Source organism: Grampus griseus (assembly GCF_964374135.1).
Source record: "Grampus griseus genome assembly, chromosome: 10".
NCBI classification, from domain to species: Eukaryota; Metazoa; Chordata; class Mammalia; order Artiodactyla; family Delphinidae; genus Grampus; species Grampus griseus.
This window is the reverse complement of record NC_139004.1, coordinates 28,454,118-28,586,533: the sequence shown is the minus strand read 5'-3', so window position 1 is coordinate 28,586,533 and position 132,416 is coordinate 28,454,118. Positions and strand designations below refer to the sequence as shown.

At 44.0% G+C, this 132,416-nt stretch overlaps 1 protein-coding gene across 5 annotated transcripts; it reads right to left on the bottom strand.

Moving 5' to 3' along the window:
• Nucleotides 1-14,581: 14,581 nt before the first annotated feature.
• On the bottom strand, nt 14,582-123,537 carry ADGRF5 (adhesion G protein-coupled receptor F5). Of its 5 annotated transcripts, none has more exons than XM_082663755.1 (22): nt 123,345-123,537; nt 73,371-73,496; nt 61,580-61,634; nt 51,753-51,923; nt 49,245-49,421; nt 49,008-49,117; nt 47,058-47,116; nt 46,057-46,199; nt 42,069-42,290; nt 40,887-41,090; nt 35,882-36,052; nt 33,929-34,048; nt 33,567-33,776; nt 29,645-29,857; nt 27,512-27,664; nt 25,533-25,741; nt 22,798-22,977; nt 19,837-21,228; nt 18,540-18,581; nt 18,394-18,453; nt 17,698-17,782; nt 14,582-15,822 (listed from the first exon to the last, which is right to left on the bottom strand). In XM_082663755.1, exons 2-22 carry the CDS (start codon nt 73,470-73,472, stop codon nt 15,743-15,745), a joined length of 4,158 nt encoding a protein of 1,385 aa, XP_082519881.1. In that variant the 5' UTR covers nt 73,473-73,496; nt 123,345-123,537; the 3' UTR covers nt 14,582-15,742. The 5 variants fall into 5 exon arrangements, with proteins under 5 accessions (XP_082519881.1, XP_082519880.1, XP_082519882.1 ...); XM_082663754.1 differs by lacking the exon at nt 123,345-123,537 and adding an exon at nt 88,624-88,853; XM_082663756.1 differs by lacking the exon at nt 123,345-123,537 and adding an exon at nt 88,624-88,853 and having other exon boundaries at nt 49,008-49,114.
• Nucleotides 123,538-132,416: the final 8,879 nt, after the last annotated feature.

The window sequence follows — 132,416 nt, the reverse complement described above, 5'->3', positions numbered from 1 at the left end:
CTGTTTTCCATCAGACACAATAGGTTTATTATTCTTTTAGGGTCTTGTGTGTTAAAGAATTTCGAATAAAGATTCCTCCTAGCAGCAGTATTTGCTTTCCTCCTCTGATTCTAAGGGAAAGTCTTTAATAAATTCAATAACTATTTCGTCAGTACCTTCAAGGGGTCCAGAATTGCATGTGAATTTGTGTGTGTGTGTGTGTGTGTGTTTGTGTGTGTGTGTGTGTGTGTGTGTGTGTGTGTGTGTATGGAAAGCTCTTTGTCAGATCTTTTTAAATTTTAAAGTACATTTTAAGGGACTTCCCTGATGGTCTAGTGGTAAAGAATCCGCCTTCCAATGCAGGGGATGCAGGTGCGATCCCTGTTCGGGGAACTAAGATCCCACATGCCGCGGGGCAACTAAGCCTGGCTGCAAATGCTGAGCCCACGCACCACAGCTACAGAGCCCACGCACTCTGGAGCCCGTGCGCCACAACTAGAGAGAAGCCCGCGTACTGCAACGAAGAGTTCGCGTGCCTCAACTAAGACCCAACGGAGCCAAAAATATAAATAAATAAATATTTAAAAAATAAAGTATATTTATATACTGTTCTTGTATAAAATTATTAACAAATTGAAAGTATCAGGTAGAAGAGAATTTAAAGGGAGTATTTGTAGACACACTTTCTTTCCGTGGTTCCTAGGAGACAAAACTACCCGAGGCAAGAAAGTTCCAAGAGAGATCAAGTAAGAAGGAAAGCTGAGGTTTCCATCCCTAACCAGCACAAGCCTCACAGAGAGCTGGCTCTAGAAATTTACTAAAAGAAAATATTTCAAGGAGCCTGAATGGTCCAGGCTTTCAGTTACCAGCTTTCTAAGTACATATTTCATGACCACTCTGGAAATAAACGCGAGGGGTTAAGAAGGGTCCCTTTAATGCAAAGGTGTGAGAAGAGTTTGGAGTACGTGCAACCTCCAGTCCCAGCACTGAGTCTCCAGCCTGAGGTGCATCAGTATCCCCTGGAGGGCTGGTTAAAGCACAGATCATAGGCACCACCCTGAGAATTTCTGATTCAGTAGATCGGGGGTAGGGTCTAAGAATTTGCACTTCTAGCAGGTTCCCAGGTGATGCTGATGCTGAGAACTGCTGCTTTAGTGGATAGAAAGGAGGTCTGGACATCAGGCTCCCTGGCTGCAGGCTTGGATGGGCCATCTAACCAGCTCTGCAACTATCATAAAATCACACATGCTCTTGGTCTTTGTTTCCTAATCTGTCAAACGAAAGTAATAGTTGACTAGTTCCTCCCAGCCCACTTTAACATCTACAGGGTTACAGAGTAATAAAATGGGATTATGGATAAGAAGGTAGAGTGAAAAGTATATGCAAAGTGTGCTCTTTAGTTTTCAGAGTAGATGAGAAGCTACCCGGCCACCCAGCCAGTCTTCATCTCCAAAAACCAAATTGGAAATAACCTGCAGCTTTGCTTCTCTACATGCTTCACAGCCCTGCAAAGCCACAACTGACTTTAAGGCTGGGCTTGGAGAAGGTGTTCCCTCCACACCCCTGCATCTCCTCAGAAGGGAGCTCCAGGCACAGTGGTTGCTGCTATGGTCTTTCTTTTGTTTTATTCGAAGGAAATGTGCTCTGGGCCATGCCTGGCTTAGATCTGGTCCAGCTCAGAGGAGAGACCCCGTCCTAAACAGAGGACAACATTTCCTGTACACCTGAGTTCTCTCTGAAGGAAGCAGGAGCCCAGATGTCAAGGGTAACTTAGAATTTTGATCTAGTGTTAGAAATGAAAACTGCTAAAACAATGACAAGGAGGTAACCAGGCTGAGGGGAAAACATTTTGATATTTCTCAGCACCAGCACCATACCCACCATCTCGATTCATCTCCATTGATGATGTGCGGTCAGCCCTGTTGACTGCATGATTGATTAGGAATCTGGCTCGTCACAGAGCAGACAGTGTATTTAGCTTTTCTCTGGGCCTGCAGTTCTCCATCATACCAGGAGGATTAGCAGATACTTTATTCTTTTGAGGAGTTGAGTTGTTGATGGATGCGTAGGCATCTGTCGTGGGGAGGTGGATAGAGAAGTAAGCATTTCAACGTCCTTAGGCAGTGTGGGATTTGGGATTTAGCTAAGTCATGTGAAAAACTGGGAAGCCCTCTCTGTATGCGTGTACTTGGATTCCTTGGCCTTATGTAGTGGGGCTGAATCAGAGGAGTTTGAAAGTCTGAAAATGTCTCATGCTTCCCCCACCCTATTCTTTATCCTGCCATGTGGGGCTATGTTGTACCCTGGGAAGGGCAGAACAAAAAGACAGGAAGTACTGAAACCCTGAGAGCCACGTGGATCTGAGCCTGCCATGGCAGTCTTGGACTGCTTACCTCCACGTTTTTTTGGCTAGAGAAATAAACTTGAATTTTAAGTGGCCATGATTTTGCATCTGTGTTGCTCACAGAAGATGTAGTCCTCACTGTTAAGATGGTTTCTGTGGGGTCGGCACATGACTCAGGTTAAGTCAATCACAATTCCTTGCTCTGCTGTAGACACATGTACCGATGGGGAAGAAAAGAGTTTCTCTTCCTTTTAGATCTGAGACTCTGGTTCATAGGCCCCATAGATTTTTTTCCTTGAAGATCTGTCTTGGAATGAAATAAACACACAGAGGGAGACAAAGCCACAGAGGGAGGAAAAGAACTCAGAGCATTGTTTGAGCCCCTGAACCCAGCTGAGCCTGCAGGTGTACCAATCCAGTATCTTCCCCAGTTACAGGAGCTAATAAATGTCCACGCCCGCTTCAACTAGTCTGAGCTGTGGTTTCATTATCTGTAACAGAGAGATCTTTTTTGTGTGTGTGGTACGCGGGCCTCTCACTGTTGTGGCCTCTCCCGTTGCGGAGCACAGGCTCCAGACGCGCAGGCCCAGCGGCCATGGCTCACGGGCCCAGCCGCTCCGCGGCATGTGGGATCTTCCCGGACTGGGGCACAAACCCGTGTCTCCTGCATCGGCAGGCGGACTCTTAACCACTGCGCCACCAGGGAAGCCGCAGAGAGATCTTTAAGTGACTCAACTGCTGCAGCACATAATTGGCTCATCTGTAAAGAGAGGAAATAACTGGGATGAGTCTAAGTTAAATAAAATCTTATATTACATAAGATTATAAACTTGAATTGAGATGCATATGCTGATGAGTTCATCAGCCTCCCTTATTTTGCTCCGTGACTTATTCTTCCTTTCTGGCTTCATAATGGGCATGATTTTAAAGTCAAACCTTGGCAAAATGATGATTTTGGATGTCATGTATCTTCAGGGTTACTTTCAAAAACTCCTAATGATGAATTAAATGCAAAAATGGGGAGGGTATATGTATTTTGATCCTGAGTAGAGATTGTATCTGAATCTGGGTTCTCTCTCCTGTGTGTGTGTGTAATTTCTAAACACATACACACAGTTTGATACAAAATAATCGTGGCTAAATTCATTCAATAGTCACTGTGTGCCAGATACTCTTCTGGGGGCTTTATAAGAAGCAACTCTTCACAACCATCTGTCAGACCTGTCCAGTTATTATCCCCTTTTGTGTTGTGGAAATAGAGTCACAAGAGACTTTACCCAAGGTCGCAAAGCTAAGACACGCTGGGCTGACCATTGGAAAGCACAAGGTCTGGCTCCAGAGCACAAGCTCTTCCCCACCACTTACGCAACCAGATCGGCCGTTAGTCAACACTAAGGCACAACACGATGCGTTCACGCTGCAAACCAAGCCGAGAATTCAAAGAATCCAAGTAGCAAATCAGCTGCTGCTTCACTCTGCCCATCATACGGGAAATCATGATGTAGCCAAATTGATTAGGACCAATGTCAGTTGGTCCACGTGTGTTCAGACACAGCCTCGGGAATACACTTCATCCCTAGGAAATCGTATTCTCCTCCTGTGTGTCTAAAAGGCATCCAGCATTCTGAGAATGCTTGCTCTGTCTGTGGCAAGAATAAAAATAGGAGCACTGGTCAGTGGAACCCCATGGAAACTCTTTTGCATGAAGAGGAAAGATTAACATGGCAGGTACGCTCAAGCTGCTCCCTTTGGGGAGTCGACCAGTTGGCTAGTGGGGGATCTACTTTCTTTTTTTTTTAATTGGTTCTAGTTATCTGTGTCTTTAGATAAATCTTTGATCATTTCCAAGTATTGGCTTCTTATTGGAGAGTTATTATGAAATCTGAAAGAGATAAATATAAGAAACAAAGTAGAAGTGCAAAGTATTAGCCATGTCCTATGACATGTAACTTGAAGAGAGCCAGAAGGCGTAACTGCCCCCAGATTGCTCACATGCCTTTGTGTCGGTGTGTCTGAGAGGCCTTTATGAAATTTAAGTTATTTGTGGATGAATTAAAATTAATTATTGCCCTAAAATATCGGCCGGCTGATGTGGTCCTGAGAACACTGGGACACAGGCTAAAAACGTCTGGATGGTGTTGGAGGTGCTTTGACAGACTCCCCAGACAGGTAAGGGCAGACTGTGGGCCACGAACACTTAGGAGTTGGGTTACTGACAGGGCAAGATGTGGCGAAGTCAAAAGCTCCATTTCATGGCTTCATCCAGGGTCCATGTAGCTATTTCCCATAGCGGAGCAACTCTACTTTCAATAAAGCAACATAGCTAGCGTCCTTTCATGCTCCATCAGAGACCAGAAAAGGAACTAGTTCCATGTTTGCCCAGAACGCCAGCCATTATGCTCTGGGCTGCCCTGAGATGAGATTATAAAGCAGGATTAAGGTTGGAGATGCCTTAAGTTCTCCATCCTTTCTGTCACCACGTTGTCCCTCTCTCATTTTCTGTGCTCAGAGCTCTCCCTGCCGTGGGAGTCTGCGTGCATCGCAGGGAAGCAGCAGTGTGGTGGTGACGTGCACACGTTCTAGGTCAGACATTCTGCATTCAACACCTGACTCTACCATTCTTGAACTGTGTGACCCTGGGCAAGTGATTAACCTCTCTGTGCTTAGTTTATTCATCTGTAAAATAAAGAGAAAAAGAATATTTAGTCAACCCTAGAAGGGTTTGTTGTCAGGCTTAAATGAGATGCTAGGACAGCACCAAACACATGGTAAGAACTCAATAAATGTTAGTTAATATAGATAGTTAACAGCCATTTTCAGTGGAGGGTAAATTTCATGTCATTTGCTGTGTCCCTCTCCTGGAGCCTGGTACATGTTAAGCCTCATCTCTCCTTGTGATTTTGTTTTCTGTTAGAGGGGTGTCCCATGTTAGGCAGAAGGGCTGAGAGCTATCCTGAGGGTATGAGTAATATCCCAGGCATATGACACTCTCCCGCAGTCAGAAGTCATATGCCTCTTATGCAAGCCCAGGTCAGCTTGTCCCTCTGCCCTAAGGGCCAGCCCTTTGGCAGTGGTACTGTTTACTTCTCCTGAATCTTCTTGGATCACACTTCAGCTGGCAGAGCGAGCAGCCTCCTCTTCATCGTGTGTCTGGAGACTAGACTAGAAACTTACCAGCTGCTGGCTGGAGTGTCACTTAGCCCTAGGACAGCTGCGGATTCACCACAGATTGAAAATGAAAGCTCAGCCCGGCAGTAGGTTTCTGTGGGTGAATGAGAAAAGGGAATAAGACCGTCCTGGCTCATCCTCTTGCAGGTGCATTGATGGGCAAGTGTGAGGGTCCTGTGAAACATGGAAGGCACCCATCTTTATTTCTCAAACTACCTTCCACACTCCTGTCTGGAATGGGGGGACTGGGTGATTTCTGGGGCTGCTTTTAGCTTTGCCTTTAGGTCTATAAATAAGATTCTGTCCGTGAGGAAGGAGAAAAAACAGAAGGAGGGAGCTATCCTGGCTAGTATCTCGCAGAAATGTACACCTGCCAGTAAAACCCATCACACCTACTGGAACTATGTGCCTGGAATGCTGGCTCTCCCCATACCTTGACATCTCTTTCTACATCATTTCTTTTCCTCCTGCAAGGATCATAAACTTTTTTTTTTTTTTTTTTGATATGCGTGCCTCTCACTGTTGTGGTCTCTCCCATTTCGGAGCACAGGCTCCGGGCACGCAGGCTCAGCAGCTCACGGGCCCAGCCGATCCGCGGCATGTGGGATCTTCCCGGACCGGGGGCACGAACCCGTGTCCCCTGCATCGGCAGGCGGACTCTCAACCACTGTGCCACCAGGGAAGCCCTACTCTTCTTTTGATTGCATTTCAACCATTTAAAAATGTGGAAACGATTCTTAGCTCGTGGGCAGTACATTCACAGACAGGGGTTGGATCTGGCTTGTGGCACTTAATTTACCTTGCTGTGAAGTTGAATTTAATCCTGGATTTATGGTCCTTTTTTTTTTTTTTTTTTTTTTTGGTACGCGGTCCTCTCAGTGCGCGACCAGGGAAGCCCCATAATATTGATATAGACGTGTTAGGAGGTGGGGACAGAGAGTGATTCTTTCGTGCCTGGTTTCTGTCATTCTGTTCATAGTCCCAAGTTACTTGTCCTCTGCACGCTGCCCTCCAGGCTCTTCATCCACGGGCCTACAGTAGCTGCACACCTTTGAGGTTCTGTCAAGGGGCTCAGGGAGGCGCTTCCTCTAATGACCACCAGGTGGTGATCAAGCCTCAGGAGAAGCTGGCGGACTGCTGGGGAGGAGCCGGAGCTTGGAGGCCAGCTGTCACTCATCAGCCCAGTTGGCCATCCCGTCAGGGCTGCCCTGACCAGGACAGCTGTGAACAGAGCGCCTCTGGGCATGGGAAGCGCTCACAGTTCCAGAAAAGCAGTAAAGGGATGTACGAATTTCCTCGGTTAATCAAAATCAAACGCCTCTTGCCACCGCTGCCGGAGGTTGGGGCGATTTGGCAGGATGGAGGACCGAGGATGGTACCCATTAAAATTAGTTTCCAAAAAGGCGGGGCCCAGAGTCATCCCTGGATCCTGGGAAGTGGGCTGTGACAGCAGTCTGCCTAGGACTTGCCCAATCCGTTCCTGTTTCTTTTCATGCTGAGAAAAAGCCTTTTTTTTTTTTTTTTCTGGACTCCTGGGTTTGTTCTATTTAGTTTCTAATAGTCACCAGCATACTTCCTTTGGGACTTGGCTCTGCATTAAAAAATAAAAACCCTGGGGTGGAAACGGAGTTGAGTAACCCCCATCCTTGGCCCATTCTTGCAGGGGGAACACTCATGACCTTTCAACTCTTCATCGCAAAGTTTGCAGGTGAAACGGAAAGAATAGATGTCTAGATCATTATTCTAAACATAGACAAGGTGCCTGTAAGTAGACCACACACAGCCCACATGGGAAAATAGTATTCGGAGACAAATAACAGGGGTCTGGCCCAGGGCGGGCTTTAGTAATCGTGCCCATCTTTTCGTCTTTCTTTTTCTATCTGCTCCGTATTCAGTAAGAATAGAGTCATGAAAATTGTTTCCTCTCTAGAATGTGCCAGAGGATAGACTTAGACATCTGTCCACCAGGACAGAAGGAAAGATGGGGTGGTGAGGTTGGTAAATGGGAAGTAATCAGGGGCTTCATCGTCGCTTCCTTCAGTACCACGGGTACTGGAGGTGGCGGTGGCTATGTTACAGGCCTGGCCCAGGGGGCAATTCCATTCTCTCCTCTTGGCCACTGCTTGACACCGGCAGAGATAAGGGATGGTTTGCGATGAACCTCCGGAGGGGTAGGTGGCCTGTGAGGGACGCTGCTGCTCCTGGAAGGAGGGGCACCTGAAGTCTGCTACGTGGGCCCATTTGATGCTTGGGAGACAGTGCTCAGAGCAGGCCTCCCCTGGGGACCCACTCATCACAGGCTCTCCCACTTCCCCAGACTTCCATCTTCTGGGACCTGAGCTCAAAGGACCCTGAAGCAGTCACAGCTGGAAGTTGAGCTGCAGGGTGTCCCCACCTGCAGGAGGGTTCTGAAGACACCTGGGGTCGTAGAGCAGGCCTGGGCCTCTCAGGGTCCTCCCTACACTGCTGGGCAACAGAGGCCCAATATATGCCCACTGGGCTGTGTGTGCCGGGGGCTGAGTCATGCCCGGGACTCCAGAAGAGGCCCTGGACCCTTTTGGGAAGCACAGAAGGTCCATGTAAAGGCATGTCCTGGAGCAACATTGTCCAAAGACTGCCAACCTGCATGTGTGCTTTGGGCCTCTTAAGAAAAATCATCTTGTCACATATAGGATCATCTTGAAGGAAATCTTCAAAGCCAACCATTTGTTGAGTGCCATCTCACTCCCTCATGGGTACGGGATGAAGCGTGCCCTACCCATCCTAATTCAGGGCTCTCCTGATGACCCTCGACACCCAGGCCTAGAATGCCCCTGGACACTCACTAGGGTCATCAGAGCTTACTGTCCCCTCCCCAAGGCTCCCCTGTGGTCAGCCTCTCTCTGCCTTTCAAAGAGATAATGGAGGTAATCTATTATTTGCATAGTACTTCGTTTCCAAAACATGTTCCTATAAACTATGGTTTGGGGGCCTGACAACAGCCTTGAGAGGTAATTAGAATGATCCCTATTTTCTAGATGAGCAAACCAAGGACCAGAGAACTTCAGTGAAGGGCCCAGGGGAGTGAGGAAAGGTGTCTTTCTGTTCTGGGAGCCGTGTTCTTTCTGCTACGCCACACCAATGAGACAGGAAGCTCGCCCTCCAAGAAAGAAGACTGATGCGGATCTCCCGGCCCTTCCTCCTTTCTGGGAAAGATGCGAGGCTGCAGTTTTCTGGGGCTGATTCCGTGCTTGTCAATAATCTCCAAGGACAGTTTATAACAGTGTGGCTTTCAGGCCAGCTTGGAGGGGCAGGAGTTATATGGAAGAGAAGTATTTGGGGCCTTACGGATTTATGTCCCCTCCACCTCCCATATGTGTAAGCATCTCTGCAAAGTCCAGCCCGGATGCTGTGGTACAGGCCTGTTTTAAATTCATTTTCCTACCCTGCTGTTCATATAGAGAAAGGAAGCAGAATAGCAGAACGCATTTATCTCTGATTTGTGCTTTAAATATGTGTTTCCCAGTGTAGTAGCTTCTAGATACATGTGGCTCCTTAGCCCTGGAAATGTGCTGGGCACTTGTGGAGTAAAACACACACTAGATTGTGAACACTTAGTACTAAAAAAAAAAAGGAATGTAAAATATCTCATTAAGAAGTTTACAGGGCTTCCCTGGTGGCGCAGTGGTTGAGAGTCCGCCTGCCGATGCAGGGGACACGGGTTCGTGCCCCGGTCTGGGAAGATCCCACATGCCGTGGAGCGGCTGGGCCCGTGAGCCATGGCCGCTGAGCCTGCGCGTCCGGAGCCTGTGCTCTGCAGTGGGAGAGGCCGCGGCAGTGAGAGGCCCGCGTACCGCAAAAAAAAAAGAGAAGTTTACATAAATTACATCTTGAAATGCTAAGATTTTAGATCTGTTGGGTTAAGTCAAATGTATTACTGCAATTCATTTTATCAACTTACTTTTTGTAAAGTGACTCCTTAAAAATGAAAAGTACACGTGACTTAGCGTTCTACCAGACCGTGCAGCGTTCCCAGCGTTCCTGAATAGTTCAAAGACGGCTGCATTCCTTTTCACATAACGTATTCGTAGGAAGCATGCTTTTCTTCCTGTTTATATGAATAAACTTCATAAAGCCAGGGGGAAAGGTCTTCAAAATACAAAACTAAACAATTTCCTTTCCAAATGATGTATACATTATCTTTCAAAGAAAAACATCAGGGTAGGGAATTCCCTGGCGGTCCAGTGGTTATGGCTGGACCATAACATGTTTCCAGTGCACGGGGCACGGGTTCCATTCCTTGTCGGGGAACTAAGATCCTGCTTGCCGTGCAGTACAGCCAAAAGATAAATGTAAAAATGTGCACACACACACAAAAAGAAAAGACAAACATCAGGGCAAAAGAGCAGACAATTCCAGACAAAGTCCTGTGACCCATGCAAGCATGTGATGGCAGGTTAACGCCATGAGAGAGGGATGCGTCTCCTGAGGTATGAAAACTTTTCCAGTTCCAGGCACGGGCTGCAGGTGGCAGCACGTCATTGGTGGGGGTGGGGTGGGAAACTTTTAGGATGAGAAGTGCCCAGCATAGGAGGAGCACTTTGACTTGGTTTTTAAGGAGTGGGAGGTCAGATGAACAAAAGCTTAGAGAACGGGCCATCACCTGTGTACTCAGATCTCTGCCCTGTTGGCCTAAATGTCAAACGTACTTTAGACTGAGTACATTAGAGCTCCTGGGCTCACTCTACCTGCCACACCAGACGCACACCGTGTGGGGAAGGCTGTCTGCTACAGAGCTGTGTGCCTCTTTTCATCTGGACAAATCAAGCTTTCCCACACGGCACTTTCCCTGAATTTCCACACAGCTGGAAGCCATCCCCTTGGGAGGGGTGCCTTCTGTCACATTTGCATATTCAGCAGACAGAATAACGTTGATATATTTGCAGCACACAAGCCTTATTACTGATACTGCCAGAGAGACCCTTCGCAGTGTGATTACTCTTATGGACAAAGGAAAGTTTGCAGGTCACATATCTGCAGCTTAGGCCTCATACAGATTCTACAGAGCAGTGCTGGGTCCTTAACTTTTTTTTAAATTATTAATTTATTTTTGGCTGTGTTGGGTCTTCGTTGCTGTGCTTGGGCTTTCCCTAGTTGTGGCGAGTGGGGGTTACTCTTTGTTGCGGTGCACAGGCTTCTTACTGTGGTGGCTTCTCTTGTTGTGGAGCATGGGCTCTAGGCACGCGGGCTTCAGTAGTTGTGGCACATGGGCTCAGTAGTTGTGGCTCACGGGCTGTAGAGCACAGGCTCAGTAGTTGTGGCGCACAGCTTTAGTTGCTCCGTGGCATGTGGGATCTTCCCGGACCGGGGCTCGAACCCATGTCGCCTGCATTGGCAGGCGGATTCTTAACCGCTGTGCCACCAGAGAAATCCCTAACTTTGTTTTTTTAAAGAATCTGAAGAAATAGCTTGTATCATCTTCTCCCCTGCACTGGGAGCCGGACCTGTGACTCTGATGAGATGTCACTCCCATGAGTAGATTACATCACAGGGCAAAGGTGAAGGAATTCTGCGGATGTAATTAAGGTCCCTAATCACCTGGCTTTGAGTTAATCTCAAGGGAGATTATCGTGGGTGGGCCAGACCTAATCAGGTGAGTCCTTTAAAAGAGGGTCTGGAGATCAGAGACTGAAGAAGTCACAGAGATTCAAAGCAGCATAGAAGCTCTTCTGTTGACTTTGAAGAAGCAAACTGCCTTATTGGGAGAAGACCACATGGCAGGGGATGGTTGGATGCCTCCAGGAGCTAAGGACCTATTAACTCCTATTAACTACAAAGAATGAAATTCTGCCAAGCAATCACTGAGCTCAGAGGAGGACCCCAGCTTTCAGATGAGACCGCAGCCCTGGCCAACAACTTGAGTTCAGCCTGATGAGACCCTGAGCAGAGGACCAGGTTAAGCCATGCCCAGAAACTGCGTGATAACAAACAGGTGTGGTTTTCAGCTTCTAAGTTTGCAGTAGTATGTTACAAAGCAGTAGAAAACGAATACAGGAAATACAGGACCGTGTTGCAGAAATATCTGTTGCTAACAGAACCCATGGGGCTCTGTTTTTGGCTGTCCATGAAAATTCCAACCAAGCCACATCCAAATGTCAGAACAGGCATTTGTTTATTTGTTTCCCAGACAGTCAGGTCCTGAAAGCATTACTTCCAGGTCCCCTGTTTAAAGCCTCTTAAGCTTCTGGACTCCACATGCTGAGTGGGAGTGTGGATGGTGTGAGGAAAGACATCAGCTCTGTCAGCCAGCTGAGCTCAGCTGTGAATTTCTGACACCCCTCACCCTTGCCCCCATACCTGGAGAATAGATGTGACCATTCACTGAAGAAGATGGAATTAAATTCTGGTGGACGAGGGGAAGCCTGAAACAACAGCAGTAGCCTATTCCAAGAGCACAGACAATTTATATAAAGAAAACTTCACTCGATCTTGTTAGATTTTTGTTATAAGCACAGAAAAGACACAGACCTGTGTGCTGGCATGCTATTAAGACACGGCTGAAAATCCCAAGTCATAAATTAGAAACCTGTAGCATCTCATCCCAAAGCTAACATCTTTGAAATGATGAGACACTATTTTCACTGGCTTTCAGAAAATACGTGAGAGAGACAGACCCACTGAAAGCCCCTCCTTTATTTTGGACACTCAGGGAATCAGAGTTCTGTTGGCCTGAGTTATTGACTTTCTCTTAGGGGTGCAGAGCCCCATTTAACATCACCTTCACCTGCCACAAATAAAATGCATTCCACCTACATGGCATTTCTATGACCACACTTGTTTCCTTTTGTCTTCTCAAATGGTCGTGACTTTCTGTTCCACTTGCCTCAGAATAACTCCTTCCCCCACCTGTTCTTGCTGGTTGCTATAATCTTTCTCGTCTCCATGAAACTTCTTTTTTCAGTCTTCCAACCTCTCTGAAGGTCCCTAGATAAACCACAAAGGGCTATGACTTCCCACAGTGCTTCTTAATTTCTGGCCTTAGCAACCTACATCCTGAAATCCCCATGGACCTGTATTTACCTCTTTCTCCAAGTAAACAGTAAGGCATGGGAAGGAGGATGGCAGATACATGACTCATTCAAGAGATGATGTGTTGCACTGGCCTTAGAATATTATACTGGGCTTAGAATATTTCTGTAGTTTATATTCATTGCTCATTGGTGAATGCTCCAACCTCACAACCTCTGAAGCATTAGCACAGATCCCTTTGCAAGAAACTGACTTCGTAGAACATCCCTTAATGCAAGAAGGTTTTGGCCCATGGAACGGACTTTATACACTGAGAGATTTCAGGGACGTGGGGAAAGTATTGCCCACTTTCCAAGTGAAGTTGACGCCATATCTCACTTTGTATCAAAACCAGAGCCCATGTTCTCCCTTCCCTCGGAAATCTGCTGTGAAAAGCCTCGGAATCCTTGCGGATTGAGAACTGGTGACCTTGGGGCCAAGCACAGCTCTGGCTTTCATGTAATTTACAGATTCACGGACCACTGTTTTTTACAATTTTGAATTCTGTTGCTTATTTTAGGATCTTGGCAAAGAGCAGTGGCTGAACTATGTGTCTTGCAGTTGAGCAGAAAACCAGCAGTTATTGTATTTCTCCAATCTTTTGTTTGTATAGCTTTCCTGGGACTTGGATCCGGCGCTGTGACTTGAAAGGTGGGAGGTACGTGCACACCTGTGTGTGTGTGTGTGTGTGCTGGGGGTAGTGAACGTGCCCCCCACCCATGGTAATCAACGTGGAGAGAGAGCCAGATCCACGTCCTGGGGAGCCCTGCTGAAGGCTCCTGTCATTAGAGGTCCCCTTCACAAAGTCAAACACAATGATTCCCAAAGGATCCCTACAGAAGCGGGTGGAAGGTCAGTGTTTCTTGTCACTTTGTGGTTTTGAACACGAGACCCACAGCCTCCAGGGTGCTGTGCTTTCCCTGGCCGATCACATCAAGGTGGCCGTGCTAACATACTGTCTAACCCTGCCTCAGTCCGCACTGATAGAACCCCAGAGGCCACAGCAGCAACGCCGTGCTTTCCCTAATAGCTAAATCTAATTCAGTTCATCCTCCTAACCTCTGGGTCTGTCTTCTAAGTACCAAACTCTGCCCAAAGTTGATCATTCCCTGAAAAATGTTAAGCCTGACAATCATTTCCTTTAGGGACTTTAAATAATGAACTATTCAGCTGGGATAATGATGTGACAATTTGCAGGCAAATGTGGGCGTAGATGTCTGCGTCGTTTGTGAATAGGTATGAAAAGAGAGTTCATTTCCTTGAAACATTAGGACTTCTGTCTCACCTCCCCCTCTCCATAAAGAAAAGAGAGATGAAAATGGAATTTAAAATTTAAAATAAACGGAAGAGATTTTAAAGAGTTAAAACATTTACAGAATACTCTTTCCAACCTCAATAAATAAATGGTTGCTGAATCTCGGACTCTTTTGGCCTTTCTTCCTGGTGGTTGGACCCGTTTAAATTTGTCCTTATGAAGACCACACAACCCACATTTTCAGAGAAGCCCCACATTTTTATTCTGTTTCACTGTCTCCCTGGGATCCGACTTTGATTTGGAATGTACGGTTGCTGTGGCTACGGTACATGGTTAACATTTTTTTTAAGATTAATTTATTTATTTTGGCTGCGTTGGGTCTTTGTTGCTGTGTACGGGCTTTCTCTAGTTGTGGCGAGCGGGGGCTACTCTTCATTGCGGTGCGTGGGCTTCTCATTGTCGTGGCTTCTCTTGTTGCGGAGCACGGGCTGTAGGCACACGGGCTTCAGTAGTTGTGACGTGCGGGCTTAGTTGCTCCACGGCATTACGTGGTTAACTTTGATAAGGATGCTATTTTAATCTTTGTATTTTTATGAACTGCACACACACAAGCAAAATACACACATGCACATAATTCACAAACAATCTTCACCATCTGTTCATCAAGGTAAAGTGTCATCAGAAGCACAGACTAGCTGGTTGTAAAATTTCTTTCTAGAAGATTTCCACGTGGTTGAAATAAACACGAATTAGACAGTAGAAAACTCTTAATGTATATTGGTCTAGGAACTTAGGAACTGAAAGAATTAATACATAGAGAGCTATACAACACACCCAGGGACCCTAAATCCACAGTAACTACAACAATAATAATATACAATGCTGTAAGGTCATGAAAATCTATTCTATCATGCACAGAAAAGTACCTGGTTAAAGCTGTTAATATATGACAGTAGAGGGGGGTTCTGTATTTCAGTGCAATATATCACATTTGGAAATGAATGGATATAAAAATATATTTTTTTTGCTTTCAAAAAGTGGAAGCAAAACATAAGCCTTTTCTGCTAAACTATAAAAGTGTAATCAGCAGTTGGTCTGCTGTGATCTAATAAGGCATGGCCATCACACTTTCTCTGTCTATTCATTCCACTTAGCTCCAACCTTAACATACAGTAGCATATGTGTATATGTTTAGCATCAGGAGAATCATGTCTTCTTCCATGAATTTCTTGTAAATATTATCATCCACTTGAAAGCATCTCTGATATAATTTCCTCCCTAATTTTTTCATTGCTTTTGTTTTTTTTTTTGGTCCCTCTTAACTAAGGAAATACCAGGAAGATATTGAAGTTTCTCCACGGCTAATTTTCCATTTCCATTTTGGAGTCATTTTTGAATTTTCAGTGTTGCAGCACCTGAGAAGCAATTGTATTAGGTCATTAACATGGAAATCTTAAAATATGGTCCTTATGTTATTCTCTATTTTTTTCTTTTCCTTCTAGTTTCCTCCATCGCTCCCTTCTTTCTTCCTTTCTTCTTGCCTTCCTTCCTTCCTTCCTTCCTAGAATTCACTGAAGTATTTCCTAGGTCCTAGCCTTTCACTTATTATTTTAATCAAAGCTTATCTTTGGGCCCAGGGTGTGAAAAGTAAAAATGTCTCTGAAATTCTATTTTACAATATAGACAGAGAAGTTGGCTTGAGTTTCACTTAAATACTATACACATTCGGTATCACACAAGGGGTGGGGGTAGGGCTGCAACATAAATGTAACAATTCCTTTTAGTCTGTATTTACAAAAGAAAGCCCCTTCCCTAATGAAAAAGTCTCTTCGGCATCTGTTCCCTGAAGCCTGCGGAGAAAACATTTTATCCATGGCTTGGAAAAGATCTCTTTTTCAGAGAACGTCCACTGTTCCCCAAGAGGTTCCATGGGCTGGATTCTCCTGTTCTTAGTTGAGCAATGAATAAGCACTGGATGTGTTTTCCAGGGATGAGCTGGTTATTTCCGGGGTGGAAACATTGTATGTTCCTGAAAAACAGAACAGCAGCTCAGCTGAAGGCCAAGTCTTCATGATTACCAGGGTGTGAACCTCTGCTCATAGACCAGGGGGCGCTCTACTCCAGGAGCCAGGTAAGCTCAGGCCATGCCTGGATAGGAACACATGCCTGCCCTCCTCCCCAGACCCAGAAGTCCTGGAGAACAAACAAAGCTGTTCTCAAGCATGCGTGGTGGCCGACAAGACAAGCACTATTTCACATCATACCAGCAGCCAGATTTCTACAAAAGACAGGGAGATCGCGACAGGGGCAGCCCTCTGCATGCCACCACATGCACTGGCTTGGGGGCATCCGTGGGAGGGAATATCCTTGGTCCCTTTGGGTTGGTGTGACTTTGGGAAGCTCTTGGGAGGGGCCTGGGGACTGAGCTGGGCAAAGGGAGAAAAGGAAAGAAAAGAGAAAATTACAGGAGAAGAAAAGGCAGGACCGAAAAAGCAGCAGGAGTCAGAGAATGCCAACAAGAGCGCTGAGGATGAGTGTAGCAGGGCGGGTGGCCCGCGAGCTACTGCACAGGCTCGTGTCAGCAGGGGGGTGGGGACTGAACACGGGGACGGTACGGGCTGTGTGTTGGGCAGGGGAAGCGACACAGTGCCCCACCCTACCATCAGATGGGCGGACTGCCACGGCTAACAAGGTTTCCATCATTGCCTGGGGGGCCCTTTGTCGCTGCTGACAACACAAACCAAAGTTACAGTGATTATGGACCCCTCAGATAGGCCAACCTGGATCTGCATTAATGACCCTGAAAGGCTAAGTGGCAATGGCCGGGGCCCTCAGGCCCCGAGACCTCGGGAACAGGACCCCAACTCTTGACCTGACTGGCTCAGAAACAATGAACACGTTTTACTGACCTCACATATGGCATAATTCTGATTCTGTGGAATCGTTGCACAGAGTTTTCACTGTCTTGCTTTAATGCAAACGATAAACATGATCCGGGGACAGTGCTGGCCAAAGGGAATAGTTCTAACATACCCTGGAGATCTGATCATTTCACAACAGGTCCAATCAAAAGTGGAGGTCCTCCAGTTTCACGAGCCACGCATCAAAATGAAGCTCAAAACACCAGGTTCTCTGGAGTTTCAATAATTAATAGGCATTCTCAAAAGTTGCTTTATATGAAAAGCTTTAGTCAGGAAGGCTTTTGATACATTTGATACATGTCTTCATTTGTGAGATTTGTTCAGTTTTGAGGAGCTGAAAGGAAGTCTGGTGCCTATTTTCCTAAGGGGAGGAGGTGGCGGTGACATGGGACAGGAGTTTCAGCTTGCCAGAATAGCTGAAACCCACTCCCCAAAGTCATTAACATTCTTTATCCTATGTCTACAAGGAGGAAACGTTCACTGCGCCACGCCCCTAACAGAACATATGAGGGTGATCCCTCATATGTATGCAATTTTACAAATGTCGATGTGTAAAAGAAGGACACTCCAAAAAAAGAAAAGGGAAAAAAAAAGGGAAATGAAACTCACAGCATGGGATCCTATGGGAGGATTCTCTAAATATATTCTTCGCTGCCCTGTAACCCGTAAACATGACCGACCTATTCTTATATAACAGGAATAGAAGAGAACTCCGTGTTTGACCAGGCCAGCAATTTACAGTTCCCAGTTTTACGGTGTTTACAGTTTTTATGGAGAGCTCTCCACAGGTTGAAGGCAACTGCCCTCTGTACCAACCCCTTGGGTGTTTGGGAAAATATAAGCAAGTACTTAACCTCTGCCCCAAATAAGGCCATTATGGGTCAATGCCATGAAGTGGGCAGTGGGACAGTAGGGGCGTGAGATTCCCCCCAGGGCAAATATGTTTAGGTCAAGCCAGGAAACATCTAGAGGTCAGCACGTACCTGTCTTACCAAACAAATTGTTAAATCTTCTTGATATTGGAGAACTCATAGAAAATACTGGAGTGGATGAACCTAGGGATGTTGACTAGAAAAGAAAAGAAGAATTACACAGCAAACGTGTTAGACCAAGGCCCAGTTTTGATCTGTAGGATGATTCGTTTGCTGCCTGCCGGTGGTCACTGACTGCGTCTTTCATTTCACTTTAAGGAGAGAGCCTGGAGGAGCATGAATTTCTATTTCAGACAAACTAAGCAGGGGAGCCACCTTTTGAAACACTGTAACATCACCACCGGTAGGAGGGAAATAGCTTCCAAATACATTTTTTACTGTTCGATAGGGTTTACTAGCTTCTGACATAGGAAAACAAATATATTTAAGTGCAATAGTTATCTTCCAAGATGAACTACAGAAAATTCTATTCATCATTATTCTTCAAATTTTGTTCTTTATGGCCTTGAGTTTCCCCAGAAGAGTACTTCTCATTGAAATTTGGTTTTAACCTCCAGTTGATATTATCTGTGCTATTTGTAACCTCTATTTAAAGATGTGGGGACAGCATCTTAATGCTAGTTCTGTTCCATGACTATGTTTAATAGGCAGAATCAGGTAAGAAGAAAACACAGTGGAATAATCTATGTTATAATTGGTAGTGGAGAGAGAGGGGTTTGTGTAAATTTCTACAAAGGAAGTATTTACCTTTGAGTGCTGTGAAGACCATCTCGACAGTGAAAACTTATTCAGCAAGGCTTCCTGTACCTGCATCATTTAAAAGAAGCCATTGTCAACTCAACATGTCACTGCAATTTAGACTTTTCTAGAATCATGACTGTCACTGTTCTTACCTTCTGATCCCAAAGGCATCCAAAGAGTAAAATGAATAATCCCTGAAAAAAGAATTGGGAAGAAGTGCATTTTAATCATATTAATTATATTAATCATAGTCTAGTCTAGCAAACTAGGAAGTATGGTTCACCTGCCATAGAATTTGTACTACCTCTTTCCACATCTGCATTTATGGTCCAGTAGATGACAGTGATGTAGTAGGTCCACACCAAGGGCCTCTGATGTTATAATGTCATAAGGATATTTTCAATTTCCCTATTTCCACCCAATTGTGCGCTGGAGATCCTGCTGGTTATGTTATTAAACATACCTCTTATGTCTACAGTAGCCCTCATGTAGTTGTGATGAGAACATAGGGCATGAGGTGGAATAATCAGTCCCTTCTAGTCAAGGCATATTATAAACATCATTAGACATGAGCCTTAGAGTTTGGAGCCATGGGCCCAGTAGCAGAAGTTAGAATTTGCATGGTCTTGGCATTAGCATCTAGGGCAACGTCTCGGCATCACCTCCAGATGCCCTGGATCCTCACCAGCTCATGGGGACTTAGGCCTACCACTGGTTGAATCAGAATTAAGCATCCCCTTCCTTGTGCTCCAAAGGCTTGTTGTCTGTACCTCTGCTAAAGCCCACCTAACAATGTGGCTTGTATTATAGTTACGTGCTGCTGGAGAGCAAAGAGAATGTCTTTTTCATTTTCACATAATGGAGCAAAATGTCTACCTTACATAGAGCATTCATTCTTTCATCCTTCAGAAAAATGTTGCCTGAGAACCCACTACGTGGTACAGAGCCTTCATTGCATTTGCCAAGGTGCTCATGACTGAGCATCTAGTCTGTGCCAAGGTCTTTGCAGGCACTAGGAATGTACTGATAAATAAGACAGATGTTGCCCCTGACCTCACCAAGGCAGGGCTCGTTTAATGCTAGTGGAAATTAACTGGAGAGATTGTTTGGTTTAACGGTGGTATTTTCATTTAGGAGATAATAAACGGCATCAAGATAATGTTAGATAAATAGCAAAATCCAGTGTAGGGAAGGGACTTTCCTCCTATTTGTATTATCAGGGCACTTAGAAGAGAGGTGCGTAGGCAACTAAATTATAATGCAGGTGATAAGAGGCATGCGGTTCCATGGGAGCAGAGGAATGCGCCCTTTCTATCTCACTGACTTCTTGTCATTACCGTTCTTTAGGGCTAGGGCCTCCTATGAACAAAAGTCCTTCCCCGTTCCTACCCCTGTTTGTGTTTCTATCATTATAGATCCTTCCCGAGAGCGCTGCCCTGCAGAACGTACCTGGAAGGCATTGAGGAGGGTAAATACAATATGGAAGACAGCATTGCTCCCCTGGAACACGGTGGCGAGACCGAAACCCCAGGTGAGCCCCAAGAGCGGTGTGAGGACCCCAAGGCTCTTGGTGATCTGGAACAGGCTGCTTTTCTCCTGCCTGCTCGGCTTGTCCCCAATGGAAGGTCTCAGGATCTTGGTGATGACCACGACCGTGATGGTCACGTTGACCACCACAATGATCAGTGCTGGGATAACGAAGGCCAGCAGGGCCTTGGTGTCCTCCCAGTTGAGCCAACAGGCATTTTTCCTCGTGTAGACCTCCCGGGGCTGGGTGGCCCCCACCGTGATGACGGAGATGACCAGAGGGCAACCGTAGCCGAGAGAAAACGCAATGGCCTTCTGAATGGACTTGCTCGTGTCATGCAGGATGAAAACCAACCGGTAGAAGAGCATGAGGCCCAGAGTCAGCATCCAGAAGAAGACGCTGAGGTAGGAGAAGTGGACGAAGAAGGTGGCAGCCACACAGGCCGTCTGGTTGAGCGGGTAGCGGTAGTTGTGGACGGCGGCGGCCACGATGAACCAGACGTCGGCGACCAGAAGGGAGGCCGCGATGTTCACGATGCAGATGTGGCGCATGGAGGAAGTCCGGTTCTTGGTGACCGATTTCCACACCACGGCTTCCACAGCGAGGCAGGCCGCCAAGCTCAAGATGGAAAAGCACAGCCCGATGTAGGAAATGATATCCAGCAGGATTTTCAGGAGAGAATCAGGGTCCGGGGAATCAGGGGACATGAGGATGGAGAAGGATGTGAGGTGGTCACAGCTGCAGGACACACTGTCCTCGGTGACTTCTTTAACATAACACCCACTGCTGTCCCACCCCCCCGTGTGGTTGGCGAGGTTGAAGTTCCAGAAGACACACCTCGGTACCCCGCCCGAAGGGTTGTTGTTTTTGAAAGTCATCAAAATCCTGAATGGCGATGGCGCGGTTAGATTGTGGCTGACAGTGGTTGTCATCACTAGGCTGTTTGCAAAAGTCTTTCCTGGGACATCCTGGGTGAGGATGGTCTTGAGAGTTGGGAAAGCCACGGTGACGATAAATGAATCTGGTTGCAGGTGTTCCAGCTGGCATTCATTAATGGTCACATTGCCCCAGAGCTCAGAGTCTAAGAAGACAAAGCTCTGTGTGTAGGATTTGGGGTGGCCAGATTTTATGACCATGCTCTTCATCTGAACATTAGGTTGGGAGATGGTGCTATCTTCTGACCGCAAGGCTCGGGAAAATCTTTCCAATGAATCCAGTAACTGTGAGCTCTGATTGGTCTTTTGCTGTTGTGACATCATCCAGGTATTCAAAATGGGTTTGCCGAGGATGACGTTGACCGTGGAGAGGACGTGCTGTAATTGACAAGGCATGGGATCAAACCAACCGAATGTTTTCAATCGTAAGAGAGAAGAAGAGAACATCTCCCTGGAAACTCATTAAGTGGGTACAGGGAAGAAGAAAATAGAAGAGAAAAATGCAGCATCCCAGGCTGTGGAGGACTCTGATCCACCTTCTTATGGAGGGAATTAGCAGGGGATGGGTCCTCACAACTGCGAGACTTACTAAACATTTAGCAGTCGTGACGGTGAGAACTGCCCCCACCTCTCACTAAGGTCGACTCAGCGGGCTGACAGATATTTATTAATTGTTTTATTTTATTTTAAATCTCAAGCCTGTAAAGGCTTTTGGGTGGGTGGTATCTCACCAGCAAGGGTGAGGTAGTCTCAGAAGCCCCTCTCAAATGCTAAGCATCAAACACGCCATGGGAGTGTTGTTAAAGGCATCTTTCTTTTTAGCTCAACATTTTGATTTTCTCGCCCATAAACTTGGAATTGTCATTTGTGGCTTCTCTCCATGGAGCAAAGTGGCTTTTTCTCTCCGCCCTTCTTTGCCTTGTTCTGTTCTCTGAAATGATGAGCCCTGCAGTTAGTTGAATGGTGGCCCTTATTTGGAGAAAACCTTATTTGGAGAAAGCATCTTTGTAGATGTAATTAAGGATCTTGAGAGAAAAATCAACCTGGATTACCTAAATGGGCCCTAAATCCAAGTATCCTTATAAGAGACAGAAGAGGAGAAGGTACATGGAGAAGAAGAGAAGGTCATGTGAAGACAAAGCCAGAGGTTAGAATGAAGCAATTTGTTACAGCAGCCCTAGGAAATCTGTATAAGCTCCTTAGACTCCTGGTACCCAAGCTGCTTGCCAGTTACCTCCGGTTGGGTTTGGCCAATGAGAAGCAGCGGCGGGAGATGAGAGGGTGAGAGAAGAAAGAAGCTGAGATATATTTTTCCTGCTACCCGCTGCACCTTCATTTCACTCTCAGCACACCTTTGGTGATAGTTACATACTTCCAATACTGTAGTTCCTGCTCAGTGATCCCTCCTCCAACGCTATGGGTGCACTATTTCCTCTCCTTCCCACCTTAATCCTCAGGGTAGTAAGGGCTTCTAAATGTCGCTGGTCTCTGGGTGCCTTACACCTTTTTTTTTTTTTTTTAAATTCCTGGTTTTACCTCTGTAAGTATCCCTTCATTAAAGTCTCTTCATGTGAATTCTGGTGGGTGAATTCTCTTGCCTCTCAGAATGCAGATTGCTTCAAAGATCATGTTTTGTGAGAGACCATTGAGAATCCCACCTTGTACATATTCTGAAAACCTTTCACTCCTAGTTTTCTTAGAAAGCAGGTAAGAATTCATTCTCTTTTAATGAAGAAACTAAAACAGACCTTCTCTAGAGAAATCTTAAGATCCCAAAATGTACACTGAAAATATTCACTGATATGCTAAAAGCCAGAGCTGGCAAAGCGTTGTTCAGAAAAAGACAGAGAAGAAGTTGCAATGGAGAGAAGTTATGTTTCTTGACCCCAAGTCCTGAGGAATGAAAAGACAAGACCCCAAACTCCTGCAAGGCTTAAGCAAACTCACCATCATCATTTCTGAATTCACTTGGGTTGGAACTGTTGAGAGCAAATCAAGGATGTTAATAATGGCTCCCAGGCTCCCAGGAAATGACTTGACTTCAAGTTTCACCTGGTTTGTGCTAATGGAAAGATTCTTTAGGTATGAAGGGAGCTTCTCATCCTGAGAGGGGCTCTTCATCAAAGCCTAGTAAAACAAAAGCCGACACAGAAAAAAAACAAAAAACTTGCCCATCAGTCATCAAATACTGCTGATACATCCATGACAAAAATCTCTCACATCTGAGTTTCCTTTTTGATTCCTCCATTCTCATAAGTATATCCCATAAGGTAATGTACTTATCTCTTAAACTGTGCTTGCTCTTCAGAATAGAATATTACACGAGACCTCACACATAGAAGGGGAACAGTAGAGCATATGTCAACCTGATGACTAGTTGAAAAGAAAAAGGAAGGGAAGTAGATATGACTGCTAGAGAACTAGATTAAAGTTGCATGAAATTGTCACTTGATTGTCTCTATGAAAGCACATTTGCCACTCTGAGGTTTCTATCCCAAATTTCCTGGGACAGTTCTGGTTTACATCTGATGTCCCAGTGTAATTATAAATAGTGTCCTCTTTTATTTTCAAAAATGATACAAATGAACTTATATACAAAACAGAAATAGACCCATATACATAGAAATCAAACTTAAGGTTACCAAAGGGGAAAGGCGGGGAGGGAAAATTAGGACCAACAAGGACCTACTGTATAGCACAGGGAACTATACTCAATATTTTGTAATAACCTGTAAGGGAAAAGAATCTGAAATATTCTTTTTTAGATTCTTTTCCCTAACGCAACATTGTAAATTAACTCTACTTCAATAAAACACACACACACACAAACAAAAAAACCAAAAAGTAAAAAGTATCCTGGTTTGGATGATAAATTATATGGTCACCTTATCTGTAATGATCACATTTGTGTTTTCTAACTATCTGACTCCTCACTATAATTAAAGAATGAATTAAAAGTTGGTCTTCTCCATAAAGAACTTTGATGAGTGTTCTAACCCAGGGGAGTTTCTTCCTCTGAATGCAGAAGTATTTGTTTTACTTAACGGAATTTACATTTGTGACATCTCTACCAATGTCATCCTGTGTTTTAATTTCAATCTCTCTCCCATTAAATGATAAGCTCCTTAACAATGGGAACCATGTGTTGCATTTCTTTGTATCTTCTCATATCCCATAATCCCTAACATAGTCACTTAACTTCGTATGTAGTAGGTATTCAATACCATATGTTGGATGGATAAATTAGACGGAGCATGATAGGTCAGCATGCCCCCTTTCCACTGAAGGGGTATGTAGTATCTAGAATTGGGACCAGGGCCCAATGTTGAGTTCAAATTATAATTTCTATCTTCCTCAATTGGGATAGTTTATATTCCCGATGCTTTACCCATCAAGGTCTAACTCAGATGCCACGTTTTTCAAGCAGAACTTCCTGATTATCCTAGCCCCAATTAATACATATATAACATCTATATTCCATATCCAATCAGAGGTCAAGTTTTAATTTGGCCTCTTTACCCTGATAGCACCTATAATAACGCTTTATACATAGTCGGTATTTTAAGGAATTTGATGTGAGACAAGAGATAATTAGATAAAATGCAAACCAATATCACCCTTTTTTCTCAGTCCTTCTTCCCGGGATGCAAGGATTTGGAGCTAACCAGATGTTAGCTCCAAACATAGCTCACGGTCTGAAGATGTTACCATGAGCTATAACCCCACTAATTGCCTCATTTATTGTAACTCATGGAATTTTAGGCGTCTCGAACTTTCAGCAACCTAAGTATGAGAGGTAATTTATATTTATTTTGATGAAGTGAAACATGTTTTTCCTACCACATGGCAGTAACCTCTATTCTAGGTAAGAGAGGTCAGCTAGGCCCTTCTATAACTATAGGCTACCTCTAAGGATTAAGGAAATCTCAGACTTGTAAAAGCGTAAAGCCCAACTATTTTTTTGACTGATGAACCTTACTTTTTGTGTTGCTCCCCTTTCTGAAAAGATTAGCGCTATTAGCTTGATATAAAAATTCTTCAAAGGAGAGCAGTTAGAGGGGATAACACGACTTCCATCTCGGAGGTAATGGAAACAAGGTATTAAGAAGTCAAGGTGACGCTGTACAGCTGGTCCTAGGGCAGAACACATATTTCGCTGCCTCCATATTTGGATTCAAGCAAAATATTCAGCATTTCTAGGGTTGCATCTTCTTTGGAATTAAATAGGTATAGCTTTGAGAGCAACACCAAGCAGCTCAAAGCCCGTTTTCCTAAGTGCTGAGAAATTGGATCAGCTAGACACACCTCCCCACCAAGAGTTCAGAGTCAAGTGTTTAAGAATCACCTCAGGGGGCTTCCCTGGTGGCGCAGTGGTTGAGAGTCTGCCTGCTAATGCAGGGGACACGGGTTCGAGCCCTGGTCTGGGAGGATCCCACATGCCGCGGAGCGGCTGGGCCCGTGAGCCACGGCTGCTGAGCCTGCGCATCTGGAGCCTGTGCTCCGCAACGAGAGAGGCCGTAACAGTGAGAGGCCCGCGCACTGCGATGAAGAGTGGCCCCCGCTTGCCGCAACTAGAGAAAGCCCTCGCACAGAAACGAAGACCCAACACAGCAAAAATAAATAAAATAAATTAATAAACTCCTACCCCAACATCTTCTAAAAAAAAAAAAAAAAAGAATCACCTCAGCCAGCTGGAGCAGAGTATTTATGGGGGCAGAGATGCAGTTGTTTTTCTTAACCTTCCACTGAGAGCCCACACATCTGTAAGTTATGATCCCGCCAATGGGACTCCCAGGGATTCTGGGAACATTAGAGAACTGGCAAAGCTTCTGGATGACTTTTCCGGGTTCCCCAACACCTATGATAGGATCTTGGCATGTGACGTTCTCCCCTGCATTGGAAAAATGGACATAAAAAGGACAATTGAAGAGAGGAGAAAAGATAGTGGAAATAGGGTCAGGCTTAGGTAGAGCTTTGATCTTTGAACTCATCTTCTTTTTTCCTTTCAGTGACCTTTTCGGAGTTGCCCACTTTCTTTATTTTGCCCCTGATTTTCTAAAGCCCCTTAGGGCTTTCCATGCAAATCCGATTCTAATCTGCGCTGGCTTTTTCTAACAGAATTTATTTCCTCAGTGCCTCATTCCCACCTCTGACCTCCAGGAATCTTCCCTCTGATGCCTGTAAAACCTAAGCCATGGAAAATAATGAGAGCTTGACGTGTACTCATCCAGATGAAAGACAGGCAGGTTAACAAGGGTCTTAGGGACATAATGACTTAATCCAAGGGGTTCTCAGCTCTGGTGTATTAGAATCTTCAGAGGAGCTTGGAAAATACCAATGTCCAGGCTCACTCCAGCCCAAGAAGATCAAAACCCCTTGGGCTGGAATTCAGGCATCAGCAGTTTTTTAAGCTTCCCCGGTGATTCTAGGGTGCAGGCAAGTTTGAGAAGCACCACCTTAATCCAAGGATATAATTAGTAGCAGAAATCCCAGGCACCCATGACCTGAATATTCTGGGCAACATTCCTAAGCATTTATTCCTTCTGGTTTCCCGTAAGGATGACTTTTCTTTACCTCGACTCAAGACAGACTTGAATGGGAAAATGTCATTTATTGCAGAATCTCTAGTCTCCAAGGGACCCTGACTCTCTGATGAGCAGACCCCCGCTCTCATCATCTTTTAAACTTAGCATGAATTGAGTTCTTAGCCATTGTGTAAAATCTTAGAATACCTAAGTAATGTCTATTAGGAAAAAGAAGAGGAATCAGACTTGGTATGAAGAAAGAAGAGCAGAACAAAGGTAAGTGAATAAAACATGATGATGTCTAGGCTAAGATGGAGGGACAGTGGAGAAATGACCTTGGCTGCCCCCTGGAAGAGGTGTGCTTGGTGGGGTCCAGAGGACGGTGACTCAGAGAGACAGGGAGCTCTAAGTGGCTTCCTACTTTGTTGTCTAGGGCTCAGATACCAACAGATGTTGAGAAGGACCTCAAATCCCTCAGTAAACTCAAACAAGCTTGGTAATGGAGCCATGGATCCTACAGACGTCGCGGGTTCTATTAGAGAGAAGATTTCTGCGGGGAGGGGATTGCTTATGATGCAAGGCCAGGAGTATCCTTTATCCACTTGCCCCTCAGTTGCTACTGAGGAGAGCTCTTCGGTATTGGTTATTACAGAGATGGCTCCACAAATCACGACCTTTTACCTTGACAATAGTATTTAGGGGGATATTGGCTCAGTGATGACAAAGGATGGGAAAGACAGTTTCTGATTCTTTTTACGTAGCCCTTTTTACACAGTCTCTGATTCTTTTTACGTACGGAAATATGGCTTCATCTGCCAAGGCTTTCTTGATCAATTTCTCCCCCCCAATCACTAGCAGAGTTAAACCAGGCAGCCCCTTCTAACCACCCACAACTGCCTCTAGTTTAGAATCTACCACATTATATGTGATAACATTTTTAAATCGCATTTATCTCTCCCCTAGGCTTGAGGCCAAGAAACACAGCTTATTTCTTTTCAAAGCCCCATGCTTAGCTCAAGGCTTGCTCCATGAACGTGATTAACATGTATTTATTGATGGATGAATGAGGGAGTGAATGAATACATGAATCCCTGCTCATGACTATAACATTTTAAAATAATTTAAGGTGTTCTCACCAGGAACCAGATTAAGCTTCATAGATGGGCTCCGCACTGAATTATTAGCGGTATTGGTAATGTGACAAAACACATCCATATTTTCTGGACAGGAAATTGAGTTTGCCACGAAATGGTGTTTGTAGCACACTTGCTTTCCGTTAACTTCTTTTGCTAAGGTACAATGAAGAATGAAGTCACAGCATTAGTATTCAAAGCACAAATTTTGTTAAAATCATCCAATGTGGATAAACTTGTCCAAACTTTTCCCAAGAATGTGCCACATTCACTTTAATGTGGTTTTCAAAATGCCTCTAGCCTAGAAGTAGCAGTGAATGCACGCGTGTTGAACACAGAATGTGAAAACGCTTAAATAGGTCGGTACCCAGATTGATTTCATATCCCCCCTACCATGAAGCCTTCTCTAAATTGTCCGGTCTTTATGGGATCCCCATTTTTCTGAACTTCCATTGTTCTTTCTATCTGTAGTGCTCATTTTGTATAGTTAATGCTCTACGTATTTTCTTTTACGACATATGCCCTTCTAGATATCGACATATATGCCCCACTTCTTTTGTCTCCTTTTCATTGCCTACTGTTATGTTTTGTATTAAGCATAGGTCCCAAAGAACAGTTCTTGAAAGTATGAATGAGCTTATAAATCCCTCGTGAAGGTGTCCATGCATTACGATTTGTGGTTGTGAGTTCATATTTGGTTGACCTTAATCTACAGGAATCCTGAGGGATCTGGATGGAGGGTACATTCTACCAGAGAGGATTTAAATTTTTTGGCCAGGTACCACTGAGTGCTACCAACGGACTACTTTAAGTTAATTACTCCTCAGCTTGGAGTTATTGGACCACATAGGTTGTATAAATGCAAGCCCCAAATCTGAATGAAGGCAGGACAGTTATACTTCTCAGGGGAAATTCTTGCCCACCCAGCGCTGAGGCTCTTAACTCTGGAAGATGAAGTTTGTTTTTCTAGCTTCTTCTTTTACTGAGCATATCATTGTCTGAGGGTCCTGACATTGTGTTGATGGGGTAGGTTGCCTTAGTTACTGCATTGGGAGCAAGGTCTTTTCTTTCATACACTTCAGAGCCTTCAAATTCAAATTCAAGATTCTGGGGTTTCTGGGCTTCCCTGGTGGTGCAGTGGTTGAGAATCTGCCTGCCAATGCAGGGGACACGGGTTCGAACCCTGGTCTGGGAAGATCCCACATGCTGCGGAGTAGCTAGGCCCGTGAGCCACAGCTACTGAGCCTGCGCGTCTGGAGCCTGTGCTCCACAATGAGAAAGGCCGCGATAGTGAGAGGCCCGCGCACCGCGATGAAGAGTGGCCCCCGCTTGCCGCAACTAGAGAAAGCCCTCGCACAGAAACAAAGACCCAACACAGTCAAAAATAATAAATAAATAAATTAAAAAAAAAAAAAGATTCTTAGGTTTCTGATATTGGCAGATGCCCTCAGGGAAACTCCAGCATTAGCTAAAGCATTACCTCTATTTTTGTTTTCTTCTATGTTTTTGACCCTTGGTTATTTCTCTTACTCTCTTGCCTGCTCAACTGTGCATTTAAAAGGGTTTTGGCCATACTTTTTTTTTTTTTTTTGGTGTACGCGGGCCTCTCACTGTTGTGGCCTCTCCCGTTGCGGAGCACAGGCTCCGGACGCACAGGCTCAGCGGCCATGGCTCACGGGCCCAGCCGCTCTGCAGCATGTGGGATCTTCCCGGACCGGGGCACGAACCCGTGTCCCCTGCATCGGCAGGCGGACTCTCAACCACTGCGCCACCAGGGAGGCCCCTGCCATACTTTTATTGCATGCTGATTCATAGCATAGAGGGAGGGGTGATCAGAATATCGAGTCTACTGAGCACGTAGAAGGCTTGTGACGGTAACTCAATACTATCTTCAACAGCTGTCACTAAAAACAGTGGGCTCCACCCTCACAGACTCTCAAGATTTTGTCACAAACCAATGAGCCACTGGTCACATAGCAAAATAGAAGGCAATAAAGCCTCATGGGCTTCCCTCTGTTACATTATGTCCCTGAAGCAATCCCTCTCTGTCTCTTTACCCCTATTTTAAGAGTAAAGTTTTAGACTCGACATATATGGAATCATGTGTCCTTACAGTTCCAACAGTGGGCATCTTACCAGCCGGAAAGGACGAGGAACCAGCTTGGAAAATGACCTTGTAGTCTCTGTCCTCCTCAATGCAGCACTTGATGTGACGGGAGCTTGTGCATGGAATGGCAGCTTCCAAAGGATCAACCATGATATTGGGCTGTAGGGGCAGCGGGTGGACGGTGACATCTTTGGCCATGACGCTGTATGAATTCTTGTATCGAAATATGCAGTGATAGGTTCCTGAGTGGAAGGAAGCCAAGATGAGGTGGAACGAAGTCATCGCTCCAAATAGACATTTGCTGAGAAAGTTGAGAAGAGGCTTGGTTTTCCTTGTCAAGCTGGGGCACAGGCACAGCACCCGCTCCTGGGCCCTGGACTAGAAAATGCTCCACAGGTTCCCCTCCTGGGTTCGCTATGCATTTGAAGGACTAGCTCATCGCCACCTAAATATTCACTTACTTCCGAATAAAATCAGGTGGCGTATCCAGAGTCATATAGCCTGTTGGGGGTAGAACTGAGTTTCAAATCTAGTTCACAAAACCTACTCCAAGCCTCTTTCTTTAGTCGGGGTTGCAGCGGGGGCGGAATGCGAATTTTGGGGTGTGCTGGGCTGGGGAGTTCTTTGAAGAAAGTTGCCAGTGAGAGGGAAATAGAGCACTGCGGTCCTGCGAGGCTCCCTTTCCCCATCTTTAAGGGAGTAGGTGCCTCTGGTCTGGGACCTCAGGGCACCACTAAGGAATGTGGGGAGGGAGTGGGGAGGGAGGGAGAGAGGTTGAATGTGAGTTCTTGGGAGAGCTTGGTCTGTGGACTCTGAGATTAGATGTCTGACTCTTATCTAGAAAAGTCTAAAGAGGAGAGCGGGCCGACTTTGCAGGAGTGAAAAGAGAAGGCTGCAGCAGGAGTTGCCTGCACGCCCAGTGCTTGATGAAGCAGAGAGGACTGTGGACAGGGCTTGGGTTGAGCTTCATGAAAGGAACTTTTCCTACGGGACTTCACACCAGAGCCCATCAGAGGATGAGCCACCATTGGATCAGCTGTTGCCGGGACAGTGGAAGATGATAACAGCATCTACAGTTAAGCAGGACCTTTCAATGTTCCTGACATTCCTTCTCTTTGCCCCGACTCTGGAGGAGCCAGAGTAGCTGCTAGCCAGAGGGGAAACACGTAGAACGAGAACAGAGAGGAAACCCTTTTTGATTCCCATTGGGAGGGAGGGGACATTTACATTGAATATAAAATAAAAGTGTAGTCGATTTAGATGAGAATAGATGATTTTTAGCACCTGAGTCTGGGACTGTTTAATAGTTCAGTGTGACCAGAACAGCCACAGCTCTTCCTAAGTTATTGCCTGATAGTAGGAAAGGGCAGTTGGGCAGAGCAACTCTCCTGTGTGAGTTCAGCACAGGAGAAAAAGACTCCCATTTCCCGATTGTATCTACCAAGTCCAGCCAGATAATAAGTAGTTATTTCTACAATATTGCCTAGGCCTTATATGAAAAAGTAAAGAACTCACAGGGTCTGGACTGATTAAGCTTATAATGAATGAAAAGCTTTAGAATAGAGGAGTTAAGAGTTGGCCTCTGTAGCAACACAGTCTCTGTTTCCCTTTGACTTTGCTGTCTGCTAGATGTATAACCTCAGGTAGTTTCCTTAACCTCACTGGGCCTCAGTTTCCTCACCTGTGAAATGGAGATAATGATAGCACTCTCGATTCCTGGAGTGCAGCAAACAAAGAAGCAGTGAAGCAAAGCCCTTGTCCTATTCCTGTGTTTTCCTGGGACAGCGAAAAGAATGACAAGGACTCCTGGAGTCAGCTTTGCACCAAGGATTCTCAGGGCCAGTGGGTCATTGCCCACAACTCTAGAGTTCCTTTCCGAGATGTAACCAATGCCCGGAATCAGGGCTTAGGACAGCTTCTTAACAGCCCTTGGGCTCAGTGCCAGGATAGGACCACTCAGTTAAATCTGCAGCCTGATTTGCTCTTTACCCAGGACTCTGAAGGTAATCAAGTTATCAGGCACCAAGTCTGAATGTCTTTGTGAGCGTTTGGTTCTAGAAGTATCTTGAAATGACATATAACAAAGTATCTTCAGGAGGTGAGTATATTGGAGTGGGGGAATGTAAGACCTCTGTTTTAGAAGGGCATTCAGGGAATGATCTTGGGTGGGAGGGAGGCATGGGATGATGCTGTTACAATTGAGCATTTCCTCTGTGTAAATAAAGCAGGTGGTGCCGCTTGTTGAGACAGTGTGATTGGCATCGTGCCCCTCCCTGAGGAGCAGGTGGCTGCTATATTCCCTGCATGAGTCTATGGTGAACACGGAGGAGGCAGGGCAGGTGCTCATCTCCCCACTGAAGAGCCTGCTACTCAGCCTGCACAGAGCCACCTCTCTGCCCTTTCAGATGCCTGACTGGGATACTGCTTCTTATGGATGTGTGGTCTTTTCATCTCTGGCTGTAATCTTACCCATGCGACCTAAGCTGGGACCATTACTCTTGACACTTTTTTGAGTGATAAGGCAAATCTCCCAGACCCAGGTGTACAGGGGCAGGGAGGATGGAGAGAGAGGTAGAATGATTAGGTAGTTTTGTTATTTTATTTTTGTGGTAACTTTACGGCATTTTAAAGTTATATACTATATGTTTAAACATCTCCCTAAAAAAGGCTGACCTATATAACAATCTAAATGGGACTATATCATTCTGCTACTACAAGGTGGGAAAGAATTCCCTTTGTAAAACTATGAATCCAAATAAATGACTGTTTACAAAAAAATAAATAAATAATAGCACTCTCCTCTAGGTTTATTGTTTGAAATTAATTCATACACTTAAATACGTAAAACAATACCTATCACATAGCAACAGCTCAAGAAATGTCAGCTATTATTGAAGCAATTCTATCAAATGCCCTTTTCTTTCAAAAATTTGCATTTCCTCCCAACCTAAACAATGTCTAGGGATAAGTAGAAAACAAAAACGTGTTTTTTCCCTCTTTGGAACTAGGCATATAAAATCTTTAGGCAGAATTTTTATAGCTCAGTTGGGTGAAACACAAGAGTCTGGTAAAAATACTTTAAAAAAACAATCCTCCTAAGAGTTTGGAATTAACATATACAAATCACTAATACAGTAAGTCCCCTACATACGAACATTTAAGCTGTGAACTTTCAAAGATGCGAACTTTCAAAGATGCGAACTTGCCCCTGTATGCCAGCTGTTGTACTGTACTACTGTACTTTTCAAGGTACTGTACTGTAAGATTAAAAATGTTTTCTTTATTTTTGTGTTTTTTATGTATGAAAAGTATTATAAACCTATTACAGTACCGTACTATATAACTGATTGTGTTAGTTGGGTACCTACGCTTAACTTTGTTGGACTTATGAACAACTTGGACTTACGAACGCGCTCTCGGAACGGAACTCGGTCATGTGTAGGGGACTTATTGTATATAAAATAGATGAACAGCAAGGACCTACTGTATAGCACGGGTACTATACTCAATATCTTGTAATAACGTATAATGGAAAAGAATCTAAAAAAGTGTATGTGTGTGTGTGTGTGTGTGTGTGTGTGTGTGTGTGTATAAAACTGAATCACTTTGCTGTACACCTGAAACTAACACATTGTAAATTAACCATGCTTCAATGAAAAAAAACTCCTCTTAACTTAATGGCAAAGCACAGACTCTAGAACCCAAGAGACTAGTTCTAATCCTGGCTCTACAGCTTAAATTGCGGAAACCTAGGCTCACTTTGCACATCTGTGAAATGGGAATAGTGACATCTTCCCCCAGAAGGCTGTTGCACTTAGTGTGAGCACGTATGTCATATAGAGTGGCTGGCACAGGCATGGTCCAGGGCAGGCCCTCCAGGGATGGTAATGATTACAGTATGTTTCCAGGGGTCCAGGTATCAGGGTCCAGTGTATCTGGGCTTTCACTCACCGTTCCACTCCCTGGTCGAGGTCTTGACTGTCAGCACCGACTCTGCTCCATTAGGATACCGCCTCGTGGTATAAAACCTTTTGTATATTTTAATTCCAGCAGAAGTGTTCCAGTACACCTCATCATAGTTACTCATATCACTGATGCACTTTATAGAAAAGCTTTGTCCCTCAGAAACAGAAATTGGGTCCGGGGTTATTTTTAGGTTGGCTAAAAGAATGCAAACAAAACAGACAAAAGAAAACCAATAACAAGTAAAATGTTTAGTCTTTCTGGTGACATCAACACCTGAGTGAAATTTCACATAGAGACAGAAAGCATGGGCTGTCCTGACTCTACTAGGGTCAATGTGGGATTGGTACCTTGCTGCTCCGGAGGTTTACTTGTTTCTAGGCTGTTCTCGGTGGTGCTCTGAACTGTACCCATTTCCATCACATGCCTTGGGAACTCGCGCACTTCCCCTTTGTGGCTGGAATTATCTCCTAATGATCAGCAGGGCAAAAGGTTGTAAACTACGGTGTCGACTTAACCCAAACTCCCCTCCAACCTTTTCCAGGCGCCTCAAGGGGGACTCAATGGCTCAGTTCTTATAACCACACCATTCCCTACTCTTTTAAAATAACTTCAAAAAATACCATACTGTATTTTCATTTCTTTCTTCTGTATCTCTTCTCCATAAAAATGTGAGCCCCTTAAGAATAGGACCCTCTCATCTGCGTCTTCACATCCCCAGCATTAGCACTGGGTCCAGTACCCAGCCAGTGCTTTCCAAGCAGACGAGTGGTTTTTGGAATTACATGTTACGTACAGGGATCACAGTGTTTACTGCCCAAATAATTATACCTGGGCTGGGAAGTATAGGCACCCTAATTTATGTCCCTATTTACTCCTATTTCTAAGAATTTTCTTGTAAGTTCATGAGGAACTAGTCACTGAAACTGTTAACAAGACCCTTATAAATAAAAGCTTCTATGAACATTCTACTGGTTTTGCCTCTGGTTCTCTTTCTACTCCTCTTTGAGCATAGCTGTCATTTCAAAATGCCATTCCCTCTGTCTTCTCTACGTGGACAATGTCATACCTTGAGCCCACAGATGCTGGCCAGTTTTTCCAATCAGTGTGAAATCTTATTCTTAGCCATAAACAAAAGAAATCAGGGCTTTCCATAGTACCCTCCAGAAGCTGGGATTCAAATGCTCAGATGCAGCCCCAAAGTCACAGAGAAGGGATTCATATGCCCTTCATGTTGCCCTCCCTGGCTATAAGGATCTTGAGATGGTTTTCTAAGGCTGAGTTGTTTCTGCGGGTGGAAAGGAAAAGGCGCATGGAAGCCTCAATCTGGTTCTCTTCATTCCAGATGAGAATCCAACTACCAGACCAGTGGTTTTCAGCGAAGACTAAGCATATCCCTGAGATAGCCAAAAGCCCACAGAATCAACACAACTCTCTGAGTTAAAACTTGCAGTGTATAACTGTTCTCATTCTAGAAAACCACAAATACCTCAAAAGACGCTGAACTTTTCTATAGTAATAATGTTTCAGATAAATCTAATCTTGATCTTTGTAAAAGTGCTAAGTCAGGATAGTAGAAAATGGAAACAAGAGTAACAAGTATGTTTATCTCAGTCCTTTCTCCAAATTGTTCAGAAAGGGGAACTGAGGATTTATCTAAATATAATAGTTTGTATTTGTATGATGGGTGGGTAGAAAAACACGCTTGTCTGCCCCACTTTAGCAGATAGGGATGAAGTTATAATGCTTTATGATATGAGCAGAAGAAATGATACTTTTAAGAGGCCTAGAATTACTTAAAATATTTTTAAAAACCCATTTGTAACAACTGTAAAAAAATCACAAAATACCAGACTCTTAAATCTTCCTGCAGCATTCTCTCTGGAAAAGACGAAATGGGAGAGAAAGAGGGGGTGGAGGATGGTGGGGAGTGAGCCAGGCTATTGGAATTCAAGGGAGGCAGAATGGGATTATGGGAGGAAAAAGTGGGAAACTGGCGGTGTTATCCTCATTCAGTGACTAATCTGAGGGTGAAACCCTACTTCCCATCCACTTTCTGTCTTTCTAGTACAACGCAGGCTGTTCCTTCCCTGCAACTGCTGTTTCTTACCCCTACCCTTCCTGCTTTTAAAGACTTCGTAAGAATGTAAATGGCAGAGATGGAAATCCCATTCTGTGGTTGACCCCAGTCACACTCTCACTACCATGGAAGGCTCTGCTTTACTGCTCATGGATATTCCCAGTTGATTGGCAGCCCTTAGTTTGAAGTGCAAGGCAAAAAATTCTAATGAAAGAGTCCTTACCCACAGAGTTGAATGTCACTTTTATGTCTTTACTGCCTCTGGCTCCGTGGGCGCTGATGAACTCACACGTGTAGATCACTGTCGTTCCAGACAATCTGCTCGGACACTGAGTGCCATTGGCCGTGAGGGTGTATCTGCTGCAGCGAGGGTCTGCGTCTGTTTCAGGGCTTCCTGCAACCACATAAGAGGTTCTTTTACTGTCACAGCTGGCTGACTGTCTGATTCGGAAGCAAAGAAGCCAAATCAGCGAAAAGGAATTCTTATTTCAATTTCTTCTCTTTGAATGGAGAGGCGGGAGGGTGTAATGTTAGCCCTGCCACCTCCGCATCCAGGTGGCCCGGCTGCAGATTCCAACGTTACTACTTACCAGTAGGGTGTTACTGGGAAAGTCACTAAACCACTCTGTGCCTCAGTTTCTCCAGATGTAAAATGAGAAAAAATAACAGCTGTGACCTGGGATTGTAGTGTAACTGTGTAAACATTTACAACAGTGCCTGTCTGGGGCCGACCCCTAACAAAGACCCTTCGTGATGGTAGTTGGAGTGTGAAAAATAAAAAAGGAAGCCATGTGTTTGGATATAACTTCAACTGGAAGGAAGAAAATGTCAGATTATTTTGACTATTATTATTGTTGAAAGGAGGAAGAAACAGGACACGGACTCTGATATTCATCTCATTTGAGACCTGTTTTCATAACTTGTTCCTTCTTATTAGTATATATGTTTTAGTGGAAGCTTCAACGTCATGCTTTCTCAGGGTAACAGCAACGTACCCTTCAGAATAGCTGTTCTTCACTATCTTCCTTTCCATTCCCGACGCTGTGCCCTCCAAGCCATCCTGCCTGTGGCTCTGTAACAGCCTCTTGGCCATTTTTTTTGGTTCGGTTCTTTCACTCTCTCTCCTCCAGCCCTGCCTTCTGCAATGTACTTCTGCCAGGCATTCTTCAAACACTGGCAATCTTCCAAAAATTAAAGAAAAAAAAACCCTTCTGATGAACTCCATCCAGCCTTGGCTGGATGATCAATGATATTTAAAATATTTTGATAAGTCACCAGCTTTTCTCCCCAGTCCCCAAAATGGTTGTTCAGAATACCAAACTGATTCCCCACCTTGAGTAAGTTACCTGCTAGTTCATAGGTACAAATGTCCCTTTCCTCTCCAAGGCTCACCCCTCTACTCATTTTTGGAAAACCTACTTTCTCTAATTCCTCCAGGACCTCACTCCATCCTTTATCGTTCCTCTCCCTTGACTGCAGAACAATGGAAGTTACTGAATGCAGCCTATAAGTTCGCGCTCTGTTTTCTGGAGTAGAGCTGGTAGGCAGTTAACCTAGCAGCGGCTCAAGGTTAAATAATATCCAGTGAAAATTGCCCACGACACTGAGGATACATAAAGGCATGGTTTGCAAAGCTTTCATCCTTACCAGAAAGCAGTTATTGCGGCAGGTGCAAAGTATGCAACTGTTTTAAATGTTGACGTTTATCTTCTTTTTTTCCCTCCTCTCAAAAGTCTTGCAAAGTGGGTACCATTGTCACTATTTAAAAGATGAAGGTCTGGGACTTCCCTGGCGATCTAGTGGTTAGGACTCAGTGCTCTCAGTGCCACTGCCCAGGTTCAATCCCTGGTCAGGGAACTAAGATCCCGCAAGCTGTGCGGCGCAGCCAAAAAAAAAAAGATTAAGTTCTCAGAGCCAAGATGACCCAACTTGCTCTGCAGCAGGAACAGGGCAGAGCTGGAATGACAGCTCTTCAGGACCAGATTCTGTCTTACTGGAAAGCACGGGTTGTAAGGCTAATTTTTCTACAGTAGAAGCCTGGGTTCAAGTTCTTTTTTTTCCTTTTTTAAGCCCAATTTTGTGTGCATTCCTACAAGTAGAGAAATCACTATTTAAAATCAGATTTGCCTACAGCAACATTAGGAACACAGAGGGAGGCACAGGGGGTAGGAGAGAGAGCAGTGGGTGAGGAGGGGACCCTTGGTGCTCTCGGGGAGATGGTGGGCAGCTCACGGAAAGCCTCAGTCTCCTCATGTGGAAGACGAGGGATGGGATGAAATCCGTGGTTCTCACAATAACATCTCCTGCGAAACTGAAGAAAATTAAATTGCCCGGAGCCCAAACGCGGAGACTGCGAACGAGTGGCTCTCAGGAGGAACCTTGACAGCTGGTCTTTTTCAAAAGACAACTGTGGACACCCTGAGGGGCAGCCAGGCTGGGAGAGGCCGCCTCTGACGGGGCTGTTTGCCACTTCTAGCTGCTTCTCTAGGTCTCGCCTCAGCCCCCGAGGCAGGCCTGTCTCTAGCGGCCCTTTATAATGTGACTTGAAGGCCACAAGGCCGATTTCTGCTCAATAAAGAAAAAAAAAGTCTCACTTATCTCTTACTTATGTCCTACTGGGCTACAAACATAACATTTCAGATGGCACAGAAGCATAAATAATAACACACAATTAGGGCTTCCCTGGTGGCGCAGTGGTTGGGAGTCCGCCTGCCAATGCAGGGGGCACGGGTTCGTGCCCCGGTCCGGGAGGATCCCACATGCCGCGGAGCGGCTGGGTCCGTGAGCCATGGCCGCTGAGCCTGCGCATCCGGAGCCTATGCTCCGCAGCAGGAGAGGCCACAACAGTGAGAGGCCCGCGTACCGCAAAAAAAAAAAAAAAAAAAATGTCAGTGGTAGGCAGGGCAAAGAAGAAGTTGAGTTCGAGCTATGGTGAGAATACAAACGCTGTTGCCTTTAAATTTCCCAAGTGGTCAGTACCTTCCCGTACAGGCAAAGCCAGCGCTAAGTACAGGCGAACCAGAAGCTGCACTAATGACTATTCGTACCTCTGTTATTACTACTAGTACTATTAACACTATTACTTCTGTTACCATTACCGTTTATATCATCAACCCATGCCCCATGATTTGAAATAGCCTCAGAAAGCCCTCCCTATTCGAAAAAGACCGCCTTCTTAAAGCTAGAAATTGTCACGCAGATTACTTCCTTTCTGTCTTATCCTCTGCCGGAAGTGCTTTGAAAATCCAGTGCAACCGTTTCTGAGAAGCTGTAATACATGCACTTCTAGATGCTTTGGGGTGAATTATCTAGCTAGACTGCTTTCTGCTGAGCTGGAAAAACGGGTGATAGAAGAACTGGTGGAATCTGGAGAAAGACTGCCGCAGAGAGAGGACGGCAAGGGAGACGGAAGGAGGGCAGGGTGTTGAAAGCAGGGGCTAAATTCATCAGAGAAACAACCCTGCCGGCCCCCGGCGGCCAGCCCTGTGGCAGGAAATCCACTGTTCCGCCAGTCGGTTCAGCCCACCCTGGGCGTTACGAATGTCTGCAGCAGCGGTGGCCACAGCGAGGTTCCTGAGCATCTGCACAGCAGACTTCCTGGTTCTCTTGCCAGATGGCGAGGCTTTTCACCTCTCACAGTTGAAAGCGTCTAAGTCAGTACTCCGGGAACTGTGCAAGGTCCTTCTCCCATCTGGCAGTTCCTCCAGGATGTCTACACCTCCTCTTCCTTAAAAATTAGGGAAGTGACTAAATGGACCATATGTCAACATGTTCAGCAGTTACCAGATGCTTTTGCCATTCTCTGGAGCACTTTAAGGTAGAAAACAAATGTGCTTTTCAAACTAGATGTGCTCAGAAAACGTTACATCCAGATTGATCCTTATTTTATTTATGATTTAATAATGTCTGATAGCAACGGCTTTATAAAATAAAAGCTCCACCACACTGATGTATTTCATGGGTAAAGCCACATTTTCCTTTAAGAATTTTTTACTAAAAAAGGTGAGCAAGGGCTTCCCTGGTGGCGCAGTGGTTGAGAGTCTGCCTGCCGATGCAGGGGACGCGGGTTCGTGCCCCGGTCCGGGAAGATCCCACATGCTGCGGAGCGACTGGGCCCATGAGCCATGGCCGCTGAGCCTGCGCGTCCGGAGCCTGTGCTCCGCAATGGGAGAGGCCACGACAGTGAGAGGCCCGCGTACCGCAAAAAACAAACAAACAAACAAACAAAAAAAAGGTGAGCAAATAATACTGTCATTTCTTAAGGGAAAGATTGGATCTTGTTATGTGAGGTTTCTAGGCAGAAAACAGTCTTCTGTTTCAATACAAATTCTGCCGCATCAACTCACTCTAGTGCTGGCTCACCAGGCACATGTGATATAGTTTGACCAAGGCGAAGGCTGTGAAACAAGGTGAGTCCCAATTCTTTTCTTTTCCTAATTATGACAATCTTGGATAAGTCATTTCATTTGAACCTCGATTTCCTTATTTGAAAATGGGAGGCAAAAAAAATGCCAGCTTCAAACTTGTGGTCAAGTTTAAGTGGGATTAAAAGTGATAACATATTTTTTAAAAATCGGTTGATCATAAACTAGTATACAAAACAGAATCACCAATGCTATTTTAATTTCTTCTTCTTGTCATTCACCAGTATAAACTGGAAGGTGGGGAATTTCCAGTGATATCTCAGATCTGCAGACAGGATTGGAAATTGACATTGGCTGAGAGACACACAGGTTGACAGAGAAAGATATAAAACCAGAGGCATGGAGTCAGATAATACAGAAAGAGACATGGTGACAAAGGCAGAGAAGTGGGAAGGACAGACACCAAGAGGAGAGACACAGGAATAAGACTCTCAGAGTCAGACCCCAAAGCAAAGCCAATGACCTCATCCTTGGCCCTCTGCTGAAGAGGGAAAGGAGAGGGCGGTGGGGACAAGCTTGTCTTGTCTGTAGGCAAGACACCATGCACCTGCATCATCCTGTCACTCCCTCTTGGGTCTTCTCTGCCAGAATCTTGTCTACAACCCAAGCATGCAACTTGTGTGTGTATATTTTGGGAATTTTGTTTTAGAATGGCTAAGCTGGAGCTGGCATCAAACCTCATACTTTTTCAGTCTGGAAAAAAACCCAGCCACCTGACATTTGCTCTTTCACCGACCGCATCTCCCATTTTTACTTGGCCAAGAGGCAAAAACCTGTTTGCAGAAGGGCTTCTAACAGTCTCACCTGGAATGTTTACAGACCCCTGTTGCTTCCATTCAACTTGACTCCAATTCACCGTCATCTCACTGCAGCAGTTCAAAGACACAGGACTGTTGTCACACATCACCTTCATGTCTTCATTTGCCCAAATATGGATGGATGTAACATCTATTTTTTTTCTGGACCCATATTCAAAAATATCTAATGTCAGTTTGCAAATATATTCACCTGTATTGAACACACAAAGGCATTTATTATTACTATTACACATGTCTATTTCCTTAGAAGAATGATAGCCTCATCTCATGTGTCATGACGGTACTTCGTGAAACATCACTTTTAAAAGCATCTGAGACTTGGTCTAAACAACCCTAAAGGAACATTCAGGAAGTGCAGAAGGTCAAGGCAGGTATTTCTGATGCCATAAGGTAAAAGAGTAGAGAGCTGTTCTCAGGAAAGAGCGGAAATCTGAGTCCTCGCTAGTAAGAAAAGAAGTGTGGGGATGCTTCAGAGGTAGAAAGGGAAAATGGGAAAACCTTGGAGAATTAGGAGATCATGGATAATTTTGGCATCCTATTTAACTCTGTGGCAGGTCAGAGTCAACAAACATACGATAGAACCCATGTGTCTGCAGCCCAGTTTCTCATTCAGAGAAAAAGAGATGCTCCTGTTGACATCTGGGATACGATGGGGCTATTAAATTCTAGAATGTCAGGTACAAAACGTATGCTTCTGTGGTTGCTGGGGAGGGACAAGTGGGAGGGATTAAAACAGAGGACAAGAAAATGGGCGGGGGAGGAGAGCAGGCACCCATATGTTCACTACCTTGATTGTGGTCATAGTTGTACGGGTGTACACACACGTCAAAACTTATTAAATTATACACTTCACATATGTACAGCTTATTATATGTCAATTCTACCTCAACAAGGCTCTTCTAAATTTTTTTTAAATGTTAAAAAAAGGAGTTTACTTTTTGTCTTAGGTTCCAACTCATAATCTTCAGTAAATGTGGAAAATTATATTTGTCTCCCAAGGCTAAAGTTGCTTGGCTCATTCATCATGGGATTAATTTTCAGTTTTGAAAAGCTGAGCCTGGTGACTTCGTTTTGAAGAGGAAAAGGCTATCTACACACACCACCACGGTTTGATTCTTTCTTAGCCCTTCATTCCTTTCCTCGCCCTGGTTACTGGATGGCAACCCACCCGCGTCATCCTGCGTGATGTTGTAAATGGTGAGGCGAGACACGGAGGTCATGTTGTTGAGCACGTAGGTGTAGACGGAGAATCTGCTGCTGTTCTGGATGTCGAAGCCTGTTTCCACGTGCTGCCAGGATACGTTGGAGGACAAAACTTCGTTCTCACACATCAGAGTTACCGTATCCCCTTCAAAGATGATTTCTGGGGTGATGGAGAACTTCGTTTCATCTGGAAACCCAAACAAAAGATATTAGGGTCCCAAAGCAAATACATGGAATTAATGCTACTCTCTGAATGCCACCACCACTGGGGTTCTCGAGAGGTTTCCGTGGTGATGAATGAGGCAACGCGTCTTCCTCACTCCACCCCTGGGCAGCTGGGATCTGAGGCCCCAGAGTGACAGTCTGCCAGCTACTAGGGACATGGTTCCCAGTTTGGGATCTTTGCACACTTAACAGTCCTCAATGGTACTAATGGGGATCCCAAAGCTATTTTCAATATTTCAAATAATCTGTCACAGACATAGAGAACAGACTTGTGGTTGCCAAGGGGGAGGGGGTGAGGGGAGGGATGGACTGGGAGTTTGGGATTAGCAAATGCAAACTATTATATACAGGATGGATAAACATCAAGGTCTTACTGTATAGCACGGGGAACTATATTCAATATAGTTGTGATAAACCATAATGGAAAAGAATATGAAAAAGAATGTGTAATATATATGTATAACTGAACCACTTTGCTGTACAGCAGAAATTAACACAACATTGTAAATCAACTATATTCAATAAAATTTATAAAATAAAATAAAAATGCAAAAAAATTTTTAAATAGTCTGGTAGAAAATTGCACATTTGCTTATGAAAAAGCCACCCCAGCTAACCTAAACATCAAGTTTCTTTGCTACTGATTTGAAAGATATCAACTGCTTCTTACTGATAACTGATACCTCATGCTGACTGAAAGCCCTGTCCTGTGTCTTTGATGAATTAAGAGTGGGAAAATAAATTAATTTTTTGCAATAAAGTATGCTTGGGAAATAAGAATGTTTTTAAAGACCTAACACCCATGGGCCCATAAGAGTGGGAGCTTATGAGATACACAGGTCTGTATTTGAATCCTGGTTCTGTACCAGGCATAGCTGTATGGCCCTGGGGAACTTGCTTAGCATCTCTGAGCCTCAGCTCCCTTGTCTGGAAAACAGGAGCAGTGAGCACTACCACGGGAGGTGATTTGGAGGAATAGTAACTATTCTTATTGTTTTCACAATAAAATTCTGGGGAACCCTGGTATTAAGCCATTTCACAGACAGAAATGAAAACACGGTATTTGCTGTTTTTGTGTGTGTTTTTATGGCCGTCCCTTGTTTACACAACATACAGATTTTTCCCGCTAAGCTGTGCTATGTCCTTCATGAGCTCCATGTGCTGAGAAAATCAGAGGAGCTGGGGAAGCAGGTTTGGCAACTCCTCTTTTGGATGGTTCTTTATGCCCACGCCACACCCTGTCCGTACTGTAAACGTGGACTAAAATACCACACAATTAATTTAGGGTGCTGTGATGTTCTGGTCAAAATATCAAGGTATCTAAATATTTCTTACCCCGTTTTTTAGGCTCCTGGATAAAATAAGATTTCAGAAAATTGCATTCAACTATTAGGAAGCAAGGCCATCCGTGAATAGTTCATGTAGTGAACTGACCAGGAAGGCACAGAAACGTATGTTACTCACTATGTGGCCTTGAGCAAATGATTGAAATCGAAGCCTCCACTTCCCTACCTGTAAAATGGCGATAATAGTATCTACCTCACAGGATGTATGAAGATGAAAAATGTGTAAAACACTGGGTTTAACATAGAAAAGGTGCAATAACCGTGCCCGCTTTTCATTAGCACCACTGCTAACTACAATGATCCGGAAAACTGCCGGATTTCCATGGTTATGTGAAATTGATCGTAAATATATTGAGAGTGATTAAAGAAAGGGGCGTTCCGGTTAAGGGACCCTGCTGATTGGTCAAACATCACTAGAGGATTAATATATGGCAAACTAAAAGGGACCATTCTGAAGACTGCCATGTGCCTTTCCTGAAATAGTTTCATGAAGATGGACTTAAAAATAATTTCCTGATACCACCTCATTCATTCAGCATTTTTCTTTCTTTTTCTCTTCCTCTCCCCTGCACCCCTCACTCTTGCCGCCAGATAAAATTATAATTTAAGAAAAACCCACCCAGGGACTTCCCTGGCGGTGCAGTGGTTAATACTCTGCGTTTCCAATGCAGGGGGCGTGGGTTCGATACCTGGTCGGGGAACTAAGATCCCAAATGCTGCGCGGCCAAAAAAAAAAAAAAAAACCTACTCAGCTACTTGACTTTTTTGGATCCTTGTATTTTGGATAAACCCCACTAACCCTATGGAGAGCAGGCTGGTATTTAAGCTCCCGGGGGGTGGAGTTGCAGGTGACATAGTTCATGGTCATTGGTCTAAGGCTGTGCGTATCAAGGACAGAGATGAATGTAGATTTTCTTGCAAAAAGGGGCATTGAGTGTCATTCGCAACAACTTCATGGCTCTTTGGAAGAATAAGCCACAGACACTAGAGCACTTCTGTGGTTTTGGACTGACTGTCAGCCACCGGTCAGGAAAACTGCTGGATACTTATTCCTGTAAATGTCTGACTATATTCAGCACAATGGAAATTTGGGGGAAAGAGTCATCATAATTGAAGCTCATGTATGCTAGAGCTTGCTATTCTCCTGTGCCCTCAGAACCATAAAGAAAAAAGTTTTTTCAGGCCAAAGCATCTGCCGGTTGGTGGGATGGCATTAGGGGTGAGGAAGGGGTTGGCGATGCTGGGATTACTTCCATGTGAGTCCGCACCTGGAGGTCACTTATTTCCCTGCGTTGAATTTTTCAGTTTTCATCTATGTGGTTGCTGCCTTATTCATTCTGAATTTTTATCTTGCTGTTTTTCTCTTTCTTATGTTGTAGCACTTTCTTACCGTTGTGTATATCCCTTTCAATATTTTATTTTTAAAAATGATCCAATGTTTAAAAATATTAGCAGCGAATGTAGAGAGAAAGAGTATGGACCTGTTGTACGGATGATCTGACTCCCGAGAAGGGGCACTTTTCCTTCCAGCTGTGCCTCAGACAATCCCTTCAGTGCCCTCCCCATGGTGAACTGTGTTGTTCCAAAGAGGAGTCACCTTCACTCTGGAACCACGGACCTGAGTTAGACAGAACACCTACCGGCCAGTACCGGTCCACCAAATCTCTGCTCAGTTGGCTCCCCTTTCTATCCCCCAAGTAACAATCGATCCACCCACCTAATTACACAACAGAGCTCAACTCTATACCCCATTTGTAAAATGAGGGAGGACATCTACAATACCAGGACTCTTACCACTGCTACATCTGATCCAAAGCAGTGTTTCTCAAACTTTCCATGCATCAGAATCACCCGGAGGGCTTGCCGAAACAGATTGGCCCAGGTTGGTCTGGGGTGGCCCCAAGAATTTGCTTTTCTAACAAGTACCAAGATGCTGCTGATGCTGCTGGTCTGGGGGTCACACTTTGAGAACTACTGCTCTAAAGTAACAACGGTCCCCCTAGTCAATATCAATGCATTTCATGAATATCCCCCACTTCCACCACCACCACGTTAGTTCTACTTTTTTGGATGTTTTGGGTCTGTTAATTTAAAAAAAATCCATAAACCCAGATGGCTCTGTGGCCCCCTTGTAAAAATCTCTCCCTCCTGGGAACCCCCCCCCCCAACTTCCCCAGTCACAGCGATATTAGCAGTGTAAGGAGGCTCTGAACAGGCCTAAGATGGGGAGAAGGTACCAAAACTCTATGCCAGGAACTGGAGAGTCTCTCTCCACGGAGGGCACTGTAATGTGATTTCCCAGATTTAAGCATCATGATAAATGCCGTTACCATATCTAAGTAGAATCTACACATTGGAGAAATGTAGCGATGTTCTACTTACTGCTGTAAGTAACCTGGAAGGAACTGCTGTCCATCTTGTAGGTCTGACTGAGGTTCTGTGTTACTTGCTCGTTTGCTTTGCGCATTAATTCAGGTGACGCTGCTGTTGTAGTGACTTCATACACCACAACCACACTTCCAGGCCTGGATGGAGACCACTCAGTTCAGTAAAGCAGTAAGTGATCTGGAAGAGTCTAGATCCTTATGGTTTATTTGCATAAGAAAACAAAATGGCAGGAAGAGCCTGGGGACTTTATCTTCAAGGGTCCACTGAAATCCAACCTGTTTCTAAGCTCTAGCTGAAAGCCTGAGGCAGGGCTCGAACACTCAAGTGTCTGCAGATGGATAACATCAATGACTGGAAGAGCCAGATGGGGCAGAGGGAATTGAATCCTACAAATGGGTCAAAGGATATAAGCCACAAGGTAGAGACTGTTGTCACACAGTCTGCTGGCCCAGGTTACCAGCTATGCTGAATATCCAGTGAAGCCAAAATCCTCAACGTTTCTGTAAACATTCTTCATTTTTTAATTGGCAACTAACTTTTTGAAACACTGTGCAAACACACTTAGGGCTGCCCGGTGCCTAACTCCACAGGGGTGCATTCACATGACAGTGTGCAACTCTGTGGCCATGGCTAGCTAGCTAACTTTTTTTAATAAAGGCATCATTGCATGCATGACTTTATTTCATTTTTGTATTTCTGACTTCCCTAGATGGCAAATGTATCCCACATCTTTGTTTGCAAAATTTTTGCGTGCATAGAATGAACACAAGTCTTTTTCTCACCTTCCTTCTAAGTAGGTACATCTCTTAGGAGTGAGCTACTATTCTCAGTATTTCCTTTCACTTTAAGCCCTGGAAATCTGACACTGTCTTCACCTTTACCAAACTGCCCCCACTGGGCATCCCAGATGGTGCCCTTCTAACGGGCTTTTGCTTTTTCACTAACGTTTTGGTATCTGCCATTGGATAAAAATGACCCAGTTATAGCATTCTTACCTGAACTCTGTCACTGTCACCAATTTGAAGCCTGGTAAAATACTGTAACCCTTCCAGAACTGGAAAATAAAGCAAGACAAGTGTCACGGATCAAGGTCCACTGAGAGACGGGTCAACAATTTGAAACAGAGTGAAGAGTGTCTATTTCTTATCACCCTGGGTAAAATGCTCTCCTGTATATTTTGTTAGCGCTAGCACCGGCGATCTTTGAAGAAGTGATTCCTCTCTACCTAGGTCATTCTGGGTTCTCCAGGAAGCAAACACCAGAGTAAGTGTGCAAAAAGTAAATGTGCAAGAGTAATGTGCCAAAAATTTACTTAGGGAAATGCCTAGGGGAAAATAATGGGAAGGCAGTGGGGAAGACAGGAAGAGCCATCAGACCCGAGTGAAACTGTGCAGGAGAGGCTGGATGAAATCATCCTAGACTGAGCCTGGGAAGGTTCAGTACAGCCTTCAAAGGAGTCCCACGTGTGCTAGACAGACCCGCCCTGCTCATTCACTAGCAGCAGGCAGCCAGCTCTGCCATGCGGCAGCAGCTGGGCCCTCAATCAATTGCATTTCCTGTAGTTGGAAATCTTCGAGGTGCCTTCTTGCAGCTGCCACACTGCCGGACCGGATCCCTCACTTAACATATCACAGCTCTGGTTGAGCCAATGTGGTTTTTACTGATGTTTTTACTTCATTTTGTTTTCTCTGAATTCCAACCCCACAGGAAATTCAATTTGAATCAAGTCATATTTACAGAGCGGATGCCGTGTGCAAAGTGCTGTGTTAAGTAGCTGGATGGGTGGGATCCAAAGGTTAATATGTAACTCTCCTTTTTTCCTCAAAAGTGTATAATTTAGTGTGTCACGTGTGTGCGTGAGGAGGATTCTCATGCTGTGCAGAACTATTACATGTCGGATATGCAAATCAGATATCCTACAGCTCATCTGTATCCGAGTTTTATCATGGCACCCATGAACAATGGTAATATTTGACTGGGTAAACAGGAGGCCGCTCCTGGCTTGAGGCAGAGGGTTGGCTGCCCAGAGGGTTAAGGGGAGTCATTACCTCAGCCCACCTGTGGCAATTTGTACCACACCAGTTGAGAAGCTCTATTCCAAATGAACTGACTCAGCAAAGCATTTAGGTTTAGATGAATTAATCCAATGTAAAGCACTTAGAATAGTGTCTGGCCCACAGTTTACAATGAGAGAATATCCTCTTTTTTTGCATGAGTAAATTTACATATGTATACAGTCTTTTTCATATTCTTTTCCATTATGGTTTATCACAGGATATTGAATATAGTTCCCTGTGCTATACAGTAGGACCTTGTTGTTTATCCATTTTATATATAATAGTTTGCATCTGCTCATCCCAAACTCCCAATCCATCCTGCCCCTTCCCCCACTCCCCCTGGGCAACCACAAGTTTGTTCTCTATGTCTATGAGTCTGTTTCTGTTATGTGGAATCTACAATATGACACAAATGAACCTATCTACGTGAGTAAATTTAAATCTGCCTTACGTGTGAATGCCTTGGGACCTGCAGTGTAGAGTGGTGTGGAATCCTCTGTGCCAGACTTGGGCTGGTCTGCACAAAAGATGTTAGGGGTTTCACCCATGTGATGTGCGAAGATGAATAGAAATGCACCATCTGGTGCTTCTAGACCAGGTTCTTGGACCTTTTAGTAGGTTTCTGTGAGTTGATGCTGCCAAATTTTATGTGAATCAATTCTATCCTGGGAGGAAGTTCCACCTATAGGTCAAGATGATGTCCCGTCATCCCCTGAACACTGTCTGATTTGAGCGCTTCTTAATTCATCGTCCCAGAGGTAGAGAAATAATTTCAACATTCACATTCATAAATTCTGACAGATTCAAGCAAACGACCCACTATAAATGCAACAGATTCAGTTCAGCTCAGAGTTTGTTGGTTCAGAGCCTCCTGGGACCAAAACTCACCGCTGTTTCCAAGTCAGTCTTGTAGGACCTATAGAGGGCAGAGGAAGAGTTCTTGAGTTCTTCTTGAAAGCCCACATTGAGTCTGACCGACATTCGCAGGGTAATATCTGCTGAAGAACACAGGGCAATATTTTTAAAATCCCATGTCAGCATCTGAGTACACACAGGACAGAGAAGCATCTGGTTGAGTTGATATCAAATAGCCACTCAACAAACATTCAGTGAGCAGTTACTTACCTCCCTGGAGCTGGCAAAAAGGTCCCTTGGGAGGCAGTCCCTTAAGGAGACTGCAATGATGCCCTGAAGGGGAGCCATCATGCCCTTGACAAGTGAGATTGTGGAGGCACTTTTCCTGAGGCCACTTATAGCCTTCCTCACAGGAGCACCAGATTTCATTTCCAGTAGGTCTGCAGACTGCCATCAACCAGAACAATGAGGAGAGAAAAGGTAGTTACCGCCTTTGTGTTTATAGACGTCAAGTATTTACACTTGTAGGAAGCGCTAACTCCACTGCATATTGCCCTTCTGGGAAGTTCAGTGGCTCTGCATGAGATTCTCATGATTCCCGTACATGTCACCTTGCTGTTAGGCACGGCCATCTGAAAGATGACAGCTCTGACCATCCCAGGGGCTGCCTACAATGATAAAGTGCTCAACAGATTCCCGGACTAGAGGGTATGGCAGCCAGCCTCCAAGATGGCACGACCCATCCCCGCCTCTGGGTCCTCACACCCTTTTATAACTCCCTCTCATGTTGTACTAGGGCTGGTCTGTGTGACCGAGAGAATATAGAAAGACGTGGTGGTGCATCGCTTCTGAGGTTAGGTTATAAAAGACACTGTGGCTTCCCTCTTGGTTATACTCTCTCGCGCTCTCTCTCTCTGATCACTTGCTCTGGGGGAAGCCAGCTGCATTGCATGAGGACACGTCATGGAGAGGCCCACATGATTAGGAAGTGAGGTCTCTAGCCAATAGCTAGTGAGGAGCTGAGAGCTGCCAACAACCGCATGCGTGAGCCTGAAAGTGGGTTTTCCAGGCTCAGCTGAGCCTTCAGATGATTGCAACTCCGGCTGACGGCTTGACTACCACCTCATGAGAGACCCCAGGGCCAGTGCTATCCAGCTAAGCTCTTCCTGGATTTTTGGCCCTCAGAAACTGTGTGACGTAATAAACATTTGTAGCTTTTTGTTTGTTTTGTTTTGGTTTTTTTTTTTCGGCCATGCTGTGCGGCTTGTGGGATCTTTGTTTCCCAACCTGGGATCAAATCCGGGGCCTCGGCAGTGAAAGCGCAGGGTCCTAATCACTGGATCGCCAGGGAATTCCGAGTTTGTTGTTTTAAGATGCTAAGTTTGGGGGTAACTCATTATGCAGCAATAGATAACAAATGTAGAGTATAAGGAAAAATTCTAAACTTGTGCCTTTTACATTTCAAGTCAAATGTGAACAGCCCAAACAGACTCCAATCCCATTAAAAACTGACACTGAAAAATGCTCTGAAAACAGAGGGCTTGGAATTTATGTCTAAAACTGAACTAAAGCCACGTCACTGTGAGCTGTTTGTTCTGCGGGTGGGCATCTAGGCAAAGGCCCACAGAGTGACCACCCAAAGGAAAGCCGTCAAATAACTGTTCCTGAAATAGGAGGGACAACCAAGTCCCCTGGGATCCTTGGACACCGCTTCTGTCCTGTGCTCCAGCAGCAGGAGGGGCTGAAGGAGAAGCAGAAGGAATGGAGGAAGTCAAGGCTGCTAGTGAGTGTGGTGAACATTGGCCGGGGATAATTTGAAGGGAGCCAACAAGATCCCCTTTGTCAAAATCTCTCTCCCGCTGACGTGAAAAGCATTTTTTTGGTTGTTTTATTTTTGTTGTTGTTGTTTTTCATTTACTTTTTTTTTTGCTGTACGGGGTCCTCTCACTGCTGTGGCCTCTCCCGTTGCAGAGCACAGGCTCCGGACGCACACGCTCAGCAGCCATGGCTCATGGGCCCAGCCGCTCCGCGGCATGTGGGATCTTCCCGGACCCGGGCACCAACCCGCGTCCCCTGCATCGGCAGGCGGACTCTCAACCACTGCGCCACCAGGGAAGCCCTCATTTACTTATTTTTGAGATGGATGTGGAGGTGATATTAGCAGAACTTTTGACTCCATGTAAGATACAAATGTGCCTTAAGAGGATGGCGGAAGCGACCACCCCTGGACCTACCGCATTTAGGGCTTGACACACATTGGCCATAAAAATCCTCGGTTTTGTGTACTATGATTAAAAATGCCTTTCCAATAACTAATAAGAACCTACTGAATAGCACAGGAAACTCTATTCAATGCTTTGTAATGACCGATATGGAAACAGAATCTAAAAAAAGAGTGGATATATGTGTATGTAGAACTGACTCACTTTGCTGTACAGCGGAAACTAACATTGTAAATCAACTATACTCCAGTTTAAAAAATTTGATTAAAAACATGCCTTTCTTGAAAGGATCATAAGATAAGCTGTTGGAAGAGTGGGTGGGGGAGGCACAGGAAGAGGGGAACGGAGAAAATTTGGGGTGCTTAGATATGAGTATCATGGTCAGTAAGTCTAATCTTCCTTACCCAGCCATCCCATTACCTCCTCTCTGAGGTCAACTCTCCCCAGGCTACCCCCCTCCACACCCCACATCCCCCTCTAACAGGAAGGGGCTCAAAGCAACATTTCTCCTGATTGGCCCAATCCTCCTATTTCAAGCAATGGGTCTTTTACTCACCTGTTGTCACCTCGATGCTCAAAATGCTGGTAGCTGGGTCAGTGTCATCCCCTTGAACTGGAAAACTGAGGCTTTTCAAGTAAGCTTTGCTAGGCTCCAGGAAGGAGGCATCTTCAAAACTGACCTCAACATTGACAGTGAACTCTTGGGCTGCAGGACTGCTCACGGCAACTGGAACGAAAGCACATGAAGGCTGTGAGAACTCACTGTGGTGGGCAGAGAGAGAACGTGATGGACCTTTCAGCGCTTAAAGCCAATGACGTTTTAATTAGGTGGTTGGGATGAACAGACGCACGCTACTATATATAAGATAGATAACCAACAAGGACCTACTGCATAGCACAGGGAACTCTGCTCAGTGTTCTGTGATAACCTATAGGGGAAATGAATCTGAAAAAGAATAGAGATATATGTACGTGTATAACTGAATCACTTTGCTGTACACCTGAAACTAACGCAGCACTGTAAATCAACTAGACTCCAATATAAAACAAAAAGCAGAAGTTTCTTGGGAATCCCCTGGGGTCCAGTGGTTAGGGCTCCACGCTTCCACTGTGGGGGGCATGGGTTCGATGCCTGGTTGGGGAACTAAGATCCCGCATGCCGTGTGGTGCAGTTAAATAAATAAATAAATATAAAAATTAAAATTAAAAAAAAAAAAAACTAATGACGGGGACATGTGGATGCTGGACACATCACCCTTTAAGAATTTCTAATGAACTTTTTTAGAGAAAAAGAAGTTTGTTTACTGATCACCACCAAGCCCTCCCTCCATGATTCTTCCTCTCTACGACTCTGCTATATTAGAGGAGAAAGGAAACAGATCTAGCTCGTATCAGCGCTGTGGTCTCTGGCCATTTGAGAGCTTCACAGGCCAAGCTGAGGATTTGTCCATCCTCTCCATTCCCACACCCCCCTTGGTGTCCAAGGCCAAGGGTGACTGTGTGGAAAACGGACTCGAATGGGACACGAATAGAAAAAGGGAGACCCGGCAGGGAGGCCTGGCAACCATCTAGACAATAAAAGCCACGGTCCTGACTCACCAGCATGAGTCAGTATGTTTCTGACACCAGTCAGTGGTCATGCATGTATTTTGAGAGCTGAAGGACGCACTCACGGCCTGAAGACCTCTGGGAAGAGTCATGTAGTTAATTCCCTTTGTTCTTAGCCTGTGTGCAAAGCTTGGGCTCTTTGTTCTTACTCTGTATCTCTGGTGTTCAGCACATGCTAGGTACTCAACAAAAGCAAAATTGGCAAATTGGAAATTAAAATAAAAGAGATCTTCAGCAATTCATTGTTCTTCCAAATTGTCTCAAGACGGGTTGCCTGGCTGGCATTCTAGATGAGTCTGTTTCCCAATCCAGGCAAGCCAGACAATAGATCTATTGGAATGTTCCTGCATAATTACCACTATTACATCATGTCTGGGCTGTTGGTTGTAAGTTCTCAAGGGCAGAAATGGCTTCTTTTACTTCTCATGGCCGTACCCACTCCATCTGGCATGCAGCCCAGCACATAATAAATTCATGTCCAATCAATTCTTGATAAACCTGTGATTTCTGAGTTGAATCACAGATTCACCTTTCTGTCATGGCCAGAATCTTTGGCTCATTCCTGGTTGAAATATATAACTGGAGCAGAAGCCATGGGCTTGGTTAGTAGCTAATGACGAACCTTCAAAAAATAGGAGAATTTTTAATACTGATGCCTTGAGAAGACAAGTTGTGGCTTATTTTATCCTGTCAGTTAAATAAGGAAAAGATTAGTGAATACCTGCAAGCCTTTTACTTTAAAATATAAGTAAAATCTGGAAGTACGATACATATATATACATATATGTATATATATAAAACCATAACATTAAAGTTCTATGTCTGTTTTCTAAAATGACAAAGAATTTCCCCCATAATATCACAAGATTTGTTTTAAATATTCCAAGGATTATTTATGAGAAACACTAAAATGGAGTACGTTTGCTATGGGAAACTCCAACTGATAAATGTTTATTGTAGAAAATGGTAATATTTGTCCACTTACAGCTGTAAACTATGTTTGTCTAGGAGTTTGGTTTTACTTATCAACCTTGTTGAGAATTATTTCATTTTGGCATCCTTCAACTTGCTGTAATTAACTCAAACTGTAAAAAATATCTGTGCACATTTTCTTAAAATTTGGAATGCATCTTGCGGTATGTTTCCTCCTTATAAAAATGTATTTACAAGTAGAACACGGTGACTTTTAAAACCCAGTGCGGAATCTCAGTTTGTCACGATATTATGGCATTGCTTGAAATTTCCTGTTTTCTTTCTGATTTGCAAACGGTTCTGTGATGCAGACAAGCTTCCTGGAAGGACTGCTAATCTTAATCTGAGTGATCCTAACCCTAGACATAGTATGTGGCCTGCTGGGAACATCTGCAAGAAGGGCGGCTGCATGGTATTTACAAGCTCTGTTTTAGAGCACATTCTTTTTCCTGAAAAGTAATGCAGCAATGTTTATACCCTCCGGAGGATTCAGAAGCTCCAGGATCCTCTTTGCTGTGGTCAGTCTACTCTCCTGCCAGGAATGAATGTAAACAGGATTTCCTGGACGGCAGCTGTTTTTGAGATGAGTGAGGTCAGTAACAATCCCGTATCACCCACTCCATCACCTGCATTATTGCCTCCCAGGGTCTGATCCCAGCATGATTTCCATGCCTGCCTGAGGGTCGTGAGTATCACCCATCCCTGAGCCCACCTCTTTCTGCTCTTTACAGATGTAATTGGAGAACGAGCATGTGCCTGAAAAGCACATGGTGCTTCCTGGATGTCATCATTCCCCACTGAAGCCAAAGTAGTTCTTCCGCTGAGGTCCTACAAGGAGCTGAGCCAAAAGCTTAAAATACGACTAAGAGGACAGTTCCTGTGACTTGAGCGAGTTCTAGTCTATGGCGTTTGTGCAAATATGAATTGAAGCACCAGCCTATAAGGCCCCCTTCCCCTCAGCCACCTTTTATGTTCTTGACAACTTCTAAGGGGGGTTCAGAGTAACCCTCAGCCTGAGCATCAGTCCTCTATAGAGACTGATAAGGATGGGAAACATTTAATAGAGAGAGAAATGTCTTCTTGAAAATGGTCAATTCTTCAAAACAGGCTCGAAAACACCATAGTAACTCAGAAGGCTACAGGTCTGCCCTTGGCGATCATCTATTCCCGTGGTCCCCGCTCCTGACTGATGATATCCACACGTAGGGATTCTACACACACAGATACTGTGGGGCCTCGACCCAGGTGAGTCAAAGTAGAATATTTATAAGTTAGTCCCAGAAATCTCTGCTTTTAGGCATGAGAAAAATGATTCCTCCAAAGAGTAAATGACTTTCCCCAGCTTCTGCTGCTTGTTGGTGGTGTCCACAGGACCAGAACTTGGATCTCTGGACTTCTAGAACGGGGTTCTTTCCATTACCTCACTCTGACAGTGTGACTGGTAGAATCATTTCTCCCTTAATGGTGCCACGTGTTCCTCAGGAAAAGAGAATAAAGGATGTTTTGGAGGTGGGGTGGGCGTGCAGTAATTAATAACTTCAAAGATAGAGATAGCTTGGCTGGACCTACCAGCGACCATTGGCTTGGCCCTGAACCCAAAGCATCCTGGTGTTACGGGCAAGCAGAACACAGAAACACCACTGGGCCTCCAGTCCCTGTAATGCCCAGGAAGAGCATCTGATTAACGGAAGAAGCCCAGATGCTCAGGATTAGTATGACTTGTGTAGGGTGGGGTCAGGGGCCCAAGATTTGGGGTCGAAAGGCCACGCCCTGTCCGTCTCACCTCCTCCAAACCTGAGGACTTCAGAGCTTCGGAAAGTGATGCTGGTGGGCTTGCCCCAGGCTACAAGGGACCCAGGAGGAACAGGAAGTTTCCTCCCACTCTGTGTATTTTAGAGGCCCTTCCATGCTTCTCTGCTGCCCCTGGACCACCTGATTCCAGACAGTTCAATGTGTTCGCTTCGCCTCGGGCTCCTTCGCCCTGGTGTTGTTTGTCTGAGTTCTTCTGACTCACCGATGCCCCAGTGGAAGGTAGCACATTCCAGGGGTCATCAGTGTCACAGACGCAGGCTTATCCCTGGCCTGGGAGGCACAAACCAACCAGGATTTCCCCTCTCCTTTCCCATTAATCAGTGCCCGCACTTATCTTATAGAGACATTTCTGGAAAGTTGGCCACAAACTGTGACAAGCAGTTCTGGGTCTTCATCACAGCTGTTTAAGCAAACAAGACTATTTTTGCCTGGCCACTCTACTGGTAATTACAGCTTCTCAGAAATCGGGGCCTAAATCAATGTATAAATGAACCTCTCCCCTGCAAGAGAGTGGGGCCTGCTGACATCGCTCAGGAGAAACGAGGTTCGTGTGGTTTTCTCTTGACCAAAGGGGCCCATGCTTCCTTATCACTGAAGATTTAGATTTGTTTCTCCCCCTTAGTCCTGTAGCAGGTAAATATTAAAAGCTACCTGCTCTGTTTTTTTTCTTGACATGTTCTCGTAGGTACCAATTTGGCAGCATCATCTGGGTCTGCTGTACCTTTGTCAGGAGAGAGTCAAAGATCCTGTCCTCCCTTTAGGTTTTGAAAGGTTTGTTCACACTATGGCTATGGTCTGGGGGGCAGGCATGGATGGGGGAGAGGGAGGGCAGCACTGTGGCATAAAACAATGGGCTGTGAGGCCTGGAGAAAAGAATCAATTCTACTAGCTTATCATACACCCAAATCATCAAAGTCAGCCCCACGTAAAGTGATGCTAGAGCCCCTCACTCAACAAATCTGCCCCGAGAATCACAGCTGCGTAAACTTCCTCTAAATGTGGTTAGCGAGAACACAGTTTCCTTCTGCAATACATGCGTAAGAAAAAGCCCCAGGCCATCAAGAATCTCCTTGTACTCCCTCTGCCTGGAGCTCCCTCCTCCCTCCCTTCTTCTGTCCCATTTCTGCTCCTCCTTTCATGCCTCAACCTCAATCAATTCTTTCCTGGTCACTCTCTGAGCCTGTGTGTGCTCAGTGACCTGAGGACTCACAGAATCAAGGCATCGTGAAGTTGAGTATTTTGAAGATCATCTTGGGTAACCACTCATCAGATGCCGTGATTCCCCCTATAAACGCTCCTGCCAGGTGCTTATTCAGATTGGCTTAAATACCTTGCATGACATGAAACTCACCTCCACATAAGACGGTCCAACCCACCTTTAGTTAGTTCTGTTAGAAACTTACATTTAGCCCAGACCTATCTCTCTGTAGCTCCTACCATTTTCCAGCCAGTAGCTTTGCCTTTTTCAGGCTCCCAATACGGGATGACTCTGCTTTTGATATTTACAGAATTCGAATTTAACTTAGGGTGCGTGCATATCCTATCCTTACAACCAGATTAAAAGTTGATAGCAGCAGTCAGCATGTTTTATGTTCTTTGTGCCCGATAGGTGCTTAATAAATGTATACTAATTCAATATTAAAAACACTTCTTTGCTAAAAAAAAAAAAAATCATGGCACGGAATCTCATAGGCAAGATCCAGAAAGTCATGTTGAAAACTCTGACTGCTAACTATGAGCTAGGACTCAGAGCCTAGAGAGTTGGGGTAAATGCCCTCTCACCTGGGAGGCTACTGAATCCCTGTGAGCCAGGCTTTGCTCATCTGTAAGTCAGGAGCACTATTTTCTCTGCAGAATTTGTTGTTAAGGAGTTGGGGTATGAAGACCCCTAGCAAATTGCCTAGCATATAATAGCCATTCTGAAACAGCGTGTAGAAATAATAATACTGATCATAATAAGTGTACGGATTAACATCTATGCAGCCATCTGCTGGTTTAGGTCAACTAAACCTAGTTCTCTTCCAATCAGTTCTCACTTTTGAGTCAGGTAAGCAAAAAAAAAAAAAAAAACCCCACCAGGCAGAGAGAACCAGCCTTCTCTTCTTACTTTGCCACCACTACTGCCTGCTCAGAGCACAAAATGCCACAAGTTATCATAAGAAAGATTAAAGCCAGGAAAATCCCCAAATGTGTTTCTCAACCTGGAGAATGCACAGCATTTCCTGAACACAGATCAAAAGGAGACAGCACAGCCGGCGGGGCTGCAGGTCTGCAGAAAGGTCAGGATTTCCGAGCTGGCAGCTGGCAACCCAATCTGGTAGGAACCTTGCTCTCACTGGATCTGTGAAGATGTATAGTGCCTCCAGCTCGGGCTTAGGACACCCTGGGTCTCCCTTTCTCCTACCAGCCATTCCTTTTGAAACCAAAGAAGCACCAGTGGGGACTCTTCAGCCCAGGACCCAAGACACATTCCCAGTTAAGCTCAGAAATCTGACATGGGGAACTTCATAATTGATGCTGAGGACACATTTGCGTTACTTCCAACCTAAGAAGCCTCTTTTTAGAAAAAAAAACCTTTAAAATCAGTCCATCCCGGCACTTTATTTATTTTTGGCCGCACGCATGCAGGATCTTAATTCTCCAACCAGGGATCGAATCCGTGCCCCCTGCAGTGGAAGCACGGAGCCTTAACCACTGGACCCCCAGGGAATTCCCAAGAAACTTCTGCTTTCAGTCCCCTGTGAAGATTGCCCTTAAGACTAAATTTCCCGCTGACTGTTGTACTTCCAAAATAAGATTTTCATTCCAGCTCCGGCTTCTACCCGTGGCCTCCACCTCCCCAGTCACCCGGGTCTGTGCACTCCCAAGTATCATATAAATCATCCCTCCTGTCACCCCCATGTCAAGTCTGTCCCCAAGTCCTTTTGACCCAATTCTCCAAATGTCTCTCACAAGCGTTCGCCATGTTCCTTTCCTAACGTCATTCCAGGCACCAGGGCCGATGACAGTCCACACTGCTGCATCCTTGCTGGTCTCCCGGCACTAACCTCTTCATCTAATTCATTCAACCGTAACCATCTGGCAAATTTTCACTTCAGATGGCTTCTACCAATGCCTTCTCTGTGCCAGCCTCTCGGCTGGTCTAGAATCCACTTCCTGGTGGAATCAGGACAGAATTCTGGAGGCTTTGACGGATGCTTATTTCCCTCTGCTCCCCAAGAGCCACTAACAAGCAGGTTCATACTCTTCTTGCCCCTGGCCTCCGAGTTTTTGGTGAAGGTTTCTCTGTCCCCACAGAGTTTTGAGATAGTTTTCCTAAAATGCTAATATTGTGGCATCCAACCTCCTGCCTTCAGTAGTTCTACAAAATCTTCTCCGTACCAGGTATATTTCAGGCTCTGTCAAATGCAATATTTTTATAAATAAGTCCATTAAATTTGTTTTTAATTTTAAAAACCATTAAAACAAACAAAAACATCAAATACCCCCCCAGATAACTATATTAACATTTAAAAAATAAGTACATACTATTATTTAATCTTCTCAACAACCCTGTACAGTAAAAATATATTTGTATATTTGCATGTATGTATATATGTGTGTGTGTGTCTGGATGTGTGTGATATATCTGTGATACATAACATGTAGTAAAGGAAGAAGTCCACAGCTCTGAGAATAAAGGTGAGTATTGATCCTACCTTTAAAGGATCAAACGTTAAAGCTCTATAGAGTTGGTCCAATGCCTCAAAAGGAAATTCCTTCTGAGAATTCTCTTTCTCTTGGAAACTTTGTTTGCCACTTTCTGGCACGAAGCCTCCAGAACACAGACACTTCTGTGTGGCATCTGCTGAATGTAACCTTCCTATTGCTTGCTTTCCTAGTTTTCCTGGAGAGCGATGCTCTTAATTGCAACTTATATTCTGAGCATCTGCGGCATGACCACTTCTTACTTCAGTGATTTTGTACAAGTACCAAGGCCAATCCTTCTTCTGCAGATGACGGGTTGAGTCATCAACACCTCCAGAATGACCCTAGAGAGGCCCAAACCATGTATAAAAAATGGAAAACATGTTTTCATGTTGATTTATCATCTTCGTGACTGTTTGTAATGAAAGCACGTCTGGAAAAATTTTGGAATGTCAAATCCTTAGAAGTGGAAGAGGTTTCCTCTCTGAGGGCTAACCTCTCATGCTGGCACCAGGGATCACAAATAGCTAGGGCTGGAAGTGCAGAAAGATGTTACTTTTCCAGGTGTCGGGTCACCGACTGGTTCCGAGGCAGGGGGCAGCCTGAACCCTAGAAGAAGCTGGCAGAACCTGGAGCTGGAACTTAACGCAAGTGGTTTGATTTTAAGAAGAAAAGTCTTTCAAAATATTGAGTGGGGACATCTCTGGTCCTGTTCCTCTCATGGGGGTGGGAGGGTTCAAGGGGTTGTCGTGGGGGAGGGGTGGGTAGAGGTGATAATGCTTGTTTTAAAAGCACAGGAAGTACAAAGTACAGTCTGTGCTGTAGATCACTTTAGGGAAGGAGAGGAGGGCGAGTGAGGATCCCATAGGGATATAAAACAAGGTTAAAATAGAAAAAAAAGGGAAGGAAGGGAAGGAGAGAGGACCAATGATATGAACTTCCGGCGAGCACTGGTTGAATTCTCATTTCACGCACGGGGCAGCAGGCGGATCTTGTTATGGCCCTGTAAGGGGCTCTACCGGACGCCTTTATCCTGCCCTTGGGGCAAGCCTGCTCCCTCTGACAGCCTAAAGTCTCTTTTAGACCACCAGACTGAACAGACCAAGTCCCAACATGCTTGGAAAAGGATTCAGTCCCAATGTTACAAGTGAAGAAGTTTCTAGATGGTTGGTCCAGCCACGAAGCCAGCAGACTCTTAGCAAAAAGGAACATATCCTCTGAACTCACACAGGGACAGCTATGACAGAGACATGCCTTCTCTTTATTTGTTCACTCATCTGTTGGGACACTGGGCTACATGCCAGGCTGCAGAGAGGAAGAGGGTTCAAGGGAGCTCATGTCTCCTGGGAGTGGCAAACAGGAAGCAAAAGAATTACAATGCATTGGGATAAATGTTGGGCTACGAGGATGTATTGTGGGTAAGGGGAACCCAGGAACACAGTCCCTCCCTGTCTGGGGAATTGATGGAAGACCTTCCAGGGCAGGAGCCTATGTGAATTGAGTCCCCCAGACAAGCAAAGGGGTGTGGTGAGTGGGATACTGACTCTGCGAAAAGCAGCAGAAGGAGAGTGAGTGGGCAAAGCACTTAGGGTCCAGTGAGCAGATAATCAGATTTTATCTCCAAAGCAATTGGCAGCCCTTGAAGGATTTTCTGCAGGGAAATGAGAAAATCAGGTTGATGCTTTTGCAAGGTTGCTGTGGTGGGAGGAGCTGGTCCTTGGAAAATGCAGCCTCCAGATGTACCCACCTGCTCAGGGTCCCACATGAGGGAGGAGACACTGACCATCACCATGCAGGTGTTCACAGCTCTCCCCTGCCCCCAACCCTCCAAAGGGCAGAGCCCCGTGTTTTCCAGACACCTTCTTGGGAATTCAGTGGGCAACTGGAGTGGCAGGCAGAAAAGGACTTGGGTCTAGCGATTCAACTGATCCACAAAATAAAGTGCTGAGTGAGAGGAGACGAGGTTAAAAGAAAAAAAGAAAAAGAAAAAAGGCAAGGCTGCTGGGCTGAGAAGAGAGAAGCAGGCTTTTTGGTGGTGGCAGAGGGCAGCTGAAGGAAGGGGCCTTGAGGATATCTTCAGGCTCTGAGGAGACGTGATGGGAGGGGACACGAGCCCTGAATGTGCTGATAAGACCCCTTTAATGTCATTGGATAGAGAATGGAGTTCCTTTGCAGTTACTTCTAGAAACTGAACACTGAGATGCTCAGAGACTGTATTATGTGGATCCCAGTGTTTCTAAAAGTTACAACAAATGTCATTTGTTGCGATTTACTAGAAAAATGGCCAAGCAAAGGGTTACATACCGACTCGTTTTTGCCTTATTGGGTCCTCCCGTGCTAGTTCATGTTCATGGAGAAGCTGAAAGAACATTTTAGAAAATAGTCAGTGAGTGTTAGAGACGTCTTTTCACAATGGTTCTCTGTTCACATGCCCCGGGACGTTCAAGCTGAGGGTAGGGCTGCAGATTCTGGGTCAGCACCTCGTGCCCCGGGGATGGCGGGCAACCAGTGATTGAAGGGTCGGGGAAATGAAATGGATTCGTCTCTGTGGTATGATCTGGGCATCGACTTTTTATAGACCAGTCTCTAGATGCAGGAGCGGAAGAAATCAGCCTATCTGAGTTTCTCTGAGTTCCTGCAGCTTGAGGCCTGTCGAGAAATATAAATGACGCTGTCCTCCACTGTACTGAGACTTGAACCCTGAGTCATTCGCATGACCTTTTAGACGAGTCTCACGACCTCCCCTCCACACTTGGCCTGTCCCCACCCTAATATTTCTGCAGCATTAGGGCTGTTTAGATTGTGCATGCTTAGAAATTATTTTCTCCTCCTCTGGCCCTTTTTCTCCTAGATGGTTCGATGGTTGCCTTCTGAGGCGGGGGCTTTGAGAGCCAGCTCTAGAGCCAGAATGCCTGGGTACAGGCCCTTACTAGCTACGCGACCTTGAGGAAGTTACTCGTCCTCTCTGAGCCTCAGTTTTCTTTTCTGTAAAATGGAATAATAATAGTGCTGACCTCATAGAATTGTTATGAGAAATAAGCCAACCGCAACGTGGAACATAGTAAGCTCTTAATAAATGTTAGTTAGATCGTATAGTACAATAATTAAGCATAAGGACTCTGCAGAAATTGAATTCAAATCCTAACTCTGCCATAAAATGGCTGTGTGACCTTGGGCAAGTTACTTAACCTCTCAGTGCCTCAGTACTCACCTAAAGTAGAGCGATAAAAATAGCTTACCTCATGAGGTTGCTGTGAGGATCAAATGAGTAATCAATGAAAAACACTAGAATAGTTTTGATGACAGAGTAAGTGCTATTCTGGGACAGGGCATCACGCTGTCCTGGGGGCACCATTCACGTGGACTCCCCCCATTTGCATACTGCCACTTGCTTCATCTCCATAAAGCTCATCTACTGTCATCAGGTGGCTTCTTTGTTTAAGACCTGACATTGATTGGCTTTGCTGCTGAGTTCACTGCCAGCTCCGTAGCTTATAACCTTACCTCGACCTGATATGGGGCTCCTAGCTCATCCCTGCCTCCAAGTGAATCTTCCTATGATGTGTTTCCCAATCCAAACTTCCTTAAGTCTCAGTAGAAGAGCCAGATAACCCCTGCCCTCCAGGGTGTGTGCTTTACCATGAACCCCATGCACCAACGAACACCCCCCGAGAGACAGAGAGCTCTGCCACCTGTGGTCTCTACCATTGTTTCCTAGTTATCTCACATCATAATGATAACAAAAACAATAATTCCTAAGATTTCTTCAACACCCTGTGCCAGGCACTGTTAAGTACTTGGTGTGTGCTTATTTATTTAATCCTCATGACAATCTGAGGCGTAGATACCGTTATTATCTCCATTTCACGGATGAGAAAACACAGGTGCAGAGAGGTCAAATAACTTGCCTAAGGTCACACAGCCTTGAAATGGCAGAATCAGGACTCAAACCCAGCTAGCCTGCATCCTAAGTTTGCGCTTATCCACATAGGTACGGCATCGTCTTATCAGGAGGTACCCCGGAAACTGTGGGGGAACTGGGCTCCCCTTGGTGACCCAGTATCTCTTAACTAGTGTCTTTTCTCTTTCTTTCTCTGTTGTCTCCACCACCCCCTCCTTCTTTTCAATGGCTAGTATTCACGTCCACAGGAACTGTGGCGGGACCTGAGAGTTCACAATTGTTCTTGAAGATATGAACAGAGGAATGATGGCTGATGATTAGAATTTCCAAAGCCCAGGGTGCTGCTTCGTTTGCAGTGAGGTTAGTTCAGGTCTACCGCAATGTGCAGAAAGCAAGAAATAACAAAGTCAATGTACAGGGCTGGTTCCTGTGCGGCTTGCCCTGGAGCCTTCTCTGGCTCCGTGCCTGGGCAGAAGGAAGAGTTCTTCCGCTGCCTTGCTGTCTCCATCCTCCCTGGGGCTTGGGGTTGGGGAAGGGGAGCCACCAGGAAGCTTTCTCTGTCCACTCTCCATGGCTTGCTGCTGGGGAACTCAGCCCAGGAGAAGGTGACTACTGGTGGTCACTTTTGGGAAGCTCTCCCAAGCTGAGATTTTATTTCTCCCATTTTCCAGGGGTGCTAAAAAATTAAGGACTTGCTGCCGGCAGTTGTGGGTTAAAATCAAGGAACATTTCAATCCTCTCATGCAGAGCATTTCAAATCTCTGTGGGCATAAGGATCACTTCCCTCCCTCCCTTAATCCGATTCAGCAGGTCTAGAATCGGGTGAAGAAAACTGCTTTTTTAGGGGCTTCCCTGGTGGCGCAGTGGTTAAGAATCCACCTGCTGGCGCAGGGGACACAGGTTCAAGCCCTGCTCGGGGAAGATCCCACATGCCACGGAACAACGAAGCCCATGCGCCACAACTACTGAGCCCACGTGCTACAACGACTGAAGCCCGCTCGCCTAGAGTCTGTGCTCCACAATAAGAAGCCCGCGCACCGCAACGAAGAGTAGCCCCCACTTGCCACGGCTAGAGAAAGCCCGCGAGCAGCAACGAAGACCCAACACGGCCAAAAATAAATACATAAATTAATTAATTTAAAAAAAAACTACCATACGATCCATTTGATGGATAAATGGATCAACAAAGTAGGATATACATACAATGGGTCCATGTTCAGACTTAAGAAAGGAAGGAAATTCTGATGCAGACTACAACATAGATATATTTTTAGGACATTATTCTAAGTGAAATAAGGCAGTCATGAAAAGACAAATACTATATGATTCCACTTGTATGAGGTACTTGGAGTAGCCAAAATCATGGAGACAGAAAGTAGAACAGTGAGTTCCAGGAACTAGGAGGTGCAGAGCTAGGGAGGTATCGTTTACTGTTTACAGAGTTTCAGTTTTGCGAGATGGTTCTGGAGACTGGCTGCACGAAAATGTGAATATATTTAACACTACTAAACTATACACTTAAAAATGGTGAAGATGGTAAATTTTGTATTTACCACAGTTTTTTTTAAAAGCTCATCACCCCATGTTGCTTTTAAAATGGTAGAAGTGGGAGCTGAGTGGCAGCTTAGGCAGCGTGAGCTGATAAGGCAGGTTCAAGGGCACCACTCCAATGGAGGTCTTCAGCCTCTAGGCTGGATGAAGATATTATATCTTGAAGGCAGGTCTAGGGGGGACAATTGGGGCCTTTTGGCATGGTGGTGGGAGCTTTCAGGAAGACAAATTTAAAGGTCCACCAGCAGTCCTGGGAGGCCTATCCCCTGATCAGCCTGGGCCATGAGGCAGATAGAGTGACTTTGTTAAGGATGCTGTGATGAGGGCCGAGCTGGCACAGTGGGAGGGCACTGCTGCAGCTAGGAACACTGGGAAACTCTGGAACAGAGGTAAGGCTGACCCCATTGCTGAGATCACTTCAGGCTCCGGCTTTCTCCCCACATGCTTGGGGGAAGTAGAGCTCTGTACTGACCGTGCAAACTCACAGGAAAAGTAATGTTTCCCTCCTCTATTTATGAGAGCAAGCTGCCGCATATGATTGCATGGGCTGCATCCCGCATAGCGGAGTTTGGAAGAAGACATACAAAGTATACCTCCCAAGTCATGAGAGAAATAAAAAAGATAAAACCTAGGTCCAAACAAAGAAAGACACAAAAACAGAAGCGAGGAAGGAAATGCATAAACTCATAAAAAACCATCCTGAAAGTAAGAGCAAGCATTTTAAATATGACATCAAATGTGAATAAATTATACTCCCCAAATCACAGTCAGATGAAAAAAAAAGAACCTCAGACATTCCTTGTTTATAAGAGAACCAGTAGAACAAAGGAATATACTGAAAGCTAAAAAAAAGTAAAGAACAAAGATCAGGCAAACACAAATAAAAAACAGAACTGCCCATTGGAATATAAGACAAAGAATTAAAATTGAAAAGTACCAAGCAGGGCAAAAAGAGACATTTTCTCATGGTAAATTCTACCAGTGAAGCTCTAACTATAGTGACAGACTGGATAAAGTAGCACTAAATATCTTTTTAAAAAGTCAGTAGAAAAAATGCTATTACAAGAAGAGAAATCCTAATAGCAAACACTGATAGAGCCTTTAAAAAATGTATGAGGCACAGGGAGTTTACTGGGTCAGGAGATGGAGGGCAGTCAGGACTCATACTTCTTTTTTTTTTTTCCAAACGCCTGTTGGAGAAAAATCTCATGTAACCTGTGTGAGTCAGTCGTGAGTGTTTCTGCTTCTGGAAGGATACATCTGTGACTATATTCGAGTGTATCAGATAAAGAGATGCTGCATTTCACCCTCTCCAGAGAATAAACTTCCAGACTTCTGCCAGGGTGGAGGAAGGGCAGCTTGCCCAAGTTCACGGCATGGGAGAGGGGATATAGGGACCCAACCACTTTTCACACATCCTTCAACCAGTCTCCTTGTATCAGCATTCTCTTCATGCCCCACTTTCAGAGGGTTTCATCAATTCTTGAACGTTTTGATGAATATTAACTTAGCTTTCTCCACTGTTGGCTTAAGATTCAGTTTTCTTGAGTTTTCCAATTTGATTGCCAGTTGACTATTTGTCTTCTTGTCTCCAAAATTCTGTTTTATATTTCCTTTTCTGCTCCTTCATTATGATTTTACTTTTATTGATGCTGCAGTCAGATTTTAAGAGGACTGTGCTCAGCATTATTTTGTTGACCAAGCGTATTCCTGGCTCTGCTCACTGCTACTGAAAAGATTTATTGCAAAAATAAAAACTATGTTATCGGGACTACGGGAAGGCTCAAACCAAAGAGTACTTCCCAGAACTTCTGCTGCCAGTGTCTTGTCCCCGCAGTGAGCCACATCCAACCCCCGCCTCAGCAGGAGACCCTTCAACACTAGCAGCTGTGCGACTGGCTGAAACACAGATGGGAAGTAGAGCTGTGGAAATCAGAAGAATTAAAAACTGTGAGGCTGACAGGGTCTTGGTGCTCTGGCCAGGTGTCAGGCCTGAGCCTCTGATGTGGGAGAGCCGAGTTCAGGACATTGGTCCACCAGGGACCTCCCGGCCCCACGTAATATCAATTGTCGAGAGCTCTCCCAGAGATCTCCGTCTCAATGCTAAGACCCAGCTCCAATCAACGACCAGCAAGCTCTAGTGCTGGACTCCCCATGCCAAACAACTAGCAAGACAGGAACACAACCCCACCCATTAGCAGAGAAGCTGCCTAAAATCATAGTAAGTTCACAGACACCCAAAACACACCACCAGATGTGGTCCTGCCCACCCGAAAGACAAGATCCAGCCTCATCCACTAGAAGACAGGCACCAGTCCCCTCCACCAGGAGGCCTACACAAGCCACTAAACCAACCTTAGCCACTGGGGGCAGACACCAAAAACAACGGGAACTACAAACCTGCAGCCTGTGAAAAGGAGACCCCAAACACAGTAAGTTAAGCAAAATGAGAAGACAGAGAAACATACAGCAGATGAAGGAGCAAGGTAAAACCCACCAGACCAAACAAATGAAGAGGAAATAGGCAGTCTACCTGAAAAAGAATTCAGAATAATGACAGTAAAGATGATCCAAAATCTTGGAAATAGAATAGAGAAAATACAAGAAACGTTTAACAAGGACCTAGAAGAACTAAAGAGCAAACAAACAATGATGAAAAACACAGTAAATGAAATGAAAAATTCACTAGAAGGGATCAATAGCAGAATAACTGAGACAGATGAACAGATAAGTGACCTGGAAGATAAAATAGTGGAAATAACTACCGCAGAGCAGAATAAAGAAAAAAGAATGAGAAGAATTGAGGACAGTCTCAGAGACCCCTGGGACAACATTAAATGCACGAACATTCAAATTATAGGAGTCTCAGAAGAAGAAGAGAAAAAGAAAGGGACTGAGAAAATATTTGAAGAGATTATAGTTGAAAACTTCTCTAATATGGGAAAGGAAAGAAGTCCAGGAAGCGCAGAGAGTCCCATACAGGATAAATCCAAGGGGAAACACTCCAAGACACATATTAATCAAACTATCAAAAATTAAATACAAGGAAAAATATTAAAAGCAGCAAGGGAAAAGCAACAAATAACATACAAGAGAATCCCCATAAGGTTAACAGCTGATCTTTCAGCAGAAACTCTGCAAGCCAGAAGGGACTGGCAGGACATATTTAAAGTAATAAAAGGGAAGAACCTACAACCAAGATTACTCTACCCAGCAAGGATCTCATTCAGATTTGATGGATAAATTAAAACCTTTACAGACAAGCAAAAGCTAAGAGAATTCAGCACCACCAAACCAGCTTTACAACAACTGCTAAAGAAACGTCTGTAGGCAGGAAATACAAGAGGAGGAAAAGACCTACAATAACAAAAACAAAACAATTAAGAAAATGATAATAGGAACATACATACGATAATTACCTTAAATGTAAATGGATTAAATGCTGCAACCAAAAGATGTAGACTGGCTGAATGGATACAAAAACAAGACCCGCATATATGCTGTCTATAAGAGACCCACTTCAGACCTAGGGATGCATACAGACTGAAAGCGAGGGGACGGAAAAAGATATTCCATGCAAATGGAAATCAAAAGAAAGCTGGAGTAGCAATTCTCATATCAGACAAAATAGACTTTAAAATAAAGACTATTATGAAAGACAAGAAGGACACTACATAATGATCAAGGGATCAATCCAAGAAGAAGATAAAACAATTGTAAATATTTATGCACCCAACATAGGAGCGCCTCAATACATAAGGCACATGCTAACAGCCATAAAAGGGGAAATGGACAGAAACACAATAATAGTAGGGGACTTTAACACCCCACTTTCACCAATGGACAGATCATCCAAAATAAAAATAAATAAGGAAACACAAGCTTTAAATGACACATTAAACAAGATGGACTTAATTGATATTTATAGGACATTCCATCCAAAAACAACAGAATACACTTTCTTCTCAAGTGTTCATGGAACATTCTCCAGGATAGATCATACCTTGGGTCACAAATCAAGCACTGGTAAATTTAAGAAAATTGAAATCATATCAAGTGTCTTTTCTGACCACAACGCTATGAGACTAGATATTAATTACAGGAAAAAAAACTGTAACAAAATACAAACCCATGGAGACTAAACAATACATTATGAAATAACCAAGAGATCAATGAAGAGATCAAAGAGGAAACCAAAAAGTACCTAGAAACAAATGACAATGAAAACACGATGACCCAAAACCTATGGAATGCAGCAAAAGCAGTTCTAAGAGGGAAGTTTATAGTATTACAATTCTACCTTAAGAAACAAGAAACATCTCAAATAAACAACCTAACATTACAACTAAAGCAATCAGAGAAAAAAGAACAACAACAACAAAAAAAAACCCCAAAGTTAGCAGAAGGAAAGAAATCATAAAGATCAGATCAGAAATAAATGAAAAAGAAATGAAGGAAACTATAGCAGAGATCAATAAAACTAAAAGCTGGTTCTTTGAGAAGATAAACAAAATTGATAAAACATTAGCCAGACTCATCAAGAAAAAAAGGGAGGACTCACATCAACAGAATTAGAAATGAAAAAGGAGAACTAACAACTGACACTGCAGAAATACAAAGGATCATGAGAGATTACTGCAAGTAACTATATGCCAAAAAAATGGACAACCTGGAAGAAATGGACAAATTCTTAGAAAAGCACAACCTTCTGAGACTGAACCAGGAAGAAACAGAAAATATAAACAGACCAATCACAAAGAATGAAATTGAGGCTGTGATTAAAAATCTTCCAACAAACAAAAGTCCAGGACCAGATGGCTTCACAGGGGAATTCTATCTAACATTTAGAAAAGAGCTAACACCTATCCTTTTCAAACTCTTCCAAAATATAGCAGAGGGAGGAACACTCCCAAACTCATTCTACGAGGCCACCATCACCCTGATACCAAAACCAGACAAAGATGTCACAAAAGAAGAAAACTATAGGCCAATATCACTGATGAAAATAGATGCAAAACCTCAACAGAATACTGGCAAACAGAATCCAACAGCACATAAGAAGGTTCATACACCATGATCAAGTCGGGTTTATCCCAGGAATGCAGGGATTCTTCAATATATGCAAATCAATCAATGTGATACACCATACTAACAAATTGAAGGAGAAAAACCATATGATCATCTCAATAGATGCAGAAAAAGCTTTCGACAAAATTCAACGCCCATTTATGATAAAAACTCTCCAGAAAGTAGGCATAGAGGGAACGTACCTTAACATAATAAAGGCCATATATGACAAATACACAGCCAACATTATTTTCAATGGTGAATAACTGAAATCATTTCCACTAAGATCAGGAACAAGACAAGGTTGCCCACTCTCACCACTATTATTCAACATACTTTTGGAAGTTTTAGCCCCAGCAATCAGAGAACAAAAAGAAATAAAAGGACTACAAATTGGAAAACAAGAAGTAAAACTGTCACTGTTTGCAGATGACATGATACTATATATAGAGAATTCTAAAGATGTTACCAGAAAACCACTAGAGCTAATTGATGAATCTGGTAAAGTAGCAGGATACAAAATTAATGCACAGAAATCTCTTGCATTCCTATACACTAATAATGAAAAATCTGAAAGAGTAATTAAGTAAACACATCCATTTAATATTGCAACAACAACAATAAAATACCTAGGAATAAACCTACCTAAGCAGACAAAAGACCTGTATGCAGAAAACTATAAGACACTAATGAAAGAAATTAAAGATGATAGAGGGCTTCCCTGGTGGGGCAGTGGTTAAGAATCCGCCTGCCAATGCAGGGGAGATGGGTTCCATCTCTGGTCCGGGAAGATCCCACATGCCGCATAGCAACTAAGCCCATGCGCCACAGCTACTGAGCCTGTGCTCTAGAGCCTGCGAGCCACAACTACTGAAGCCCACATGCCTAGAGCCCATGCTCTGCAACAAGAGAAGCCACCACAATGAGAAGCCCACACACTGCAACGAAGACCCAACACACCCAAAAATAAATAAATTTATAAAAATAAATAAATAAATAAATAAAGATGATAGAGACAGATGGAGAGATATACCATGTTCTTGGATTGGAAGAATCAACATTGTGAAAATGACTATATTACCCAAGAAATCTACAGGTTCAATGCAATCCCTATCAAACTACCAATGGCATTTTTCACAGAACTAGAGCAAAACATTTCACAATTTGTATGGAAACCCAAAAGACCCTGAACAGCCAAAGCAATCTTGAGAAAGAAAAACGGAGCTGGTGGAATCAGGCTCCCTGAGTTCAGACTATACTACAAAGCTACAGTAATCACGACAGTATGGTACTGGCACAAAAACAGAAATATAGATCAATGGAACAGGATAGAAAGCCCAGAGATAAACCCACGCACATATGGTCACCTTATCTTTGATAAAGGAGACAAGAATATACAATGGAGAAAAGACAGCCTCTTCAATAAGTGGTGCTTATTGGGAAATAAAATATTGGTGCTTATTGGAAAACTGGACAGCTACATGTAAAAGAATGAAATTAGAACACTTCCTAACACCATGCACAAAAATAAACTCAGAATGGATTAAAGACCTAAATGTAAGGTCAGACACTATAAGACTCTTAGAGGAAAACATAGGCAGAACACTCTATGACATAAATCACAGCAAGATCCTTTTTGATCCACCTCCTAGAGAAATGGAAATAAAAACAAAAATAAACAAATGGGACTTAATGAAACTTAAAAGCTTTTGCACAGCAAAGGAAACCATAAACCAGACGAAAAGACAACCCTCAGAATGGGAGAAAACATTTGCAAATGAAGCAACTGACAAAGGGTTAGTCTCCAAAATATACAAGCAGCTCATGCAGCTCAATATCAAAAAAACAAACAACCCAGTCCAAAAATGGGCAGAAGACCTAAATAGACATTTCTCCAAAGAAGATATACAGATTGCCAACAAACACATGAAAGGATGCTCAACATCACTAATCATTAGAGAAATGCAAATCAAAATTACAACGAGGTATCACCTCACACTCGTCAGAACGGCCATCATCAAAAAATCTACCAAAAAAAAAAAAATCTACAAACAATAAATGCTGTAGAGAGCGTGGAGAAAAGAGAACCCTCTTGCACTGCTGACGGGAATGTAAATTGATATAGCCACTATGGAGAACAGCATGGAGGTTCCTTAAAAATCTAAAAATAGAACTACCATATGACCCAGCAACCCCACTACTGGGCATATACCCTGAGAAAACCATAATTCAAAAAGAGTCATGTACCACAATGTTTGTTGCAGCACTATTTACAATAGTCAGGAAATGGAAGCAACCTAAGTGTCCATCGACAGATGAATGGATAAAGAAGATGTGGCACATATACACAATGGAATATTACTCAGCCATAAAAAGAAACAAAATTGAGTTATTTGTAGTGAGGTGGATGGACCTAGAGACTGTCATACAGAGTGAAGTAAGTCAGAAAGAGTAAAACAAATACCATATGCTAACACATATATATGGAATTTAAAAATAAATGGTTCTGAAGAAACTGGGGCAGGACAGGAATAAAGATGCAGACATAGAGAATGGACTTGAGGACACGGGGAGGGGGAAGCGTAAGCTGGGATGAAGTGAGAGAGTGGCATGAATGTAAGATAGATAGCTAGTGGGAAGCAGCCTCATAGCACAGGGAGATCAGCTCGTTGCTTTGTGACCACCTAGAGGGGTGGTATAGGGAGGGTGGGAGGGAGACGCAAGAGGGAGGGGATATGGGGGCATATATGCACGTATAGCTGATTCACTTTGTTGTACGGCAGAAACTAACACAATATTGTAAAGCAATTATACTCCAATAAGGACGTGAAAAAAATGTATCAGACACAGTTCTAAGGCATCTTATAAATATTAACTAATTTAATTCTCATAGAGATCAGTAAATAAATACTCTTATTTTCATCATTTTACAGATGAGAAAACTGAGACACAGAATCACATCAGTCTCGTGAGATTTCATAACCAGTAACACGCCCTGTCTCTGGTGCATGGAGTAGCCTAAGGAAAGAAGATCCCAAGGATTCCCACAAGGAACAAGGGGGTACTTATCACCCTCTTGAGTTGAGCTAAACTCCCATTAACTTCCCAAAGGTAAACGACCTGGCTAATTTGTTAGCAAAAAGCCTGGATGATATCTATGGCCCTTTCAACTATATCAGTCTGTGATTATAACACAGACACAAATGAACACCTTTTGAAATGTGTTCTAGTCTGATGCTGGAGTTCAAGTGAATACTTTGAGAGCATAGGTCCTGCTCAGTCCTCAGAATCTGCTTTGTAGATGTTGTTGTCAGTTTCACAGGGCGGGGCTTCAGGCCTAGACGTGGCAAATGTTTCAGGAGGGTGTTCCCTTGACACTAGCACTGATTTCAGAGTGTGGCAACGTGCAGTCCAGCAGATACCTTAACATCCATTCATGTTCACCACCCCCTCCCACCATTTGTGACATTTTCTCAAAGACCTTAGACATTTGTTTAAAGCAATTTCCGTCTGTGACATGCCCAGGAAATCAGAAAAATGTGACAGGGAAAATACAGCAGACACGGATTTACTCACCGAAGGATAAACAATAGACTCTAAATTCAAGTTCAGTGTAGCTTGGGAAGAAAAAATCACAATAATCATGAAGCACAAAGTGGTTCTCCTTGGGGATTTCATGTCTTCAAGTTTGAGTTGCCTTGCCTGAAATGGAAATAGGATGGTTTAGAGATACAGTAATTCATTTATCAAACACAGAAAGAACTAGCAAACCCTGTCTCAAAGTTTGCACTACAAAAGGATCTTTTCAGTGAAGGGGAGAAAGGAAAAAGCATAAATACATCAAATGTAGACAACAGTGTCTGCTCCAGACCCCGGGTGAGGAGAGGATGGTGTTAGGAAGGATGGGGGTTGGGAGGGCTGGGGATGGTACCTGCAAACAGCACAAAGATGGCAGATGTCTGGGTACCTTTCCTAGAGACATAGAGAAGGAGAGAGGGAAGGAAAGAGAAAGGAGAAAGAGGAAAGAGAGGGAAAGCAAGAAAAAGGGAGAGACTACTCAGTACAAAGTACTTTTAACCTTGTGGTTCAGTACATAGCATATGAACAAAAGGATTCAGAGAACAGTACTTTCCTTTGCTACATGCGACACAGTCTGATATTTTCAATTCTACTCTATTATCTTACACTATTTTTTTCTTTGAATTCTGGCAGTAAACCATTCCATTGACTTTATGACTCACATTAATGGGCTATGACCCATTAGTATGAAAACTTCTGGACTCAGTCATAAAAATACAAGTTGTATTTTAGAGATTTTTAGAGTGTATAATATGGAACATTGACATATATCTCAATATATTGATTTTTTATAGCTATCTTTTACAATGCTAGTAATGAAAACAAACTTTTTCGGCGACCAGATTAATCATTGTTGCATTTGAAAGTTAGAGTATCACGTGGAATAATCCCACCTCTCATGGGTCTGAGGACCACGACAAACTACTTTGTGTAGATTCCTTTCCTTACTGACATTTTTATGTCCATGTGTTTTTGTGAAAAGAATACTTGACTAAGGAGATATGGGTTAGGGTCCAGGATGACTACAAACTAATTGCATCCTTGACACTTCTCTGCATCCAGTTTGCTCATCTATGAAATGGGGATACTTAGACCTCCTCTAATTCTCTCACAGACTTCTCTGAGGCTCAGATGTGACTAAAAGCCGTGCAGAGCTCCAGGGATGCCGGCTGCAATGGTTTCACCCTGACCTTAGTGGAATCCAGAGAGCCGCCATCAAGGACAGCCCTTGGTCCAGGCGTTGCCAGGGGCACCAGGGGACCTGGCCAGGATAACACACGGAGAGACAGCCAAGACTTACATGCCAGGGAGGACTGTGTTTCAATCACCAGCTGTCGCTGTCTCCTTTTCCTCTTCCCCAGTGGAAAAGAAGGAAGAATAAGGCCCTGGAAAACTGAGCCAATTTGCAGATCTGGCAATCAAATACATTTTTAAAATTCTACAACTCAACGGCTTTTGGAAAACGCTTTGCAATTTAGGTTACAGGAATAGATATTTAAGACCAGATGCATCTACTGCAGGGAAAGCATAACCACTCATTCCTTGTTGAAGGGAGGAGGCTTTTGTGAGTGTGGAGCAGGCTGATTTAGCCTGGGGATAACAACTGTTTTGGGGATGAATCGGGTATTTTGGAGGGAATTTAATCTTTTTAGGCATTGACTTAGTGCACTGGACTGGCTGGTTCCATTTTGAGGCAGTTAATCAAGGAGACGAATAGTAACTGAATAGTTAATGAGCCTCCCTTAGTACGTGACAGCCATGGAGGGGCTCAGGCATTAAAGGAATTCAAGCTGACTCCACGTCTTTCTCTCGTCCCAGTGTTGGCCTTTGTCAGAGTTAGCGAGGATTATCTTGGTCATGATAATGACCAAATAAAGGGTCACAACCTAAATGGTCATGTCTGGCCCTTTTGTATAATAGCCACTGGCCAATACTGTCCACTGTCCCCATCTTCCCCCAGCCTCCCTGGACATAGCTCTTGATGAAATTGACATCCTTTTCTCTGTTGGCCTATTTTGTGGCCACAAAATCACAATTCAGTAGAAATACGGATACAGGAAGGACTGCACTGTGGGGAGGGGATGTTCTCTGGATACAGAAGAAAGAAAACAGCTACATACAGTCATCAGTTACATGGTAAGGGTGAAGGGCAGGTCCTCCACTTGAAGGAAGAAGGCCATCGTTTTGAGGGAGAGGTAATATTAAAAATATTTGACAACCAATATGGCGCGAGCCTGACCAGTCTGAACAGTGATACCAACTGAAGATCAATTCAGTTTTTAGGGTTCCTGCTATGTTTGGGGAGAGCCTTCTGAAGACACACTATTCTCACCTATATCAATAACGTCTCAGTAACCGTCCAGCTGTTCTCATCAGTGAGGAATCTAGTGGAGGCTGTTTAACTTGGCTAACAGGGAAGAGAATCCAACGAAAAGCCCAGAGTAGCAGCCCACGTCAAGGCAATGTGTCTTCAGGAGGGCCCCTTTAATGGTAAAGCCCTGAGAAGTTTAGATTTATTCCAAATTCCTGGAGTAAATGGCAGAGCACAACTAAGAAACTCAGAGACAAGCAGAGGCTGAAAGGGAAAGAAACATATCTGATGTCATTTCCAATTTCTTTCTCCTTTTACATTATAAATTCTGGACACTGTCTACTAAAACTCACCAACCTATATGAGCCTGCTATATCTTAGAAAAAGCTGGGAGATATGACCTCATGCTCAGGAGTAACCCTGGGGAGATGAGCAACTTCCTGGTTCCTCAGACTCTGTCTTCCTGTCTGTGAAGTTAGAAGAGAGGGGGAGGGAAATCAAGCACCCTGACATCATAAGCCTCCTATGCCAGGAAGAAGTCGCCAGGACTCTCAGCATCACTGCACTTGGAGGACGAGGGCCTGGGGTCCTTGGAGGACGAGGGCCTGGGGTCCTTGGAGCAGTCTTTAACAGCATTCTCTTTTGGAGGGATGTGCACCAGAAACATTCATTGTGAAACTGACCTGAAACACATCAGGGAACGGTTCTCCCAAATCTTCTAAACAACCAGTGCTTCAGATCAGCTGGTCTCCAGGAAACCCTTCATCAGCCCTGAGCTGCCGCGATTTGATGGAGGGGGTGGGAGCAGGAGTGAAGAGGCTTGTACACCTTGCAAGTTTAGAAGCCTGTTCTTGAAATGACCACATCTGTGTGGTCTGATGACCCAATGTCATCATCAATTTATGATTCCAAGCTCCGTATAAATAGGGCAATCGTGAGACTCGTTCTGGGAATGATTTCCTAAGCTCTACACAGCTCTGCCCTCCCGGTGCTCTCTGGTGTTCTCGGCCCCTCTCCCCTGGGGACCCCAGCCTGGATACTCTCCTTGGCTCCCCCTGGGGAGAAGGAAGGCAAGAGGTGAAAGCAAGCCCACATTTGATAAGCCTCTGCCCAGGTGCCTCGTCCTTCCTCCAGTCCAGGGCTCTGCTCCTGGCTTGGTCCCTGAGCACAACCCCTCCCCTTAACATTGCCTGGGTACCACCACCCTGGAAGGAGGTTCCCTGGAGTATTTGAGCATCATCTGCTTAAATGGTTCTTATCCCTGCCTGCATGTCAGAACAAGCACCTGGGGAATTTCTCTTTTTTTTCCTTTCCTCTTTTCATTTGTTTATTTGTTGTTTTAATATCATGCCAGACCAATTAAATTAGCATTTCTGGCAGGGTAGGGGACTGAGCATCTGTATCTGTCCCAGCTGTTTCTGATGCAGAGGGAGGTTTGAGGTCTGCAGGTCCACATTTTCAGCATCCCATTGCTCTATCCACACTCCTGTCACTTTCCATCACCAGCCTATGGTCCTCTGTCTACTAAAGAAACTACATAGAAACAGAATCTTAAGGGGGATGCATTTAGGAGGCAGTCAATCAATGGTGGATGAATGAATGGTTTCATGGGATTATGGACTCAAATGTGATCTACCAATAGTTTTTGATGCAATTAAGCAGCCAAGTCTGTTATTTGAGGTTTATTATATATCTCACATAGAATCAATCACGGTGCACAGTTACGAACCAACAAACACTGAGAACTTTCTGTAGGCCTAAATTCGTGCCACTCATTCATGAATTGACATGAGTCATGGTCCTTGTTCCTAAGAAGTTCTCAATCTCATCGGGAAGGCATGCAACAGAGACTGGAAGAAAAAATGTAAGTTTAAAAGATGCTACTTACTAATCGCCTACTAGGTACCAGGCACAGCCCTCAGTGCCATTACTATGTTCATTCACTTAATTTGCCTCTCACAATAAGCCTGTGAGGTAGGTGTTTTAATCCTAATTCATAGAGGAGAACGTGAAGGGTCTCAGAGAGGTTACCGTACTGACCCAGGCCGCCCAGCTAGTAAGTAACAGAGTGAGAATCGCCCCCAACTTAGCCTGTCTCCAACGTGAGCTGCAGTGTGAAGGGATGAGATGACTGGAGGAAGTTGGACAGGGGGAAGTTGGGTGAGTTTGGGAGTGACCAAGGTCGCCAGCCAGACCCTGAAGGATGGGTAACGTTTTAATGTAAAACGGGAAAAGAAAAGAGAATCCCAGGCAAAGGAGAAGAGCCTAAGCAGAGGCCCTTGTCTCTGTTTAAAGGGAACAAAGCAGCCCAACGGGCGATGTTTAGCGGTCCCTTGAATTCCTTGTGGACGTTGCCTTGGTCAGCTTGTCCAACCACTGTGACGAAGGCTCAGCCACGGTCCCTGGGTATGCATTGCTCTCCTGAGCGATCACCATCAACAGAGAAGGCAGAGCTATTTTTTGCTCTGACTTGGAAAGAAAATGAATGTAAGGACATTAGGGGTCCAGTGATTCTCTCCTTCCTATAACAGACTGTAGTGGAAAGAGCACTAGCTTTGATGCAAAACAGGCCTATGTTCTGATTCCAGCTCCATCACTTAGTAACTGTTGGTGAGACACTTAACCCCATGGAGCCTCAGTTTCCTGATGTGAATAATGGGGATCACAGTACCCGCTTTGCAGCATTGTTGTAAAGATTAGAGATTGTGCCCACGAAGCACAAGAAAGCCTGGTCACAGCTGAATTTCTTAAGGGCTGAGTTGTGTCCTCCAAAATTAATGTGTTGAATTCCAACACCTCAGCAGCTCAGAATGTGACCTTATTTGGAGACAGGGTCTTTAAAGAGGTCATTGCATCAAAATGAGGTCATATGGGTGGGGCCCTAATCCAATATATCCAGTGACCATGTAAGAGGAGATTAGGACACAGACCCACGCAGAGGAATGACCACATGAAGACACCAGAGGAAGACAGCATCTACAAGCCAAGGAGAGAGGCTTCTGAAGAAACCAATTCTGCCAACACCTTGATTTCAGACCTCCAAGCTCCAGAACTGTGAGAAAATAAATTTCTGTTGTTTAAGCTACCCAATCTGCAGGACTTTATTACAGTGTTCCTAGCAAACTAATACAGAATTCAATAAAAATGATATCTCTTTTTATTTTTTATCACTCAAAAAGTGTGAGTATGGCCCTCTGGTCTGCTGCCCAGTATTTACTATTTACTCTGGGAATGTTTTTATGAAAATTGAAAAATGGATTATTGGTGTGTCTGAATAGAGCATAAAACATACACAGTTTAAAACTGAAAGACAAACGAGAATTCATGTCTAGTTCAAGCACTCTTGCCAGCCCTCTACAAACACACACACACACACACATACTAACACACACACACACATGCATGCACGCACACCTCTTAGTTTTTTAGATGAGAAAACTAGGGCCTGGCAAGGGCTATGTGTCTCAAAGGCAGCTAGGGGTTGAGTCAGTCAGGACTGAAGAACTCAACCAAGGATTCTTAAAATTCTATCAATAGATAATAATGTTGTCCTACAGTCAGACAAGTTGTTTGTGATAGGATGGTGGAGAATAATTATCAGCAATGAAGATGGTGATGATGCTGATGGTGATGATGATGCTGATGGTGATGCTGGTGATGCTGATGGTGATGATGCTGATGGTGATGCTGATGGTGATGATGGTGATGCTGATGGTGATGAGAATGCTGATGGTGATGATGATGGTGATGATGGTGGTGATGATGGTGATGCTGATGGTGATGCTGATGGTGATAGATCCCTGTCATTTACTGGATCTGTTTCAGGCATGGTGCTAAGCTCTCTCCGAGGATTATGTCATTTAACCCTTTCAATGATCCTATGATACCACTAAATTATCCCTAATTATTCCATATTCAAAAATGGAAATGGAAGGTTAGAAGGATGAGTAGCTCACCAAGATTGCACAGTTGATATGTGGTAGTGACAAAATTATAAATTTTGCAATCTATTCCATTGGGAAAAGGTACCATTTGGCCTATGAGATCTTCTCAGTGGGATATCAGTAAGAATAAATGAAATACTTTCTCTATATGGACCTTAGACCAGGCAACTGAATTCTAGCCTCACTTTGGCACTGATTGGTTCGTGAACTGGGGCAAGTCACTTCACCTCTCTGAGTCTCAGTTTTCTTTTCAGCAAAGCCAGGGAGCTGATGGCCCCTGGTGACTTCAAATTTGGGGTAGAGGAATTGTCCTCTGAAGGTACCAAAATTTCTCATAATTATTTCAAATCCATTGTAACCTCACTTAGGCTTCTGAGCCTAATCGGAACTATCTCTTGCACTTATCTCTCACATCTCTGGTTGACTACACAAGTCCAGGCCTTCACTGCCCCTCACATGCACCACTGCGATGGCTGGATTCTTTTCCTCTCTGTGCATCACCTATGTAGATGCAAGATTGACCTTATGGAAGTGCTCTTCTCATGTGTTACCTCTGTTCAGCTCCCAGCTGCCTTCGGAACAAAGGCAATGGCTTTTGCTGATGCTCAAGGCCTCATGACCTGGAGCTGGCTTATTTAATAAGCACCTATCATATTTTCACTACTGTAGCTGGTTGCTTTTTCATAATTTAAAATAGTGCAAGAGATTTCCCAGTGTTCATGCAAAAGTAATAATATGAACATTAATCTTTGAGACTTAATCCTGGGAGTGGGGAAGGGTAGTTATTACGGTCAAACTATTTTTCAGTGTTTGGCAAAACCAAAGTAATCCTGTCATCATTTACTTGGTTTCTTGGTCTCCCTTTTTTTCCTGTCCCTTTGCCTCAACATAATCACCACATATTTAAATTCTATCCACCCTTTAATGCTCAGGCAGACGACTGCCTCCTGGTTGGAGATTCCCTGCTCTGTTCAGCTATAAATGGGAGGTCAGGACTTGTGAATGTGGTGGGCACATAAAACTCAAGGTATTTGGTTAAAAAGTGGAGGAGAGAGTAGCGATTCTTCCCATAGGTAAACTGCTTGGTTTCTGTGTCATGCACAGAAGGTGATGTTATATGCATGGCTTTCTTTTTAAGAAAGGAAGAATTGCATTGCATGCTAGGACACTAACAGGGGAAAGCCATGCATCTTACTAATCCTTGGCCTGTGTGTGACTAACTAGACAGGTATTGTATCCTTTGAAAAAGCCAATGGTATATCTTCCTATGCCCCGTTCCCTATGTTCTGGGGCACATATATCTATATTATGCTACTACTAGAGAATAATTCAAAGCAGAGTTCCTCCTGATGGCAGGTGATGATTGGTAGTATGAAATTTCAGGACTTCCATTGCAAATTTGACTGAGATTATTATTCTTTGCTCAGGGTTGCAATTAAGACAGGATGTCATCAATAACCTCCCTCCTGAATTGCAGAAGTGCAGATTAAAAGTCCTCAAGGACGACTTTAAGAGCCTGCCTTCACAGATCTGTATTTTCAAACACAGAAGTGATAAAACTTACCTTTGCTGACCTTATCTAATGAGATGATTCATCCGTCACACATGCAGAACTATAAGCTAAATATTTATTTAACACAAACACGAAACACAATACCAATGAAAGAACTGCCTTGAAATTTTTTTTTTCTATTTAATTTTCCTTTGCCTTAAAATAAAGTCCTGCAGTAGCATTGTGTCAGGGTCGCTCAGTCCTATCAGATTACAGAGGAACATTTGTTTGTACACAATGGGGTCAAGCTTTCTAAAACACACTGCACATGTGTGTGGCATTGATAACCTTTTATCCTTCTTTCCTTGTTGTAAATCACTGGAGGATTTTAACCTTTGAGCAAGAGATTGCCATCTCCACGAAAACATTAAGTTCCTAACTCTGCTCTTATCTCAACCATCTTGCTACTTTCATTTACCACATGGAGGGGTTTCCCTAAGCCCTGGCAAGACAATGCATTTCGACTGCCATATGGGGTTGGCTGCCAGGCTGTTTAGAGCCTCAGGGGACTTGGGTGTTGGTCCAAACCTTTACAGTTCTGTGGTTCTACTCTTTAGGAGGTGAGATTCAAAATAATAGAGTATTCTAATAACAACAATAGTGGCCCAATCAGAGCAGTCCCTGGTCGCTGCAAGAGCAGAGGCCTCGGGGCCCTCATTGCCAGTTAGTGGGGAGGTCTGTGCAAGGGTCCAAGGCAAGCAACCCGGTGACAGAGGCAGAGCGGGGAGGGGGCACTTCGGACAATCCAGGGGCCCCAGGGCAGCAGTTATTTATCTACCTTGTGGTTTCAATTATTCCAACATTTTAATATTTGGAGGGACCATCTTAGCCCTCTGTGTTCCCTCCTTTCTCAGCCCCCATTCACTCCATATCTGACATCAGGCATTGGTGTCCTTAGCCAGTGACTTCACTTCTCTTAAATTTCCATTTTGTTAGACTTTAAGAATAATGTCTGTATGTGTGCTACTTAAAATGAAAAAAGTATTATTTTTCCCCCCAAATACAGTACCCTGAGAAGTCATGGCCATTCCAAAACTTCCTTAATCTGGTTGGTCTGACTTTAGTCCTCACCTTATTATGAAAGGTATTTTCTAAAGGGTAAGCTGGGACAAAGTGAGAGAGAGGCATGGACATAGATACACTACCAAACATAGATAGCTAGTGGGAAGCAGCCGCATAGCACAGGGAGATCAGCTCGGTGCTTTGTGACCACTTAGAGGGGTGGGATAGGGAGGGTGGGAGGGAGGGAGATGCAAGAGGGAGGAGATATGGGGACATATGTAGATGTATAACTGATTCACTTTGTTATAAAAAAAAAAAAAAGTATTTCCTTTTTTTTTTTTTTTTTTTTGTGGTACGCGGGCCTCTCACTGTTGTGGCCTCTCCCGCTGCGGAGCACAGGCTCCAGACGCGCAGGCTCAGCGGCCATGGCTCACGGGCCCAGCCGGTCCGCAGCATGTGGGATCTTCCCGGACCGGGGCACGAACCCGCGTCCCCTGCATCGGCAGGCGGACTCTCAACCACTGCGCCACCAGGGAAGCCCACATCTGTAGTTTTAATTTTCAGTTTAACTTTATTTCCACCTTGATCTCTTTGCTAAATATTAGGAGCATCTTTCCAACTGGACTATTCCACCTGGGTGTAAATTCAGCTCACCCAGAACTAATGTGTCTCTTCTCTCCTAACCCACCTCTTCCCAGGTTTGCCAGCTGCTGGCTTCATTCTTCAGTTTCACAGACTCACAACCCCACAGGTATTCCTGGTTACACGAATCGAGGGCAGGAGTCGGGGGAGCAATTCAACCATTCGCTAAGTCCTGTAAATACCTCCACTGCCATGTTTTCTTTTCCTCGGCCTCCATATTGGTGTGGACATTACCATCTCATCATTATCACTATCACCGGGATGACTGCAGCAATCTCCTGAACCCTCCCTCCTTTCCTCCCTGTCCAATATCCAATACCATCAGCTGATTCTTTTGCCTAGAACACTATTTTTCATAGATTGCTACTGTACCACATTCAAGTACTCTGAACATTCTCAAATGCTCAGAGAATTCACCTGGCAAGCATGGTCACCGCAACCTAAGGAAAACCCAGCCCTGCTACATTTTTCTTCCATGACACTTGGATACAGAACAGGCTGACCTACTCACAAGCTGTTATTGTACCTTTTTTTGCAAAATGTGTCCCAAATATTAACAACAAATATTGGTTGAATGGATTGCTAGCTCTTAGCTTCCTCTCACACTATTCGTGGCAGCTGAAATGACCCACTCCTCCCTTCTGAGATTTACTCATTATTTCAGGTCTTGCTTATTCCCTTAGTAACAACAGTTGCTATCATTTATCAAGCCCTCGCTATATGCTGGCATTAGACTAAGCGCTCTGCATGTACTAGGCTCATTTAATCCTTAAATCCTATATTGTTTGAAATAGCAATATCCCCATTTTACTGATGGAGAAACTGAGACTTCGGTAGATGAAATCACACCCCCCAAGTCACACAGTATGTAGCCAACTCTGTTGCCGAATCTGAGCTCTTACCCTTTATAGCACATGCCTCTTTTCTTGTCTTTCGAGCGATACATCATTCTTTGGACTACTCTGCACTTCTCTCCTCCGCTACTCTGCTGGCCCTGGCATTTGGATTTTTTTGCAGCACTGTTGTGGTTTTTGGAGCACAGCGTAGGAATTAGGCCTCTGGACTGGTAAGTCAGGCTGCCTGAGCTGGAATCCCAACTTCCCTACTTGCCAGCTTTGTGTGCCTCGGGCAACTTACTTAAAACTCTGTGTCCTTTTGTCTATAAAGTACGTATTATAATAGTACCTGAGGTATTGGATTATTGGAATAACTATATGACTTAACAGTCTTTGTAAAGCACTGAACACAGTGCCTGGCACATAATAAGTACTCAGTAAATATTACCTGTTATTATTAAAATTCCCAAGGCCGGTGCCTTGCCTCCCATTCCGAGTATAAGCTGATTAAAGGAAAGGATTCTCTGTCTTTGTAATTCCACAGCTCTTTGCACACCTATCACCGTAAATGCTTCCACTAAGCTGTGACTTTAAAGGTTTCACCTTTGTGATTTTCTTTTAGGAAACAGGCAAGACGCCAGTTATTTTAACCATCATCACTAGAATCAGACAACGTGAGTTGAAATGCTGAGCTGGTAAATAACGTGTGAATTCATAGCGCCTCAACACAGATATTTAACCCAACAAGCCTTCCTGCAGCACCTACTCTGTGTTGAAACTCCCAGGACCTGGGGAAACTGAGGCTGAGAGGCCCCACCCCCACCCAGTGCTCCTTATAAAGGAGACAAAGATTACAGCGATGAGTGATACTAATTTGGATTTTACTGAGAAATGTCAGCGAGGAAGTTTCTAGGGACACAGCTTCTGATTAAAAAACAGCTCTGGGGATTCCCTGATGGCGCAGTGGTTAAGAATCCACCTGCCAATGCAGGGGACACAGGTTTGATCCCTGGTCCAGGAAGATCCCACATGCCGCAGAGCAACTAACCCCGTGAGCCACGACTGCTGAGCCCACGTGCCACAACTACTGAAGCCCACACACCTAGAGCCCGTGCTCTGCAACAAGAGAATCCACTGTAATGAGAAGCCCAGGCACCGCCACGAAGAGTAACACCCGCTCGCCACAACTACAGAAAAGCCCGCGCGCAGTAACGAAGACCCAACTCGGCCAAAAATAAATAAGTAAATAAATAAAATCTATTAAAAAAACCCAAACAGCTCTGAATTATTGTCTATCCATCTATAAATCAATCCAGAAAGCGGCAGATCATGCAAAGGATAATTAGTATTTCTTTTTCTGGGAACTGAGACACATGTTAAAATGACACTGAGTAGAATAGATGACCCCCACCCCCGTAGTCATTTGGCGGCAGAAGAGCACGTCCTGTTTACCTAGAACATTTCATCTGATTTTGTAAACTCTGCAAGTAACAGGGAGCCCATGAATCTGCAGGGAAGCCAGTGGGGTTGTTCTGATTTAAACTTGAAAGGCAGTGCCATTGTCTGGGGAGTAGAGATGCCTCTTCATTCTCACCTGCAGACGTGAGACGGGACTGTTCCTCTCATAAATAGGGCCGCCAAAATCCTAATCCATGATGTTCACAGCTGCTGGGACTCCTGCCCCCAACTTCTCGGCTCCATGAAGCGGTTATCACTTCTGCTTCTCAATTTAGACTTTATCTCTTACAGTTTGGACTCAGTGGTTCTCAACCCTCACTGCATAACAGAATCACTTTGGAGGTTTAAAAACAAACGAACCACACAAAAAAACCATGCCCGAGCCGTTTCCCCAGAGATTCTGACTCAGTTGTTCCAGGGAAGTGTCTGGGCATCGTTTTCTTTTTGTTAAGTTTCTGGGGGTGATACCAATGGACAGCAGGCATTAGAATCTGCTAAAATCTGGACCAGGCAATAGCTTAATCTGCCTACAGACTTCCAGCACAACTGGGAATCCATGTTGCTACCAAGTTGATAGAATCTAGCCAATCCCATTCATTCTCTATTCCACATGACTTTTATCCTTATGTTGGAAAGGCAGACATCTGGGCTTCTTCTTATTTCAGTGCCCCCAAAAGATTAATTGTGAGATGCTGAGCAAACAACGAAACCTCCGAGCCTCTCATTTTTGTATTCCACAAAATGGGAACAAGTTACCTGCTTTACCTATGACATGGTGAAGGATGAGGTGGTCTCTATCAGGGGCTAGCACTGCGCAGTAGGGTGAAATGATTAACTGAATTACCCTGAGAAAGAGTCAAGGCAGGCAAATTTAACAGGATGGTCAAGAAAGCACCAGAGAATGTCCAAAATCAGCAGGGCCAACTGGCCCTCTAGTTTGGGGTAGAGAAGCCTTGGGAAGGGCAAGAAGATGCCAAGTAGCAACTGAAAGTATTTTGTGATTATTCTTGGACTTGACGTTGCTCATGCAACTTCATTCCAGATCCTCTCTCCATGACCCATACCGACTAGTTCACAGTGCTTTCTTCTTATTCACTTGTCTCATAATAATGTATGGAAGGAAAAAAAAAAAAAGGCCACCTTTTTACAGAAAGCTAGAAGAAATAGAAAATGAACCCATCTGTTAAACCCAACTATTATCCACTAAATGAAAAGGGAATCTCTCCCACACTCTCCCCATTTTCCCAGAGCCAACCACTTAATCTAGCTGGCTAGCTATCATCTATCTATCCATCCATCCATCCATCCATCTATCTATCTGGTTAATTTTCTTTTCTTTTATTTTCCAGAACAGAAGGCCTTTGATGGCCTTCAGGAGAGAGGCCCAAGCTACTAGTTGAAAAATCTAGAATTTAATCCCTGGGAAATTGTTATGAATACTATTAGTTGCCAAAACCAACACAAAAATAATAATGCCGAAAATGAATAAAACTCTTCCAAACTTTTCTAAATATTGAAAGAGCTGTTCACATTCCCCATGTATTAGTTTTTCTTTCCAGTGAGAGGACGGTATTGTTAAAGAACAATACATGGATCTGACAATGAGAATTTCTTGTACTCCTATGTGCCCTGACTTGTCCTAAGAGCTGGGAAGACAGAAAAACAAGTCATTTAACTGGTAACATACACAGCAAACAACTGATGGGATAAATTTGGGGAGGGAAAAAAACTAATGCATATCGGGTGTGCGGGACTTGAAAAACTGTTAGGCATAGTCTATTATAGTACGAATATAGTCATGCATTACTTGTGTAATTCAAAAATGAAAGGCCCCAAACATTAGCCCTTTATGAAGGGAAAAACTGAGCTGCAGTGAAGTGGTGTGGCCTGGCTTTCTACAAAGTACAAGAAAACATGGTTTAAACCTAATCCAAAAATGGGCAGAAGACCTAAATAGACGTTTCTCCAAAGAAGACATACAGATGGCCAAGAGGCACATGAAAAGCTGCTCAACATCACTAAATCATTAGAGAAATGCAAATCAAAACTACAATGAGGTTTCACCTCACACCTGTTAGAATGGGTATCATCAGAAAATCTACAAACAACAAATGCTGGAGAGGGTGTGGAGAAAAGGGAACCCTCTTGCACTGTTGGTGGGAATGTAAATTGATACAGCCACTATGGAGAACAGTATGGAGGTTCCTTAAAAAACTAAAAATAAAACTATCATATAACCCAGCAATCCCACTACTGGGCATATACCCTGAGAAAATCATAATTCAAAAAGAGTCATATACAAAAATGTTCATTGCAGCTCTATTTACAATAGGCAGGACATGGAAGCAACCTAAGTGTCCATCGACAGATGAATGGATAAAGAAGATGTGGCACATATATACAATGGATATTACTCAGCCATATAAAGAAACGAAATTGAGTTATTTGAGTGAGGTGGATGGACCTAGAGTCTGTCATACAGAGTGAAGTCAGAAACAGAAAAACAAATACCGTATGCTAACACATATATATGGAATCTAAAAAAAAAAGGTTCTGAAGAACCTAGGGGCAGGGCAGGAATAAAGACGCAGACATAGAGAATGAACTTGAGGACACAGGGAGGGGGAAGGGTAAGCTGGGACGAAGTGAGAGAGTGGCATGAGTGTAAAATAGCTAGTGGGAAGCAGCCACATAGCACAGGGAGATCAGCTCGGTGCTTTATGTCCACCTAGAGGGGTGGGATAGGGAGGGTGGGAGGGAGATACAGAGGAAGGAGATATGGGGATATATGTGCACGTATAGCTGATTCACTCTGTTGTATGGCAGAAACTAACACAACATTGTAAAGCAATTATACTCTAATAAAGATGTTTAAAAAAATGGTTTAAGCAAACCACACATCATAGGGCATTTCCTTCCTTCTAGAACACTCGAGACAAGCCTGCCTGCTCTTGATCCCAGCACTTTTCCTGACATCCTTCCCAGCGCTGACCTGCAAACCCCTTTCCCCTCAGTCTGGGTGGGGCAGCATCTTACATTTCACATTCCCAGGACTGCCTGGGACCTGAGGATACCCATGCCCCTCCTGCTACACTCGGGGTAGCCTCCCCTGCTGCCTGGCATGGATACACTCACATAGCAATTCAAAAATGCTCTGGTCTTTACGGTACTTTCTGGCTCAGGGATGGGAAAACTAATTAAAAAGAAAGAAAAAGGAAAGGAAAGCTTTTTTTATTTTAGAGGAAATCCTAAAAGCATCCCAGCTCACTGCCTGACACTCAGTCTCCCTAAATGCAGTGTCACCAACTTAACCAACAGCCTGCATGCAAAATGCCCTTGACCAGACATGCTCTGTGCTCCCAACACACGTCACAGCTACAGAAAAGAAAATCAGGCAGAGGGTCGTAACTGAAAGATGACTTAAAGCAGTGTCAGAGTGACCTAGCTGCCCCTGAGATCTTGCTACAGAGGGAGACAGACCCCCATTAGGAGAAATGCCTGTTACCTTCCCAGCACCGTTGTCCCAGGCCGGCTCCTGCTCTGATCAGACGTCTAACAAACTTCCAGGTCTCCACTACGAGGCCATTCACCCCACAGCCTCATGCTCGGTGAAGGGAGAGTCAAGCAGGACTCGTCGGGAGGGCTCAGGCAGGTCCGGCAGCTCCAAGCCGAGCTTAGTCTCGCTGCTGACCAGTGCCTTCCTGCCGTGGTCCTCCGAGCCTCACAGGGCCATCCCCGATGGCTAGGCGCTGTTTGAAAGCAAGAAGTGGTTTCTGGTCCTCTTCCCTGGATGGCGCATGCGATTTCCCTCACGCCCATGGGAAGTCCTTCAGGTCATTCTTATCTGGAAACCTATTCACTGAGTGGCCAGACTTGTTTGGCCAATGCCCTAGTTTTTGTTTTCCTTTCTCCAAGAAAAAGTTCAGAAAATGAAACCAGAGAGGACCCCAAATGTGTTAGAGCTCATGGCCGGTGTAGGATGCCTGGTTTAAACCTTTGAAAGATGTCCACTAAATGAGATTGCGTTTTCAGAAAGGAAATTACAATTATCAATGAGTTTCCTTTCTAGTGGCACCAAGAAATCAGAGATTAAAAAAATCTTGAATACGAGAAGACCTAGTGAGGTTGTTTAGTCCTAGCCCCGGGCTTAAGGGAGGGTTGCACTTCAAATATGTCACCTTCAGGGGCATCCAGTTCTCCCAGATTTCCAGGGAAACTCTATGAATATTTGTGCATCTAACTACAAATTCTGTAACACTTAAAATATCATCTCAATAACACTAATGTTTAAAGATAAGGAGATACCTGGAAAAGGGCAGGTTGACAGGCTGCAGTCAGGTGGTTGGGTTTAAAATGAATTAGAATCACTATGTATAAAATAGTCAGTGAGAACCTACTGCATAGCACAGGGAACTCTACTCAGTGCTCTGTGGTGACCTAAATGGGAAGGAAATCCAAAAAAGAGGGGATATACGTATACATATAGCTGATTCACTTTGCTGTACAGCAGAAACTAACACAACATTGTAAAGCAACTATACTCCAATAAATTTTTTTTAAAAAAAGAAGAAGGAGCAAAATAACATCCCTACAGATAAGAAAACATGGCCTAATCTTACCCACAAACAAGAACTGTGAATTTCTATTTCAAAATAAATTTAAATACATTTTTAAAAAGCATAGTAATCAACTATACTTCAATTTAAAAACTAATTCTATAAAAAATAAATAAAATACTACCCTTGACCAATAAGTAAATAAATAAATAAGAAGAATATTAAGACACATACACACAGAGGCAAACAGCTTAAATCATGTCTTAGAATACAGTTGATCCTTGAACAATGTGTGTTTGAAGTGCTTGGGTCTACTTACACGCCGATTTTTTTCGCTAACTACACACGACTGTATGACACGATCCACAGTTAGCTGGTTGACTCCTTGTATGTGGAACCAGGATACGGAGCGCTGATTGTAAAGTTATACACAGATTTTCGAGTGCGGGGGTCGGGGGAGTGCCCTTAACCCCTACGTTGTTCAAGGGTCAAATGGATTCCAAATTTCTTACACTAAATATTTGTGGTATTGACTTTTTCTATACGAAATGGACAAAGACATTCCAGATTCTTTTTTATACTAAAAACCTATAATATTAAATTTAAGTAGTAGAGAACACCTGAGTCTTGAGAATGCAAAGTAGCCTGGGGTTAAGCGTGTGGACACCAGATCTGCCCACTAGTAGCTCCTCAGAAACTTAACAGGTTATTTCATCTTTCTGTGCCTCAGTTTCCTCTTCTGTAAAATCAGGTTAATAATAAGACCTACCTCAGGGTTGTTGGGAAGATTAAATGAGTTCCGTACATGTATAAAGGCTTATAACAGTGCCTGGCATTTAGTGAGCATGTGTGTTAGCTATCGGTATTTCTGCAGAAAAGAGGGTTTTGTTGTAATATCATGTAGGGATTTGGTACTGTCTTTGCCTTTGTTTTCTGCTGGCTTTGCCTCTGGTTCCGTACAGGCGGGCATTTGAAGATGCCTCTAAAATATACCTTCTTGTGTTTGTCATGAGATGTGGTTCCTTTGGGGGTATCTTGAGTGGATTAGTATAGATGCAGATGAACGACACCAGCTGTGTTGGAAGGAATGAAGAAAACGTAGGAGAAGCCTGTACATTATCATGGGGGTAAAGGACACTAACAGAACTTTGCAGGCTGGCGGCTTTGGAAAGTAACTGTAAGAGAGAACTGAATGTCTGGTGGCAGAGTTCGCCCACTCCGGGAGAGGAAAGCTTGCAGACCTTGATACTTCAAAAAAGAGTGACAACGTGGGGGACCTTGACTCAGATGCATCTTGTCTTAAAAAACACCCTGCTGTCAGTCAGCTCCTGGGTTAACGCTTCTTTGAAAGCGCTGTCTTTTCCCTATTTGCGTTGGTTTGTGGGATGCCATCAACTCTGACATGGGACAGGGCGCTGTCAAGGTGGCTGTCCCTTTGCCTCACTGAAGAGCAATTCCTCTCTCATCCATAGTCCTGTTTGTTGCTAGGAACACTCTGTGCTCGTGGCACTCACTTTACAATGAAAACAAAGACAAACAGAAAACGGGACCACCATATGGTCTCAGCTGCAACCCAGAATTCACTGCTGATGGGAAGACTTTGCCCTGTCGCAGCTACAGCTGCCCTGCCGTTGGCTGGGACAGAGCCCTTCTCCTGAGTTCTAAGATGTTGTAGTTGGTGGCAAATTGAACCCAGACTTCAACCAGACTGCGATGGTGCAGCCTGAGTAACTAATTCACTAGTCGTGTTAATCTATGTTTGCGTTAGTATGAGGCACCTCTTAGGGCTTGAGGGGATAACCTCATTGGAGACAGAGCTATTTGCTCAGGCAGAAGTGTCAGCACCAAATAAATGTGTCTTTCCCAGCATGCTCCAGGCTGTGTCACGCCTCTGCCCTTCCCCCTTCTTCATCTGGCTAACTTTTAATGTCCAGTTAAATTGCAGATGTTATTTCTTCCAAGGACCCTCCTAGCTCTCCCCGGCTGGGCCATGTGTTTCCTCTCCCTGACCCCAAACTATCAGGTATGTGTCTTTCTGCAGGTACCAGACTGCACTCAAATGATCATTTTAATGCTTAATGCATTGACTGTAAGTGCCTTGAGGGCCGGGCCCCGTCTTATTTATCATATGCCCAGCTCCTCACTCGGTGCTGGCATGTCCTAGCTGATCCATAAAAGCAAACAAAAGGACTACCGTATGGTCCAGCAATCCCACTCCTGGGCGTATATCCGGAGACAACCATAATTTGAAAAGGTACATGCACCTCAATGTTCACTGCAGCACTATTTACAATAGCCAAGCCATGGAAGCAACCTAAATGTCCAGTGACAGAGGAACGAATAAAGAAGATGTGGTACATAGATACAACGGAATATTACTCAGCCATAAAAAAGAATGAAATGATGCCATTTGCAGCAATATGGATGGACCTAGAGGTTATCATACTAAGTGAAGTAAGTCAAAGAAAGACAAATATTATACGATATCACTCATATGTGGAATCTAATTTAAAAAATGATACAAAATGAACTTATTTACAAAACAGAAACAGACTCACAGATTTCAAAAACAAACTTATGGTTACCAAAGGGGAAATGTGGGGAGGGAGGGATAAATTAGGAGCTTGGGATTAACATATGCGCACTACTATATGTAAGATAGATAACCAACAAGGACCTACTGCATAGCACAGGGAACTCTACTCAATATTCTGTAATAACCTATATGGGAAAAGAGTCTGAAAAAGAATGAATATATGTACAACTGAATCACTTTGCTGTACACCTGAAGCTAACTCAACTATACTCCAATAAATTTTTTTTTAAAAAGGCAAACATAAGGAAACTGCTTCATTTCATTCCATGCCTGGGTTCTCCTCTTAACACTGGCATGTCCCATGGCTCAGTCTTTGGAACTCTTCTCTGTTGACACTTATTCCCCAGGTGATCTCCACCAGTTTTGTGGTTTAAAACTTTGTGCTGGTGACTTCCAAACATCTACCTCAATCACAGACCTCACTCCTGCACTTCTGACCAGTACATCCAACTTCTCACTTGATAAATCCACTTGTATCTTCAATAGGCTCTCAAACGTAACATGTCCGAAAACAAAACTGGTCTTCTCTCCCAAGCTAGTTTTTCCAACAGTCTCTCCCATCTCAGTGAAGGGCGTCTCCATCCTTCCAGGTTAGCCAGACCAGAACTCTAAGACTCATCCTCGAGTCCTCCCTTGCACACTTTAATTTGTCAACAAATCCTTTCTACCTCCAAAATACACGCGTGGTTGGGTATTTCTTACCCCTTCCACTGCTATCACTCTCATCAAACCATCATCACCTCTTGCCTGGATGATCATCTTTACCTCTAATTGGTCTCTGTGTAAGACTGCAGTTGAAATGGTCTTCATAAGATCTAAGCTATGTAATGTCCACCTGCGCTCAGCCATGCTCTCATCTCACACAGTCAAGGTGAACGTCTTTTCAGTGGCCTGTAAGGTCTAGACCATTGGCAGCTTTGCTCCTCCCACCATATCCTCCCTTAATTCCTCTCCTTCTTTCCACGTTGCTCCAGCCATACCGGCTTTCCTGTGAGCCAGGTTGTGCCATCCCAGAGTCTTGGCACTGGCCATTCTCTCTGCCTGGATGCTTTTAGCCCAGATATCCTCGTGTCTCACTCCCTCACCTCATTCCCACCTTTGCCCAAACATTGCTTCCTTAGTGAGGCCTTCCCTGACCACCATACCTCACACTTCAGTCCTCCCAACCACCTTCCCTGATGAATTTTTTCCATATCACATATCACCTCTAATACACTATAATGTACTTATTTATTTTATTGGCTGTCTCCACCTTCTAACCCTCCACTAGGGTGTAAGCTCCCTGAGGGGAGAGATGCCTATTTGGTTCACTAAAGAAGCATATTTGAAAGTGTAACATGAAAGCAAAGGTAAGAACGCCACGATGTTAGTATATACACAGCAGAGGTAGACACCAAAGTCCATAATTATTCTACTTGTAAAACGCTCACACTTCCACGTCTTGGCAGGGTACGCCCTATTTGTCTTTTTTTAATCCACAACCAGATGTTGGTAACACTTTTGACCCAGTGTGACTCAGGGTCAGCTCTCCTTTGTTATTTCTATAACGAGCCAGGAAAATTCCCCTCTGGCACTGACCTGTCCTTATGCAAGGAAGAAACCGACAGAAAATTGGGTGGTTTTATGGTATACAAATGGTCTTCTTCTTATCTTGTGTGTGTATCTTGGCAGAGTCTCTGCTAATTGGAGTTGATCATATTTGTACTCAGCTGCGGCCTCTCAGGTTTTATTTGCATTTGCTGTTACTGGATCCATTCCACCCATAGACAGATTTATTATGCCTTCTTGGCGTAAGTATCTTTCAGATACTTACATTATTTTGCTGTGGTAGATCCCAAAGCTTTCCATCTTTTGGACCAACTGGATACAGTTGACTGCCATGTTCCAGCCACCTTCTTATGTCTCCCGTGATGGTCCTAGCTTCGGTCAGAGATCCAAAGCACCCTCCAAGTGAAGTCCTATTTTGGACCACAGCCAAGACTACCTTCCCTGCCTTTTCTTGGAAGAGGGAGAGACAGCATATGGGAAAATGGAGACAGATGCAGATGAAATGCAGAAAATGCAGCAAATGGAGACAGATCTGTAGAGGTGACATCAACAGCCTTCTCTTGGCCTTTGTTGACCTTTTCTTATGCAGGGTTGACCGTCAGTGGCCTGGCAATCATCCCTAGCCTTTGGATTCCACCTTTGGCTCTTACAGGTGACCCACTAGCCCATCCATGCAGCAGGAAGTGCATACTGTTGCCCATATATCAGCCACACGCTGCAGCCTTGGTGTGCACGGATGTCAGAGTTATTGATGGACCACATGTATCACTGACTCCTCCTCCTTTATCCCCGCCCCCATCCCCACTACCCTCTCTTTCAGCAACATGGAGAAGAGCTAGGTATTTGAGGACATGGGCATTCCTTCTTGTCTTGGTCTGGGAAGGAAGCTGTTTTGAAGGAAGCTGAATCTGGTCTCAAGTGTGCAAGTTCCTTTGTATGTGAACATGGGTGGTGGCTCCTCTTCTAACTTCTGCTCCTTCACTGTGTGTCCTGGGTGCAGGTGCTCTGATGCAGGTATCATATGCCTCAGGCAGCAGTGAGGGCATCTGCTAACATCCCTAGTCCCCATAAGGGCACTTTCCATCCCGATTCAGGGCCTCAACACTTCCTCTGCCACCAAAACAAAGGTTCCCCCATTTTTGCCTTTGATCGGAGAGGTGATTTCCTCAGAATTTATCAAGCCAATGAGTGAATAGCCATGATGCTAAAAGCACCAGACAAATGAGAGCTGAAGAGTCACACATGCCAAAAGAAAAGTCAGAATCACAGGATCTGAGAGTCAAGGGGACCAGGCGATCATTCATTCCAGCGACCATGCTAGAGGGAGCTGAGAGGCTTCACCAAGGCCACAACACCCATTAGTGTCGGAACCAGAATTAGAATTGATATCTCCTGTCTTCCCAGGCAGGACTCTTAGCATGGTGCCTTGGCGCCTGCCCCAACCCCCTCTGGATACTCAGATACCCTTTCTTCTTACCTCAAATTAAGACAATTCCCCAGGTACAGGTAAGGGGTTGATCCCTATCCCTAATGCCTAAGATACAGTGATGATTCCTGAGTAGAGAGAGACAGTATTAAGCTTGTGTTAGACCTGAAGTCTTTTCTTTATGACGCTTGGTCCACAATTTAATTAGTGCCAGAAATGATGCTCTAAGTAAATTATGCCAAAGCCTATATCCTTTCAAGAAAGAAGTTTAAATGATTCTTTCTATTGTATTAGGATACAGCTGAACTGAAAGTGTAGTGAAGGGCACCATAGTGGTCTGAAAATTTTGGCGCCAGGTAACATAAGCAGTGTAGACTCTCACCTCTGTGGGAGGATTTGAGAAGCAATAGATAAACCTATGTCCACCTGCCTCTAATTCCTAAACTTACACCTTTAGAGACAAATTGCTTTAAGCGAAGGAACCACCTCTGCTCTGACTCAGATGCCTTTGAAAGGTGGATATATTATCCATTTCCAATGAGTTGCATGTAAGCATGAATTAGTTTAAGTCATCAAAGAGGCTTTAATAACAAGAGGGCAATTGGGTAAGGGGGGAGGGATAAATTGAGAGGCTGGGATTGACAATATACACACTACAATATATAAAATAAATAACAAATAAGGATCAACTGCAGAGCACAGGGAACTCTGCTCAAAACTCTGTAGTAGCCTATATGGCAAAAGAATCTAAAAAAGAGTGGATATATGTGTATGTATAACAGATTCACTTCGCTGTACACCTGAAACTAACACAACATTGTAAATCAACTACACTCCAATAAAAAAATTTTTAAAAAGAGGGCAATGGGGTTAGAGAGAAGTGAGGGATAGTGGAAAGGGGGGAGTATTTCAGAAAGCAGTTCTTATCTGTGTCTGAGAGCAGACAGACAGCTTATTTATTAAAATTATCCTAATTGTTGGTGGAATTGCTACAATCACGTGGCCCAACAATCCTCTATTTATGTTGGTTTTCTCACTCCTCCAAATCACCATTTCACATTTTCTCTTTTCTCCTCACTCTTGGCTGTAGTCTTGCCTCCTACTTCATTGAGAAAACAGAATCAATCAAATGCTCATCTTCCTATGTGCAAACTTCCCACACTCTTGCACCTGAACTGCCCTCTGGTTTGAGAGGATGACTCAGCCCTGCTCCTGCCGACGACCTGCCTCTTCCTCCACTCGGCTCTGGGTGCCATTTCCTCTTTCATCTTCAGCACTGGATCAGTCCCAGTAGCACACCAGCATGTTCTAGAATCTCTCTTGAAAAGCCTTTGACATCTGTCTCTTTCCTCACTGACTGCAATATTTTTCTGCTCCCCTTTACAGCAACTCTTGACCAAAGAGCTGAACACATTGACTTTGTCTCCACTTCTTCACCCCTCTTCTTTGGCTCCCAAGTCAGTCAAATCCATCTTCCTTCCCTAGCTCTGCACTAGCGACTCTCATGACCGTCACCATGGTTTCCACATCACCATGGTCAATGGTCCATTTGCTGCTCTCATCCTCCTTGACTCTGCAGCACCATGTGACAGAGCTGGCTGCTCCTGCCTCCTTGAAATCCCATTGGCATCCAGTCTTCTGATGTTCCTCCTACCCCACGGGTTCCTCCCACCTCTCAATCCCCTTGGCGCCCTTTCTTTCTCTACCTGCCCTCTATATTTAGCCTGCCCCAAGCCTTGTCCATGGTCCCACATCCTTTTCCACCTGTACTTTCTTCCAGGTTGGCCTCACCTGGTTCCACACTTGAAAAAACATTCATGGATGAGGGCAAAGTAAAGATATTTCTAGACATATAAAGACTGAAAGAGTTTGTATCTCCCTGGCCCTGGATGAAAGGACTGTAGGATAAAAAAAAAAAAAAATGATTTGGGGGCATGGACCCTTTTGGCCATCTGGTAAAGACTATGATTCCTTCTCTGAATAATGCCTTTAAATGTATAGAACAAAATACATAGGATTACAAGAGAAAATAATTATATTGAAATATAGTTATCAAAATATTAAAACAATGTGATTTAGTAATATATTTACTTCTTTCTTAATTTATTCAATTAAAAAATTTAATGAGGCAGCTTTAATGACCATCACACATTTCATGTGGTGATGGGAATAAACTAGATTTTTGAGGGTCTGCAATATAGTAATGTGATACCAAAATATCTGCGATTTCTATTGGTGACAAAGTCATAGGTACTGCTAATACTGCTGTGGCTTGTTACCTAGGTTCCTAATTAAAGGAAATCCTAAATTGCAGTTAGAGGTTCGTAAAAATAAAGATATATTTTTCAAGTTTGTGGACCCACCGCCAAACTTTATTCATGTGACGTCCATGAACTTAAGATAATGTAGTTAAGAAAGAAAAATGGACACTCAAGAACTGATCACTTAAAATCTGTTTTTTAACTATTAGTTTTTTAAATTATTAGTTAAAAATGACTAATTTGGAGGTGAGATTATAATAGAAAATATGAAAATACTAAGTAGCTGTAACAAGGAACATCGTAGGTATTCAACGAATACATTTTTAATGACTGAATCAAGGGGAGGTTTTGTTTTGCGGCTCATCCCGTTTTCGGGGGCTAGGATGTCTATACCGTCAGGAGAATCCAGTGCTTTCAAGGGCACAGTCACGGCGTGGTTATGGCTGCTAACACACCATGCCCACCAAGACCCCCCAGTAGGGTTGCAGGAGTCCCCCTACATAGATGGGGAGGTATTCCACCATCTTAACCAAAGAGTGAAAATAACTTCTAAGGTAGAGCTAGAAATCCCCAACACATAAGAGGTGCTCAATAAATTTCCCAAGACCTACAATACAAAGGTTAACACTATTAGGTCAATACCACCTTCTGGTCAACCAGCGAAGGCCAACCCTGTGCTAAAGATGGCCACCCCCCCATCCCCCAGGGACACATCCCACCTCCCTCCCGAGTCCCTGCTCCGTGGCTCCTGCTTCATGTCTTAAGAGTGGGGTCCCTCCACCACCACTTCCCTCAGTTCTTCAGAGCCATGATGTATTCTTTTTAAAATGCTCTTTCAAGAATACATACTATGTCAGGCACAATGACAACATTTGTTTGAGAAAGAACTCGGAAAAGGTTGGGCTGATGCCTGTGTCCGTGAGCAACAATGGTTCTGAACTCCAGCCCCAAGAAGGGGCCTAAAATAAGCTCACTGAGGAGAAGCATAAAGTTGGGAGCACAGTGGTGAGAATGGAAAATGAAGCACAAATGGAAATTAATCAACATTTCTGAAGTTCAGCTACTTGGGGAGCAGGAAAAATGTGCTTTAAAAAGCCTAGAGATGTGGAATGCTGGAAAACCAGATGGCTTGTGATTGAGCCCTGGAGAAACGAGCTATTCCATCATTAGCAAGACCTTGTTAGACCACTTTTTATTTTACCTGAAGTGAAACTTTTAAAGAAAATGGAAAGGCACACACTTTCCAGATATTACACATATTACTCAGTAAACTAGCTCCTGTTCAAAACAACTTGCTTGTTTTAATATTAGGAAAAGCATTAGTTGTTCACTTCGAGTGCCCTACCCATAGGTTTATGAAATTCTGTCTCCCCAAATCTAAGTTGTGCATAAGCCATCTCTTTGGAATCTCCTTTATTCACTGGTCTGTTCCATTTCATACCATGATGGCAAACTCTTGAGACCCTGTCTGACCTTCCAGTGTGCTTGGTGATCAAGTTGGTAAACCCAAAGTTTAGTTGCCCTGCGTTCTAGCCTGTACTTTTTGAGTGTTTCAGGGACAAACGGAGTTAAGAGATGAAGGGAAAGGTGTTCACAGTGGCTGCTACAGCCCTTGGCAATGGCCCAGCACTGTGCAAACTGTCACTGTGCTGCATGGAAGTTGCCCAGCTCCCCACAGCTCCACGACCTGTCCCAGAACAATAAGTCCAGGTTTCCAAGTTCAAGACTGTTCCTAACTACATCACCACCTATAATTCAAAGCTGGCCTCTTGGGACCACTGAACTATCTTTAGACCTGGTGCATAGTACACAAAACATAGCTACCTATTAACAATTACATGGTGATTCCAGGACCACACCCCTTCGGTTTACCTTGTCTGACCTGGAACATTAAGATAGGGAAAACAACATATATTGATATTTTTAGTCTTTTCCTGAATTCCTCAAATGTTCCATTTTCCATTTTACTTAGAGTCAGTGAGATCTGGACTTTGTGCTTTACCCAGTGGGATATTCACAAACATCCCTCTTCCTAGGACTCTTTATTTGAACCGGCTGGACCCTCACTAAGCAAGGGCACTCTTATGAATGAGCTCCAGCCCTTGGATCACCTACTGGTCTACATCAGAAATGGTCCCATATCTTCCCTTCTTAAGTGCCAGAATCACCTTATACAACAAATGCCTGATCAGGGATATTTATATATACTAACAGGAGCGATATTTAAGTAAACTTCTATGGTTGACATCATAAAATTTCCCAGGAATCACATAACGACAAAGAGTGGAAACTGGTTCCCTACACCCATGAATACACACATGCACACGGGCACACGCATGCATGTGTTCACCTCCCTCTCTCTGTCTCTCTCTGTCTGTCTTTCTCTCTCTCTCTCTCTCACACACTCACTTCTCTGCATTGTAAAATCCAATTGAAGAAGGCAACAGCCTGCACTCATAATTCTGGACCATGGAAGCATCTAGTATATTTGACATCTGGACCAGATTTTTTTATTAACTCTACCCTCTTTTATATGAGAACATTATTTTCAGTAATAGTCCTTATTTTCTTGATTAATTCTTTAGATTTAAAACAATTAAAAAAGAGAAAAAATTTTCACTTAAATATTAATTTTCGGTAAAACATTGAGGTGTGAGCTAAAACGTGTAGTTGTCAAATAAAGAGTACACCATGCGGGTAGTACTCTGCTTCACTGTTTTCAATTTTAAACACAAATCAGAACTCTATGAAGTCCCATAGAATGACAGAATTGAAGCAACTCGTTCCGTTTATTTGTCTCTACAATTACTGTGCTAATGTTACTTATTTTTAGCCTGCTGTTCAAATGCAGGGATATGTCATGCCCCAGGAGATAGAGTCACTTCAAGCAACCTCAGACAGTTCCAAACCATTAGGAACTTATTCTTGGAACACGAACATGTAGTGGAGTCCCTCTGTGCCAGGAGCCAGTATATGACTGAGTTTTCTGAATCAACTTCTATGTAGAACACAATCTTTATTAAATATGTGTGGAATCTAGAAAAATGATACAGATGAACTTATTTGCAAAGCAGAAATAGAGACACAAATGTAGAGAACAGACATATGGATATGGGGGGCGCAGGGAACGGGGGTGGGATGAGTTGGGAGATTGGGATTGACATATATACACTACTACGTACAGATAACTAGTGAGAACTTACTGTATAGCACAGGGAACTTTACTCACTGCTCTGGGGTGACCTGAATGGGAAGGAAATCCAAAAAAAGAGGGGATATATGTATACGTATAGCTGATTCACTTTGCTGTACAGCAGAAATTAACACAACATTGTAAAGCAACTATACTCTGATAAAAATGAATAAAAAATAAGTAATACAAATATGGTAACTAGCAGCTTAGATTCTATTACTGAAACTCACCCGTGATGACAGCAATTGTTTAGAACTTAGACCAACAAAAGTTTTTTTTTGGAAGAGTATTTTGCCACTGACATTGTTTGGAATTGCCACTGCATGGTGATCATTAAAAAAAAAAAAAAAAAAGACTTTTAGTTGGTTTTATTATTGATTTTAAGTTCTCTCCAGACATGTACCACCTTATTGCCTGCAGCCGGGGTGACATTTCCCCACCACCAACCCTCGTGCCCCGGATTCCAGAGTGTTCCTTGTAAGCTTGTCATGCAACCACAGGAGACCTTGGTGTCAAAGGCTAGCTCGTTTTCTCTTTATCAGCCTCCTCTGTTTTAACTTGGAGCAGTCTTTTTTTTTTCAGTGGGAAACTAGCTAAATTAATTATATTGCATATACACAATAAAATACCATGAAGAGAGCAAACACATATATAGTCTTTGGTTGAACCATATACCATTCTAAGTGCCCTACATTACATATACTATCTCACATAATTTCCCAACACTACTCCTACTATCCCATTTTACATATAAAACAAGAAGTTAAGTAACATGCCCAAGATGACACACACATATATATTTTTTTTTTCTATGTCATAATATTGACATTCAGTCCAGTAATCCTCCACTGTAACAGCGTGGAGCAGTCATTTTAGCGATACAGACCCAAAGAGCGTGGAGGAAGGACTTGCCACCAGCAAATGTAAGTGGTGGAGAGCCCTTGGCAAAGGAAGACCACGTGAACCCCCAGACCCTAAAGGCATTGCCCATCTTCTCCAAGGGAAGCTCATCTTCCCAGAGTCCCCCACCTGCTCCTCATTTCAGCTCCCTCTGGGAACATCTCCCTGACCCTGAGGAAGGAAGAACTGCACAGTCTCTTTCTCAGTGCACTTCTAAGCCACCCTAGGCCACCTGGAAAAAAAAAAAAAAAGTGTGTGTGTGGTACTGACTGGGGGTCAGAAGGGAAACCAGCTTCTGCTCCACTTAATCCTGAAGGAAGGAAGCAGGAAGCCCTGCTTTGGGGATTGGGCAAAGCCTCCTCCAGGACGGGCTATCCTGTTGCCTCCTGACCCTCTCCCTGATCAAGGATCCAGTGCAGAAAACAGAGCCTCTGCCGCATGTCCCATGCCTCTCCCAGGAGCAGAGACAAGAAACAATCCTTAAGGCTACTACTAAGTGTTTACATACTGCCAGGCAGTGGGTCAGTACCCAGCTGGGCCTCACATCTCTGAAAGGGGGGCACGACTGTCATCCCCATTTTACAGAAAGTCTGTAAAGCTCAGCCTCAGAGCCTCTGAGGTGGCGAAGATAGAACCAGAGCAGCCCATGTCCTAGGCCTATCTGTCCTGCCTGGGGTAGGGTTGGCTGGGGGTGAACCCTCCCATGCCTCTAGCATCTGTAGAAACCAGAGCATGAACCTTCACAACCTGCTGTTGTGCTGTTGGATGTACAGCATCGGGGCCCGTCTATTACCATGAATCAAGTCTGGCTGCTCACAGAGCAAGACTGAGAAGTGGGCATGAAACCAACACAACATTGTAAACCAACTATACTCTAATATAAAATTTTTTAAAAACATAAAAAAAAGAAATGGGCAAAGTGAATTTCTTGATAACTTATTAGTGTAATATGTGTATAATCAGATGCTGGGCATCTTCTCACTCTTACATCCAGGTCTTCCTGCTGTACCTGCCCCTCAAAATATCCCTTCGCATGAAAACATTGTGAGCAAGGATGAATTGAGTTAAGTATCATAATAGGGACGGTGTGGGGGGTTTGCATCACACATTCTGCCTCTTCAATATGCCTCTTCTTCCAAGTCATGCATCATTCATTCCTTCACCAAATGTTGTTGAAAACCTGTGCACCAGACACTAATGGAGACCTTGGAGATAAGCAGTAACTAACACAACTGTCCCCGAGGAGTTTCATTCCAGCTGGAGGAACGTGCTGGCTGGCCTCTCGGTTCATTTCCACCCTTCTCTGCCGTGCTCTGTGCCCCGGGGGACCCACCCCACACCCTGCAGTGCCTTGTCCTCTGGGAGAGCAGGAGATGCCAGCAGGAGATCCTGGATGGGAGGAAAGGGGAGCCAGGGATGTACTCCCCCCGCTCCTTTTGGGGCTACAGTTTGGCAATGGCCTTATTGTGTTGCTCCACCCTCAGCCATGGATTCTGGGGGACCTCCTCTCCCACATCCACAGGTCTTGCCAGGCTCCTCTGACACCCCACCCAAAACATCTGGCCCCTTCCTGCCCTACGGGAGGTGATCAAGGGCTTCCTGGTACTGCTAGTGGCTTGTTGACAAAATGCCTTCACCTTTTCAGTTAACCTTTGAGAGTGATTTCCTTCCTGGCGTGGCCTTGACTGATACAGTAATATTGACAATAAACAAACAAATAAGTTATGTACCAGATGAGCGAAAATGCTATATAGAAACATAAAGGCAGTAAGGAGTATGTGTGTGTATTCACGTGTGTTGGTGGAGGTGGCATCACGCCCCTCTTTCTAACAAGTTACTGGAAATCCCCTTTCCAACCCTCGCCACATCCGTCCCCAGCCTCACTAGCTCAAATCCCACGTTATTGGGTTTTCCACTGGGTCCTCAATTTTTCGTATCTGTATTAACCAGAGCAGGTCAGCCTCTGACAGCGCCAGCCTTCAAATGTGTATCCCAATTTCCCAAGCAAAGTGCCCTCCCCTGGTCACCATCCTAGTTCCGAGGTGATGGTACGAATTATCGACAACCAGAAATGTTTTTCATGACATGTAGTTTGTGAGTCGACTTATAGTTTAATTTTCTGTGTTTGGGGAGCCTGTACACTCTTCAACCATGGAAAGCCCGCAGAACAAATTCCAGTACTTGTTCTGGAAACTATTTGCTAGAAAACGGACAATGCTCAGGGTGCTTTCAAAGTATCTTCCTCTCCTGCCCTGCCTTTCTGCTGGCCTTAGACTCCACCACCTGTTGACTGCCAAGTCACGCTCATCTATTTCTCTATTTTTTGTTGTTCTCCTCCCCTGCACCTCAGATCCATGGGTGAGACCTTGGGGCCCACTGCTCTTCCCACCATATGAGGGAACCTCTTGGTGGGTACCGTTCAGCACTTAATAAGCCTACGTGGTCCACTGATCGGGACTTCCTGGTCCTGCCTGCAACCTTCTCACCAGAATCTCAGGGTGGGGTCCAGAATCATTATGAACAAGGTCTCTGGGTGACTCCTGTGCAAACTAAACTCTGAGAAGTACTGTCCTAGAGACCACCCACCCTGTTCCACCACAAAGGGCTTTGCAGGGGCCTTTACCTCTCCCCCCAATTCACCTTACTTTTCCTTTTCTTCCCCCATTTTTCAGATGACTGCAAAGCAAAAGAGACTCACTCTTCCCTCGTTTAACTAGGGATTCTTTTCTATGTGTAGGAATCGTGCCATAACACGGTCGGCCGAGTGGCCAAGCTCCAGGCATTTAGATTGGACACAAACGACAGGGCTAAGCTGGGGCTGGAACCCAGGTGAGTTCAAAGGTGTGGGGGAGACATCAGGAAACGTGAGAGCACTGGGCACCTGTGAGCTTGGGGAGGCACAGGGTAACTAGACAACCAGACTGGTGTATTTGGGGAACTTCCACTAAAATCCCTAGGTGAAAATTAAACAAATGAGGGGAAAGAGCAAGTTAATAAAAGTTTGTTTCTTGGACTCAATGAAAGTAGTTTTCTGCTTATTTCCTTTTCATACAATCACAGTTCATTCAGATTATTTTTAGTAACTTCCCTTTGACCTCATTGTTTCAAAACTCCTAAGTGACTTTCAGTAAAGGTTGAATTTTATTGTAAGGATATAGAATGTGGAACTCCACTAATTAATTTTCCTGGTAAATGAAGGCGAAACACTGTGTAGTACTGAGAAGTCTTAAAGCATATATTTAGCCCTTTTCTTCCTTTTGAAACAGAGATAGTTAATAGAATTGATCCTACTTTGGATGAAAGAGTTGCTTCCAGACATTCAGCATGGCATTTGCATTTCAATACTCCACAAAGAGGAGTTTAAGATACCAGACTGGTAATAAAACCCTCAGAGGAACTCGGATTTTTATGATTTGTAGTTATTTCTGTTCCAGGGAGCCTTGCTTTGATTCACCACGCACTTGTACTAAAGACTGTTAATTTGGTCACATGAATATTTTCTTCTAAATCTTTGGTGTGAGAAATTTAGTTTGTGACCATGACATTTAAAAAAATGGTAGTTTTGGGGGGTTCTGTTTTTTATAGGCAAAAGGGAAACATTAAACATCCAGGATTCTTTTCCCCCATCTATCCTTTCCCTCCTTTCTTTCTTTTTTTTTTTTTTGTGGTATGCGGGCTTCTCACTGTTGCGGCCTCTACCATTGAGGAGGACAGGCTCCAAACGCACAGGCTCAGCAGCCATGGCTCACAGGCCCAGCTGCTCCGCGGCATGTGGGATCTTCCCGGACCGGGGCACGAACCCGTGTCCCCTGCATCAGCAGGCGGACTCTCAACCACTGCGCCACCAGGAAAGCCCCCTCCTTTCTTGTTCAAGGTGACTTTGGGTTTCCCAGCCTCTTCCTGCCTTATCTATGAAGGAAGAAATAACAATCCTTGGGACACACGTTGGCCTTAGCCATGGCTACCCTCAAAGACACCCACATTTCTACATTCCACATCTCACATTTCTACATTTACAGCCCATTCCATCAAAACCCAGATTCAAGTTGTTCTAAAAACATAGAAAGACCAGTCCCTCCCATCAGGAAACTTGCACAAGCCTCTTAGATAGACTCATCCACCAGAGGACAGACAGCGGAAGCAAGAAGAACTACAATCCTGCAGCCTGTGGCACAAAAACCACATTCACAGAAAGATAGACAAGATATAAAGGCAGAGGGCTATGTACCAGATGAAGGAACAAGAATAAAACCCCAGAAAAACAAGTAAATGAAGTGGAGATAGGCAACCTTCCAGAAAAAGAATTCAGAATAATGATAGTGAAGATGATCCAGGACCTCAGAAAAAGAATGGAGGCAAAGATCAAGAAGATGCAAGAAATGTTTAACAAGACCTAGAAGAATAAAAGAACAAACAAACAGATGAACAATACAATAACTGAAATGAAAAGAACCCTGGAAGGAATCACTAGCAGAATAACTGAGGCAGAAGAACAGATAAGTGACCTGGAAGACAGAATGGTGGAATTCACTGCTGTGGAGCAGAATAAAGAAAAAGAATGAAAACAAATGAAGACAGCCTAAGAGACCTCTGGGACAACATTAAACTCAACAACGTTCGCTATAGGGGTCCCAGAAGTAGAAGAGAGAGAGAAAGGACCCGAGAAAATATTTGAAGAGATTATAGTCAAAAACTTCCCTCACATGGGAAAGGAAATAGCCACCCAAGCCCAGGAAGCACAGGGAGTCCCATACAGGATAAACCCAAGGAGAAACATGCCGAGACACATAGTACTCAAATTGGCAAAAATTAAAGACAAAGAAAAATTATTGAAAGCAGCAAGGGAAAAATGACAAATAACATACAAGGAAACTCCCAAAACGTTAACAGCTGATTTCTCAGCAAAAACTCTACAAGCCAGAAGGGAGTGGCATGTTATACTTAAAATGATGAAAGGGAAGAACCTACAACCAAAATTAGTCTGGCCGGCAAGGATCTCATTCAGATTCAATGGAGAAATCAAAAGTTTTACAGACAAACAAAAGCTAAGAGAATTCAGCATTACCAAACCAGCTCTACAAAAAATGCTAAAGGAACTTCTCAAAGTGGGAAACACAAGAGAAGAAAAGGACCTACAAAAACAAACCCAAAACATATTAAGAAAACGGTAATAGGAACATACATATCGATAAATACCTTAAACGTGAATAGATTAAATTCTCCAACCAAAAGACGCAGGCTTGCTGAATGGATACAAAAACAAGACCCATATACATGCTGTCTACAAGAGACCCACTTCAGACCTAGGGACACATACAGACAGAGTGAGGGGATGGAAAAAGATATTCCATGCAAATGGAAATCAAAAGAAAGCTGGAGTAGCAATACTCATATCAGATAAAATAGACTTTAAAATACAGAATGTTACAAGAGACAAGGAAGGACACTACATAATGATCAAGGGCTCAATCCAAGAAGAAGACATAACAATTATAAATATATATGCACCCAACATAGGAGCACCTCAATACATAAGGCAACAGTTAACAGCTATAAAAGAGGAAATCAACAGTAACACAGTAATAGTGGGGGATGTTAACACCTCACTAACACCAATGGACAGATCATCCAAACAGAAAATTAATAAGGAAACACAAGCTTTAAATTACATAATAGACCAGGTAGATTGAATTGATATTTATAGGACATTCCATCCAAAAACAGCAGATTACACTTTCTTCTCAAGTGCGCACGGATCATTCTCCAGGATAGATCACATCCTGGTTCACAAATCAAGCCTCAGTAAATTTAAGAAAATTGAAATCATATCAAGCATCTTTTCTGACCACAACGCTATGAGATTAGAAATCAATTACAGGGGAAAAAACGTAAAAAAGACAAACACATGGAGGGTAAAAAATACGTTGCTGAATAAGCAAGAGATCACGGAAGAAATCAAAGAGGAAATCAAAAACTACCTAAAGACAAATAACAATAAAAACACGACAATCCAAAACCTATAGGATGCAGCAAAAGCAGTTCTAAGAGGGAAGTTTATAGCAATACAAGCCTACCTCAAGAAACAAGAAAAATCTCAAATAAACAATCTAACCATACACCTAAAGGAACGAGAGAAAAAGGAACAAACAAAACCCAAAGTTAACAGAAGGAAAGAAATCATAAAGATTAGAGCAGAAATAAGTGAAATAGAAACAAAGAAAACAATAGCAAAGATCAATAAAACTAAAAGCTGGTTCTTTGAGAAGATAAACAAAATTGATAAACCATTAGTCAGATTCATCAAGAAAAAGAGGGAGAGAACTCAAATCAATAAAATTAGAAATGAAAAAGGGGAAGTTACAAGGGACACTGCAGAAATACAAAGCATCCTAAGAGACTACTACAAGCAACTCTATGCCAATAAAATGGACAACCTGGAAGAAATGGACAAATTCTTAGAAAGGTATAACCTTCCAAGACGGAACCAGGAAGAAATAGAAAATATAAACAGACCAATCACGAGTAATGAAATTGAAACTGTGATTAAAAATCTTCAAACAAACAAAAGTCCAGGACTAGAGGGCTTCACAAGTGAATTTTATCAAACATTTAGAGAAGAGCTAACACCCATCCTTCTCAAACCCTTCCAAAAACTTGTGGAGGAAAGAACACTCCAAAACTAATTCTACGAGGCCACCATCACCCTGATACCAAAACCAGACAAAGATACTACAAAAAAAGAAAATTACAGACCAATATCACTGATGAATATAGATGCAAAAATCCTCAACAGAATACTAGCAAACAGAATCCAACAACACATTAAAAGGATCATACACCATGATCAAGTGGGGTTTATCCCAGGGATGTAAGGATTCTTCAATATATGCAAAACAATCAATGTGATACAGCATAGTAACAAATTAAAGAAGAAACCATATGATCATCTCAGTAGATGCAGAAAAAGCTTTTGACAAAATTCAACACCCATTTATGATAAAAACTCTCCAGAAAGTGGGCATAAAGGGAACCTACCTCAACATAATAAAGGTCATATAGGACAAACCCACAGCAAACATCATTCTCAATGGTGAAAAACTGAAAGCATTTCCTCTAACATCAGATACAGGACAAGGATGTCCACTCTCACCACTATTATTCTACATAGTTTTGGAAGTCCTAGCCACAGCAATCAGAGGAGAAAAAGAAATAAAAGGAATACAAATTGGAAAAGAAGAAGTAAATCTGTCACTGTCTGCAGATGACATGATAGTATACATAGAGAATCCTAAAGATGCCACCAGAAAACTACTAGTGCTAACCAATGAATTTGATAAAGTTTCAGGATACAAAATCAATGCACAGAAACCTCTTGCATTCCTATACACTGATGATGAAAAATCTGAAAGAGGAATTAAGGAAACACTCCCATTTACCATTGCAACAAAAAGAATAAAATACCTAGGAATAAATCTACCTAGGGAGACAAAAGACCTGTATGCAGACAACTATACAACACTGATGAAAGAAATTAAAGATGACACAAATAGATGGAGAGATATACCGTGTTCTTCGATTGGAAGAATCAATATTGTGAAAATGACTATACTACTCAAAGCAATCTACAGATTCAATGCAATCCCTATCAAATTACCAATGGCATTTTTTATGGAACTAAAACAAAAAATCTTAAAATTTGTATGGAGACACAAAAGACCCCGAATAGCCAAAGCAGTCTTGAGGGGAAAAAAAGGAGCTGGAGGAATCAGACTCCCTGACTTCAGACTACACTACAAAGCTACAGTAATCAAGACAATGACACAAAAACAGAGCTATAGATCAATGGAACAAGATGGAAAGCCCAGAGATAAACCCACACACCTATGGTCAACTAATCTATGACAAAGGAGGCAAGGATATACAATGGAGGAAAGACAGACTCTTCAATAAGTGGTGCTGGGAAAACTGCACAGGTACATGTAAAAGAATGAAATTAGAACAATCCCTAACACCATACACAAAAATAAACTCAAAATGGATTAGAGACCTAAATGTAAGACCGGACACTAAAACTCTTAGAGGAAAACATAGGAAGAACACTCTTTGACATAAATCACAGCAAGATCCTTTTTGATCCACCTCCCAGAGTAATGGAAATAAAAACAAAAATAAACAAATGGGACCTAATGAAACTTAAAAGCTTCTGCACAGCAAAGGAAACCATAAACAAGACAAAAAGACAACCCTCAGAATGGGAGAAAATATTTGCAAACGAATCAACGGACAAAGGATTAATCTCCAAAATATATAAACAGCTCGTGCAGCTCAATATTAAAAAACAAACAACCCAATCCAAAAATGGGCAGAAGACCTAAATAGACATTTCTCCAAAAAAGACATACAGATGGCCAAGAGGCACATGAAAAGCTGCTCAACATCACTAATTATTAGAGAAATGCAAATCAAAAGTACAATGAGGTATCACCTCATACCAGTTAGAATGGGCACCATCAGAAAATCTACAAACAACAAATGCTGGACAGGGTGTGGAGAAAAGGGAACCCTCTTGTATGTTGGTGGGAATGTAAATTGGTATAGCCACTATAGAGAACAGTATGGAGGTTCCTTAAAAAACTAAAAATAGAATTACCATATGATTCAGCAATCCCACTACTGGGCATATACCCAGAGAAAAACATAATTCAAAAAGACACATGCGGGCTTCCCTGGTGGCGCAGGGGTTAAGAGTCTGCCTGCCGATGCAGGGGACACGGGTTTGTGCCCCAGTCCAGGAAGATCTCACATGCCGCAGAGCGGCTGGGCCCGTGAGCCATGGCCACTGAGCCTGCGCGTCCGGAGCCTGTGCTCCGCAACGGGAGAGGCCACAACAGTGAGAGGCCCGTGTACTGAAAAAAAAAAAAAAAAAAAAAAAAAACAGATACACCCCAATGTTAAGTGCAGCACTATTTACAATAGCCAGGTCATGGAAGCAACCTAAATGCCCATCGACAGACAAATGGAGGTGGTACATATACATATATACAATGGAATATTACTCAGTCATAAAAAAGAACGAAATTGGGTCATTTGTTGAGACGTAAAAGGATCTAGAGACTGTCATACAGAGTGAAGTAAGTCAGAAAGAGAAAAATAAATATCATATATTAATGCATATATGTGGAACCTAGAAAAATGGTACAGATGAACCGGTTTGCAGGGCAGAAGTTGAGACACAGATATAGAGAACAAATGTAGACACCAAGGGGGAAGGGAATGGGGCAGTGGTGATGGTGGTGTGATGAATTGGGAGATTGGGATTGACATGTACACACTGATGTGCATAAAATTGATGACTAATAAGAACCTGCTGTATAAAAAAATAAATTAAATTCAAAAATTAAAAAAAAGTAACCATCACAAGAACTTTAAGGATTACTTTTCCTCACTTATTTATAAATAAAATCTAATAACTTAATTAAGATTATTGCTAACTTAAGGAAGTAACTATCCAGGAAATCAATAAAAATTTTTGAGTGTAGTGATTTTATTGTTTGTTTATTTTGTTTACTGTAATGCAAGTGCTGTCTCTGCCTCAAGAACGTACCTAATGGCTGGGTCACTGGTGGCCAGGTGCAGCACATGCACGGTGGCTTGCTGTTCCAAGATATCAAGTTCAGATCACTAAATATTTCATATTTTAAGAGCAGCAGGCATTACTAGTATTCATTTATACAGTACACTTTTGGTCTCTCGCTATAGATAGATAGATGATAGGTAATAGATGCATGTATATATATATATGTATATATACACACACACACACACACACACACACAGAAAAAACAAAAAACAACATAAAGAAACTTGATCAAAAGCTGCAGCGCTAAAGCCTGCAAAGGGACAAACCCTCCACCTGAGGGTTTGCCCTGGGTAGCAAGTGACTTCCTGCTTTGCAAACAAATGTTTCAAAGGGCTGATGTTTAAAATTCCAAAGAACCCTACATGTCACCATTTTTTGACCATTTACAGAGCAAAATGAACCAGAATATCAGGAATATTGGGGTTCGATTTTCTTAAGCTACAGAAATATTTAAAAGTTAAAGGAGGGGCTTCCCTGGTGGCGCAGGGGTTGGGAGTCCGCCTGCCGATGCAGGGAACACGGGTTCGTGCCCCGGTCGGGGAAGATCCCACATGCCGCGGAGCGGCTGGGCCCGTGAGCCATGGCAGCTGAGCCTGCGCGTCCGGAGCCTGTGCTCCTCAATGGAAGAGGCCACAACGGTGAGAGGCCCACAAAAAAAGTTAAAGGAGCATTACAGCAAAGAAGATAAGAGATTTCAATCACTCTTCCTCCCAGGAATTTTCAGATTTTAGTGCAGCTTAAGAATCACCCAAATACTATAGCCTAAGTTCCTGGCTTCCTGGCTTCACACTCTGAGATTCTGCTCTGTAAAGTGCCAAAGACCAGCAGCCTTAGCATCACCTGGGAACTTGCTAGAAATGCAAACTCTTTATTTTTCTTAGGCTGCACCGCTCGGCTTGTGAGATTTTAATTGCTTGACCAGGGAGTGAACCCGGGCCCTTGGCAGTGAAATCATGGAGTCCTAACCACTGGACCACCAGGGAATTCCCTAGAAATGCAAATTCTTGAGCCCACTCCAGACCTCCAGAATCTAAAACTCTAGCGGTAGGATCCAGTCAGCCGTGTTTAAACAAATTCTCAGAGGTGATTCTGATGCACACAAAAGCTTACTAATCAGTGAGATATAGCACGATTATTTTTACCATGGTGGTTCTCACTTTGCAAAAGTACTGATGCCTCGTCTCCAGGTCCAGGCCAGTAGAATCAGAAGCTCTGCCTACATTTAGAGAAACACTGGCAGATAGATAGCTGCTGGATTAGTTTGTGGAAATTCTCTCCTCTCTCTAAAATGACATACAACTATCTTCAGCTAAAACCCTGAATAATTATAGCTTCTGCCTACACACCCATCTTCACTTCTCTCCATCACTTTCTTCTCTTCCTACTCTCCCCTATCTGTAGCCCCTCAGTGCCCTGCAAGCACTGTGTCCTCCAGCCTCTGCCTAGAACTGCCACCTTGCCCCATATTCATTGGTCTAATACCCATTGTCTTTCAAGGCCCCAGTCAAGGTCATTCCAGGCAAGAATCTGCTTTGACTCCGTCTAGTTGTGTGTACATCTCTGCCTGTCACTTCCCTCCATCAAGGCATTTCCTGAACTACATTAGAAAGGCTTATTTGTGAGCTCCTCCTCTATCCTATGATTCTCCTAGAGCCCGCCTTCACGGCCAAGGCGAGGCCTTGTTTGTCTACTGCTGTGTGCTTAGCATCTAACACAGTGCAGGCCGGTGCTCCATCACTGTTTGTTAGGAATGACTCCCCAGGTGGCACATTATTAGAGGTGCTATAAAATGTTAAGAGCATGGGCTTTAGCACCAGACTACTTGGGTTCACGTCCTAGCTCTACCATTTACTAGCTATGTAAGTTTGGACAAATTACTTCATCTCTGTTCCTCCGTGGTTGGTGTTGGTGAAACTTTTGTTGTTATTTTTTTATTGAAGTATAGTTGATTTATAATGTGTTCATTTCTGCTGTACAGCAAAGTGATTCAGTTATACATTTATATATACATTCTTTTTTTCTATTCTTTTCCATTATGGTTTATTATAGGTTATTGAATATAGTCCTCTGTGCTATACAGTGGGAGCTTGTTGTTTATCTGTTGTTATTTTTAATTGCTCTCTCTTGCTGAGAAACTACTCTGGCCCAGGGTCTGTGCTGAGTGCCTTTCAAAAAAATTGTGTGTGCATGATGTCATTTAATTTTCACAACAATCTGGGAACTGGTTAGCTCTTCCCACTCAAGGGAAGGAGGCTTGGAGAGGTTACTCAACTTGCCAAGTCCCGTTTAAAAAACAGCGTAGATTGGAGGTCACATGGAAGAATTTGAGGCAGAATCCAAACTCCAAACCCAGCTCTTGCCTCTATACTATCTCGTGCTCTGAGACGAGCTGCCAAGATTTAAATACACAGAGTTAAACACACGATGGTGTGAAGGATGGTACAAAGCGGTATAGGATTCTCTTCCAAACTTGTGGCCCAGAGAAGGGCTACAAATTCAGCAGGAAGGATGTCGCGGCAAAGATGAGCCCAGATGGCAAACTCATTAACCTACCCAGTGGGATGCACCGAGGGTCAGGAGGCCGACTGTAGACACTTTTCTAAACAGAAGCTGGCAGGCATTTCCTAAATATCGTTACTGATGGGTAATACAACGTCCTTCCCACCCCCAGCCTCACTTCCCCCTACAGGCTTGATTTAATAGATCCAGGTAGAGCGTGGCAATTTGCATCATGACCAGTGCCCCAGTCCATTCACCTCTTGGTGATCTCTAGACCACACTCGGACAAACGATGCTTTGCATCTCTCATATAGCCATTTTCTGTTGTTTTGTGCTAATATTTTATAAGCATTATTACAAAAACCTAACATAGAGATTTTAAAGGGATGACCTTTTTCAACATAAATAGCGATTCTCCTATTTTCTCCTCATAGCCCCAGGGAGGATGCAGAATACTGTCACCGCCCAGGGTTGGGTGAGCCTCTCTGCCCTGCCTTCTGAGACCCATCCCTGCCCTACGTGCTCCCGGGAGACAGGACCTTGGGTGGATTCAGCCCTGACTCTGTGATCAGGCTGATTCTCCTGGGGTCCCCCTGGTTCTCCTTCAAACAACTCGGCAAATCAATCTCTGTGGCTTCAACGGACCTGCAGGTGCAGCTGTGGAAAGTTTACATAATGCCAGCTGCACAGTGAAGTGGCAAAACCTTGACAAAATATTAGCTCTGTTCCACCTGGCAACCCCACTTCAGGTGCACGAAAATACGGTGTCATTCATGACACATTCAGACATTTTCCCTGAGGGGAAATTAAAATTTAACATGAAATCAGGTTGTCGTTCCTTTCGGCTTCTAAACAGAGATTGAACACTCAGATAGGAAGTGCTCGGAACTGTGATTTTGATTTTAAGGAAAAGTGAAATATTGTTAGTAGTCTAAATGTGAGTTTAGACTTTGAGTTTTAACTTTAAAGATTATATTTAAATATATTTTTTATATTTTTAATTTAATTATGTATTTAAATAAAAATTTACTAGTACTTTTACCCTCAAACAGTAAAGATGTTATTTAAGCTCAGGGATAAGTTCACCAAAATGTCTGTTTGTTAAATGACACTTTGATGTTCCCAACTCTTTATCAAACATTTATCGAAAACCCAAGGTGCCAGGTGTTGTGCTGGGGGCTAGGAATAAAAAGATCAATAAGATGGCGTCTCTATGTCCTAGGAAAGAAGTGCATGGGAACAATTACTGAGAATACAAATACAAAAAACACTACAAGGAAGGAATGTGAGGGCTCCGAGAAGAGAGGTCAGATCTGCACGTGGATGGAGAGACTTGTAAAAAGGAAGTAATCTGGTGGCATTTAAAATAAGCTTTGAATAAGAACCTGCTATATAAAAAAGTAAAATAAAATAGGCTTTGGATGATCAATAGATTACTTAACAGACAAGGGAGAAAAGAGGACTCTGGACAGAGAGGTGAATTGCAGCTGGGTGGTGATGTAGATGGAGAAGGGAAGGTGGTCCAGATCACGGCCATCAGGAAGTGGAGGGAACAGCAGAGGGAAAGGAACCTGCAAAGAAAACTGAGTAGTAGTTGGGAAGCCAGGAGGCAGGACAAGAGCAGAGAAGGTGGTGGTCCATGAGGTCACATGCTGTAGACAATGAAGTGAGAGTCCTGACAAGACTAAGGTGCCGAGGTGCAGCTAAGGTGCCCCAGGGGGTCGGGCAGATGAGGAGATAGAGCAGAATGGTTTCCTGGGTGAATGGTTGATGATGACAAGAGGATGTCATCAACAGTTCTTTCATGCACTTCCTGATGCGGAGGAAAGGAAGATGGAAGAGTAGCTGCATGGTCGGCAAAGGTTGTTGTGCCATGAGGAGGTCTGAAGCAGATTTAAATGACAGTGGAAAGAGCCAATCAGAGGGGAGCGTGGTGATGGGGAGGGTGGGAGGGGGTGAGAGCCAGCTTTGAATGCAGGGAAGGGCCGTCTCTTCCCTTGAGGCAGGAAAGGAGGAGGAAGAGATGGGTGTGGGAGGAGATACTTTCGTGGAGTTGGTGGTGAGAAGCGATTTCCTCTGAGATGGCAAAGCTGTCTCCCGAGAGTGAGGTGTGTGTGCACGTGCGTACGTGTGTGTGTCCCCCATGCGTGGGTGGGGAAATGTATCTGGGAATCATTAGCGTCTCCAGCAGCACGAGGGCTCAGGTGCCGCTTCTGATATTTCTGGACTTAGATCACACTGTTCCCTGGCTGCTTTGTGCTCTCCCGTACAACGCATGAGTGTGTGTGTCTGGATTTAGGTATAAAAATTCAGATGTGCTTGCACTTTCTTGCCGGCAGAACTTCTACTTTCCCTGGGTTCCTGGTGGAGCTCAGGTACGTAGCATGTGCTCCATAAAGAACTTGGTTCATGAAAGATCTTTCCACTCATCGTGCCCCTACTTTAGCCTGACTCCAAAGGGGAAGAGCAACTGTCATTCTAGAGGGATCCCACCCTGGGGACAGGGAACTGAAATTGCGCCAGCATTTTTAGTACAAAAGTCTATTATGGTAAATAAAGCAGAAATTTTACCTGGTCTGAACAATGACTGGGTGTATGCTGTGATATTGAATGAGAGCTTAAAAAAAAAAAAAAAAGTAAGTTTTATGCTTTATTGCCTATCTCCTCCACCAACACACACACACAGCCTGTTCTGCATATGCACTTGTGGGTGCCCACACACAACCCAAGTCTGAAATCTTTCTGCACCTTCAAAGGCTGGCAGCAGGATTTGTCTGCAATGTGGCAGGCAGGGAGAAAGGGTTAATAAAGATCTGGAGCAATGCTTCCACTTGTCCTTTGAGGAGTAACAAAGAGAGGAAGCACAGCCTTTGTGGAAGGAAATTCCCAGGCCCCACGTGACCTGCCCTGTGAACCCCTGAGGGGTGTCTGATAATAAACACTTGCAAACAAAACAATCCATAAAGGTGTTTTTTTACTAACATTTGCACATTTTTCACCAAAGGGCTAGAACAGCTTTTCCTGCATCTGCAGACCCCAGAGGGGGCCTGTTCATCCACCTGCTGGCAAAGCCCAACCATCTTGTCCAGGCTCAGGGCTGGCGTTTCTATGTGCAGGTCCCCTGGCCCCTGGGGCCTCTGATTGTGCAGGGGCCCCATCTTCACAGTAGGCTGCTGGGATGCAGATGGTAGACCCCGCACAGGGTGGGTATGGACCACTGTGTGCAGACCTGAGACCCACCTTTCCTCCTCCATCGTAACCCCCAGATGGCAAGCCTGAGCATTGCAACCTTGACTCCGTGCAGTGACCTTCCCAGGAGTGGGGAGCTTGACAAAGGCATGAAACCTCTCCTAATAAAGTGCGTCCATTAAGTAACAAATTAGGCTTCCTCCTCTGCAAGGAGGAAGAAAAAACAAACCTAACCGAAACCAAAACAAAAACAAAATAGCAAACCCCCCAAACAACAACAAAACCCCCTGGAGACTTGATGGTAGATATTCCTACAAAAATTTCTTGGAAGGAGCTCAAAGCATATTAAGACCAAAACGCAAAACTTTGAGCAAAAGTCTAGTTTGGGTCAGTTTATTTGTAATTTTGCACCTTATTTCTCCCAAAACTAATAGGATGTGAGGTTTATTGCATCCATTTTGTAGATAAATAAATCAAGGATCAGAAACCAGTCTAGGATAATAGAAAAGATCTAGGTGACTCAGGTGTCTTTTCTGCTCTGTGTGTGTGTGTTGGCGCTGTGTGTACATGCATCTATGCTTTTTAAAAACTATAATATGCTTTAAAACCCCTTTATTAATTGCAATCTAACCCAGGATCTTAGCATGACAACCCCGTTTCTGGGCTAGACCTGAATCCACCTCACGACAAGGGTGAGGGTTGAGTAGATCCCCAACTACAAACAGAAAGCTGAAACTTTATTTCCGAAATGCCATTGCTGATCTCTGGGATATTTTTAGATGAGATAATCATACACGTCTACTCATTTGCATGTGCCCAGAGCTGCCGGACGACCTGCATGGTGACCCCAGCACTGAGGACCATGTAGACCGAAGGAACGATAAGTTCCAGATTTCATGGGGGCAGGGTTACCCGGAGCTTTGCACTCAAGCCCCCCGCTGCCCTTTGTACTGTGACAATGCCCGGAAGCACAGGCTTGTTAGAGGAAATTCCCAGGGCCTTAGTTTGGACATTAGACCGCTGCTTTGCCATGCTGGGCCGGCATCTAAAAATAAACACGCGGGTCTGCACGGGTTTCTGTGATTTTGTCCTGCACAGCTGATTATATTTCAAGGGATTTTTAAAAATTTCGTTTTAAATAAAGTGAGCCTGGGTAAACCTGGAGAATAAAATAGATTGTAGTTTTGTTTCAATTTGACAAAATGCAGCGTTTGCGGACATCCACTTCTACTGAAAAGAACCACAGCTTCTTTTCCCTGAGATTTCAAAACAAAGATGGAAGAAATAAAAAGCACGTGGAGATGCTGCCCAAGCAACTGCAGAAAAGATGTGAGGGTCCAAAACTGCAAGACCAAAAAGTTCTTATGAGTCCTGGAAGGATGACGTATTAGCAAAGCCTCCGAGGGGACCTGGAGCAGTGAGTGATGTGTGCAGGCCCCTCTCCCCATAAGCTAAATTATCCCTTTTGTAAAAGCCTCCAGGTCCTTATCTGGCAGAGAGGCTGTTATCATTTAGCAGAAAAGGAAAGGTGGGTGGAAAACAATGGCTGATGAACTAGACTCAGAGCAGGCAGCCAGCGGCAGCCAGCTCTCCTCTCCCCCCAAAAGTCAAATTCCACATTCACAGTCCCCGTAATTTAGAGGATGGTAGAACCATTTATTTTGCACTTTTTTTTTTTTTTGGCGGTACGCGGGCCTCTCACTGTTGTGGCCTCTCCCGTTGCGGAGCACAGGCTCCAGACGCGCAGGCTCAGCGGCCATGGCTCACGGGCCCAGCCGCTCCGCAGCATGTGGGATCTTCCCGGACCAGGGCACAAACCCGTGTCCCCTGCATCGGCAGACGGACTCTCAACCACTGCGCCACCAGGGAAGCCCTATTTTGCACTTTTGAAAGTTAGATTTCGAGATGGCAAAGAATACATAGACATATTGTCGTGTTTTCATTTTATACATAGAGCAAAAATCAGGGACAAAGCTTGGAGTCTTGCTGTTAACTTGCTTGATCCAGTTTGGGTGAAAATGTACCAAAATGTGGCAGTTTTCCATCAAATAGGAATGTGATTGCAGCACAAGAAGTAACCCACGATCTAGTTAAAGAGTAACCCAAGAAGAGCGGTTTGGAGTGAACTTTTCCCATCTCATTGTTCTCGTTTCTTTTTTGCTTTTTCCTGGAAATCCAACCTTTTGACTGTTGCTGCAAAGACCCTATTTAAAAAGCATCTCAGCTGATGTGTAGGGCTAGCTAGGCAAAAGGCAGCCCCGATCACTCTGTAGTCTGATGGGGGTTTTTTGCAGACTTTTATTTTGTGGCTTGGGCTGGAACCCTGACATCACGAGACTCTTGGTAGCTTTGAGTGGGAAGGACCTCGAGGTCATCACCCAGGCTCCACCCAGTGCAGGCTTCCCTTTGGGAACACCCTGGCCATGGTCTTCCAAGGTGCTGGAACACTGCCCAGGACAGGGTGTTCACCCTGCCACAAGGCAGCTCACCCAGTTTTAGACAATTCAAATGGTGGGTAAATCCTTCTGTACAATGAGCTAGGACCTGTTACCCTATAATTGCCACTGATCCATCCTCTGTTGACCCCTTTTCCCACCTTGAGCAATCTTTAAATATTTGAAGGCAACCTTCATGGGCTGCAAGACTTACTTCTTACTTCAAATGTCCTCTGGTTCTTTCAACTATTCTGCACATGCCAATTTTCTCATTTTCACCACCTTGGTCAACCTCCTTTTTTCAGATCTGATGTATTTTTTGAGGCAACATACTAGGTACTTAAGCTAATTAATCTTCTCTACAACCTTGCTTGGTAAATATTATCTGCATTTTCAGAAACAAATCTAAGACTTGATGAGATACAACCACTTATTGAAGGAGATGGCAGATAGAGGACTCAGTAGTGGGTCTACCTCTTTCTAGCCCACTCCATGCCTCTGATGAAAAAACAAATGTTGGTCAGGTACAGGCAAGGTTGATCTCAGATACATCCCGAGATCTGCAGTAGGTCCTTAGAAACCTCCCATGCAGGTGAGCCTCTTTTTTTTTGTTGCTACAAGGTGTGCTTACTGATAGAGATTGATGTTAACTTGAGGAGTTAGGAAATGACCATCAGAAAACACCGCCTGCTGGGAGGCAACTATACACAAGGTGGGTGTGCAGGAAATTTGGAGGCAAAGAGATACACGAGGAACAGGAAGCAAGAAGGAACTCAGAAGGTTTGGAAGGCATTTCGTTTGGAAGCTGCACACATGATGAAGCAGGAAGAGAAGGCTCAGACAGGCAAAGGGTGAACCCTTGCGAGTACCTAAAGAGTTTGCTGCAGCCTCAGCCTGGTGGTTGTATCTGGAGAACAAATAGAAAGTATTTGTTTCCTCCCAGCTGTGCATGCACCGCACGGGGGTGCAAAGCTCGGGGACAAAGGATACTACGCCCGGCCCCCAACCTCTGATTGTAGGTGAAATGAACACAAATTAGAAAGAACCCAAGTGTAATCAGAAAGGGAGTCCTTACAACCATGCCGCAGTGGGGGTCAGGGATCCCTTCTTCGCTCTATGTCTACAAGTTTCCAGATTTTTCCTGCACGACTTGGTGGAGCCACTTCCTTCCCTTCTCCTGACTGCTTTCCAAAAGCAGAGACTGCCTTAGGGTGACACTGCCTTTCTCCTCAGCTGCCCTACTTCAAACCAGCTCTCCACCCAACAATGAATACCAAGTGGATTCCTCTAAGCTGCAGGGCGCTGCTCCCTGGAAGCCACTGCCACATCGTGTTTGATGGAAGGTGCCAAAGGACAGCATTAATGTCACACCTGTGCTCGGAGCACAGGTTCCGGATGCGCAGGCTCAGCGGCCATGTCACAGCCGAGCATAGTCATGAAATGTCTCCCTTAAGATCTCCTCTTTGCCAGTCTGACCCAGAGAACGACAGAGCCCTGCCCTTCAGATCATCACGTAACATGACAGAAGTGAGTGCAGAGGCTCCCTGGATATTATCTTCTCTGTACACTCATGAAGGCAGGGGCCTCTTTTCCTTCTAATTCTCCATCTTGTTCACCACTTGAGAAAATCCAGGTCCAGCAAAGGGATGTGGACGCACCCAGGGTCACCTGGCTAGGGAACTGCAGGTGCTGGGCTAAATCAAGGTGCTGAAACAGCCCCGCTTCCTTTCCACTAAATCACTCTGCCTTCAAGCTCCTGCTGTCTTTACTTGGATGCAAAGCTTTGGTTAAAGATGAGGCTTTCAGTTTTCCTTCAGACTTTCTAAGGAAAAGCAAGACAGAGGATGACAAAAGGCGCATCTTGTCTATGGGGAGCTGCATGGAGGCAGGGCTCGCATTTGTGTCGTCGGTCATCGCCTTTGTAGCAGGGAGCACAGCAACTGGTATGGGGAAGGTGCTCAGTACCTATTTGCTGAAAGAGGAGTAAGTCTCTGACTTGGAGTGGCGGCGAATGAGGGGCACTGATAGAGAAACACCTTCTGGGAGAGACTATTCACAGCGACGTAAAGAAATAGATTCGAAAAGGTATGGCATAGGGTAGGTACTCAAAATATTTGGTGAAAAAAATGAATCCATCCAAGTCTCATAAAGGAGAGTGTGGAAAAATATTATAGAGAGCGGCAATCTTCTTGGAAGACTTCAAACTACAGATCTCAATCTGGGGATGATTTGGGCCTCTTCAAACAATGTATCCATTCATTTGTCCGTCCATTCATTCATTCATGAATTCAAAAACACTGAGCACAGGCTATGTACCTGGCATTGGTTCAAGTGCTAAGGATTCAGAAGTCAATCTCTAGTAACTCCTCATGGATGAAAATAGTAAAGCTAGCAACGAGCATTTAAGGTACTAAGGGCTATGGCAGAAGCACTTCGCTAAGTTGCCATAAAATACCAGACTTGATGGGCATTTAGTTTAAGGTGGACTGGATGGGGGGAGGGGGCAGGAACAATCAGGCTGCAGCGGGTAGTTGGGTGGAGAAGATGAATGAAGTTATGGGGACAGAGAGAACAGCACACACAGACATAGGTAGGCGTTAGAGCTCTCTCATATTGGGGAAATGGAAGGTATTGGGTACAGCTGGCAAGTCAGAGGGTGAGAGGTAAGGCTGGCTGTATGATAAGGACCATACCTTGAAGGTCTTGTCTACCTTCCTTAAGTTGGGGTTTCACAAACTTTAATGCATGTGAATCACCCAGGGACCTGGTTAAAATGCAGATTCAGTAAATCTGGGGAGCAGATAGAGAACCTGCATCTCTAACAAGCTGCCCAATGATGCCTGATGCAGCTGGTCCCTGGACTACCCTTTAGGAAGCAAGGCTGTAAGCAATGGGATGCAATGGAAATATTTCACTGAAGAGAGTGACATTAAGAGAATTGCATTTTCCCAAGAACCCTGTAGCAGGGTATGGAGGACGGAATGGAGGGAGACTCTGCTGGGCTAAAATACAGAAGTGGCAAGAAATTTTGAGCATCTGAACTAAATAAAGTTAGGAAAGAACAGTCAATGTTCAAATAAACAGGTGCAGACTGGTATTCTATGAAGTCGCTGTAAAATATTTCTCCCAGAGGAAAGGTTGCTTGTGAGGACGAAGATGAAACAATGAAAGCATAAGAGGCAAAAAAAAAAAGTCAAAGAGGCACATAGTGTTATTTGAATAAGTCTAGACCCCCCTCTGGGTCTCAGTGGACACGTCATCTCCAGCCCCAGTAATGACTGAAAAAGCAACCAGCTAAGGGGCGCAGCATCCCTGCAGACAATTATCACAACAGAGCAAATAAAATCAGCCTTCTCAGCCATCACTTGAGAGACACTTGCATCTAGTTTCAGGTAGCTTCAGGAAGCTTCAGGAAGAACAATTGTTTCATAGCAAATTCTGGAAAATAACATGGCAGTCCACCTGATCTTGAACACAGTGCCTGTTCATTTCTTATAACTCATAGGTACCCGAAATTAGAAACACCTATTTATATTGCTGTCAGAAAATACACTATCTGCTCTAAGCCATCTTTAACTGAAAGGAAAAACTCAGAGTAAAAAAAAAAAAAAAAAAAAGAAAAAGAAAATCAAGGGAAGGGTCTACATTGTTGAAAAGGAAGGGCAGGTGGTAAACATTTTTCTCATATACTGAAGCCCCCAAAATGCAGCTTCTAATGGGATTTCCCTCCAAAGAAAAGAAGAATCAGCTTTGCATTCTAGGTACTATTCTGGGTGGCATTCTGTATCCAAAGATGTCCAGAAGCAAAACCCCCAAGGGTCATCTCCCCTCTCACTCTTTTTCCCCACATCCTGTAAATGAGTAAACCTCAACCAGACACAGAGGTTGAAAACATGCAGCCAACTGGAAAAGCCATATGGACACACACTTCAGAACAGCTTGGTTCACAGTACAAGGCAAAAGAAAAGAGTGCAGGAACCTACCTTTCTCGTCTGTGCTTTGCAGCCTCCTGAAGTTTAACCCTGTACTGGAGAGCTTCCCAAGAACCTCTTTGGGGAGGTGAAACTGAAGGGCCTCCCCTTCAATCACAGCCGCGGAGAGGGTGGGGTTGCCCAAGACCAGACTTCAGCTCGTTGGCTCACGGGGACCTCAGGGAGCAGAGGTGAACTGCCTTCTAGTCTCTGCTGCAGGAAGAAACTGGGTGACTCGGTGTGGCTGGAGGTGGGGGTTGGAGGCTGGGGGAAGGGAAGTAATCTGGGAACCGTATTAAATAAGAGATCCTCTCCACATGATTTCCTGTAGTAGGTGCCTGTTGCCTCTCTCCAGGCTCCCCAGAGGAAATAAGACATTTAAATGTGTCCTTTGGCCACTGGCAAGAAGAGAATAAACATGCTAAGAATCGTGGAAATGAGAATTAGCAGGGCAGCAGGCAGGGGGCTGATGGGCCAGCTAGCTTTACCTTGTACTAAGTGCTTTCTTCCTGAAGTTTCTCCAAGTGTTCAACTCTGCAAAAGTCAAGCATGTCCTCATCCTCTTCCACCGAGCTGAAGAATTTTCTGGCCACACTCCAGATGCAGTGCTGCAGAGCTGTTGGTCAGAGGCAGGCCAGAACCGGCCTGAGAAGGGTCTGCTTGCCAGCGGAGGCAAAGACTCTCTCAGCTCTGTCTCTGGAAACGCTGATGACAGTCTGTGTCTAATTCTGGAACACTTCCTCAAGTCCTCAGGCCATTTTACCCTAGGGTTTAAAGAATTCTCTGCAGGCAAACGTCTGTAGATTGCTAGAAGCAGGACTCCCCGCTACATAATTGATGGGGCTCAGTGCAGAATGAAAATGTGAGGTCACTCCTCCAGAAATTAAGGATTTCTAGATGACAGCAGATCCTTAAACCCAGTGCGGGCCCTTCTGAGCACAGGGCTGTTTGCAGCTTATGTAGGTGGTACATCTGTGAAGCCCATCCTGCCAACGTGTCACCGAACGCAAGTTGTGTGCCCGATGCACAGTGAGGCCAAACAAACCGAAACATCGGAGTTTGGAGAAGAGAAAGGTTTTTTTGCAGGGCCATGCGAGAAGAACGAGGGGGCTTATGTTCCCAAAACCCCACATTGCCGAAGGGTTTCAGCAAAGCATTTTTAAAGGCCAGATGAGGCCGGGTGGTGGGGGGGTCCCAGGGTATGCGATTAGCTTGTGCACTATTCTCTGATGGGCTGGTGGCACGGAGTGAACATTATCAATCCTTAGGTGCCAGAAGGTCCTGGGGGCTACATGCTCATGACCATCAAGTAGTTAATTTCTTCCATCTGGTGGTTATTTTTAGCATCTGAAAAACTCAGGAAATATGCATGAAATACGATTATCTGGGTACTTCGGAGAGGAGCTAAAGCAGAGGACATGGGGGAGGGGTCCGCCCTGGGATGGCCCCATAGGGCTCTGCTCGGTTCCAGTAGGAAGAAGGCTGGAACTGTGGCCGTGTTGGTTTTAACAAGCTGTGTTATCAAGAGGCCTGGACTATTGCCACCTTGTTCTGAGGGGTGACAGTCAGCCTTTGAAGAGCAATGTACTCAGAAGCTGGTACAAAGGGGGGGGGGAAAGCTGGGTTGTGGTTGTAAGCGGGCACAGGCCACAAACACATCCCTGGGTTAAAATCCCACCAGTGGTCTTCTCAGTGCTTTTGGGTCCAACCCTCACACCCATCCATTCTCTTCCCCGAAGTCAGAGCAACCTCTCAATTGCTGTCTTCATGAAATTATCACATGCTTAAACTCTTCCAGTAGCCTAAGGGTAAAGGCCAAATGCTTGCGCATGGCTCACAGCCCCTTCAGGACCAGAACTGGCTGTCCTCTTGCACCTGACCTCAAAGCCCACCTCCCCCTCTCTCTCTTCACCCCCCTTTTCCTTCTCTCCATCTCCACCTCTATCCTCTCCTGGAAATTGCTCTCTGAAGGATGCCCTCTACGAACCCCTAATCCTTTGAATCTCACGTCTTCTAGAAAGTCCTTTTCTGATTCCTGGGCCCCTTCTGTGTTCTTCCGTAGCCAACCATGCTTATCTCTCCCAGAACACGCATAACTGGAAGTGGTGAAGGTCTGTTACTTGTCCATGCCTCCTGCTGGGCTATAAATTCCATAAAGTCATGGACGGCGTCTAGTTCAGCATTACACCCCTAGACCTAGGACCCACGAGGGTGTTATTTGTGTAAGGTGAGCATTAGCAGGAAAGGCACTGTTAATTACAGCTCTCCACTTTTTGAAAAAGGGAAAACATATGACTCAGAGGAAAACATAAGATTGTTGTTATGGTTTTACAGTTTAAACTCTGGCAGAAAAAGTGGAGCGATTTCACAGGCAATACGGCAGGGCTATTATTAAAGCACCACAGTTTGTCATGTGCTGTCCGTCCCTGTTCTTACAGGGACTGTATTATGAGTAGAAAATGACCTCTATTCAGAAACTGAAGCTCTGGACATGCCAAGAGGATGGAGGACTGAAGTTAAAAGAAAGGATGAAGGAAAATGGGAAATGGTTGGAGGTGAGAAGGGGGTGGGGGGATGCCAAATGGGAGAGAGGAAAGGAAAGAGGAGGGGGGAATGTAGGAGGAGGGAAGGGAAGACAGGTAAATATGGAGAGGTGAGAAGAAACACAGGGTCCAGCAAAGGCTGGGAAACTGTGGGGTAGAGGGATGGAGGGGGGTGACTCTCCAGGTCACCGTTTCATCTAGAAGCATCTAGAAACTCCTTGTTCCCTCCATGACTCCCCAGTGCCTTTCCTGTGCTCCCTGATAAATCAAGCTGGTGTGTTCTAAAACCCAAAATGCAGAAGCGGGTCGAGGGTTGTGCCACAGAGCTGCTGTGAGGACACAAATTAACTTCCGTGTTTTGCTTGGATTTGAAAACATTTTGTAAGTCACCAAATTAGTTTTCTTTTCACGGTTGTAAATACTTTGTGACAATGTTCCTGCTAGAATTTCCGAGCCTGTATGCGTGTATTCTGGTCATGTCATAGTTCCTATGAACCAAAGGGTCACTTCATGTAGGTATAAGAGCTGTGTTTAGCTGAGAGGCCTCAGCTGAGGCTGTCGGATTGGAGCACAAGCTGTAGTAGTGGAGATGCATAATCTAACATCTATAAAGATAAGGTAAAAGTCCGTTATTCTGAATATCTAGTTTTGTGCAGTTAATTGTAATTTAGTATATGCAGAGATCTATAGTAAAGCAAAGATATTCCTTAAACCAACGGTTTAAATGTTCTTCACGGAGTCTCAATTTTGTTCCTACGTAATAGGCATTACTTCCACTGAAGATGGAATAGTCGAGAAACATAGTGAAAGACGTTAAAGTGCAAAAAGATGACTGGGGGCCCTGTCAACAGGACGTCGAGTATCGTCTGCAGACCCTCTGTGAGGCACTGAGTCTATAGAGGTCGATACCTTTGATTCTTTTGGCTATTTTATAATTCTGAAAGATGTAGAAACTGATAGAAATGCAGATGATTCTTGTCCATAGAAACACAAATTAGCTTTCTCCAGTAGAGATACCGTTGATTTTTACACTGTAGAAATGACTACCCCAAACATGGCATCTTAATGCTCTAGAGGCTATGAGTCAGTTTTGCATCTATGAGCCAATTCGGTTTAGCATTCCTGGTTTGCCTGCACCAATGTCTGCTCTTAAGATTTGTCTTTGAATGAGCTTTAACGTCTTACCATCCCTTCATTAATAGATGAGTTAAATAAAAACTTTGTCACATGCTCATTTTATATTTGTATGAGAGTGACATTTCACCTTTGGATAACGATCTTTTAACAGAAGTCAGGTGATACTCAGTGAATACAGTAAGTCATGTTAGGAGTTTGCTGTAGCGTAACTCTTTTCCCTCAGGGAAAGAATGAAGCATGTTGATTACCAAAGTAAATAGAGAAACTGCCTCAGCTGAACAATGAAGAGCGCACAGAGTTTCAGGAAGGGCAGAAGTATAGGCAAAGCCCCAAGTGGGATGTTACAAAATGTAACTGGATGTGGATTTACCAGGCAAGGAAGAAGTGCTAAAGCTGGACTCGTTGAAACTAGTAGCTTGGAGGAAAGAGGACCTTGATAAACAAAGGGCACACATTTCGGGTGTTTGATAATTCTTTAAAATGTTATTTTCAGAATCTGGAACCACATAAGACAGCCATCCAGAAATATCTTACTATCAATATATTTGTGTGGTTTGGTTTTTTTTAATGTTGGTATTTGTTGTGTTTTTAATTGATGTGACTTGCAAAATACATTTTTTTAATATCAAAGATGTAAACGATTTATCTCTAAGGAATGTTCTGGTCAATCCGTCCAATCTGCTCCTTAATGCTCTTGGATCCAGATAAGCAGGTCAACATAAAGGCTTTTATGTTTTGTTTTGTTTTTTACTTTTGAAATTAATTTGTCATTGGTTCCATTATTTTGAGGGGAAAAAAAAAAAAAAAAACATACCTAAGAGCTCAGTGTGGTAGTTTGGATGTTTTCCTGAGAAGAATGGTTCCTTATTTGGGAGGCATGGTGAGAAGTATGAACAATCATGGTAAGTAACAGAACAAGTGTGTCTGCTCAAAGATCACTTCCTGCAAACATAGGGCTCTTTTTGCACAAGCTCCAAGTGTCTCCTGAAAAGAGAGTCAGTACCGCCAGCTTTGGCTGCACCTACATTGGAGGTGAAATTAGTCATGTTCCATTAGCCTTTTTTTCTCTTTGCCAAATACTAATATCACATTTGTCATTGAAGACGGAGCACTGAGAGGCGACTCCTAAGGAGTTCTATGACTTTCATTGTGTCACTGAGAGATGAAGAGGAAACGTGTGTTCCATAGTATCAACCCTGTCAAGGAGACAACATAACGCAAGAAACATCAGTAGGATTGTTCTTGGAAAATAAATGTTCGCCTTAGGTAAAACCACTGTCATATGCTTCCCTGGAAAGTTAAGGTGTTAGGAAAAATTAAGGCAGAATGAAAGAAGGAGAGAGAGAGAGAAAGGGAGGGAGGGAGGGAGGAAGGGAGGGAGAGCTAAGTCCAAATATTTTGGGGAACTAGGAATTCTCATACACTGCTATTTAGGGGGGCAATTAGGAACTCACACCGCTGAATGCGTGTTACTTAAATCACTTGCGAGAGCAATTTGACGTATCCAGGAGAGTTCAAAATTCTGGATATATACTACTATATATCTGAGAGAAATGCTTGCCTATACATACAAGGAGAAAATACAAGAGTGTTCAATTCCATTATTATTATTAATAGTTAGAATCTGAAGGAACCTATATGTGCATCAGTAGGGAAATGGATAAAATATTTTAGTATTATTACAGTAATAGTGAACTAGATCTATATGTGTCAACATGGATAGATAATTTTTTTTTTTTTTTGCAGTACGCGGACCTCTCACTGTTGCGGCCTCTCCCGTTGCGGAGCACAGGCTCCGCACACACAGGCTCAGCGGCCATGGCTCACGGGCCCAGCCGCTCCGCGGCATGTGGGATCTTCCCGGACCAGGGCACGAACCCATGTCCCCTGCATCAGCAGGCGGACTCTCAACCACTGCGCCACCAGGGAAGCCCGGATAGATAATTTTTTTAAGTGGGAAAAAAAAAAGGCCAGAATGAAAAAAGCCAGCTTCAAAACTATATATACACAATGATATATAATGGAAAAAATGAACTATACAATCCAGGAAAAAGAAGGTATGGGATATAGGACTAAGCAGACGATATAAGATTTTGCATTTTATTCTATGTCTTTGGTATTAAAAAAAAGAAAAATCACAAAATATTAATAGTTTAATTCTGTTTGGCATGTAATACAGATGCTGGTTTTTCTCTATAGTTTTTCTTTATAAAAAGAAAAAAGAAAAGTCACTAAAATATTATTTTAAATAATAGAGACATGTTGAGTCATAGACTAGACACATTCTTTTCACATCCTCCACCTGCAACTGTGGTAGAAAAAAATTAAGGGAAGAGAACTCTGGGAAAATGCGAATTATCTCCAGTCCTTGATGGAATTGCAGTACTATCCTTGGCTAGATCTCAGATTCTCTCACTTCTTCCACGTGAAACAAAACATTGAGGGTCCTCAGGGCCCCTTCAGGTACACAGTCACCTGCATGTTTACTGACAGCTCAGTATTGTCTACCACCTGCTCTTTGATGTAGTTCACAAGAGAACCTGTAAAACCTCGATGAATATGTGTAAAAATTTCCCGAAGACAACGTACTTTAAAAATATATGGGGCTTCCCTGGTGGCGCAATGGTTGAGAGTCCGCCTGCCGATGCAGGGGACACGGGTTCGTGCCCCGGTCAGGGAAGATCCCACATGCCGTGGAGCGGCTGCGCCCGTGAGCCATGGCCGCTGAGCCTGCGCATCCGGAGCCTGTGCTCCGCAACGGGAGAGGCCACAACAGTGAGAGGCCCATGTACTGCAAAAAAAAAAAAAAAATATATATATATATATATATATATATATATATATATATATATATATATATATATCTTAGGAAGTTTGAAAGAGAAACCATTTTATTTGGATGATGTAAATAGAAACTTGTTTTTAAAAACTAAACTCGTTTGGTTGGTTGGTTTGGTTGATGGAGTTTTAGCAACAAACTAGTGTGGGTTGAAGAAAATTGGGGGGGGGGGGTGGGCAGAGGAAGAAGCTGTCGGTTTGTGAGATGTGTCCTAAATTTCTCTAAACTCTGACTTTCCTACCTGCTAAGGAATGAGAGGTAAGTGAGTCTCAGACTCACCTCCATCCTTGCTAGTCAACATCTCCGATGTAAAAGTGAATACACAGAGACCGTGTCTCTTTAAAGATGTGAGAGGGAAATCAGTCATCATCCAGGAGATATTACTGTGATGATGTTACAGCCCCTGGTGATGCAGGGCTTCCTGGGTCAATGCACCCTAGATTGTCACCCTGAGGCATTTCCGTGCCCCATAAGCACACAATGTGGGTCTGGGTTTAAAGCCTTCTCCCTTCTCAGGAGCTTCTGACCCCAGTTCCCTTTCAATCTCCCTGGGTGACGAATCCTGGTCATCACACCTGCCCCACCCCATGCCCCCGGGCACAAATCCTTCCCCCTCCCTGTTCCCCTCCATCCCCCTCCTACTTACTCATCACCACTTGCTCTTCCACTGTTCCTTGATCGCTGACATCAGCTCATGCTTCGACTCTTTCCTCTGCAACCGTTCTCCAGGATTTCTGCATCCTCACATTCAAGACCCTGGTCTCTCACCTCCTTGAGCTCCTCCATGCCAATGACCTGCATCCCACTTTAGCGAATTGCCATGTTCTGCCACAATGTGACCATCGGGAACTGCTCTAATTTGAAAAATACATGATTCTAAGTTTGAATATTTTTGATGGGGAGCACACCCTTTTACTGCCTCTTCCTCACTTTCATGGGACGTCTGCCTTCATAGAGAGGCCCAGCTCTTCTACACCTCCTTCCTTAGCTTCCAACTATTCAAGCTACAACTACCTTCCTATTAAGCCAGATGCCTTGCAAAGCTATTTAAATACTCTCTTTGTCAACCTTCCCTATATCATTCCTGCTTGTGCCACTGGCCACTCCTGGTCCTGGGGGACCTATCAATCCTCCCTGCTCTCTCTGTGACTGATGGGGAAGGCCACAGAACCTTAGTAAAGAGATATTCCCATTGCAAAATACAACTGGATCCTCATAGCTGCTTGACAAGGATGTGCAGTACCCAGTAGCCTACTTGAGCTCTTGAGAGCTGACCTCTCACACGTCCTTTGTAACAATCCTCTTCTAGCTATTAATCTCTCCGTTTCTACTTGCTCCTTTATCCTTTTGCCTAAAAAGGTGTTCATACCTCTTACTCCAAAAACATTTCAACAACCAACTTTCTGTTAACTCCGCCTACTCTTGAATTACCATCCTATCTTTTCCCTTCCGTTTTCAACCAAACTTATGAAAAAAAAAATTGTTAATCACCCAGCCTCTTCCTCCTCTCTCTGAAGTGCTAGTAATCCATCCCTCTCTCTAAATCCGACTCTTAAAGTCACCAATGACTGTAGGCTAACAAGGGCTTTTCTCAAGTCTCCTGTTTCTCAACTTGAAGCTTTTAACATGTCAATCAATTCTTTCTTGAAAATCCTCTCTCATCTTCCCTGCATCTGTACCGCCCGGGGTCTCTATCCTAGGACTTCCCATTTCCTCCCTCCTAATCTGGCTTTTCTTCATTCCTTTTTTTTTTTTTTTTTACATCTTTATTAGAGTATAATTGCTTTACAATGGTGTGTTAGTTTCTGCTTTATAACAAAGTGAATCAGTTATACATATACATATGTTCCCATATCTCTTCCCTCTTGCCTCTCCCTCCCCCCCACCCTCCCTATCCCACCCCTTCAGGCGATCACAAAGCACCAAGCTGATCTCCCTGTGCTATGCGGCTGCTTCCCACTAGCCATCTACCTTAAGTTTGGTAGTGTATATATGTCCATGGCTCTCTCTTGCTTTGTCACAGCCCACCCTTCCCCCTCCCCGCTATTTACAATAGCCCGGAGATGGAAACAACCTAAGTGTCCATCATCGGATGAATGGATAAAGAAGATGTGGCACATATATACAATGGAATATTATTCAGCCATAAAAAGAAACGAAATTGAGCTATTTGTAATGAGGTAGATAGACCTAGAGTCTGTCATACAGAGTGAGGTAAGTCAGAAAGAGAAAGACATACCGTATGCTAACACATATATATGAATTTAAGAAAAAAGAAATGTCATGAAGAACCTAGGGGTAAGACAGGAATAAAGACACAGACCTACTAGAGAATGGTCTTCATTCCTCTTTAAATGAGGGCGTTTCCCAAAATATCTCACATCCCTTGTCCTGCTTTTGGCACCACCATCCTTCTAGTTCTTCAGGTTCAGATCTGGGGTGTGATGATTAACTTTGCTTCTATCTTTATTTTCCCAGCCCCCCCATCCTTTCCCCAACCCCAAATCAGTTTCCCAAATCTGCTGATTATGACTTAGACAGACAGCTCCCCTATGTCTCTTTCTT

Coding starts and splice junctions, on each gene's coding strand:
- ADGRF5 (XM_082663755.1), bottom strand. CDS start 73,472: ATGAAATCCCCAAGGAGAACCACTTTGTGCTTCATGATTATTGTGATT. Junction 46,200..47,057: donor GTGACAGTGACAGAGTTCAG/GTAAGAATGCTA, acceptor GTCTCCATCCAG/GCCTGGAAGTGTGGTTGTGG. Junction 33,777..33,928: donor TAAACCTCCGGAGCAGCAAG/GTACCAATCCCA, acceptor GCATTCTTTTAG/CCAACCTAAAAATAACCCCG.